A 127337-nucleotide genomic window follows, 5' to 3' on the forward strand; every position below is an offset into this window, starting at 1 on the left:
ATGCTGGCTGTAGGTATAATGACTGCATCCTATTGAAATAGTGATAAAGTTAAATGTAAATACTTGCTTTTTACTGCTGTGTGTTATTTCAATTGCTTTTGAATTGTTGAAGTATTGAAGTATGTGAAACATTTTGGCAGAATTTTATGGAAAAGCTAAAATAGTTGAAAAATAAGTTGGTAGAGAAAACGATAAAAACTAGAAAAAGCTAGGTGGTTGAAAATAAGCTGTGAAAAAAAGGCGGATAAGTACTTGAATCATATCTGATTGCAATATACATTTCTAAACAGAACTGTCAGATAAAGATCTTTATTTTATAAAATCATATACAGAATCACAAAACTTTACTTTATTCTGACTGCAATATTTTCAAGAAGATAGAAAAATTCTAAACTATTATTGTCACAGTCCCCCACAGTATCATTCTGCTCGTACTACACATTTTGTGTCCTCTGTGAAACGCGCCGTTTTACAATTACAATATTTTGATAGGAAGTTTACTCTTCCTGATGTAGAGAAATGAGTGGAGCAATTTCATAGGATGTGGAAACACAATATCATCCTTTTAGATTCTTCTGTACAATTGCATAACGTTAAACTTTTTGAATATACCAAATGGTTTTTACACCGCCCACTGAGCAGGTCTCGATAATTATTGATATGCACTTTTATAGTAAATATATTTTCTCTGGCTGAAGCCTTGACCTTTCTTACCACTGGATCCAGGGACGGTGACACAATTTTTATGATTTACAGAAAAAAGAATGGTAGATATAACAATTGACAAAGAAAACATATAGAAGTAGAAACATCAAAATAGAGAGAAACATTGGGGTGTCACAGATCAATAAACATTCAGTATACCATCAGGCATCGGAACACAAACAAGTAACAGTATTAATATTACACATATAGCATAAAGGCCAGATGACAACCAATAACATGATCATAGAAGTAAATGCACTGTGTACAGCAGAGCAGCAAGTTCTCAGGCATGCTGCAGCCAGAAAAAACCATAGAGTTTCAACCTCAGAAAAATTGCAAGAGAAAGGCACCTCAACCTGGTCTGGAATAAGGAGGAGGCCATCCTGTAATGAGCTACAGTACAGTATGTAGACCTTAGCAAGTGTACAAGTATTAAGGATATATTGTTAAGTATACTTATGTAGTACATCTTCGGCCAGAACCCCTAATGTGCAGACCACAACTGTCATGACCGCCAGAGATATCCCAGTAGATAACACTGGGCTCGATTCAGACATGTTCGCTAAGCTGTGTTCGCATGCAGCCATTACCTGCCCAAGTATGCAAATCCTGCGATTGCACGGCAAGACATTAGGATGCCCACTATGTCTTAGTGTGCGATCGCGGCCTGTATGTAAAATGCCCACCAGCCTGTTGTAAGATGCCCACTTTCCTTAGTATCACTTGTCATCTCCAGAAAGTGTATGCAACTATCAGTAACATCGTGTACCATCAGACCCATATGTAGAGCTTGTGGTTGACCATACCTTACCGCAAGCACTGCGAATGTTGCAGTGTGTAACACAGCCAGGTGTCGTGTACTATGATGCTTCATCTTAATTATGCACACCCCTGAAATGCCATAATAATGCACAGGCACGCCTGCGTTTGCACCACCACACTCCCGTTTTCATCGACATTCCCCTGTCACCATCCACAAATGGCTAGACCTGTCACTCATTCTAGCGATTAGTCTATGTCCGGCAAGAGATCGATTCCTGATTCCAGTGACTGGTTCACGCATGCGCACTGCGTCTTTTACGCATGCGCAGATCGCAAAAATTGGTCTGCTGTGTGCGAACGCAGCCTAGCGAGCTTGTCTGGCTCGGGCCCACTGCTCGAGTCACTTTAGTCCAAAAAACACTGACAACTAAACCTACACAAAATATGTGCCAGATGATACCCCCACTACAGTACACCAACACTTAGGACAGGCATCACTGGAACAACCCCCACATCTATACAGCTGCTTTGGGGTAAGATATGTTCTATTCAGAATGAATAGTTGAATTCATTGGAACCTTACAGAGGCAGTAGATAGGTGAGGGCTTTCTAACGCAGCAGACCAATCCTTATATTGACAGGAACCCATGTCCTCCTCCCACTGCAGCATAAGGTTTGGGACTGTAGCTCAGTGGAGTGATAGCTGATGAGGAAACTTGATTGTATACTAGACAGGGTACAGTTGGGGAGTCCTGTATAGGAGGTGGGGCACCCAAGAATTGAACTGACAAGTTGCAAACCTTTAAAACTGACTAGGAGAAAACTCAAAATCCAAACTGAGGTGCATAAAAGATGTAAGCACACCATCCACATATAGCTGTCTAATTGAGGTCACCCCTCTCCCACTCCATACCACCTTAGTCTGTAGAGAAGCAAACTCAGTCAAACTACTAGCATTCCATAAGGGAGTGACTGTGTTAATAACCTGAAAATATAGGAACTTAGGACCTCATTCAGAGCCGGACGCTATTTGCGGACGGTCGTTCTGAAAAAGGGGCTGGCTATTTAAATTAAGCGCTCGCTCTTTGCGGTCTGTTGACGCCTCTATGTCTGAATGAGCGAACGAAACATGCAATCGCTATTTTGAAAAAAAACGCCCTCTGGCCGGTCGCATCATACGTCATCTCCGCTATTTATTAGATTAATCGAGTACATCGAAAGGCATCTGAACTGCTCGCAGTGCTTGTGGTTGAATTTTCCTACCGCAATCATGCGAACAGTTCAGGCTAAGAAACAACCAAGTGATGTGGTCGATTACGCTGCTTTGTTAATTATGCACACCCTTAAAACGCCCGTTTTGACCGTTTGGCATGCCTGCGTTCGGATCTCCACTCCCTGTTTTCAAGCACCTTCCCCTGTTACCACCCACAAATGCCTCATCCTGTCACTCAAATTAGCAGGCATTCGCTATTTTGCGAGCACACGATTTCTGACCGCACTGACTGGTTCGCGCATGCGTATTACAACCCATACGCATGTGCAGATGTGCGAACATCGCTCGGAGCGAACGAGCGGCCGCTTACGAGCGGCTCTGAATCAGGCCCTTAGATACCAAATTCCAAATCCACACAGCTTGCATAAAAAAGGGTGATTCAGCACCAAAGCTCCTTTGCACCTAATAAAGCTTGGAGGGGAGTGTGACCCAGGGCTGTCTGAGCAATCAGCAAGAAATGCAATAAGTCCTCCAATGCATCAAACACCTAGGGGTAAATTTACTAAGCTGAGAGTTTTGGGAGAGTTTGCAAACTCTGGAGAGTTTGGGCATTTTTTCCCACTCTCAAATTTACTAATGTCAAAATCGGGAGCAGTGGCGTAAGTTCATCCCAGACGCCCGGAGGCAAGTTATAATTTGGTGCTCCCCCGTCACAGCCGATGACCCTCTAATTTAGCATTTTGCAAGTAGATACACCCGCAGTTGCACACAGATTATAGGCATGCCATGGAGGAGTGAGACAGAGTTGTAGGTGAAGGGGGCGCCGGATGTGTCACACTGACAGCAGAAGCTGCTGAGGAGCAGCAACATCAATGAGCAGGGACAGGCTATAGATAGACGGAGGCAGCAGCTGATGGTCTGACATGGAGCTCTCCACTAGTGTATGGTGGCTTCTCAGGTGGCGGGTAGAGGTGCCATATATTGGGCGTCCGTGATGGTACTCTCTGAGTACGTAGTTACAGCCCTAAGTGGAATTAATATATTGTGGACCATGGAGGAGGTGCCCCTTCAGTGCTGGAGCCCGGTGGCATGTGCCTCCATTGCCTTCCATAGTTCTGCCCCTGCTCGGGAGAGAGATCTCCTTTGCTTCGGGAAAATACTGGAGAGTTAGCAAACTCTCTTCAATTCACCATCGGCAAAACTCGAGAACCTTTTCACTGGTGAAGATAGGATTCTGGAATTTACCAAGCAGAGAGTTTCTAAACTCTCATGAGATGGGAAAACTCTCCTGAAAAAAATACACCTGCCTGTGATCTGCGAGTTTGGCAGAAACATACACAGATCGCTGTGATCCATGTATGTTTCTGCCTGTAAATATAGAAAATAAATTTAAATATCAGAAAAAAAATTACATAGGGTCCCCCCCTAAAGCTTAACCAGCCCCAGGCTTGCCAGCCTGTCCTGGTTTCTAAGATTACGGGGAACAAAATGTGTAGGGTTCCCCCATAATTTAGAAACCAACACCAGGCTGCAGGGCCAGTCCTGATTTTAAATATAGGGGGGAAAAAATTGTGGAGGGTCCCCCCTATATTTAAAACCAGCACCAGACCCAGAACGGCCGGGCTGAATGCCACAGCCCAGAGACCATTTCACCGGGGCTCCAGGTCCAAAGAATTATCAGCCCAAGCCGGTCAGGCCAAGCCGGGGATCTCAGGGGAGGTGGAGACCACCCAGAAGGGGTCCCCCCCTGAAACACCAGGCTTGGACTGAAGCCCGTGGCTATTCCCCGCACCCCTGGAGCATTGGGTACAAGGGTAATAAAGTGGGGAAATAGAAGTAAACTATTGTATTTTACAGTGGGACTACATTTGCCACATGGGAACTGCCAGTATCCGGAGCCAATCAGTGGCTGCTCTACAGTCAGCGCGGCCGCTGATTGGCTGGCAGGACATGCAAACCCCATGAAGTCCCGTCAGCTGGCATTTGGGAGGTATCAGTATGTGTGGCAACACACATACTGATACCCGGTGTGTGGATCGGTAAGATCGTTTTTTTGTTTTCCAAAGTCCATGGATTACTGCGGAAACCAGCGCCAGGGTATAGGTGAGTATGAAATCATTTTTGCAGGGCCAGTCAATACGGATTTTACTGGAGAAGGGGACAGAAACATCTGGTATAGGTAAGTATGTGTGAATGGGTAGGTGTATGTAATAAAGTTATACTTGGCATGGTGTGTGTTTTGTCTTTCTTTAACTATTTATTTTACAGTGGGGGCTCAGGTGCCGTCCGTTTGCTGGCACTTGTAATTCCACAAGTGCGAAAGGGCAGCATGCTGGCACCTGTAGTCCCACTGTAAAATACAATAGTTTACTTCTATTTCCCCACTTTATTACCCCCATACCCAACACTCCAGGGGTGCGGGGAAGAGCCCCGGGCTTCAGACCAAGCCTGGGGTTAAGGGAGAGGGGGGACGCCTTAACTGGGGGGTCCCTACCTCTCCTGAGATCCCCGGCTTGGCCTGACTGGCGTGGGCTGATAATGCTTTGGACCCAGAGCCCCGGTGAAAGGGTCTCTGGGCTGTGGCATTACAGCTCGGCCGTTTTGGGTCTGGTGCTGGTTTTAAATATAGGGGGGACCCTACGCAACTTTTTCCCCCCTATATTTAAAATCAGGACTGGCCCTGCAGCCTGGTGTTGGTTTCTAAATTACAGGGGAACCCTACACATTTTATTCCCCGTAATCTTAGAAACCAGGACAGGCTGGCTAGCCTGGGGCTGGTTAAGCTTTACGGAGGCCTATGTCTTTTTTTTTTTTTATTTACACTTTTAACCAGTTTTTTACAGGTACAACACAAGCAGCTTACACATATGTCACTGATTTGTGCAGGCTACTTGCTCGGGAGAGTTTTGCAGAGAGAAGACTCTGCAATCTCCGGTGAGTCATCTCCTGCAAAACCTGCTACTCGGGGGAGAAATCTCGTTCTGCTTCACCATCGGCCATCTCACTCTCAGCTAAACTCACTTCTTGGTAAATTTGCGAGTCTCAGGAGCTTCAAATCACCCGAGTTTAGGTGAAGCTAATCGAGTTGGAAAAAAAAAAAACTCTCCAAAGACTCGATTCTTAGTAAATTTATCCCCTAGGGCCTTATGTAAGCCAATTCTGCTGCATAATAATACAACCTAAGATGAAGCAATGCCAGGCCTACCGAGGCGCAGGACCTAGTAAGCTCACTGCAAACTGTCCTAATTTGTGAGTTGTATTCCCCACTGTCACTTCAGGAAAACCCATAGTAGCAGGAATTTTAGCTGCAATAAGTTTAATTGCTAAAACAAAAAATAAGGGAGAGAGGGGCAACCTCATCTTATACCAGTAGTGATGGGGAACACATCTGACCGCTACTAAACACCCAGAGAGAGCACTGTAAAGGGCTAATGAAAAAAAGGGTCCCTGAAAACCAAAAGCAGAGAGGACGTCACTCTCATACAGCCAATGTAACCAATGGAAAGCCATCTCAGCATCAAGGGATAGCAAAACAAGGCCTGTCCCTGATGTCGAGAGAAAATCAATGAAAACACAAAACCCTATGGGCATTATGTGAGCTGTGTCCGTGTGACATGATCCCCATCTATATCCTATTCTTTTTATCCCTTTACTGTTGCCGATATTTTTTGGTTTGTACAGTATGAACAATAACACCGTACCCTCTGAGATTTTGTATACTGGAATGTAATTACCCCACTTTGGTCCTTTATTCTTTTAATACCACACACGTTGTTACACACGGATGCCAGAAGCAGCAGGAGACAGACATTACAATTAGAAAATGGGTAAGTACAGTATGTGGGAGAACTGGTAGAACACTACATACCAGGTCACATATTTCAGCAATACAGCTATATATAAGTCTTACCCGATGTAACCTGAGAAGTTAGCACAATTTGTGCAATTTTAAAATCTGCAGATACTGTATTACTTTAGAAGAAGCAGGTGAGATCGGCACACAAGGTACCCAGGACAGACACAGCAAAATGTGAGTATATTGTGTTTACTTTATCTATATATTTCTTTAGTATTGCTGTAGTTTAGTAGCAGATAAAATGAAAATTTTGTAATGAAACAGCTATGTTATAAAAAAACAAAAACTGATTTATTGATACTGTAAAAACTTTATTACTGGTTGTTTCTGTGTTGAAACACATTTCATGTAGACAAATGTATATAGTATTAAGCACAGAAATCAGGATTGCAATGCAAATCTCTAGCTGGATATCTGTATTTTACGTTTAACAATGTAATATTTATGTCCTTGATAAAGTCCCTACGTATTTTTAATACTGGTGAATTCCTCAGGTCCACCACACAATCCGTCATATATGGTCATTTCTTAATCCTGTATCTTCCTATTTTTTTTATCCCACTTTACTGTTGTAGTTTTCTCTTTTGGTACATATAAACAACAATATGAGTGCCCTGTCATATTTTGTATACTGGAATGTAATTATCACTGCTTGGTCCTTTATTCTTGCTACTGTATGTGTGGACCAATGCACAGTACAATTTCTTATGTTCTGTGTGCCAGATATAATCTGTGTCACTGCTGCAATTGGTTGGTAGGCACAAATGGACTTTTCTTGTTGTGGACGCTAGAAACTATAGATGTGCGGTTCTGTTTCCTTGGAAACCAAACACACCCAAACCCAGAGGATCTGAGTGAGTCTGAGTCCCAGCTCGGGTCTTCCTGCCAAGTTCAGATTCCAAAACTAAGCAAAACATCATCTTCCCGGTGTCAGATCTCGCATATTTTGGATTGCATAAAAAAGTCCCACCCTTATGATCGGGTGCTATTTCACACAGGAGAGAGGAGGGAGAGGTTGTATACTACTGTATATTGCTAAACTGTCCAAAAAATGCTCTACTGTGTCTAAGGCCGCTGCACTCAAAGAAGAAAAAAAAAATAAAATCCTGTTGCTGTATACACTCAAAACAAAAAAAACCTGCAGTCTTTTCTATATTGAATATAACAAATATGGGCCAGATTCAGCACCAGGGGCGGCCGTCTGCCCCCAAGGCCAGTACAATTTTACTGATTCAGGGTCGCTGTAGTTGCCATATGCATGCACATGGCTGGCTGCAGAAGACAGCCAGAGGATGCTCCCCGACTGCTCTATGCTATAACCAGGGCCGGCATCAGAAATCATGGGGCCCGGTACACACATTTTTTTTAGGCCCCCGCCCCCATCCCCGAGTCCCTGGCTGGCACAGGCCAGTCGTTTGAGAGTCTGCTTACCTATATGTGTTTTCGCTGCAATGGGGAACCTTTGAAGAAATTGTTCCTCCCTAGGACTGAAGTCCGTAATCAGTTTTCACAAGGGAGATCGGAGGTTGCCTGTTTGCCAAGGAATATAATCAATGTGACTGTCATATAGCAGAGGTTTGACCAGAGAGAGGGTGACGGGGAGAGACAGAGGGTGAAGCATTTGATGACAGGGACAGGGTGACAGGGAGAGGCAGAGGGTGACAGGGAGAAGCAGTAGTTTACAGTGTCATTTACGCCTGTCATTTTACCTACGCCGGGAGCCCGACACCCAAAATAACGATTGAAGGTAAGCTGGGCGCCGGGAGCGGACAGCCGCGGGGGGAGGAGGGTTGGGTTAGGGGCTCCCAGGGGGGGACATAGGGTTAGGCACCCCCCTGGGAGGGTTAGGCTAGGGGAAGGGGGGTTAGGCATCCCCAGGGGGTGGCTAGGGTTAAGCACCCCCCGGGAGACTTAGGTTTAGGCTGCTGGGAAGGGAGGTTAGGGTTAGGCACTAGGGAGGGAGGTTAGGGTTAGGCACCCCTAAAGGAGGGTTAGGGGGGTAAGGTTAGTGATTTGATACCGATCCCGACTACTTTCCAGGCCTCCTGCCTCCCATGCTCCATCCTCTCTCCTCATCTCAGTGTCTCCTCATCTTTAAAGGGGTACAAAGGGTTCATCACCAATTTGAGGCCGGGTGACGGAAAGAAGTGGTCAGGGAGAGGGCATTATCTGGCAGAGGAGACCTCACCTAGAAGAGATGTAGGTACAGGTGGAGTCAGGAAGAGGGTACAGTACGTAGTTAGGAAAAGTGGAGGAAACAGGGTGAGGTCATCAGGAAGAAGGAGCAAGATGGGGCAAATGGAGAGAGAAGTCACAAGGGACTCAGAGAAGGGATAAAGAGGGTAGATGAAAAAATGTCAGGATAGGAGAGTGATGTCATCAGGGAGCAGGGACAGATAGAGGGAGAGAGTGATGTAATCATGGAGACACTGTCAGATCAATTACTGTTTGACTTTTAGGAAAGGTCTGAACTGTTTTTATATTGGTATTGGGATTTATTTTAAATGAAATTTGATGTTTAATGCAGTTTGATGTTTAATGAGAAAAAGGGGGTGGGTATTTTAACACATAAAAATATTGTTAATGATAATTTACTGTTTTACCAATATAAGATTTAAATAAATGTATGTTTTTATTTAGTAATATATATTTAATTAGATATATATTTATTATATTTAGCATGGGACATTTTTTTACTACATTTATTAATTATACCGTTTATGATTTGCCGTGGTCTGTGACAAATACCAGCACTCACATTTGTGAGTTGATTGTAGATAGCCTGACCTCCCTTTATGAGCAGCAGTCAGGGCTGGATTAACAATCGGGTAGGTGGAGCTCCAGCTCCAGGCCCCTTCTTTAAAATAGGCCCATAGCAACTGCTGTGCTGCGCTGCTACTGTGTAGACCAAAAAAATTGTTCCCGGCTGCAACAGGAGCAGCCTGCTAATAGCCATCCTATGCCCCGCCTCCCGACCATAGGCCCCGCCCCCGATCACAGCCGCTGTCCCCCCTCCCCCACAGTGATCTTCAGCACCTGTCAGATTATGAGGAAGTACAGTAGCAGCGCAGGTTCAGTTTCCCACTCAGGCTCCATAAGATTCTCTTCTTATGCACAGCCCCACCCCCAGCTCTCCACTCTTACTCCCATTGGCCACCCATAGTGTGTGCATGCAGACACTAAAAGGTACACACATCGCAATGTGAGTGAGACAGTGCTCAAACTGCTCAGTGCTGCCATGAACAGAGGTGCCCCAGGCCTTCTATACAGTCTGTCCCACTGTCATCCACTATTCCTATATATGTGCCCCTGCCCCCTTCCCATGGATGTGCCCCTGCCCCCTTCCCATGTATGTGCCTCTGTGCCCTTCCCATGTATGTGCCTCTGCCCCCTTCCCATAAATGTGCCTCTGCCTCCTTCTCATAAATGTGCCTCTGCCTCCTTCCCATAAATGTGCCTCTGCCTCCTTCCCATAAATGTGCCTCTGCCCCCTTCCCATAAATGTGCCTCTGCCTCCTTCCCATAAATGTGCCTCTGTCTCCTTCTCATAAATGTGCCTCTGCCCCCTTCCCATATATGTGCCTTTGCCACTTCCCAATAGCTATGCCACTAACCCACTCGCTTATGTGTACTCCTTCCTCATATGTGCTTCTGCCCTTTCCCATCTTTAATAACCTTTAATAATTTCCTATGCCCCATCCCCAAATCTGTGCCTCTACCCCCCATACTGTATCTGTATCCTTCCCTTCTGTGCCTCTATCCCCTCTCTATCTATGCCCCTTTTGTCCTCTGTGTGCCTCTCCCAATTTATGCTGCCGCACCTTTTTATTTTTTTCTTCTAATCTACAGAGGCTGGAGTTTGCAAATTTGACTTCCCCCAACTTTGTCTAATTATATATTCTCTCTCTCATTATATATACATATATGTATATATGTATATATATATATTAGGGGTGAGCGGGTTCGGATTTCTGAAATCCGAGCCCCCCCGATCCGAGTCAGGCTCGACTTTTCCCGCCTGACTCGGATCTGAAATCGAGGCAAAACGTCATCATCCCGCCTTCCGAGTCTCGCGGGTTTTGGAACCTATATAAGGTACCCGCGTCGGCGCCATTTTCTCACTCGGCTGTGGACAGTGAAGAGGGAGGGTGGGAGTTAGGGCTGGCTGGGCTGTGTAGTGTAGTGTAGTGCAGAGTAGTGTTGTGCTGTGCTGTGCTGCGCTGTGCTGCTGTTGTCCACTACTTCAAAGTCCATAGGGGCTGGCTGTGTTGTGCTGTGCTGCTGTTGTTAATAGGGGCTGTGTCCACTACTTCAAAGTCCATAGGGGCTGGCTGGACTGTGTTGTGCAGTCAGTTCTCCATAGGGGCTGTGTCCACTCCAAAGTCCTGTGCAGTGTCCCAGTCCTAAAGGGGTGCTGTAGTGTTGTCCAGGGGGTGCTCTGTCCATCAGGGGTGCTCCCCCCAAGTGCTAAAAAAATAATATATTTTCTGTGTTTGTGAATTGTGTGCGCAGTAGCCGCACGTGCAGCAACAAAGTAGTGCCAAGCGTGCGCCTGTGTCATAAGTAAAGGACCGGCTGGCTTGACCGTTAAAGGGTGCTGTAACCCCCAAAGTACACTCCAGTCCAAACCAAAAAAAAAAATATTTTCTGTGTTTGTGAATTGTGTGTGCAGTAGCCGCACGTGCATCAACAAAGTAGTGCCAAGCGTGCGCCTGTGTCATAAGTAAAGGGCCGGCTGGCTTGACCGTTAAAGGGTGCTGTAACCCCCAAAGTACACTCCAGTCCAAACCCCCCCAAAAAATATTTTCTGTGTTTGTGAATTGTGTGCGCAGTAGCCGCACGTGCATCAACAAAGTAGTGCCAAGCGTGCGCCTGTGTCATAAGTAAAGGGCCGGCTGGCTTGACCGTTAAAGGGTGCTGTAACCCCGAAAGTACACTCCAGTCCAAACCAAAAAAAAAAATATTTTCTGTGTTTGTGAATTGTGTGCGCAGTAGCCGCACGTGCATCAACAAAGTAGTGCCAAGCGTGCGCCTGTGTCATAAGTAAAGGACCGGCTGGCTTGACCGTTAAAGGGTGCTGTAACCCCCAAAGTACACTCCAGTCCAAACCAAAAAAAAAAATATTTTCTGTGTTTGTGAATTGTGTGCGCAGTAGCCGCACGTGCATCAACAAAGTAGTGCCAAGCGTGCGCCTGTGTCATAAGTAAAGGGCCGGCTGGCTGGACCGTTAAAGGGTGCTGTAACCCCCAAAGTACACTCCAGTCCAAACCAAAAAAAAAATAATTTTCTGTGTTTGTGAATTGTGTGCGCAGTAGCCGCACGTGCATCAACAAAGTTGTGCCAAGCGTGCGCCTGTGTCATAAGTAAAGGGCCGGCTGGCTTGACCGTTAAAGGGTGCTGTAACCCCCAAAGTACACTCCAGTCCAAACCCAAAAAATATATATTTTCTGTGTTTGTGAATTGTGTGCGCAGTAGCCGCACGTGCATCAACAAAGAAGTGCCAAGCGTGCGCCTGTGTCATAAGTAAAGGGCCGGCTGGCTTGACCATTAAAGGCTGCTGTAACCCCCAAAGTACACTCCAGTCCCAACCAAAAAAATATATATTTTCTGTGTTTGTGAATTGTGTGCACAGTAGCAGCACGTGCATCAACAAAGTAGTGCCAAGCGTGCGCCTGTGTCATAAGTAAAGGGCCGGCTGGCTTGACCGTTAAAGGGTGCTGTAACCCCCAAAGTACACTCCAGTCCAAACCAAAAAAAAAATTATTTTCTGTGTTTGTGAATTGTGTGCACTGTGGCTGCACGTGCATCAACAAAGGAGCAGCGCCAAGCGTGCGCCTGTGTCCCATAAGTAAAGAGCCGGCTGGCTCAAATCTTAAAGGGTGGTGTAACCCACAAAGTGCACTACTCTCCAGCAAAAATAAAAAATATTTTCTGTTTTTGTGTGCGCTTTAGCCGCACGTATATATCAATATAACATAAATGGAGGACCAAACTTTCTCCGATAAAAATAAAATAGGGAAAGATCAAGAACCACTTCCTCCTAGTGCTGTTGCTGCTGCTGGGAGTTGTTCATCATCCCAGAGAGGAAGTAGGAACATCACTACTTTTACTAAACAATTGACCCTCCATCAGTCCCTAGCGATGAGGATGAAGTACGACAGCAGTCATCCTGATGCAAAACATATAACTGAGGCCTTGACTGCTATGTTGGTGTTAGACGTGCATCCGGTATCCGCCATTAGTGCAGTGGGATTTAGACAATTGATGGAGGTAGTGTGTCCCCGGTTCCAAATCCCATCTAGATTCCACCTGCATCCTCAAAGCAGCAGCGACAAGCGTGCATCTGTCTGTTAAAGAGTGGTGAGACCCTCAAAGTGTGCTACACAAGCAATAAAAATATTCTTTTTTTTCTGTCTTTGTGAATTGTGTGGGCAGTAGCTGCACTTGCATCCTCAAAGCAGCAGCGACAAGCGTGCGTCTGTCTGTTAAAGGGTGGTGACACCCTCAAAGTGTGCTACACAAACAATAAAAATATTCTTCTATTTTTTTCTGTCTTTGTGAAATGTGTGGGCTATAGCCGCACCTGCATCCTTAAAGCAGCAGCGACAAGCGTGCATCTGTCTGTTAAAGGGTGGTGACACCCTCAAAGTGTGCTACACAAACAATAAAAATATTGTTCTTTTTTTTTCTGTCTTTGTGAATTGTGTGGGCTGTAGCCGCACTTGCATCCTCAAAGCAGCAGCGACAAGCGTGCGTCTGTCTGTTAAAGGGTGGTGACACCCTCAAAGTGTGCTACACAAACAATAAAAATATTGTTCTTCTTTTTTCTGTCTTTGTGAATTGTGTGGGCTGTAGCCGCACTTGCATCCTCAAAGCAGCAGCGACAAGCGTGCGTCTGTCTGTTAAAGGATTACATCGGTGACAGCATCCAAATAGGCATGTCAGACAGTCCGTACCTGTACTGGCAGGAAATAGAAGCAATTTGGAGGTCCCTGTACAAACTGGCTCTATTTTACCTGAGTTGCCCCCCCTCCAGTGTGTACTCCGAAAGAGTGTTTAGTGCAGCCGGGAACCTTGTCAGCGAAAGGCGTAGGAGGTTGCTTCCACAAAATGTGGAGAAGATGATGTTCATAAAATGAATTATCATCTCTTCCAGGGAGACCAGCCTCCAGAACGTACAGAGGGACCTGTGGTTGTGGATTCCAGCGGGGACGAATTAATACTCTGTGAGGATGAGGATGTACACAACACTGAAGAGGGTGAGGAATCGGTGGATGAGGAGGATGAGGACGACATCTTGCCTCCGTAGAGCCAGTTTGTGCAGGGACAGATTAATTGCCAGCTTGTTTTGTGGGGGCCCAAACGAACCAATCATTTCAGCCACAGTCGTGTGGCAGACCCTGGCGCTGAAATGTTTGGTTTGTTAAAGTGTGCATGTCCTGTTTATACAACATAAGGGTGGGTGGGAGGGCCCAAGGACAATTCCTTCTTGCACCTCTTTTTTTTCTTTGCATTATGTATAGTTTGGGGCCTAGTTTTTCAAACTGCCATCCTGTCTGCCACTGCAGTGCCACTCCTAGATGGACCCCGTGTTTGTGCCGCCCACGCGTATCTCTTAGCATAGTCATCCAGCTACCTCGATGCAACCTTTTGGACATAAAAACACTATTGTGAGGTGTTCAGTGTTCAGAATAAACTGGAAATGAGTGGAAATTAAGATTATTGATGTTAATAATAGCATAGGAGCAGAAAAACCCACAAATTCTGTGATTTTAGCTGTTTTTATGCTTTTTTTCAGAAAAAACCAAAACACAAAACACGAAAAGTGGCCGGTGCACACCCCTAATATATATATATATATATATATATATATATATATATATATATTTTAGGGGTGTGCACCGGCCACTTTTCGTGTTTTGGTTTTGGATCTGGATCTTTCTTCGTGTTTTGGATCTGGATTGGTTTTGCCAAAACCACCCTTCCGTGTTTTGGGGTCTGGGTTTTGTGTTTTGGATCTGTATTTTTTTGAAAAAAAGCATAAAAACAGCTAAAATCACAGAATTTGTAGGTTTTTCTGCTCCTATGCTATTATTAACCTCAATAACCTTAATTTCCACTCATTTCCAGTCTATTCTGAACACCTCACACCTCACAATAGTGTTTTTATGTCCAAAATGTTGCACCGAGGTAGCTGGATGACTATGCTAAGCGACACGAGTGGGCGGCACAAACACGTGACCCATCTAGGCGTGATACTGCAGTGGCAGACAGGATGGCAGTTTGAAAAACTAGGCCCCAAACTGTACATAATGCAAAGAAAAAAAAGAGGTGCAAGATGGAATTGTCCTTGGGCCCTCCCACCCACCCTTATGTTGTATAAACAGGACATGCACACTTTAACAAACCAATCATTTCAGCGCCAGGGTCTGCCACACTAGTGTGGCTGAAATGATTGGTTCGTTTGGGCCCCCACAAAACAAGCTGGCAATTAATGTGTCCCTGCACAAACTGGCTCTACGGAGGCAAGATGTCATCCTCATCCTCCTCATCCACCGATTCCTCACCCTCTTCAGTGTGTACATCCTCATCCTCACAAAGTATTAACTCGTACCCACTTGAATCCACCACCACAGGTCCCTCTGTACGTTCTGGAGGCTGGTCTCCCTGGAAGAGCTGATAATTAATTTTGATGAACATCACCGCCAGCGGGTTGCTTAGGATACCTAAGTTTTTTCCAGGCAGCCCCAGTTGCGGGAGAAAATGAAGAAGGAGCTGTTGACGTGTCACCTTCCGCTTCAGCTGACAGTGTGTTCACCAGCAGGTCTTTGCACCTCTGCAGGCTTGTGTCGGCCGGAAAGAGAGACACCACATAGGCTTTAAACCTAGGATCGAGCACGGTGGCCAAAATGTAGTGGTCTGATTTCAACAGATTGACCACCCTGGTATCCTGGCAAAGCGAATGAAGGGCTTCATCCACAAGTCCCACATGCCAAGCAGAATCGCTCCGTCTTTGCTCCTCCTTCACTTTCTCCAGCTGCTTCTGCAAAAGCCTGATGAGGGGAATGACCTGACTCAAGCTCGCAGTGTCTGAACTGACTTCACGTGTGGCAAGTTCGAAGGGCTGGAGAACCTTGCACAACACGGAAATCATTCTCCACTGCGCTTGAGTCAGGTGCATACCCCCTCCTTTGCCTATGTCATAGGTGGATGTATAGGCTTGAATGGCCTTTTGCTGCTCCTCCATCCTCCTAAGCATATAGAGGGTTGAGTTCCACTGCGTCACAACCTCTTGCTTCAGGTGATGGCGGGGCAGGTTCAAGAGTGTTTGCTGGCGCTCCAGTCTTTGGCACGCAGTCACTGAATGGCGAAAGTGGCCTGAAATTTTTCAGGCCACCCAAAGCATCTCCTGCACGCCCCTGTCGCTTTTCAGAAAATTCTGCACCACCAAGTTTATTGTGTGAGCAAAACATGGGACGTGCTGGAATTTGCCCAGATGTAATGCCCGCACAATATTGGTGGCATTGTCAGATATCACAAATCCCCAGGAGAGTCTAAGTGGGGTAAGCCACTGGGCGATGATTTCCCTCAGTTTCTCTAAGAGGTTGTCGGCGGTGTGCCTCTTACTGAAACCAGTGACACACAGCGTAGCCTGCCTTGGAACGAGCTGGCGTTTCTGAGATGCTGCAACTGGTGACGCTGCTGCTGTTGCTGCGTAAGGTGATACATCTACCCAGTGGGCTGTCACAGTCATATAGTCCTTAGTCTGCCCTGTTCCACTTGTCCACATGTCCGTGGTTAAGTGGACATTGGGTACAACGGCATTTTTCAGGACACTGAGGACACTTTTTCTGATGTTTCTGTACAGTCTCGGTATTGCCTGCCTAGTGAAGTGGAATCTAGACGGGATTTGGAACCGGGGACACACTTCCTCCAGCAATTGTCTAAATCCCACTGCACTAATGGCGGATACCGGACGCACGTCTAACACCAACATAGCTGTCAAGGCCTCAGTTATACGTTTTGCTTCAGGATGACTGCTGTCGTACTTCATCCTCCTCGCTAAGGACTGTTGGAGGGTCAATTGTTTAGTAAAAGTAGTGGTGTTCCTACTTCCTCTCTGGGATGATGAACGACTCCCAGCAGCAGCAACAGCAGCAGCGGCAGCAGGAGGCGTAGCAATGCAGGATCCTCCGGAGGAATCTGGGATAGGAGAGTCAGTCATGCCAGTGACATGGCCTGCAGGACTACTTCCGATCCAGACTAAGGAGGAAATTGACGAGGAGGGAGTTGACGGTGTGGTTTGCAGGCGCTTGGATACAACAGGACAACGGGATTTAGGTGTTCCTGGACTGCTTACGGTCTTAGCCAAAGTTTCTGAACTTGACAGTAACTTATTATGAACGCGCTGCAGGTGCCGTATAAGGGAGGATGTTCCTAGGTGGTTGACATCCCTACCCCTACTTATTTCACCTTTACATATGGTACATATGGCAAGACAGTTGTTGTCCAGATTTGGATAGAAATATTGCCAGACCAAAGAGGTGGAATGTTTGGTCTTCTGCCCAGGCATGACCGTGATGGGCTTTTTCATCCCACGGACAACAACTGTCTCCCCCGGAGCCTGATTTAAACAAACCACATCACCATCAGAATCCTCCTCGCCAACTTCCTCCTCAGCGCCAGCTACACCAGTATCCTCATCCTGTTGTACTTCAACAGTGACATCTTCAATTTGCATATCAGCAAGTGGACAGTGGGTGCTCCTTTCAGCACTTGCAGGGGGCGTGCAAATGTTGGAAAGAGCCACCTCTTCCCGTCCAGTGCTGGGTATGTCAGGCATCGCAACCACCACCACACTTGGACTCTCCTTGGGGATTTGTGATATCTTCTTAGAAAGCACAGTTCTTCGCTGTGCTTTTGCCAGCTTAACTCTTTTGATTTTTTTAGTGGGAGGAGGGCTTCCATCGTCATGTGAAGCTGAACCACTAGTCATGAACATACTAGGGATCGACCTTAGCCATTCCTTGCCACTCCGTGTCGTAAATGGCATATTGGCAAGTTTATGTTTCTCTTCAGCTGATTTAAATGTTTTTTTCAAGGTCATTTTCCTGAACTTTGTCATTTGGGATTGTATGTGCCCTCTATTATGACATTGGGCATCGGCCTTGGCAGACGACGTTGATGGCATGTTATCGTCTATGTCATGACTAGTGGCAGCAGCTTCAGCACTAGGAGGAAGTGGTTCTTGATCTTTCTCTATTTTATTTTTATCGGAGAAAGTTTGGTCCTCCATTTATGTTATATCGATTTGATATATACGTGCGGCTAAACACAGAAAATATTTCTTTATTTTTGCTGGAGAGTAGTGCACTTTGTGGGTTACACCAGCCTTTAAGAAATGAGCAAGCCGGCTCTTTACTTATGGGACACAGGTGCACGCTTGGCGCTGCTCCTTTGTTGATGCACGTGCGGCAACTGCGCACACAATTCACAAACACAGAAAATAATTTTTTTTTTGGTTTGGACTGGAGTGTACTTTGGGGGTTACAGCACCCTTTAACGGTCAAGCCAGCCGGCCCTTTACTTATGACACAGGCGCACGCTTGGCACTACTTTGTTGATGCACGTGCGGCTACTGCGCACACAATTCACAAACACAGAAAATATATATTTTTTTGGTTTGGACTGGAGTGTTCTTTGAGGGTTACAGCACCCTTTAACGGTCAAGCCAGCCGGCCCTTTACTTATGACACAGGCGCACGCTTGGCACTACTTTGTTGATGCACGTGCGGCTACTGCGCACACAATTCACAAACACAGAAAATATATATTTTTTTGGTTTGGACTGGAGTGTACTTTGGGGGTTACAGCACCCTTTAACGGTCAAGCCAGCCGGCCCTTTACTTATGACACAGGCGCATGCTTGGCACTACTTTGTTGATGCACGTGCGGCTACTGCGCACACAATTCACAAACACACAAAAAATATTATTTTTTAGCACTTGGGGGGAGCACCCCTGATGGACAGAGCACCCCCTGGACAACACTACAGCACCCCTTTAGGACTGGGACACTGCACAGGACTTTGGAGTGGACACAGCCCCTATGGAGAACTGACTGCACAACACAGTCCAGCCAGCCCCTATGGACTTTGAAGTAGTGGACACAGCCCCTATTAACAACAGCAGCACAGCACAACACAGCCAGCCCCTATGGACTTTGAAGTAGTGGACAACAGCAGCACAGCGCAGCACAGCACAGCACAACACTACTCTGCACTACACTACACTACACAGCCCAGCCAGCCCTAACTCCCACCCTCCTTCTTCACTGTCCACAGCCGAGTGAGAAAATGGCGCCGACGCGGGTACCTTATATAGGATCCAAAACCCGTGAGACTCGGAAGGCGGGATGATGACGTTTTGCCTCGATTTCAGATCCGAGTCAGGCGGGAAAAGTCGAGCCTGACTCGGATCTGCCTCGGATCGGGGGGGCTCGGGGGGGTTCGGATTTCAGAAATCTGAACCCGCTCACCCCTAATATATATATACGTATATCTAGATGTAGAACTATCTAATATACATACATATGGGAGGGGAGGCATCTTCAGGGGTTGATGGGGAGGATGGTTGGGTGGATGCAGATTGTGGGATGGGTGGGGAGGATGGTTGGGTGGATGCAGATTGTGGGGAGGATCGTTGGGTGGATGCAGATTGTGGGGTGGGTGGGGAGGATGGTTGGGTGAATGCAGATTGTCTGGTGGGTGGGGAGGATGGTTGGGTGGATGCAGATTGTGGGGTGGGTGGGGATTCCCCATGTCATTCCCTTTCTCTTTGTCGTCATAATCCTAAGAGATATTTTTTGAAAAGAAAAAAAAAACAACAAACATTAAAACTTGGCAGGACTCAGTATACATTTAAGAATGTTGTAGAAATATAACTGGATAACAGTATTTTTGTTTTGGGTAATCTCATCTAAATCCTGATGTTCAGAATTAATCCTGGTTTTTGAGACATGATATCCAGATCTCCCTGGTTTAGTTTAGCTAATGTTTAAGTCACAGTAACAACACTAGATGTGCTATGGAACAACAAATCCGGCCCTGGCCTGGCAAAGTATTGCTAATAAGGCAGGTATTTACTCTAGAATGGCATGCTGGGATGCGCAGTTCCAAACAAGCTTGAAAGGAGTTTTATTGTAAAAAATGTAACAATAAAAAAAACATTTAAATACACCCAAACAAAAAAAACCTTGTATTTGTGATTTTTTTTAAAAAGGGGACAATTCTTTGGGAAGTAAAAGTTTTAAGGATTTGGTATTTTTCAAAATATCAAAAAGAAACACAAAGAGTAACAAAAACCAAAAATAAAAAATATGCTAATTAACGCATCCATTTTGCAAATATACAATGCAATGAGCAACACCTGCTCCTCTATTATTTGACTGCATACATCGGCAGCTGAAGGAACCATCGCCTGCTCACGCAAGCACTGCAAGTACTTCCATCGAAATAGATTCACTCTGATGTGTACAATGATGCTGACTTTTAATTATGGACACCCATAAAACTCAATTTTGATGGTCAGACACGCCTGCGTTTGCTCCACCACTCCCCCATTCACCTTCCCCTGTTGCCACCCACAAACGGCACTATCTGTAACTCAAAGTAGTGGGAACTCTGTGTACTATGAGCGAACAATTTCCCATCGCTGGGACTGGCTTGCGCATGCGCACTGCAAATTATACGCATGCGCACTGAGCAACAATCACCCAACAGCAAGCGATCGCGCCTTAGCGACCGGCTCTGAATCATGGCCCTAGGACACTTAGTCATGACCAGTGCTGCTGGGATGACACTGGCGACGGTGTGCTGGACTGCGCACTTGAGATGCTAAAATGCGACCAGTGCCGCTGGGATGACACTGGCGACGGTGCGCTGGATTGCGCACTTGGGACGCTGAGATGCGACCTGTGCCGCCGCAATGACACTGGCGATGGTGCGCTGGATTGCACACTTGGGACGCTGAGATGCGACCAGTGCAACTGGGATGACAATGGTGATGGTGCGCTGGATTGTGCACTTGGGACGCTCAGATGCGACCTGTGCCACCGGGTTGACACAAGCCACCTGACGCTGACCTGCACCCTGGATGGAGTGCACTCCGTACCACTGAGATGACACACACGGGTACAAGAGATGCACACTGTGCTGCCTCGATGACTAAAGCAGCACGCGACAGATATGATGCAGACCGTGCCACGTGGATGAAACAAACGGCAGGGAAATAACTCAACAGACAGGAATCCGGAACTCGACTGACAAATAGGAGACTGGAATAACCAGAAGCACGAGAACCTCTATCATAGCATGGAATGAAAGGCTGGCTGGAATTTAACAGAAACAGGGCCCAACAAGAGGAAGCCTCCATTAACGATAGACCAGTGTGCACCTGGGCTGTGCACAGACAGGAGTATCAATTAGAGTGCATCTGACCACTGCACACAGACAGGCAGTAATTAATACAGTGCCTCAGGCTGAAAACTGCAACCAATATGATCTGCTTAACTGCAGATACTGTCACCAGGGGGTAAATTTACTAAGATTCAAGATGGTCCCGATTTTCAAAGTGAATTATCTCGCTGGAATTCGCCAAAATTCAGGTTATTTAATCCCTTTTCTTTTACCAAATTTACCAACAAGCGATTTGAGGCTAAACAAGTTTGCCGATGGTGAAGGAGAAAGAGATATCTCTCCCGAGTAACTCGTTTTGCCGAGCTAGCAGCCAGCACATATCAGTGAGATACGTGCTTGCTGCTTGTTTGTAAAAATTATAAAAATGTCTAAAAAAAAATGACATGAGGTACCCCCCCAAAACACTAACCAGCCTCGGGCTTGCCAGCCTGTCCAGGTTGTTAACATTACAGGGAAAAAAATGTGTAGGGATCCCCTGTAATGTAAGAACCAGCACAAGGCAGCAGGGACAGAGCTGTTTTTAAATATACGGAGAAAAAAAATTACGTGAGTTCCACCGTATATTTAAAACCAGTCCTGAACCCTTTCTAATGGGGGACTGATGCCACAGCCAGGGGTGCCCTTTCACCAGGCCCCCCAGCCACAGCATCAGCCCTGTCCGTTAGTCAGCCCAGGCCAGGGATCTCTGGGGAGTTGGTGACCCCCCAATAAAGGGGTCACCCTGTCGAGGGCACCCCTGGCCTAGGCTGATAGCCCAGTGCAATCCCTGCCACCCCTGGCGGCTAACATTAGCGGACGCTCATTGGCTGGGACCCACGTGGAGGAGCCACTCATTGGCTAAGCTCACGTGAGTCATAGCCAATAAGCGACTGCTAATCTTAGCCGCCGCTGATTGGCCGGCGGCCCGGGACTGAAGTCTGCTCTTTCTCACGAGCAGACAGTAATACAGTGTAACAGCATACAGTAACATGCTGTTACATTGTATCCGGATCCCGTCTTGGATTTCTGTGGAGAACATCATGGGACATAAAGGTGAGTATAGTATCTTTTTTCACAGGTATTTCGAAGGGATACTTTACGTTGACAAGTGGACGTGAACATCTGAAAACAGGTGAGTATGTATGTAATAAAGCCCTGCATGCTGGTACTTGTGTTTCTCCAAGTACCAGCATGTGGGGGAGGCTTGCTGGGACCTGTAGTTCCACTGTAAAGACAATGATGATAAATCTATTTTTTACACTACATCAAACACTATCAACCCGCCACCCACCACCCAGGGGTGGCGGGGATAGCCCCGGGCTATCAGCCTAGGCCAGGGGTGCCCTGGAGAGGGTGACCCCTTTATTGGGGGGGTCACCAACTCTCCAGGGATCCCTGGCCTGGGCTGACTAACAGTCAGGGCTGATGCTGTGGCTAGGGAGCCCAGTGAAAGGGCACCCCTGGCTGTGGCATCAGTTCCCCATTAGAAAGGGTCCAGGGCTGGATTTAAATATACGGTGAAACTCACATCATTTTTTTTAAAACCAGCTCTGTCCCTGCTGCCTTGTGCTGGTTCTTACATTACAGGGGGTCCCTACACATTTTTTTTCCCTGTAATGTTAAGAACCTGGACAGGCTGGCAAGCCCGAGGCTGGTTAGAGTTTTTTTTTTGGGGGGGGAACCTCACATCTTTTTTTTTTACATATTATCCCTATTTTTTCCAGTTACAGAAAGAAACATACACAAATCACAATGATTTGTGTATGTTTCTGACCTTCTCGCAGCTCAGGGGGTTGAGAGTTTGAAAAGTGATTTGGACAGAGAGTTTGCTCCTTTCTCACCCGAGCATGTCATTCCAATTTTTTGTAAATTTGAGAGATGTATGCTTTAGGTGAAAAGTACTTCCAATTTGGCCCGATGGTGATTTGATTCGAGATTGCTATCTCACCCGAGTTTTACGAGTGAGATGAGAGAAATCTCTCTCTAACTCACCCGACTTTGCCTTTAGTAAATTTGCAAGCAGGGAAAAAAAATCACTAAATCACCCGAGATGGTCATCTCGACCTATCTCGATTCTTAGTAAATTTACCCCCAGGATTCTTAAGAATAATCCTTGTGCATTAGAACTGTTGCTGATGCTGGGGATGAATCTTCATCACAGAAGGGGACCAAAAAGACTAGTAGTTTCAACTATACTTTTGCAGTAGGAAACAAATATGTAAGCAGCCATCCAGTTTTAAAATAGATTACTGAAGCCATGACAGCTGTGCTAGCATTAGATCTACATCCAATATCCACCATCAATGTATCTGGTTTAGACAGTTAATTGAGGTCCTGTATCCCTGCTACCAAATTCCATCTCAATTCCATTTTAACAAAACAGCAATTACTTATTCTACTTCCGCTTCCATATAGGAGCTCCGTTACCGCCACAGCTATTCATCTCGATATCGCCGTTTGTCTGCGTCCCTGGAGACACTGCTTGTCCCCTCCAGCACTGGGAGCATTTCGGGCAGCGGTGCATGGATAAATACTTCTCCCCTTTAATGCCAGACAGAAATAACAGGCAGCGCACTGACAAGCGCCGGGAATCTAATATGGCCACCGCAACCGACACGCAGGCAAGTGGCACACACTTCACACAGACTGTCAGTGATTTGGATGATAGCTCACAACACTCAAATGATAATGCTACTCCCCATCCATGATGGATATAGAGAATCCGATCACTTATGCCACAGTTGTATAAGCCATTAAAGATACAATGGGTCCTCTGTTAAAAGATGAGGCAGCCATTTTCTCCCATGCTATTGCTGAGGTTAAATCTTGTGTATCTAAACTTGACAGCCAAATTGATAAAGTAGAAAACAGAGTGGGTACTAATTTCCACAATCGGCAGGAATTTTAAACACGATTCACCTCTCTGGAAAAGATAAGTTCTCAATTAAGCTATAAGGTCAATGACCTTGAAAACAGGCTATGCAGAAATAATCTGAGTTTGGTTGGCTTACCTGAGACTATACAAAAAAAGAAGTACAGGTGCTCAACTCCAAATTAACTGATTGTATATAAATAAATACATTTTTGCAATGAATAGAGGTTTTTGGCATAATCTTGGCCAAGGTTATGGGCCTACCTACTGCATCCGGGTAACCCCTGTCGGGTAGTTCCCTAACATACTAGGATTCAAATCCAGAGCGCAGGACACCCCCACACTGGCCCAGCTAAGCCGCCCCAGGGCACCGCCATAGTAAGAAAAGTGCAGTGTAAAAGATAGTTAAGAGCAGCCAAGGCTGCATATAAAGAACGAAAATAAAAAGTGAAATACATATATAATAAACAAACAGTGAAGGGTTAAAATGTGTTGTAAAGAAAAAATGTGTTATAATGTGGTGCCCTGAAACAGATCAGCCAAAGCAATCCAGGGCGACCCACGCCCCAAAAACGAACCAAAGCTGCACTACACAGTCTAAATATTTGCAGGACTTACCTATATTGTGCCTCTGACTGGTGTGCATATTACAATGCCAGACTCCATGCTCTAACCAATGTAATAAGGGTGCTAGCCTGAGTGGAAAGTGTCTCAGGCTTTCCAGGTGTGCAAAGCAATGCACTGATTGAGTTTTTATGGGAAATGGGCCTCAGACTGCACACCTTTAACATATTTCATTAAAATTCCGCTCGATGCTAGAATTGACTTGGCAATCATACTCAATTGACAATGCAGAATATGTGCAAACCAATCCCGCACTCTTCTGGCAGGCCTCCAAAACAGTATTAAGAGGGGAGATTACTTCATACCTTAAACAATATAATAAAAATTATAATAAAAATTATCTGGCTGCACAACAAGAACTAACCATAGCTTACCAGCGTTATAAATTAACTCCTACTATAGCCCATAAAAACTCTTACTTAGACAAAAAGTTTTTGCTTAATACAATGATATCGCAATATCATGATGGGTCCCAATATGCACGTGACTATAGATTTCATAAACTAGGTAATAAAGCGGGACGACTTCTAACCAATTTATTAAGAGGCTCCCGAGGTCCTAACACTATTCATTAATTACAAAAAACAGATGGCTCCAGAGTATATTCCAGGGTACAGATTTCTGATATATTTAGATTCTTTTATACCAATCTTTACGCAGACAGTCCAATTGACCAAACACAAAAAGATGAATTTTGGAGAGGTTGTATACTACCTCTTATCTCCCTGATCAATCTTCTCGTTTAACTTCCCCCATAACATTGGAAGAAGTTTCCAGAGTAGTTAAGGCACTTAAACATAACAAACTCCAGGCCCTGACGGGTTGACGGGATAATATTTTAATTTTATTGCCCAGATGTGGTCCATCTCTATTAGCTGTGTATAACTCAATATTGAAAGACCACATTTTGACTCAGTACTTCAATGAGGCCATCCTGAAGGTGCTCCCGAAATCTCGTAGGGATCCAGAACAACCAGGCTCTTATAGGCCAATTTCACTACTCAGCACTGACTACAAAATTTTTCCAAAAATATTGGCAGATAGGCTTAAATTGATCCTGCCTTCTGTAGTTCATACAGATCAAATGGGATTTGTTATGGGACGACACTCGGTAGTGAATATCAGAAAAGTTTTGTCAGTTATTCATAGTCTGGAGTCTGCTGGGAACTCAGACTCTACCATACTCTTATATGGTAGTATGGGATCACTTGTTTGAAGCTTTACGAAGGTTTGGGTTCTCGGTGGACTTCATTCAGACATTATCTACTATATATTCTGGATCTACAATGCAGATTGCTTGTAATGGTTATTTATCCCAACCCTTTCCAATTTTTAGGGGCACCAGACAAGGTTGTCCCCTGTCCCCGCTTTTATTTTCATTAGCCTTAGTACCGTTAGCTGTAATTTTGCGAAGTTCTCCAGATTTTCATGTATTTAAAGTTGGTTGCATTGAAACCAAAGTGGCCCTCTTCGCCGATGATATGATGTTATTCATATCCCGTCCTAGGTTACTATTCCTACGGTAATAGATAGTATTTCCCGTTTCAGTCCCTTTACAGGATATAAAGTCAATTTCCATAAATTGGAATTGTTACCCTTAGGAAATACCTCTCGTAACTCTTCTCTACCCTCAGTATGTACACAATTTATAAAAGCTAATTCTCCTATAAAGTATTTAGGTATATCTATAACCCCTGGTTTGTCTGCATTATATTATGCCAATTATACCCCATTACTCTCTAAAATAGACAAAATGCTATCTGATTGGCTACTTCTTCCTCTCTCCCTAATGGGACGTATTGCCTTGATAAAAAGTATTGTTTTCCATAAATTATCATATTTGATACAAATGCTACCCATAGCATTGTCTTGAACTGATATATAACATTGTTCTAAAATGTTTACTACATTTTTATGGAGAGGGGGGAGACCTAGAGTGGCTTTGGCTAAATTGTAATGTCCCAGACAGGCAGAAGGCTTGGGATCTCAAATTTACTTAATTTCATCACTGCTATTCATTTTAGATATATAATTGATTGGTGGAGAGGGGGCCCTAGACTGCACATCCTGAAAATATATATAATGGGAGGTGCTACCATTGGTGTCTACTAGGGTTGAGCGGGTTCAGATTTCTGAAATCCGAATCCCCCCCCGAGCCCCCCAAATCTTCCCGCCAGACTCGGTTCCCGAAACAAGGCAAAACGTCATCCTCGCTCTGTCAGATTCTCGCGGTTTTGGATTCTATAAAAGGTCCCCGCGTTGGTGCCGTTTTTCACTCCGGCTGTGGACAGTGGACAGTCAAGAGGGAGGGTGGGGGTTTGCTGTGCTGGTGCTGCTGTTGTCCATAGGGGCTGTGGCCCTGATTCAGAGCTGGACGCTCTTTCAGAGCGCTCGCTCTGAATCAGGGTGGCATTTTTTATTTTTTTTGAGCCGGCCCTCTGGCCGCTCGCTAAGCTGTGGGTGACCACCCACAGCTTTAGCGTGTGGCCAGGTGATGGTCGCGATGGTCCCGACCATCGGGGCTTGCGACGAGACCCTTGTGGTAGGGTCTCATATGCCGCAAGCCCCAGTGAGCTTCCGGCTCTAATAGAGCTGGAAGCTCACCTCTGACATCACTTGTGATGTCAGTGGGGCCGCTACCAAATGGCAGGCGTTCCTTCGGGAACGTCTCCGTTTGGCAAGCCACCCCCCCTACAAAATGGGGAGAGCTGTCAATCAATATCGACAGCCGCCCTGTCTTGTAGTGAGCCCAGGAGCAAAGGAGATGCCGTTGCTCGCTGGGGCTCATGCATGCACAGTGGGGGACTATCGACCCGCTTGCGAGTGCAGTGCGCTCGCGAGCGGGTCTGAATCAGGCCCTGTGTCCAAAGTCCATAGGGGCTGGCTGGGCTGTCTTGTGCAGTGCTATTGTCCCATAAAGGCTGTGTTGTCCATAGAGGGTGGGTGCGGGTTGCTGTGCTGGTGCTGCTGCTATAGGGGCTGTGTCCAAAGTCCATAGGGGCTGGCTGGGCTGTGTTGTGCAGTGCTGTTGTCCCATGAAGGCTGTAGTCCTAAAGGGGTGCTGTAGTGTTGTCCAGGGGGTGCTCTGTCCATCAGGGGTGCTCCCCCCAAGTGCAAAAAAATATATATACTTTTTTCTGTTTGTGTGCGCATTAGCTGCAAAGTAGCAGCGCCAAGCGTGCGCCTGTGTCATAAGTCAAGGGCCGGCTGGTCTGTTGAAGGGTGGTGTAACCCCCAAAGTGCCCCAAAAAATAAAAAATAAATAAATATTTTTCTGTGTTTGTGACTTGTGTGCACCTTAGTCGCACGTGCATCAACAAAATAGCAGCGCCAAGCATGCACCTGTGTCATAAGTCAAGGGCGGCTGGTCTGTTGAAGGGTGGTGTAACCCCCAAAGTGCCCCAAAAAATAGGAAAAAAAAATGTTCTGTGTTTGTGTGCGCCTTAGCCACACGTATATCAATATCACATTAATGGAGGACAAAAAATTGGAGGATAAAATAGGGAAAGATCATGAACCACTTCCTCCTAGTGCTGAAGCTGCTGCCACTAATCATGACATAGACGATGACATGCCATCAACGTTGTCTGCCAGGGCCAATGCCCAATGTCATAGTAGAGGGCATGTAAAATCCAAAAAACCAAAGTTCAGTAAAATGACCTTAAAAATAAATTTTAAATCGTCTGAGGATAAACGTAAACTTGCCAATATGCCATTTACGACACGGAGTGGCAAGGAACGGCTAAGGTCCTTCCCTATGTTCATGACTAGTAGTACAGCTTCACATGATGATGGAAGCCCTCCTCCTCCCGCTAGAAAAATTAAACAAGTTAAGCTGGCAAAAGCACAGCAAAGAACTGTGCATTCTAATTCTAAGAAGATATCACAAATCCCCAAGTAGTGTCCAAGTGTGGCTGCGGTTGCGATGCCTGAGCTTCTCAACACTGGACAGGAAGAGGTGTCTCCTTCCACTATTTGCACACCCTCTGCAAGTGTGGAAGGAGCACCCACAGTCCAGTTGCTGATATTCAAATTAAAGATGTCACTGTTGAAGTACAACAGGATGAGGATATTGGTGTAACTGGTGCTGAGGAGGAAGTTGACGAGTAGGATTCTGATGGTGATGTGGTTTGTATAAATTAGGCACCAGGGGAGACAGTTGTTGTCCGTGGGATGAAAAAGCCCATCATCACCATGCCTGGGCAGAAGACCAAACACTCCACCTCTTTGGTCTGTAAATATTTCAGTCCAAATCCAGACAACTACTGTCTTGCCATATGCACCATATGTAAAGGTGGAATAAGTAGGGGTAGGGATGTTAACCACCTAGGAACATCCTCCGTTATACGTCACCTGCAGCGCGTTCATATAAAGTTACTGTCAAGTTCAGAAACTGTGGCTAAGACTGTAAGCAGTCCAGGGACACCTAAATCCCTTTGTCCTGTTGTATCCAAGCTCCTTCAAACCACACTATCAACACCCTCCTCGTCAATTTCCTCCTCAGTCAGGATCGGAAGTAGTCCTGCAGGCCATGTCACTGGCATTACTGATTCCTCTCCTATCCGGGATTCCTCCGGAGGACCCTGCATTGCTACGCCTACTGCTGCTGCTGCTGCTGTTGCTGCTGGGAGTCGTTCAACATCCCAGAGAGGAAGTTGGAACACCACTACTTCTTTTACTAAGCAATTGACCCTACAACAGTCCTTAGCGAGGAGGATGAAGTACGACAGCAGTCATCCTGTTGCAAAGCAGATAACTGAGGCCTTGACTGCTATGTTGGTGTTAGACGTGCATCCAGTATCCGTCATTAATGCAGTGGGATTTAGAGAATTGATGGAGGTAGTGTGTCCCCGGTACCAAATCCCATCTAGATTCCACTTTACTAGGCAGGCAATACCGAGACTGTACAGAGACGTCAGAAAAAGTGTCCTCAGTGTCCTAAAAAATGCGGTTGTACCCAGTGTCCACTTAACCACGGACATGTGGACAAGTGGAACAGGGCAGACTAAGGACTATATGACTGTGACAGCCCACTAGGTAGATGTATCACCCTATGCAGCAACAACAGCAGCGTCACCAGTAGCAGCATCTCAGAAACACCAGCTCATTCCAAGGCAGGCTCCACTGTGTATCACCGGTTTCAGTAAGAATCACACCACTGACAACCTCTTAGAGAAACTGAGGGAAATCATCGCCCAGTGGCTTACCCCACTTAGACTCTCCTGGGGATTTGTGATATCTGACAACGTCATCAATATTGTGCGGGCATTACATCTGGGCAAATTCCAGCATGTCCCATGTTTTGCTCACACAATAAATTTGGTGGTGCAGATTTATCTGAAAAACGATAAGGGTATGCAGGAGATGCTTTGGGTGGCCCAAAATATTTCTGCCCACTTTCGCCATTCAGCGACTGTGTACCGAAGACTGGAGTGCGAGCAAACACTCTTGAACCTGCCCTGCCATCACCTGAAGCAAGAGTTTGTGACGTGGTGGAACTTAACCCTCTATATGCTTCAGAGGTTGGAGGAGCAGCAAAATGCCATTCAAGCCTATACATCCACCTATGACATAGGCAAAGGAAGTGGTATGCACCTGACTCAAGCGCAGTGGAGAATTATTTCCATGTTGTGCAAGCAGCAACCAGCCCTTCGAACTTGCCACACGTATAGTCAGTTCAGACACTGCCAGCTTGAGTCAGGTCATTGCCCTCATCAGGCTTTTGCAGAAGCAGCTGGAGATAGTGAAGGAGGAGCTAAGACAGAGTGATTCCGCTTCATATGTGGGACTTGTGGATAAAGCCCTTCATTCACTTTGCCAGGATTTGAGGGTGGTCAATCTGTTGAAATCAGACCACTACATTTTGGCCACCATGCTCGATCCTAGGTTTAAAGCCTACGTGTTGATTTTCCCTTTCCGGCGGACACAAGCCTGCAGAGGTGCAAAGACCTGCTGGTGAAAACACTGTCAGCTGAAGTGGAACGTGACACGTCAACAGCTCCTTCTTCATTTTCTCCCGCAAGTGGCGCTGCCAGGAAACAACTTACATATCCTAAGAAACCCACTGGCAGTGATGCAGGGAGACAGGACCAAGTTTGGACATCTGGTCTGGACTGAAGGACCTGCCAACAATTTCTGACATGTCTACTGTCACTGCATATGATTCTGTCACCATTGACAGAATGGTTTAGAATTACATCAGTGACAGCATCCAAGTAGGCATGTCAGACAGTCCGTACCTGTACTGACAGGAAAAAGAGGCAATTTGGAGGACCCTGTACAAACTGGCTCTATTTTACCTTAGTTGCCCCCTCTCTAGAGTGTTAGTGCAGCCGGGAACCTTGTCAGCGAAAGGCATAGGAGATGATGTTCATCAAAATTAATTATCAATTCTTCCAGGAAGACCAGCCTCCAGAAAGTACAGAGAGACCTGTGGTGGTGCATTCCAGTGGGGACGAATTAATACTCTGTGAGGATGAGGATGTACACAACACTGAAGAGGGTGAGGAATCGGTGGATGAGGAGGATGAGGATGACATCTTGCCTCTGTAGAGCCAGTTTTTGCAGGGATAGATTAATTGCCAGCTTGTTTTGTGGGGGCCCAAACGAACCAATCATTTTAGCCACAGTTGTGTGGCAGACCCTGGCACTGAAGTGATTGGTTTGTTAAAGTGTGCATGTCCTGTTTATTCAACATAAGGGTGGGTGGGAGGGCCCAAAGACAATTCCATCTTGCACATCTTTTTTTTCTTTGCAGTATGTACTCTTTGGGGCCTAGTTTTTCAAACTGACATTTAACCTACCACTGCAGTGCCACTCCTAGATGAGCCATGTGTTGCACGCAGTGTCAACTGAGCTGTGAATTAAAAACAGTTGAAATATTTTCTTCCATTGTTTGTACTACGTCTGTGCGCTGTACCCAGTGCATGTTTTGTTCATGTACATAATAAGCACAGTGACTGCATACAGTGTGAGCTAAGCTGTGAATTTAAAAAGAGCTGAAAAAAATATTTTCTTCTACTGTTGTTTCTACTAAATTTGTGTATTCATCAATATGGATACTGATAACTTAAGAGAAGAGTAGAAGCAGCAACCAAATACTAGCTCTGCAGATGCTGCCACCAGTCATTATCATAAATCCAGTACTAGTCCTTCAACGTCACCTACTAAAGCATCAGGGCATCTGAATAAAAAAATATATATTTTACAGTGGTAAAGAAAAAACACCTCTAATAAAGAGAGACTTCATTACAGAAAAGTATAAAATTGTCAACATGCCATTCACAACATTCAGTGGCAAGAAAAGGCTCAGCCGTTGGGCTTTATTTATGAGTGATAGTTCTGCAACTGCTGTCGGTGAGGCATCTTCTTCTGTCTCTCTTGACGGCGCAAGAGGTGTATAAAAATTAAAACCAGTGATGAAAAACAACTAAGCCAGTAGAACTAATTGTGTTTAGAAATGTCACAAATCCCTGAGTAGAGTCTAAGGGGCATATTCAATTGTGTGTGAGAATAGCAAAAAACCCACACCTGCGAGGTTTTTCCTGCAGGTACAGGTTTTTTGCTATTCTATTAGGTGCATGTTTTTTTAAAATCATGCACCGGGAGGTTTTTTTTCATGCACCTCCTGAGCAAGCGTGATTTTTCCTAAAATCCATGACACGGTGGCTGGGGATGAGAGGTGTGTGACACAGGGGCTAGGGAAGAGAGGTATGTGACACAGGGGCTGTGGAAGAGGGGTGTGTGACACAGGGGCTGGGGAAGAGGGGTGTGTGACAGACATAGGGGCTGGAAAGAGGGGGGTGACATGGGCTGGGGAAGAGCGGTGTTTGACACAGGGGCTGGGGAAGAGCGGTGTGTGACAGACATAGGGGCTGGGAAGAGGGGTGTGTGTGAAGGGCTTGGATATTGACTTAGGAGAGGGTATAGGGGGCCCCAAAAACATGAGTGTACTGGTCCCCAAGACTTCTGTTGCTGGCCATGCATCTCCCGCTAAATATTTGTTTGCTTGCAAGCATAAATCTGGAATATTGGTACTCTTTACTATCCATATGTTAATGTTGTTTATGGGGAACTCTAATTCATGAAATACTTATTAACAATATACATGTCTTTTTATAATATACAGTAACAATATATAAGCCTTTTTATAATTTATTTAATGCAGGGATATGTTGGGCTGCCGCCCAACCAGTCACTTCCTGGGTTTCAGGCTTTGTGGCCACAAGTGACTGTCAGGCTCTCTCTTGAAAATAAGAAAACACCTGCTTAAACACATCTACTTTGTGTGCACATAACTAAACTTCATTAACAACCGATGTTATCGGCAAACGTTCCTCATCCTTGAAAAGGGTGCGAGCTCCTGGTAGATGCATGTGTTACCTTTACTGTTCATCCACTTGTAGCCACCCGATGTTTGTGTAAATGATTCTTCAGGAATATGGGTTTACATAAACCAGTCTGCTATAATGATGCATCATACAGTAATAACAATTTCACAAATATCACTGCTCATTACACTCTTACACAACAGAAATAAAGGCATATAACTAATATTATTTTAAAATACCTTTATTTAGTCAATGTTACATTGAAGGGTTCAGGATTTTTGAAACCCCTTATTTCACATACAGTATATGCAATAATGGAAATTTAGTTCATTTTCAGAAACTGTATTTTCAATATAATACTATTGAGGAAATGTATTTAATTGCTTATACAGACCTCAATATAACTAACTACTGTCAATTAAAAAAGATGATCACTTTCTTATGATGGTTTATTGCAATCCTCATATTCACCATTACAATCCATGCACTATGCACGCACCCGGTTTTCAATCCCAAAAGTTGTGAAGTGGCATTTGCATGAAAATTCTTCCTGCTTTTAAATGCAACAAGTAGAGGTGAAAATGGGGGAATCTGCCTGTACCACCCAAAAAAAGGCAAAGTGATATAGGATAACAATATAGAAGTATATTAGTGGCTCTAATAAAAGTATTTGGGGATTCTATATTTTTTTCGTTTTCACAGTCATTTTTATTGAAATTTAATACAAATAAATGGGGGTACCGAAAAAAAGAAAGGAAAGGAAGGGAAGCCAGGCTTTTTGCAAGTCCAAAGAGTCAAAAACTTTAAGAAATATTACACAATTACAGCAAATTTGAAAAAAATAAATAATCAGAGACAAGGTCTAACATTAGTCTAGCTAGCACATCAAGATTCTGATTGAGGGGAATAAAGAACAGTAAGATCCACAGGAGAACTGTACATAGTAGAGTGTCCCTAATTGGTTGCTATGGGCAACATCTCCACATCTAAAAACTCTCACTCTAGTAAATATACCCCAAAGACTCACACAATACATAGGGGCATATACAATTGGGCATGAGGTTTAGCGAGTTAAAATCCTCGTGCACCTCGTGCCCAATTCCGGAATACCGTGGGTATGCGTGCTCCCGCTACCCGAGCTATTCAATTAAAAAAATACTGGTCGCGGGGTTTTCAGATCTGAAAACCCCACGCTGCGTAAAATATATATATATAAAAAACATCTACCTGGCAGGGGGTCTCCGCGACTCCCAGTGGCTTCCCCTCTCTATTCTTTTTTTTTTTTAATCGTTTATTAGAATTAGCAGAGAGAAAAAACAAAACAGATCGATGTTATAATTGATACATTATCCAATAACAATGTATAAAGTCATACATAGAAAATACACCGATGACATCATAATAGAAAAAATTTCTTCCAGTAATTTGTAATTGAAAAAATGTAGTCTTTAGTATTCGTAGGAACATTGGTAAGATGTGGTAAGAAGTATAAGTTCAGTCAAAGAGTATTTGGAGTAGGGGTGAGCGGGTTCGGATTTCTGAAATCCGAACCCCCCCGAGCCCCCCCGATCCGAGTCCGATCCGAGTCAGGCTCGACTTTTCCCGCCTGACTCGGATCTGAAATCGAGGCAAAACGTCATCATCCCGCCTTCCGAGTCTCACGGGTTTTGGATCCTATATAAGGTACCCGCGTCGGCGCCATTTTCTCACTCGGCTGTGGACAGTGAAGAAGGAGGGTGGGAGTTAGGGCTGGCTGGGCTGTGTAGTGTAGTGTAGTGCAGAGTAGTGTTGTGCTGTGCTGTGCTGCTGTTGTCCACTACTTCAAAGTCCATAGGGGCTGGCTGTGTTGTGCTGTGCTGCTGTTGTTAATAGGGGCTGTGTCCACTACTTCAAAGTCCATAGGGGCTGGCTGGACTGTGTTGTGCAGTCAGTTCTCCATAGGGGCTGTGTCCACTCCAAAGTCCTGTGCAGTGTCCCAGTCCTAAAGGGGTGCTGTAGTGTTGTCCAGGGGGTGCTCTGTCCATCAGGGGTGCTCCCCCCAAGTGCTAAAAAATAATATTTTTTGTGTGTTTGTGAATTGTGTGCGCAGTAGCCGCACGTGCATCAACAAAGTAGTGCCAAGCGTGCGCCTGTGTCATAAGTAAAGGGCCGGCTGGCTTGACCGTTAAAGGGTGCTGTAACCCCCAAAGTACACTCCAGTCCAAACCAAAAAAATATATATTTTCTGTGTTTGTGAATTGTGTGCGCAGTAGCCGCACGTGCATCAACAAAGTAGTGCCAAGCGTGCGCCTGTGTCATAAGTAAAGGGCCGGCTGGCTTGACCGTTAAAGGGTGCTGTAACCCCCAAAGTACACTCCAGTCCAAACCAAAAAAAAAAAATTTTCTGTGTTTGTGAATTGTGTGCGCAGTAGCCGCACGTGCATCAACAAAGTAGTGCCAAGCGTGCGCCTGTGTCATAAGTAAAGGGCCGGCTGGCTTGACAGTTAAAGGGTGCTGTAACCCCCAAAGTACACTCCATTCCAAACCAAAAAAATATATATTTTCTGTGTTTGTGAATTGTGTGCACAGTAGCGCATGTGCATCAACAAAGTAGTGCCAAGCGTGCGCCTGTGTCATAAGTAAAGGGCCGGCTGGCTTGACCGTTAAAGGGTGCTGTAACCCCCAAAGTACACTCCAGTCCAAACCAAAAAAAAAATTATTTTCTGTGTTTGTGAATTGTGTGCGCAGTAGCCGCACGTGCTTCAACAAAGTAGTGCCAAGCGTGCGCCTGTGTCATAAGTAAAGGGCCGGCTGGCTTGACCATTAAAGGGTGCTGTAACCCCCAAAGTACACTCCAGTCCAAACCAAAAAAAAAATTATTTTCTGTGTTTGTGAATTGTGTGCGCAGTAGCCGCACGTGCATCAACAAAGTAGTGCCAAGCGTGCGCCTGTGTCATAAGTAAAGGGCCGGCTGGCTTGACCGTTAAAGGGTGCTGTAACCCTCAAAGAACACTCCAGTCCAAACCAAAAAAATATATATTTTCTGTGTTTGTGAATTGTGTGCGCAGTAGCCGCACGTGCATCAACAAAGTAGTGCCAAGCGTGCGCCTGTGTCATAAGTAAAGGGCCGGCTGGCTTGACCGTTAAAGGGTGCTGTAACCCCCAAAGTACACTCCAGTCCAAACCAAAAAAAAAATATTTTCTGTGTTTGTGAATTGTGTGCGCAGTAGCCGCACGTGCATCAACAAAGTAGTGCCAAGCGTGCGCCTGTGTCATAAGTAAAGGGCCGGCTGGCTTGACAGTTAAAGGGTGCTGTAACCCCCAAAGTACACTCCAGTCCAAACCAAAAAAATATATATTTTCTGTGTTTGTGAATTGTGTGCACAGTAGCGCATGTGCATCAACAAAGTAGTGCCAAGCGTGCGCCTGTGTCATAAGTAAAGGGCCGGCTGGCTTGACCGTTAAAGGGTGCTGTAACCCCCAAAGTACACTCCAGTCCAAACCAAAAAAAAAATTATTTTCTGTGTTTGTGAATTGTGTGCGCAGTAGCCGCACGTGCTTCAACAAAGTAGTGCCAAGCGTGCGCCTGTGTCATAAGTAAAGGGCCGGCTGGCTTGACCATTAAAGGGTGCTGTAACCCCCAAAGTACACTCCAGTCCAAACCAAAAAAAAAATTATTTTCTGTGTTTGTGAATTGTGTGCGCAGTAGCCGCACGTGCATCAACAAAGTAGTGCCAAGCGTGCGCCTGTGTCATAAGTAAAGGGCCGGCTGGCTTGACCGTTAAAGGGTGCTGTAACACCCAAAGTACACTCCAGTCCAAACCAAAAAAAAAAATATTTTCTGTGTTTGTGAATTGTGTGCGCAGTAGCCGCACGTGCATCAACAAAGTAGTGCCAAGCGTGCGCCTGTGTCATAAGTAAAGGGCCGGCTGGCTTGACCGTTAAGGGTGCTGTAACCCCCGAAAGTACACTCCAGTCCAAACCAAAAAAAAAATTATTTTCTGTGTTTGTGAATTGTGTGCGCAGTAGCCGCACGTGCATCAACAAAGTAGTGCCAAGCGTGCGCCTGTGTCATAAGTAAAGGGCCGGCTGGCTTGACCGTTAAAGGGTGCTGTAACCCCCAAAGTACACTCCAGTCCAAACCAAAAAAAAAATTATTTTCTGTGTTTGTGAATTGTGTGCGGAGTAGCAGCACGTGCATCAACAAAGTAGTGCCAAGCGTGCGCCTGTGTCATAAGTAAAGGGCCGGCTGGCTTGACCATTAAAGGGTGCTGTAACCCCCAAAGTACACTCCAGTCCAAACCAAAAAAAAAATTATTTTCTGTGTTTGTGAATTGTGTGCGCAGTAGCCGCACGTGCATCAACAAAGTAGTGCCAAGCGTGCGCCTGTGTCATAAGTAAAGGTCTGGCTGGCTTGACCGTTAAAGGGTGCTGTAACCCCCAAAGTACACTCCAGTCCAAACCAAAAAAAAAATTATTTTCTGTGTTTGTGAATTGTGTGCGCAGTAGCCGCACGTGCATCAACAAAGTAGTGCCAAGCGTGCGCCTGTGTCATAAGTAAAAGGGCCGGCTGGCTTGACCGTTAAAGGGTGCTGAAACCCCCAAAGTACACTCCAGTCCAAACCAAAAAAAAAAATATTTTCTGTGTTTGTGAATTGTGTGCGCAGTAGCCGCACGTGCATCAACAAAGTAGTGCCAAGCGTGCGCCTGTGTCATAAGTAAAGGGCCGGCTGGCTTGACCGTTAAAGGGTGCTGTAACCCCCAAAGTACACTCCAGTCCAAACCAAAAAAAAAAATATTTTCTGTGTTTGTGAATTGTGTGCGCAGTAGCCGCACGTGCATCAACAAAGTAGTGCCAAGCGTGCGCCTGTGTCATAAGTAAAGGGCCGGCTGGCTTGACAGTTAAAGGGTGCTGTAACCCCCAAAGTACACTCCAGTCCAAACCAAAAAAAAAAATATTTTCTGTGTTTGTGAATTGTGTGCGCAGTAGCCGCACGTGCATCAACAAAGTAGTGCCAAGCGTGCGCCTGTGTCATAAGTAAAGGGCCGGCTGGCTTGACCGTTAAAGGGTGCTGTAACCCCCAAAGTACACTCCAGTCCAAACCAAAAAAAAAATTATTTTCTGTGTTTGTGAATTGTGTGCGGAGTAGCCGCACGTGCATCAACAAAGTAGTGCCAAGCGTGCGCCTGTGTCATAAGTAAAGGGCCGGCTGGCTTGACCATTAAAGGGTGCTGTAACCCCCAAAGTACACTCCAGTCCAAACCAAAAAAAAAATTATTTTCTGTGTTTGTGAATTGTGTGCGCAGTAGCCGCACGTGCATCAACAAAGTAGTGCCAAGCGTGCGCCTGTGTCATAAGTAAAGGTCTGGCTGGCTTGACCGTTAAAGGGTGCTGTAACCCCCAAAGTACACTCCAGTCCAAACCAAAAAAAAAATTATTTTCTGTGTTTGTGAATTGTGTGCGGAGTAGCCGCACGTGCATCAACAAAGTAGTGCCAAGCGTGCGCCTGTGTCATAAGTAAAGGGCCGGCTGGCTTGACCATTAAAGGGTGCTGTAACCCCCAAAGTACACTCCAGTCCAAACCAAAAAAAAAATTATTTTCTGTGTTTGTGAATTGTGTGCGCAGTAGCCGCACGTGCATCAACAAAGTAGTGCCAAGCGTGCGCCTGTGTCATAAGTAAAGGTCTGGCTGGCTTGACCGTTAAAGGGTGCTGTAACCCCCAAAGTACACTCCAGTCCAAACCAAAAAAAAAATTATTTTCTGTGTTTGTGAATTGTGTGCGCAGTAGCCGCACGTGCATCAACAAAGTAGTGCCAAGCGTGCGCCTGTGTCATAAGTAAAGGGCCGGCTGGCTTGACCGTTAAAGGGTGCTGTAACCCCCAAAGTACACTCCAGTCCAAACCCCCCCAAAAAAATTATTTTCTGTGTTTGTGAATTGTGTGCGCAGTAGCCGCACGTGCATCAACAAAGTAGTGCCAAGCGTGCGCCTGTGTCATAAGTAAAGGGCCGGCTGGCTTGACCATTAAAGGGTGCTGTGACCCCCAAAGTACACTCCAGTCCAAACCAAAAAAAAAATTATTTTCTGTGTTTGTGAATTGTGTGCGCAGTAGCCGCACGTGCATCAACAAAGTAGTGCCAAGCGTGCGCCTGTGTCATAAGTAAAGGGCCGGCTGGCTTACCCGTTAAAGGGTGCTGTAACCCCCAAAGTACACTCCAGTCCAAACCAAAAAAAAAAATTATTTTCTGTGTTTGTGAATTATGTGCGCAGTAGCCGCACGTGCATCAACAAAGTAGTGCCAAGCGTGCGCCTGTGTCATAAGTAAAGGGCCGGCTGGCTTACCCGTTAAAGGGTGCTGTAACCCCCAAAGTACACTCCAGTCCAAACCAAAAAAAAAATTATTTTCTGTGTTTGTGAATTGTGTACGCAGTAGCCGCACGTGCATCAACAAAGTAGTGCCAAGCGTGCGCCTGTGTCATAAGTAAAGGGCCGGCTGGCTTGACCGTTAAAGGGTGCTGTAACCCCCAAAGTACACTCCAGTCCAAACCAAAAAAAAAATAATTTTCTGTGTTTGTGAATTGTGTGCGCAGTAGCCGCACGTGCATCAACAAAGTAGTGCCAAGCGTGCTCCTGTGTCATAAGTAAAGGGCCGGCTGGCTTGACCAATAAAGGGTGCTGTAACCCCCAAAGTACACTGCAAACCAAAAAAATATATATTTTCTGTGTTTGTGACTTGTGTGCACTGTGGCTGCACGTGCATCAACAAAGGAGCAGTGCCAAGCGTGCGCCTGTGTCCCATAAGTAAAGAGCCGGCTGGCTCATTTCTTAAAGGGTGGTGTAACCCACAAAGTGCACTACTCTCCAGCAAAAATAAAAAAATATTTTCTGTGTTTGTCTGCGCTTTAGCCGCACGTATATATCAATATAACATAAATGGAGGACCAAACTTTCTCCGATAAAAATAAAATAGGGAAAGATAAAGAACCACTTCCTCCTAGTGCTATTGCTGCTGCTGGGAGTTGTTCATCATCCCAGAGAGGAAGTAGGAACATCACTACTTTTACTAAACAATTGACCCTCCAACAGTCCCTAGCGATGAGGATGAAGTACGACAGCAGTCATCCTGAAGCAAAACGTATAACTGAGGCCTTGACTGCTATGTTGGTGTTAGACGTGCGTCCGGTATCCGCCATTAGTGCAGTGGGATTTAGACAATTGATGGAGGTAGTGTGTCCCCGGTTCCAAATCACGTCTAGACTCCACCTGCATCCTCAAAGCAGCAGCGACAAGCGAGCGTCTGTCTGTTAAAGGGTGGTGACACCCTCAAAGTGTGCTACACAAACAATAAAAATATTGTTCTTTTGTTTCTGTCTTTGTGAAATGTGTGGGCTGTAGCCACACCTGCATCCTTAAAGCAGCATCGACAAGCGTGCGTCTGTCTGTTAAAGGGTGGTGACACCCTCAAAGTGTGCTACACAAACAATTAAAATATTGTTCTTTTTTTTTCTGTCTTTGTGAAATGTGTGGGCTGTAGCCGCACCTGCATCCTTAAAGCAGCAGCGACAAGCGTGCGTCTGTCTGTTAAAGGGTGGTGACACCCTCAAAGTGTGCTACACAAACAATAAAAATATTGTTCTTTTTTTTTCTGTCTTTGTGAATTGTGTGCGCTGTAGCCGCACTTGCATCCTCAAAGCAGCAGCGACAAGCGTGCGTCTGTCTGTTAAAGGGTGGTGACACCCTCAAAGTGTGCTACACAAACAATAAAAATATTGTTCTTTTTTTTTCGGTCTTTGTGAAATGTGTGGGCTGTAGCCGCACCTGCATCAACAAAGTAGTGCCAAGCGTGCGCCTGTGTCATAAGTAAAGGGCCGGCTGGCTTACCCGTTAAAGGGTGCTGTAACCCCCAAAGTACACTCCAGTCCAAACCAAAAAAAAAATTATTTTCTGTGTTTGTGAATTATGTGCGCAGTAGCCGCACGTGCATCAACAAAGTAGTGCCAAGCGTGCGCCTGTGTCATAAGTAAAGGGCCGGCTGGCTTACCCGTTAAAGGGTGCTGTAACCCCCAAAGTACACTCCAGTCCAAACCAAAAAAAAAATTATTTTCTGTGTTTGTGAATTGTGTACGCAGTAGCCGCACGTGCATCAACAAAGTAGTGCCAAGCGTGCGCCTGTGTCATAAGTAAAGGGCCGGCTGGCTTGACCGTTAAAGGGTGCTGTAACCCCCAAAGTACACTCCAGTCCAAACCAAAAAAAAAATAATTTTCTGTGTTTGTGAATTGTGTGCGCAGTAGCCGCACGTGCATCAACAAAGTAGTGCCAAGCGTGCGCCTGTGTCATAAGTAAAGGGCCGACTGGCTTGACCAATAAAGGGTGCTGTAACCCCCAAAGTACACTGCAAACCAAAAAAATATATATTTTCTGTGTTTGTGACTTGTGTGCACTGTGGCTGCACGTGCATCAACAAAGGAGCAGTGCCAAGCGTGCGCCTGTGTCCCATAAGTAAAGAGCCGGCTGGCTCATTTCTTAAAGGGTGGTGTAACCCACAAAGTGCACTACTCTCCAGCAAAAATAAAAAAATATTTTCTGTGTTTGTCTGCGCTTTAGCCGCACGTATATATCAATATAACATAAATGGAGGACCAAACTTTCTCCGATAAAAATAAAATAGGGAAAGATAAAGAACCACTTCCTCCTAGTGCTATTGCTGCTGCTGGGAGTTGTTCATCATCCCAGAGAGGAAGTAGGAACATCACTACTTTTACTAAACAATTGACCCTCCAACAGTCCCTAGCGATGAGGATGAAGTACGACAGCAGTCATCCTGAAGCAAAACGTATAACTGAGGCCTTGACTGCTATGTTGGTGTTAGACGTGCGTCCGGTATCCGCCATTAGTGCAGTGGGATTTAGACAATTGATGGAGGTAGTGTGTCCCCGGTTCCAAATCACGTCTAGACTCCACCTGCATCCTCAAAGCAGCAGCGACAAGCGTGCGTCTGTCTGTTAAAGGGTGGTGACACCCTCAAAGTGTGCTACACAAACAATAAAAATATTGTTCTTTTTTTTTCGGTCTTTGTGAAATGTGTGGGCTGTAGCCGCACCTGCATCCTTAAAGCAGCAGCGACAAGCATGCGTCTGTCTGTTAAAGGGTGGTGACACCCTCAAAGTGTGCTACACAAACAATAAAAATATTGTTCTTTTTTTTTCTGTCTTTGTGAAATGTGGGGGCTGTAGCCGCACCTGCATCCTTAAAGCAGCAGCGACAAGCGTGCGTCTGTCTGTTAAAGGGTGGTGACACCCTCAAATGTGCTACACAAACAATAAAAATATTGTTCTTTTTTTTTCTGTCTTTGTGAATTGTGTGGGCTGTAGCCGCACTTGCATCCTCAAAGCAGCAGCGACAAGCGTGCGTCTGTCTGTTAAAGGGTGGTGTAACTCTCAAAGTGCTCCAAAAAATAAAAAACTATTTTTTTTATGTGTTTGTGACTTGTGTGCGATGTAGCAGCACTTGCATCCTCAAAGCAGCAGCGACAAGCGTGCGTCTGTCTGTTAAAGGATTACTTCGGTGACCGCATCCAAATAGGCATGTCAGACAGTCCGTACCTGTACTGGCAGGAAAAAGAAGCAATTTGGAGGTCCCTGTACAAACTGGCTCTATTTTACCTGAGTTGCCCCCCCTCCAGTGTGTACTCCGAAAGAGTGTTTAGTGCAGCCGGGAACCTTGTCAGCGAAAGGTGTAGGAAGTTGCTTCCACAAAATGTGGAGAAGATGATGCTCATAAAATGAATTATCAACTCTTCCAGGGAGACCAGCCTCCAGAACGTATAGAGGGACCTGTGGTTCCAGCGGGGACGAATTAATACTCTGTGAGGATGAGGATGTACACACTGAAGAGGGTGAGGAATCAGTGGATGAGGAGGATGAGGATGACATCTTGCCTCCGTAGAGCCAGTTTGTGCAGGGACAGATTAATTGCCAGCTTGTTTTGTGGGGGCCCAAACAAACCAATCATTTCAGCCACAGTTGTGTGGCAGACCCTGGCGCTGAAATGATTGGTTTGTTAAAGTGTGCATGTCCTGTTTATACAGCATAAGGGTGGGTGAGAGGGCCCAAGGACAATTCCATCTTGCACCTCTTTTTTTTCTTTGCATTATGTACAGTTTGGGGCCTAGTTTTTCAAACTGCCATCCTGTCTGCCACTGTAGTTTCACGCCTAGATGGGTCACGTGTTTGTGCCGCCCACTCGTGTCGCTTAGCATAGTCATCCAGCTACCTCGGTGCAACCTTTTGGACATAAAAACACTATTGTGAGGTGTGAGGTGTTCAGAATAGACTGGAAATGAGTGGAAATTAAGGTTATTGAGGTTAATAATAGCATAGGAGCAGAAAAACCTACAAATTCTGTGATTTTAGCTGTTTTTATGCTTTTTTTCAAAAAATACAGATCCAAAACACAAAACCCAGAACCCAAAACATGGAAGGGTGGTTTTGGCAAAACCAATCCAGATCCAAAACACGAAGAAAGATCCAGTTCCAAAACCAAAACACAAAACACGAAAATTGGCCGGTGCACACCCCTAATTTGGAGTGAAGGAAAAGTATAGAAATTAATAAGGAAGAAGAGGGAATTTGTAAGTGAGCCGGGACTGCACGATGTTAAATGATAAATGAAAACATTGGGAGCAGAAACTGGGGATGCGATTCATGAAAGACCTGGGAGAGGAATGGCCTGAGAAGAGTACCAGGGAGACCAAATTGAGTGAAATTTACGCACTGAGTTGTTCAATAGACTGGTAGTATATTCCATTTTAGATACAAACCCAATTCTATTTAAAAGTTCTGATTCAGTTGGAGTACTACTTTTTTTCCAGTTACGTGCCAATTGGCATTTGGCTGCACAGGAGATGTGGAGAATTAATCTGTTAGTGTCTTTGGAAATCTGATCAACTGGGACACAGAGTAGAATGTTAGCGGGGGAAAGAGAGAAAGGTAGGGTAACAGCCGATGATATGAGGGAGCGAACCATATTCCAAAATGGGATTATCTTTGGGCATGACCACCAAATATGAAAAAATGTGCCAACATGACCACACTGCCTCCAACACAGGTTAGAGGTGTTGGGATACATATGATGTAGGCATTCTGGGACCAAATACCATCTGGTGAGAACTTTATATGAGTTTTCTTTGATTGCCACACTAATGGAGCATTTAGAAATGGTGAGATGTATTGTTTCCCAGGTGTCATCGCCTAGTGGATATCCTAAATCTGCTTCCCATGCGAGTTTGTGTGTCGAGGGCAGAGGGGATTCCGGTGTCAATATAGAGTGGTAAAGGAAAGATATAGTACCCTTGTTAGTAGAACGGTGAATGCAGTATCTTTCTATAGGAGAAGGATTGCGAGGTGAGGTAGTAGAAAGTAAAGATTTGATAAAGTGGCGAATTTGCAGGTACTGGTAATATAATGAGTTGGGGATGCCGTGTTTTTCCTGAATATCATGAAACGAATGAGGGGCGAATTGACCTATAATGTGACGTAGGCGGGTGACACCCGCTCTGGACCAGGTAGATGCCATAGTAGGTGAGAGGCCTGGTGGGAAGGAAGGGTTGTTCCATATGGGGGTGAGAGGAGACGGGTAGGTGGAAAGAGAGAGTTTTTTATTGAGATTATCCCATATGAAGAGTGTCAGGGCTACCGTTGGTATGGAGAGGGCGGTATGTGGTCTGTATTTGCAAGGTATCCAAGGCAAATGTGAGAGTGAATCAAGGCCCACTAAATCATTCTCGAGGTCAACCCATCGTTTAGTAAAACTAGGAGCATGCCAGGCTACCATCTGACTCAATTGAGATGCTTTATAGTAGCGTAGTAGAAGAGGTAAACCCAGACCTCCATCTGAGGAACGTCTGGCTAAAATATCCCGGCGTATACGGGGTCTTTTATAGTTCCATATGAATTTACAATATGAAGATTGAAGTTGGTTGAGTGTTTGGGTTGGTATTGCCACAGGTAAAGTCTGAAACAAATAGAGCAATTTTGGTAGAACATTCATCTTTATTGCGTTAATACGCCCGATCCATGAAATAAAATAAGTTTTCCATTGTAGAATATCCTTTTCAATTGTTTTAAATAAGGGAGGGTAGTTCGCTTTATATAGGCGATCATATGTTTTAGTAATGTTAATCCCAAGATATTGCAAAGAGTCTGTTCTCCAATGGAAATTAAAATTCAATTGCAGTAATCGCTTCAGTTCACCCGGGAGATGAATAGGGAGAGCTTCAGATTTAGTTTGATTGATTTTGTAGCCCGACAGATCTCCATATAGGGACAGTTCACAAAATAAGTTTGGTAGAGAAGTAAGTGGTTTAGTCAAAGTAAGAAGAATATCATCAGCAAATAAAGAGAGAGTGTATTTTGAGTTTCCAATAGTTACACCTGAAATGTCAGGGTTAGCTCGTATTCTCCTAGCCAGTGGTTCTATAATTAATGCAAAAATAAGGGGCGATAACGGACAGCCTTGGCGGGTACCATTGGTTATAGAAAAAGGATCCGAAAGTATCCCCCCAGCGAGAACAGATGCAGTTGGGTTAAAGTAAAGGGATTTAATAGCTTGTAGAAATTTACCTCCGAGACCAAAAGTAGTAAGTGTATGCATCATAAATGACCAGGAAACCCTATCAAAGGCTTTCTCCGCGTCCAGAGCAAGCACAAGAGAAGGAAGTTGATGGTTATTTATATAGTGAATAATGTCCACTGTTCGTCTGGTATTATCAAGTGCCTGCCTGGACGGGACAAAGCCCACCTGGTCCGGATGGATAAGGTTGGGTAGAAAGGGATTAAGCCTGTTTGCCAGGATCTTTGCGAAAATTTTTAAATCTGCATTAAGTAATGAAATAGGTCTATAATTTGAGGTGAGAGGCGGATCCTTACCTGGTTTGGGAATTACAGTAATGGTAGCTCTGGTGGTAGAGGGGTGAAAAGTTTCACCATTTAAAATCTTGTTGAACATCTCAGTAAGATGTGGGATTAAAGAAGCTTGGAACGTTTTGTAGTAGGATATTGGAAATCCGTCCGGGCCAGGTGCTTTAGATGGCTTTTGCGTTTTCAGGGCATTACAAGTTTCCTCCTCTGTAATAGGGTGTCCAAGTGTTTCGGACATTCGTGGGTCAACACAAGGGAGATCACATGAGGATAAGTAATCTACAGTTTGACGGTCAAGATTGGGATTTGGACTGGCTGACTCTGAGAGATTATATAGGTGGCTATAATAAGTTTTAAAAATGGTGTTTATGGCAACTGGGTCATATTGAGATTCCCCGTTGACATCTCTAAGGGCTTGAATGGCAGATTTAGCTTTCCGGGTTTTTAATCTATTAGCTAATAGAACATCCGCCTTATTACTTTTCTCATAGAAACGCTGATTTAGCCAGCCGAGGGATTTCTCAGTCTTTTCCGCGAGAAGGGCGTTAAGATCATTTTTAGTTGATGTAAGTATTTTATAAAGGTGAGAAGAAGGATTGTTTTTGTGGGAAGTTTCTAACTTCTGAACTTCTTCAGTCAAATGAGCAAGTTGACGTTTTTTAGTCTTATTCCTATAGGAGGCATAGCTAATTATACGTCCGCGTATAACCGATTTGTGGGCTTACCAAACTAAAGGTGAGCAGGGGGTATTTAATTTATTAGTAGAAAAATAATCAGCCAGTGCAGATCCAATAGTTTCTTGAAATTGAGGTATCTTCAGAAGCGTTTCATTTAAGCGGCAGGGATGTTTAGACATAGGTGTTTCTAGGAGATTGAAAACGATTGTAAGAACAGAATGGTCAGACCATGTATTGGGTAGGATAGAGGAATCAATTAAGTGTTCTGAAAGTTGGGTGCAACAAAGAAACAAATCAATTCTAGAATAGGTTTGATGAGGGAGAGAAAAGAAAGTATAGTCGCGAGAGGAGGGGTTAGATGCACGCCAAGCGTCGAAAAGTCCTGATTCTCGTAGGTGTTTATTAAGAGACTTACTAAATTGATGTGCTTGGGGACGGTTTGGTGAATGCGATTTATCTAGGTCTGGATTAAGAACAGCATTAAAGTCCCCACCTACAATGAGACAACCCTTCCTTCGTTTATTTAGAGTTGAGAAAAATGAATTGAAAAAGGAGATTTGGTTTGTGTTAGGGGCGTATATATTAGCTATCGTCAACTCTAAGTGTCCCAGTTTGCCATTAATAATAATGTACCTGCCGTCTGTGTCGGTGAAAACAGAGTCTTGAACAAAAGGTAGTTTATTGTTGATTAGTATAGCTACTCCGTTATGTTTCGTCGGGCTGGAGGAGTAGAACACATTTGAGAATTGTTTAGATTGGAGGGACGGGTGAGAGGAGGCACGAAAGTGGGTTTCCTGTAGGAATACAATGCCAGCTTTAAGGCCACGGATGGAGCGAAATAGTAATGATCACTTTTGAGGCGTATTGAGACCTTGACATTCATGGAGGCGAAGGTCAAAGGCATTTTAATGGAGTTTATTTCCCCTTCTCTCCTCCTCCCCTTCCTCCCCCCCCACCCCTCCCACTAAGAAGGGAAAAAAAAAACACAAGACGAGCTATAGGGGGAGAGTGAATAGACATTGGGTCCCGACTCGCTTAAAGGGTAGGAGAAGAGAGAGAAAGAAAGAAGAGAAGAGAGGAAAAAAAAAAAGAAGAGAAAGAAAAAAAGGGGGGATAAGGGAGAAAACTGGTTATGAAATCCCCGAGTCCAGCGGAGGATGACACACTCAGAAATTAGGACGTAAGAGTCCAAAGAGGTTTAAGGAACTGAGTCTCTATAACCTCTAGGAAGGGTAGTAATGAAAATAAAGAAGAGCACGAACAAAACAAAAAACAAAACAAAAAAATACTAGTGTATAAAATGTGCAAAGGCTAAATGTAAAGGAGTCCAAACAAAATTGAATTTAGATAGCACCCTCTGGGTGTGTTCTAAAAATAATGAATATATAATAAGGCCTAATTTGTTTTAGAAAAATATATAATTAATATATAGAATCCAATAACAAGAACAACAAGAGCCAGAAGATGAGACATTGGCTATAGATGGGAGCTAGTGTAATCTTGAAAAACCTATAAAACATCCTTTAGATTACTTGATAATGACTGATGTATAACCTGTGGATAAACAGCAACATACAGATAGGAAAACAACAACATTACGGTATATACATTTTGTGATAGTAACAATTTTTATCGACAGAAAAGGATATGGATCTTCTTGGGTGTTGATATGAGTGGGAAACATAAATCCAAGATGATAATAAGTATGACTGAGTAGGATTTATGGGAAACAGCAAAACCTATTGGACGGGCGTGTTCATTTTTGATGAAGAAAAAGTTCAGGTGCTGTCGTTAGTTGAGTGAGGGGGGGGTCCAGATTCTTCAAGGTGAGTCAGCAAGTCCTTGCCCTCTCTGGGATCACGAATGATAATAGTTTTGCCATATAAATCGATAATAAGTTTGAAGGGGAACCCCCAGCGGTATCGAATTCCACGGTCACATAGAGCCCTTGTTAACTCTCTGAGTTCTCTTCGTTTAATAATTGTGGTAGGTGCAAGGTCCTGATAAAACTGAAGTCTGGTATTCTCGTATAGAATGTGGGGTTTGCCTCGAGTTGGGGCCAGGATGGATTCTTTGTCTTTGAAACTGAGAAATCGTATAATAACATCTCTCGGGGGGTCACCGTCCCGAGGTTTGGGTCTGAGTGCTCTATGCGCCCGTTCCAAAGGTATATGTTGAGAGCCGAGATCTGGGAGAATAAAAGAGAACATCTTATGTAGGTAGGGCTCCAGAGAGTCTACGGTTATTGATTCTGGCACATTACGAATATGGAGGTTATTTCTCCTTTCACGATTTTCAAGATCTTCATTTTTCGTGCGGAGATCAGAAAGTTCTTGAGCTATGTGGTCCAGGTCTTTGTGGGTCTCAGTCTGAGCTTTATGAAGAATATCCTGGCGTGTCTCCAGTTTAGACGTTCTAGAGGCCAGGGAGGAGATATCCGATTTAATAGATGAAACTGCCTTGTCAAGTTTTGTCTCTAAGGATTCTTTAAAGTCAGTAATTAGGGATCTTAGGGCTAGGATATCATCCTTGGTGGAGAGGGCAGGGGAAGAGGATCCATCTTCATCTTGAAGCAGTAGTGAGGGAGATGTAGAATGCTGCGGTTGTGACATTTTGTCGTTTTTCGTGAAATGTTGAGCAATATCGCCACTTGGTTTCTTGGATCTTGTATTGGATTTATTCATGGCGGGAAAGGTAATTCACCGTCGGAGAGATGTCAGAGAGATAGTGATGGTGGAAAGGCAAGTAAATAGACTCCCAGAGGGTGTGAAATCCAGTATTTAGGGAGCCATGAGCGAGGGTGTTAAGATATCAATTACAGCTGCTAGAGAATGACGTAGTTGTATATATAAAGAAATTTCAACGAATAGCCACAAGAGGGAGCTAGAACCTCAGTAATGAGAGCTAGTAATTTGGATATAGCAGTAAGTTGAGACACTTTTTCTCTCTCAACTCCCTTATTTCTTTACATATGTTTTAGTGAGGTCTCACTAGTTGTTCTCAGATTTTTTTTTTGTATGGTATGTCCAACAATATAGTAGAAGAACAGTGCTGTTAGTAAATTAGGAGCTAGAGCGACTCTCTGGCTTCACTCAGGGTTTTCATTCACTTTATATATGAGGTTTTGCCTCTTTCCTCTAATACTTGAAACCCAGCAGTGTATAGGTGAATGTGGCTGGTAAATATCACATACCAGCTTAGTGTATCAGCTGCAGAACTGATGGTGTGAGTTGAGCACAAGGGGAGTCAGCAATGTAGCTTGCCAGGGTAGTAAGGTAGTGGTGTGTGCCGTTTGATGCTGTTACTAAGGGGTATGATGAGGTGGGATGAGGTAATTATATCTCAAGTCCATCCAGTGTGCGCATAGGGTTTCTCACCTCATGAGCGGGTTGATCAACGGTGCAGTCCCCTCTTTTACAGAGCGCTTTGTCCAGCTGGGTCAAGGAAGCCTGAGCAGATGAAGAAAATCAGGGAGACCAGTGTGTTGCACGCCGCGGGCCTTAAGATGGTGGCCACCCGCGATTCGCAGCTCCGGCCGCGGGTGTCTCCAAGGGTCCTCCACGGGAGTGAGCTGTCACCAGGGTCCTCAGCCAGCCAGAGAACCTTCAGAGGAGGTAAGAGTGTGGGGCACTGGACGGTGGTGCGCGCGCCAGCGTGTCAGCGATGCCCCGCGAGTCACCAAAATCTAGGCCGGTGCTTCTGGATACGGTGTAGGCCTCCTCGACTCCGGGGCTAGTAATCCCTCCTGGAGTATAGTTAAGGTGTCGGGAGGTCAGCGGGAGACCCTGCAGAAGGATAAAACCCCTGAATAACGCTGGAGTCAGCAGAAACAGGCCTTTATAGGGTAAAAACTGAGGAGCTGCAGGGAAGCACATCCACTCTGTTCAGCAGCTAGGCCACGCCCCCCTCTCTATTCTAACTGGAGAGGGGGCTGCTGGGAGTCCCAAGGGCTGATGGGAATAGCAAGGGCTGCTGGGAGATGTAGTTCTCCCAGAGCCCATTCCGGGGGGCTACACACACCGCACCGGGGGTCACACACACTCATGCACACACACACACTCACTCATACACACTTACATACACCACACACACTGACATACTCACCCTGCTGCAGAAGATCCGGCTCCCTACGCTGGATGCAGAAGAACATGCAGAAGACAGCACTGAGGAAGGTGAGTAATTAAGGACTAATTAAGCTAATTGGATACTTCCAAATGCTTAATTAGTCCTCAGGGGGGGGTGCCGCGGGGGTGTCAGAGCAAGTCCCGGTGATTTTTCCTAAAATCATAGTTTATAGGAAAAATCATGCTTTCACAGGAGGTGCGTGTAAAAAACCTCCCGGCGCGTGTTTTTAAAAAAACCACGTACCTACTGGAATAGCACAAAACCCGCACCTGCAGGAAAAATCTCGCAGATGCAGGAAAAATCTCGCAGGTGCAGGTTTTTTGCTATTCTCGCACACAATTGAATATGCCCCATAGAGTTGTACATTGCAGGGATAATGACAGAAACTACTTATAATTACATTAGACAGAATATAAATAGCCTATGGTCCTGCCCAAATGAGAGTAAATAAAATATAACTGAACTAATATACGTAATTAAATCATTTAGGAATTTTAATGCAAAGTTTGTAATCTACAGTATACAGTATGCTGCTTTTTGCTGAATCGGTATGTAATGCCAGCGGCTGTTTAGCCGCCGGATTAAATACCAACAGTGGCAGCCCAACTGATCGAAATCCTGACTGCAGCAGGTAAGTACACTAACCCTCCCCTCTCCCCCAATTAACCCTAACCCTCCCTTAGTGGTGCATAACCCTAACCTCCTCCCTTAGTGGTGCCTAACTCTAACCTCCCCCCGTTAGTGCCTAAACCTATTCCCCCTCCCCGCACCCTAAACCTAACCCTCCCTGGGGTATGCTTAACCCTAACCCCCCTTAGGGGTGCCTAATTCCCCCTTTCCCTAGCCCTAACCCTCCCGGGGGGGTGCCTATCCCTAAGTCCCCCTGGGGCTCCCTAAACCTAACGCTCCCCCCCTGCAGCTTTGGGTGGCTCCTGAGACTCTTCATACCACCCGCCCACCACGACTCCTCTTTCTAATTCAGCGGCGCTGCGTGACGTCATGATCACGCCACGCCAGCTTCAGTAATCAAAGTAAAACTTTATTGAGGGCACGCGGGCTAATGCGGCATAGGTAAAGAAGGAGGCAGAGTGGGAGGGCGCCCAGTGGCTGGGTGAGCAGTGAGTCACTTTACTCGCTCTAGTGCGTGCCGGAGGGGTGGGGCTGTCACTGTCTGCCTGTCAGGGCAGTAATAGTGGGTGGGTGGTGGTAGCGAGTGCCGGGCAGGCCCCCCGAGTGTCCGGGCCTGGGACTCCAGTCCCGGCAGTCCCCCCCTGATGGCGGCCCTGTGCACAAGGGAATCATGTCATGATCTGTGCCCTTAGGATACTACAATTTGAGGGCTTGAATAAGGGTATAACATTGGGCTTTGAATCTTTTCCAATTCCTCAGTTTTTATTCTTTTGTTTATATTTTATCTTGAGTATATATTATAGTAGGTATATATTTCAATATAGAATATTAGTTTGTTTTTACTATTTGAAATCTGAGGGGCAGAAATTGTTAAAATTAAGGCATGTGAAATCATATAAACAATACCAAACAAGAGTTTTTTGTAACTGCTTTTGTAATTGATTGTTTAATAAATATTTTATTGTTTATTGTGAATAAATATTTTTTTTTTTTTTTTGAATAATTGCATAGCTGAGTATTAATTAATGCATCGAGACTCCTATCTATTATGATCAAAGCATGATAAGCTCTTCCCCAGATGAAGTAAAAAAAATTCTGAAATGCGTAAGGGCCATTGCTAAGTAACCACTTCTGATGTACATAGCTAAGGTCTGCAAAATGAGGCTTGTATCAGAGAATGGCATCTGATGTGGGTACTGTGTTTGAGTGATTAGACTGCTGGGATCCATGATACTATTAAGTTGAAAGTAATTACATATTTGTTTAATGTACTTGTTTATAATCTACAAAGATTCTTGGTAAAACATACTTCTACTGTGTGTCCCTTTGTTCTTGTTTTTATGATTTAGAGACTATTGTGCCATATGAGGAGGGACTAATTGAGGTGATCTGCAGAGGATATTATAAAGATAAACTTTAGACAAAAAGTACAAAGAAATAAAATTAACTTGCAATTATGTTTTTGGAGTGTGGGAGTAAAAAGGAGTACCAAGAGAAAACCCATGCAAACACAGTGAGCACATACAAACTACATATAGATAGTGCCTTGTTCAGGAACTCAAAAACTTACAGTACTTGCAGCCCTGGGGTGCAGAAATGCTAATCACTATGACAAATGTGGTGCTCAATTTAATTCAGACTCAGAACCTGTTTTCGTTTCCAGAATGGGACTTTTGTCAGAATGGGAAATTAGAAGGTGTAACAAAACATTTAGGGGGAGATTTAATAAAGCTTGGAGAAAGATAAAATTGGAGATAAATAGCACCAACCAATCAGCACCTAACTGTCACTTTACAGGATGTGATTGAAATATGACATTTAGGAGCTGATTGTTTGGTGCTATTTATCTCCAATTGTATCTCTCTCCAAGCTTTATTAATCTCCCCCTTAATTCCCATTGTTCATAAACACAGGTTTTGGTTTATTGGGATTGTTTGGTTATTTAATTAGCAAAATTGTATTTACTCTTTGCTTTATGTCTCAGTGTCTATCATGATTGTTGAAGGCGAAATCCCTCCAAATATCTATGAGACCATACCAGTTACCACCTCCTCTGTTGTTCCCAATATGAACACACCAGTGTCTATCATGATTGTTGAAGACGAAATCCCTCCTAATATCTATGAGACCATACCAGTTACCGCCTCCTCTGTTGTTCCCAATATGAACACACCAGTACCAACCTCTCTCCAGAACGTCATCCCAATAGCGAGTCCATACAGATTTTCTCCTGAAAACATGGTGTCGAGCATTCCGCCTGTGGCATCACAGGTGAGATTGGCTACAATCCTGCCGCAAAGTATAAACTCATCACCCCCTTCTAATAGAAGAGTTCTGAAATCCAAGCCAATAGCTCTAGGGGTAAGTGCCTGCAAAGGCAAATTAAACATTTATCTTTTTCTAACCTCTCTTTATAATCATCCAGTTATTGTGTTATTGTGAAAATGGATCACACTCTTTGTCTGAAACAGCGTAATGTGCATCATTTACAGTTGAATGCAATTGCACTCAGAATATATACAGAAAAAAAGAGACATAAAAAACGAGTGAATGTTGACCCTTATATATCCAAAGATGGGTCTATCTAAAATAAAGGTGTATTTCTGCCAAACATATGTCAAGCATACAAGACATTCAGGTTCATAATGCTTACTGTGGTAGACAGGGAGTAAGGAGCATGTAGCAGTGGGTTAAAGCTGGAAGGCTTTGATGAAGTAGTGGGTCTTGAGAGCCAGTTTGAATTGTTTTGCCAAAACCTCACCTCCATGTTTTGTTTTCGTGTTTTCGTTTTGAATTTGGATTTTTTCTTAAAAAATAAAAAAATAACAGCTGAAATCACATAAAATGGGCCTTTTTTATTCCTACAGTATTACTAACCTCAATAACATTTATTTGCACTTGTTTCCAGTCAATTTTGACCACCTCACAGCTCACAATATTGATTTTTTTAATCTAGTTAAAGGGCCAAAAGGTTACACCCAGCTTGCTGGTTCAAAACTGATTGATATAATTATTAATAGAGTTGAGGACTGTGCAAAGATGATGGTTGGGATACCCTTGAGGATTGAAGAATTGATAGTTGATACTAGTTGGTGCAGCCCCTGGCTGTAAAATTGATAAAAACATAAATTAAAAAACAATTCATTGGTGCAGCCCCGGGCTGAATAATTAATAATAAAAATAAATTCATTGGTGCAGCCCCTGGCTGTAAAATTGATAATAAATTAATTAAAAAAACAATTCATTGGTACAGCCCCAGGCTGAATAATTAATAATTTAATGAAAAAAGTAAAAAACTATTCATTGGGTGCAGCTCCTGGCTGAATAATTAATAATAAAAAGAAATTAATTGGTGCAGCCCCTCGCTGTAAAATTGATAATAAATTAATTTAAAAACAAATCATTGGTTCCTAAACCAATCATAACATTAATTTAAAATGTCAGGCAGCAATGCCCCAACCAGCATATAATGGAAAGGAAAAAGGTGCAAGGTGGAATAGTCCTTGGGTCCTCCCATCCACCCTTATGTTGTATACGAAACAGGATGTTCACAGTTTAGCAAACCAATCATTTCAGCGAAAAGGACTGCCAATTGTGGCTGAAATGATTGGTTTGTTTGGACCCCATAAAACAAGCTACCAATGTGATATGGGCATGGAAATGAAAATGATCCCATACACAAACTGGCTTTACATTACTAATTGTCGTCGTCCTCATCCTTGTCAACCCAATCAGTGTGTGCATCCTCTTCTTCACACAATATTAATTCATCCCCGCTGGAATCCACCATAGGCGCCTCTGTAATTTTTTGATGTAATTGTTGGTAGAGGTTTTCCTTGTGGAATTTCATTTATTTTAATGAACATAATCTTTTCCACATTTTGAGGAAGTAATCTCCTATGCTGATCACTGACAAGCTTGCCAGCTGCACTGAAAACTCTTTCGGAGTTCACACTGGAGGGTGTGCAACTTAATGCAGAGACAGTTTGTGTATGGGCCTCCAAATTGCCTCTTTTTCCTGCCTGTACTGAAAGGGACTGTCTCACATACCTATTAGGATGTTATCTCTGAAATAGTCCTACAACATTCTGTGAATGGAGACCATATCACACATAGTCATGGTAGAAGACATGTCACTAGTAGGCAGTTCTCTCACGCCTGATCAGATGTAATTTTTTGGTGACTGATCTGCATGACCAGCAGGCATTCTATAAGGAAAATTTAGTCTTTTCCTGGCATCTGCAGAAACTGAAGGAGGAGATGATGGCATTTCACGTGCGGCTGCAGCTGACAATTGTTTTACCAACATCTCTTTGCACAGTTTTAGATTTTGATCTGTTGGAAAAAACTCACAAGGTAGGAATTAAACCTAGGATCCAGAATGGTCACCAAAATATAGCTTGATCCACCAGTACGATTACTTTGCGCAACTGCTCTGTTTCACCTCCTCCTTCAGTTTCTCCAGCTGTTTTTGCAAAAGTCTGATGAGGGGAATGACCTGACTCAAGCTGGCAGTGTCTGAACTAACTTCACATGTGGCAAGTTCAAAGGGTTTGAGAATCTTGCACAACACGGTAATTATTCTCCACTGCGCTTGAGTAAGGTGCATTCCCCCTCCATGGCCTATGTCATAGTCCATTGTATAGCCCTGGATGGCCGTTTGCTGTTCCTCCATCCACTGAAGCATATAGAGGGTAGAATTCCACTGAGTTACTACCTCTTACTTCAGCTGATGGGAGGGCATAACATTACCTGCTGGTCATGCAATCTTCGACAAACGTTTGCCAAATGTCTAAAATGTCCGGATATTTTGTGGGCCACGGAGAGCATCTCCTGCACACCCCTGTTATTTTTTGAAAAATGTTGCTCCGACAAATTAATTGTGTGAGCAAAACATGGGACGTGTTGGAATTCGCCTAGATGTAATGCTCTCACAATATTGGTGGCATTGTCCGAAATTACAAATCCCGAGGAGAGTCCAAGTGGGGTAAGCCATTTAGCAATGATTTCTTTGAGTTTTTCTAAGAGGTTCTCAGCGGTAAACCTCTTAGTGAAACCAGTTATAAACAGAGTAGCCTGCCTCTGTATCAGCTGTCTTTTGGTAGATGTTGCTGCTGCTGTTGCTGTTGTAGGCAATACACCTACCCAGTGGGCTGTCACAGTCATGTAATCCTTAATTTGCCCTGTACCACTTGTCCACATATCGGTGGTCAAGTGGACAGTGGGTACAATGGCAATTCTGAGGACATTAATAAGGTTTTTTTTTAATGTCCTTGTACAGACTTGGAATTGCTCTTCTAGCAAGTGGAATCTAGAAGGGAACTGGTAGCAAGGACACAGGACCTCAATTAACTGTTGAAAACCCACTGTGTTAATGGCGGATACTGGATGCACATCTAATACCAGCATAGCTGTTGTGGCGTCAGTAATCTGCTGTGCAACTGAGTAATTGCTGTCATACTTGTTTGCCCTTGCAAATGATTGTTTGACAGTTGTTATTTGAAGGATACACTACAAGTAGTCTTCCACCTGGTCCCCTTCTGGGATGAAGATCCACTGACAGCAGTCATCAAGGATCCTTCTGAGGAATCACGAATAAGAGAGAAGTCAATCATGCTTCGAATACCAACATTGGATGCAGAAGGACTACACCCCATGATGAATGAGGATGTTGATAATGCAGGTGTTGGTGTTGGAGATCGAAGACGCTTGGATCCCACAGAGAGGGAGCAGGTAGGTGACACTGGACCTGTTAAGTCTTGAGTTTTGGAACTTGGCGACATACACTCTGATATTTGATGAATGCGCTCCAAGTGACGTAACAAGGAGGAGGTTACTAGGTTGTTTAGGTCCCTCCCTCTACTCACTCTTGCTTGGCAATGGTTACATATGGCTTGACAACTGTTGTCCGGATTGGGGTGGAAGTAATTCCAGATGTGAGAAGTGGATTTTTTTGTCTTTTGCCATGGCATGACAACAATGGGCTTTGGCTTTTTCAATCCATGGGCAACAGCTGTTGCCTTACTTACACAAAGGGCATCTTCGGCATCAACATCCTCATCACCAACATCATCATCATCATCAACATCCTGATCATTCTTAGCGTCTTCAACTACCAAAATATCCTCCTCCTCCATGTGCAATTCCACAGAAGCATCCTCAATGACTACGTCTGCAAGATGTTGACTGCCCTTCCCCACATTTACAGAGGCCACACAAATGTTGGAACTTGGAGGATCCTCTAGTGCACTAGTATTTAGGTCTGGTTCAAATATGGCAACCGTGGACACACTTGCACTCTCCTTGGGGATTTGTGATTTTGATTTTTCAGGGCACACAGTTGGTTTCTCCAGAGCTGGCTTACTTATTTTAACAACTTTACATTTTTTAATGGTACCACCATGACTACTACAAGCAGAATGGCTATCAGAATCAGCAGTCTTCATAAAGAAAGGCCAAGGCCTTATCCTTTCCTTTCCTTTCCACTTTGTGTAGTGAAGGGCATATTGCCAATTTTTTGTTTATCTAAAGGCAAATTTTCTTTACATTTTTTTTCTTAACTTCAGTAAAAGTAGCTGTACCATATCGATGGCGTGACTTAAGCCCTGGGGCATGGGCTGTCATAGAGGATGAGGAAGTTGATGACCTTGAACTGCTGGCAACAGCTACAACATGTGGTTCTTGGACTTGCTCTCCTCTCATGTGACAGCCCTCCATATTTTCTGCGGTCTTGAAGCAGTGTCACAAGCACCAATAGTGTAGCCAAGGTGCGGTTACAAAATTCACACACATGCAGTCATGCGCACACACAAAAATATTAGACCAAAAAAAAGACAATTTATTTTTACAGCTCCAGAACTTGGGCCTAGAGCACCGATTGATCATGACTGGAGTTGGGCAGCACTAGGTTGCCACTTACGTTGCTAGCTGTATCTTGTGAAGTTAAGCATAACACACACACACAGAACAATATTACACAAAAAAACTTTTTTTTACTACATATATATATATATATATATATATATATATGCAATATTTTTTTTTGAGTCCAGAACTTGGGCCCAGATGGATGTAGCAGAGCCCAGATGTATTCTGCACAAGCCCAGATGGACACAGCAGACAACACAGCACCAGCCCAGAATGGATCAGCAGCACCAGCCCAGGACACAGCAGACAGCACAGCACCAGCTCAAGTGATGTCAGTGGGGCCGGCCCCAGACGGTAGGCATTCCAATGGGAACGCCTCCATCTGGGCAGCCACGCCCCCAGCCTGCCCACCAAAGGGGGCGTGCTGTCACTCAACATCGACAGCACGCCCCCTTTGGTACGAGACCCGGAGCGACGGAGTTCCCGTCGCTATCCGGGTCTCGCACATGTGCACGACGGAGCCGGCTCCATCGTGCGCATGTGCACTGGGCCACCATCGACCCGCTTGCGAGCGCACAGCGCTCAAGAGCGGGTCTGAATCAGCCCCTCAGACTCAGTTAGTCTTGGAACCACTAAATTCGGTTTAGACAGTTCTCTGAAACCCGGCGTATCACATATCTAATCATTATATATAAAATAAAATCTCATAAACTACTGGATGAATTTTATGGTGTTTTTCGTAATCTATACTGCATGTGTCGAGGAAAGTTAAGGGGTATGAACCATTCATCTGTGACAAAAAGGAGCTGAGTAGTGACGACTTTATTGAAGCAAGTCACAGAAGAAATCTTGCACCAAGTTGCTGTATAGAAGCTGCCCATGGTGCTGAAACAGCAAGAGACAGTGGGCCTGATTCAGCAAGTAAAGCACAGAAGAGAATGCATGCAGTTGGATGATATTTTCGTATTGCGCATGCATATGCATCGCACTGCACATGCGTGAACTAGCCAGTGTGATTGGATAAGTCTACGCAGACTAGATGCAGCGTGTACGCAAACCCCTTCTGATATTGATTGACAGGAAGTGCCGTTTGTGGGTGGTGACTTGGGCGAACGCAGGTGTGTCTGTGCATTGGGACGCCGTTTTAAGGGCATCCATAATTAAGCCAATGCGGCGACGAACACAGTGATGAGACTCCGTGCACACAGGAAATTGCCAAGATCCTGCACAAGGTCTGGTCAACCGCTACTATGCAAATGTGGTCGATGGTTCTTGATATTACCAAAGTTTATGCTATCTTGCATACTGATTGGGCTTTGAGTAAAGGGAGATAGGCAGCTTAATATAGGGCTTGGTGTCTGCATGTTGTGCTGCGGTCTCCATACATATGCATTGATTAGCAGACGTGTGCGTGCGTTCTCTCCTGTGCATTCCTTGCTGAATCAGGCCCAGTGAGAGTCAGAGACAGCAATGTTCTTTTGAGCTTAGCAGCAGCCTAGAGAGGGGTGGGAGACAAGGAATGAGCAGGGTCACATCTGAGGCAGACAAAGAGTGAAAGACATCCTTCAATTAACCAAAAATATGCCCTGATGCAAACACAGTAACCAGATATGAGCCAGGAGAGGCATAGCTATCAGGAGTATAAAAATAACCCAAAAAACATTGGAACACCAGCAAATGATTTCCATTTGATAGTGGCAAACATCAGACCACCACTATCAAATGGAAATAACTTTACCATCGGATTAGTAACCATCTGATTCCAATGTCCATTCCTATGCTGAACCTGCTGATGGACTCCGGCCACCACTCCTCCACCATGAAGTGCTCCCTCTCCAGCATGATGTTCCGGCTTAGCCACATGCCCCGGTGAACAAGAGGCACCTACTATGGAAGTCAGTGCTTTTCTCAGACAGGGGCACCACATCAAGGAAGTACAACAGGAAGCCCAGGAAATACAGGATACATTCTGCAAAGAGGACATTGCTCATTGCCTTGTACATGCACAGGTACTACAGCAACAGGGACATACTGCTGATAGAAATCTGTCATCCATGATCCTCCTGCCCTTCCCAGCATATCCTAGTGGCCATGCCCCAGCCAGCTGCATGGCAACAGCAGTGGGGGTTGTATTGACACTGGTGAGATGTGGGTCCGCTGATGCTGTGTTGCTTCTGGGTGTGGCTGTGTCTCTGGCAGTCCAATGCACCCAGACAGTCCTACAATATGTCCAGGTACTAATTAATTACTCCCTCTCTGAACTTTTTGTTGGTTCAACATTGTACCCTGCAGTTCTGCACATTAGGGGGCTGCTTGTCTACAAAATGGCTGCTTTTGTGCTAGGTTGCGGACACCTGAAATTAGAGATGTGCTGGCTCAGTTTTAAAAAAACCAAGCCCACCCGAACTTTCCCAATCCAAGTGAATCCGAGTGGCAACTCAGGTGTTCCCACCTTGCTCGGATTTCAAATCATCCTAGAGTCAGTTTCTTGTGGGTTTTGGATTCTATATAAGTCCCTCCTGCAGTGATTTGGGCACCATTTCACATTAACTCCAGCTTGGGCTGATGTCTCCACCTCCAGTGGCTGCTGCTGTGCTATGTCCACTCCATTCCTTGTGTCCAGTGGCTGCTGCTGTGTTCATCCACTCCCTGTGTCCAATGTCTGCTGTGTTCAGCCTTCCCACCTTTAGTGGCTGCTGCTCTGCTGTGTCCATTGCCATATGGGGGTGATTCAATTGTGTGCGAGGTTTAGAAAGGTGAAAAATCTCATGCAACATTTTGTATGACTGCAGGTATGCGTGATCCCGATACCTGCAGGATCCAATTTAAAAAAAGTGGTTGCAGGCTTTTTATAATAGAAAACCCTGCGGTGTGTCAAAAAATACAATACACCTGTCCTGGAGTCTCAGGTGGTCTTTACGGCTCCCGGTGGCCTCCCGTCCATATTGTCACTGACGAGGGGGCAGCTGGGAGGCACAAGGGTTGCTGGGAGATGTAGTTTTCCCAGCGCCGACTACTGGGGGTCACACTCACACAGGGTGGGTCACACACATGTGGGGTCAAGCACACACATATACACACACTTACAAACACTCACACAAGACACTGCTTCAGAAGGTGAGTAATTGAGAACTAATTAAGCTAATTGGAAATTTCCAATTGATTTATTAGCTCTCATGGGATGCTGCCGGGGACCCAGAGCAAATTGGTTTTGGATCTGGATTTTTTCTTAAAAAAATAAAAAAAACAGCTAAAATCACATAAAATTGGCCTTTTTTTGTTCCTACAGTATTAATAACCTCAATAGCATTTATTTCTACTCGTTTCCAGTCAATTTTGACCACCTCACAGCTCACAATATTGATTTGTTCATCTAGTTTAGGCCCAAAATTTGCACCAAGATAGCTGGCTGACTAAGCTAAGCTGCAGCAGTGGGCGGCACAAACACATGGCAGTTCAACTTCAAACATGGCACATCAGGAAACACTTTATTATTCAAGAGAGGCCTGAGGGAGTTGGAGTATGTATGTAGTTGAAGGTAGGGCAGGGACAGGAAGGGTTGATTGGTAGTAATTTAATTTCGTTTTTTGATTCCAAAGAAAATTTATGAGGGAGAAGGGGAGGGGAGGAGGCATTTACAAAAAAATGTGATACAGTATATTTACATCAGTGCTTGCCACAGAAGAATCCTTGAGCATGGCTGCTGCTGGGAGTTGATTTTTTTCATCCCAGAAGGGGACCAGGAAGCGTGCTTTCCAAAAATAAATAAACTATTGACTTAAATAATGCTTTGCAAACCTTCTGTTCTGTAATTGAATTTCCCAACATGTACAGTACAGGGACATTAAAAAAAAACAGTTAGTTAGTGGCCTTCAAATTGCCATTGTTCGCACTATCCACTTCTTAGATATGTGAATGTTAGAATGTAGAAGACCAAAAATTGGGTGGACCACACATGGCTGGTTGATCAACCATGGCGACTGGTCATAAGGAAGAGGAGGCTGCAAACTGGGTGTCATGTTATGAGTTGGCCATATGGGGTATGTTGCCATTAAGGGATCAGGCTGGTTATCATCAGTGGACACATTATTATAGTTGTTGTTATTATTTTGGGTTGCCATCTCCTGAAGGGTGTTTACCAATAGACAGAGACTACCTACCTATCAGCTCAGGCATAGACACTTCCTGAGGAACAGAGCTCTGTTCTCTGGAGGGTAGCCAAATAGGTGGGAGCCCCTGTTCCAACATCTGAAGCTCTTATCTCTCCACATCATCTATGATAGAAGAAAAATAATATTATCGGGGATATCTAGCTCCTCTTTCTGTACCCTGCTCACCCTTTTTGGACAGGAAGTCCAGGATGGATGGTTTGGAAGAAGAAGGCCAACAACAGATGGGGATGGTCATTATCAAGACCTGGTCCCCCCAGTGAGTGTAGTCTGGGAGGTATTGGTTGGCATGCAGGAAGCGGAATAACAAAGGCCTCCATGTTGTCTGTGCTTACTATTTTGTATTTCAGTTTGTGATTCAGGTAGGAATAAAGTGGGCTACAGAACACAGTGACAGAATCACTGGATGTCTTAGTGCATTCAGGCCAAATATGATCCATGAATTCACAGACAGATTCTGGACAGATGAATCCTTTGCTTGTAATAATCTTTGGTAATTCCTGGCAAAGGTGGGTGTTATAGCCAGACACTTTAAAGGCTGTAACTTTGAACTGCTTTATAGAAAACATGTGAATGAAACCTTTCCACACTGCAGAACATGATGGAGAAATCCCTTGAATTTCAGCACCTAGAGCATCTTTTTTCATGTTCTCTGTGGCCTCTCCTGACTTTTGTTTATGTTTTTGAATAGAACAGTTTTAGAATTTAGGATGTCTATAGGTTTGTAAATAAATATAGGCTTTAGTTTTTTAGAGCACATAACTTTATAAGCTGTTCAATGAGAACATTTCTGCTATTTTTAAGATAAAAAAAAACTTTTTGTAACCCAATAACTTAAAAAAAAGTTTTCATTGCAATATTCATGCAGCCCCTTGACAGACAACAGCACAGCACCCCTGCGCACCTACACCGATGACAGTGACAACCAGGTGTGGCTGACACACACACAATAAAAATTGTTTATTTATTATTTTGGGAGCAGCCCCTCGACAGACAGGAGTACGGCACCCCTGCGCACCTACGCCGATGCCACTGACAACCAGGTGTGGCTGACACACACACAAATTTTTTTTGACAAAAAACATATATTTTTATTTTTGTTCAGCTACAGAACTTGGGCCCAGAGCACAGATTAATCATGACTGGAGTCGGGCAGCACTAGCTTGCATCTTGCGTTGCTGGCTGGATCTTGTGCAGTATTGTGGTTAAGCCTAACATGCACGCACACACACACACACACACACACACACACACACACACACACACACACACACACACACACAGAAAAATATAAAAGACACTTTGATTTTTTTTGACTATATATATATATATAGAACACACAAAGTGCGGCACTCGTGGAATATAACAATAAAGACAATGAGGTGGTGAGTAGAATCAACGTTTCAGTTCAATGAGAACTTTTTTCAAGATAACATGAACAATGAAAAAACATACCTTAAATACAGGTAGTTACACCTCGTGTGAAGCCGCTCCCCCAGACCTGAAGCCGGATAATCAAATTTTGATTATTGGATAGTGCTAACAATGCTTGACATTCTGAAACAGAAAGATTAGGATGACATGGCACTTTATGGATTTCAGAAGTCATTAACTCATTCTAGTATAAGTTTTAATGCTGGCGTTGTACGACAATGGTTCAAAGGTAGAGCGCGGGCCCAAAGCTTTAAGTTTGGGAGGAATATGATCTTTAGGATACATAAACTAATCTTTAAAATATTCTTTGAGCTTAAGTTACCTCTGTAGAGTATTTTTCTCTATGCGAACATTGTGATGTTTGAAGTTGAGAGTGACTTGTTTTACGGTAATAGGCAGGTAGCTAACAACATTCTTTTATATTCTCGTTTTATTGACGATTTATTGTTGTTTTGTTGTGGAGAAGCACATGAGTTTCAACTCTTGATTGAGAATCATAGTAAGGGTGATTCACACATTAAATTTACATTTGAAATGAGTAGACAGGTTATTAATTTTCTAGACGTTAAGATTATTGTTGATAATCAATAATTACGACACTCTACTCCAAACCCACTGATAGGAATTTGTTGCTTCAGGCACACAGCTGTCATCCAAAGAATTTGATACGGGGGCTTCCCTACTCCCAAATGATCAGGGTGAGACATATTAACAGCGACCCTGTGAGAGCTATTTCTCAACTCAATGAGCTTATGGAAAAATTTGTAGCCAGAGGTTATTCATGTAAGTCTTTAGAGCAAACTAAAGATAAAGTTATGATGCTTGACAGATGTCAATTATTACCCAGGAAGGAAAAGAAAAATATATCTACAGTAAAATTTCCCTGGGTTAACAGATTTAATATGGCATCGTCAGTAATTAATAAAATTTCCAAGAAACATTGGCCTATTATTGAGTTAGATAGTAATCTTTATCTTAAGGGAAATCAGCTAATGCCTTGTTATTCACGTGGACGTAACCTACGGGACCTCTTGGTTTATACCAACATCTCTAAGTTGAATAAAAAGCCCTCTTCTGGGTTTCTAGCACAATCTAAAGTGGGTTGCATTAAGTGCTCTTGTACAATATGCCAATTTCTTATTGCAGGAGACTCTTTTGCGCATCCGCATAGTGGTAAAAAGATCGCCATTAAATTTCTTTTAAGCTGCAACACCAGTTTTGTGGTATATCAAATTATCTGCCCGTGCGGTCTTACCTATATAGGTAGGACTGAAAGGAAATTTAAGGAGGGCATGGTGGCGCATCGCTCTACCATACGCCAGGCACTTGAGGTAGGAACCAGTGAACAGCCGGTGGCCCGGCACTTTGCTATATGTAAGCATCCACTAACTAGTATTCGTTACCGTATGATAGACCATATTCCTCCCCTTCTGCGGGGCAGTGACCGAGCCTCCAAATTATTACAGTGTGAAGCACGCTGGATTGCTCGTTAAGATGTAGTTTACCCAAAGGGCTTAAATGAAAGTATCTCTTATACCTGTTTTTTGTGATTAAGGCACTGGTTCCTCTTAGTTAGGTGCGTTTAGGCTGAGTTTAGTACCCAAGTGTTGCACAGATGTGCATAATATCCTGTATGAAGAGTGAGTGGGGAATCTTTCAAGGTTTTGCACATTGCCCCGTATAGGGACGAATCAAGTCTATTCTGTTGTCTTAGGTCGTGCATTCAGTGTTGTCTCGTGGCACCTATAGTTCCCTATGGTGTCCATGTCTCAGTACATAAATGAAAAATGTATTATCAGTATGTGAGGCAGTGATTTTTGTAGTTGCTTCTCTGATGTATATGTATTATTTTTATAGCCGTTACTCCGGTAACCATGGTGATGGTATCACAGATATGGATGTCGCTTACTCACGCTGATAGCGTGATGACATCATCTATTGGTGCTGCCAGACAGGCGCGCAGTCCCAGGTCTGGGGGAGCGGCTTCACACGAGGTGTAACTACCTGTATTTAAGGTATGTTTTTTCATTGTTCATGTTATCTTGAAAAAAGTTCTCATTGAACTGAAACGTTGATTCTACTCACCGCCTCATTGTCTTTATTGTTATATGCCACGAGTGCCGCACTTTGTGTATTCTACTATCCAATTTCCGTGAGAGCACCGGCAGCAGTCTCCTAAGTTGTTCGGAGTGCCAGTCCATACCAATATATATATCTATATATATATCTATCTATATATATATATATATATATATATATATATATTAGTGGTGAGCGGGTTCGGATTTCTGAAATCCGAACCTCCCCGATCCGAGTCAGATCAGAGTCAGGCTCGACTTTTCCTGCCTGACTCGGATCTGAAATCGAGGCAAAACGTCATCATCCCGCCTTCCGGGTCTCGCGGGTTTTGGATCCTATATAAGGTACCCGCGCTGGAGCCATTTTCTCACTCGGCTGTGGACAGTGAAGAGGGAGGGTGGGAGTTAGGGCTGGCTGGGCTGTGTAGTGTAGTGTAGTGTAGTGCAGAGTAGTGTTGTGCTGTGCTGTGCTGCCCTGTGCTGCTGTTGTCCACTACTTCAAGGTCCATTGGGGCTGGCTGTGTTGTGCTGTGCTGCTGTTGTTAATAGGGGCTGTGTCCACTACTTCAAAGTCCATAGGGGATGGCTGGACTGTGTTGTGCAGTCAGTTCTCCATAGGGGCTGTGTCCACTCCAAAGTCCTGTGCAGTGTCCCAGTCCTAAAGGGGTGCTGTAGTGTTGTCCAGGGGGTGCTCTGTCCATCAGTGGTGCTCCCCCCAAGTGCTAAAAAAATAATATTTTTTGTGTGTTTGTGAATTGTGTGCGCAGTAGCCGCACGTGCATCAACAAAGTAGTGCCAAGCGTGTGCCTGTGTCATAAGTAAAGGGCCGGCTGGCTTGACCGTTAAAGGGTGCTGTAACCCCCAAAGTACACTCCAGTCCAAACCAAAAAAATATATATTTTCTGTGTTTGTGAATTGTGTGCGCAGTAGCCGCACGTGCATCAACAAAGTAGTGCCAAGCGTGCGCCTGTGTCATAAGTAAAGGGCCGGCTGGCTTGACCGTTAAAGGGTGCTGTAACCCCCAAAGTACACTCCAGTCCAAACCAAAAAAAAAAATATTTTCTGTGTTTGTGAATTGTGTGCGCAGTAGCCGCACGTGCATCAACAAAGTAGTGCCAAGCGTGCGCCTGTGTCATAAGTAAAGGGCCGGCTGGCTTGACCGTTAAAGGGTGCTGTAACCCCCAAAGTACACTCCAAACCAAATAACAAAATATTTTTTCTGTGTTTGTGAATTGTGTGCACAGTAGCCGCACATGCATCAACAAAGTAGTGCCAAGCGTGCGCCTGTGTCATAAGTAAAGGGCCAGCTGGCTTGACCGTTAAAGTGTGCTGTAACCCCCAAAGTACACTCCAGTCCAAAAAATATATATTTTCTATGTTTGTGAATTGTGTGTGCAGTAGCCGCACGTGCATCAACAAAGTAGAGAAACGTAAACTTGCCAATATGCCATTTACGACACGGAGTGGCAAGGAACGGCTAAGGTCGATCCCTAGTATGTTCATGACTAGTGGTTCAGCTTCACATGACGATGGAAGCCCTCCTCCCACTAAAAAAATCAAAAGAGTTAAGCTGGCAAAAGCACAGCGAAGAACTGTGCTTTCTAAGAAGATATCACAAATCCCCAAGGAGAGTCCAAGTGTGGTGGTGGTTGCGATGCCTGACCTTCCCAGCACTGGACGGGAAGAGGTGGCTCTTTCCACCATTTGCACGCCCCCTGCAAGTGCTGAAAGGAGCACCCACAGTCCACTTGCTGATATGCAAATTGAAGATGTCACTGTTGAAGTACAACAGGATGAGGATACTGGTGTAGCTGGCGCTGAGGAGGAAGTTGGCGAGGAGGATTCTGATGGTGATGTGGTTTGTTTAAATCAGGCTCTGGGGGAGACAGTTGTTGTCCGTGGGATGAAAAAGCCCATCACGTTCATGCCTGGGCAGAAGACCAAACATTCCACCTCTTTGGTCTGGCAATATTTCTATCCAAATCCGGACAACAACTGTCTTGCCATATGTACCATATGTAAAGGTGAAATAAGTAGGGGTAGGGATGTCAACCACCTAGGAACATCCTCCCTTATACGGCACCTGCAGCGCGTTCATAAAAAGTTACTGTCAAGTTCAGAAACTTTGGCTAAGACCGTAAGCAGTCCAGGGACACCTAAATCCCGTTGTCCTGTTGTATCCAAGCGCCTGCAAACCACACCGTCAACACCCTCCTCGTCAATTTCCTCCTTAGTCAGGATCGGAAGTAGTCCTGCAGGCCATGTCACTGGCATGACTGACTCTCCTATACGGGATTCCTCCGGAGGATCCTGCATTGCTACGCCTACTGCTGCCGCTGCTGCTGGGAGTCGTTCATCATCCCAGAGAGGAAGTAGGAACACCACTACTTTTACTAAACAATTGACCCTCCAACAGTCCTTAGCGAGGAGGATGAAGTACGACAGCAGTCATCCTGAAGCAAAATGTATAACTGAGGCCTTGACTGCTATGTTGGTGTTAGACGTGCGTCTGGTATCCGCCATTAGTGCAGTGGGATTTAGACAATTGATGGAGGTAGTGTGTCCCCGGTTCCAAATCCCGTCTAGATTCCACTTCACTAGGCAGGCGATACCGAGACTGTACAGAAACGTCAAAAAAAGTGTCCTCAGTGTCCTGAAAAATGCCGTTGTACACAATGTCCACTTAACCACGGACATGTGGACAAGTGGAACAGGGCAGACTAAGAACTATATGACTGTGACAGCTCACTGGGTAGATGTATCACCTTACGCAGCAACAGCAGCAGAGTCACCAGTAGCAGCATCTCAGAAACGCCAGTTCGTTCCATGGCAGGCTACGCTGTGTATCACCGGTTTCAGTAAGAGGCTCACCGCCGACAACCTCTTAGAGAAACTGAGGGAAATCATCGCCCAGTGGCTTACCCCACTTAGACTCTCCTGGGGATTTGTGATATCTGACAACGCCACCAATATTGTGCGGGCATTACATCTGGGCAAATTCCAGCACGTCCCATGTTTTGCTCACACAATAAACTTGGTGGTGCAGAATTTTCTGAAAAGCGACAGGGGCGTGCAGGAGATGCTTTGGGTGGCCCGAAAAATTTCTGGCCACTTTCGCCATTCAACAAATGCGTGCCGAAGACTGGAGCACCAGCAAACACTCTTGAACCTGCCCCACCATCACCTGAAGCAAGAGGTTGTGACACGGTGGAACTCAACCCTCTATATGCTTCAGAGGATGGAGGAGCAGCAACAGGCCATACAAGCTTATACATCCACCTATGACATAGGCAAAGGAGGGGGTATGCACCTGACTCAAGCGCAGTGGAGAATGATTTCCGTGTTGTGCAAGGTTCTCCAGCCCTTTGAACTTGCCACACGAGAAGCCAGTTCAGACACTGCCAGCTTGAGTCAGGTCATTCCCCTCATCAGGCTTTTGCAGAAGCAGCTGGAGAAAGTGAAGGAGGAGCTAAGATGGAGCGATTCCGCTCAGCATGTGGGACTTGTGGATGAAGCCCTTCTTTCGCTTTGCCAGGATCCCAGGGTGGTCAATCTGTTGAAATCAGACCACTACATTTTGGCCACCATGCTCGATCCTAGGTTTAAAGCCTATGTGGTGTCTCTCTTTCCGGCTGACACAAGCCTGCAGAGGTGCAAAGACCTGCTGGTGAACACACTGTCAGCTGAAGCGGAACGTGACACGTCAACAGCTCCTTCTTCATTTTCTCCCTCAACTGGGGGCTGCCAGGAAAAAACTTAGGTATCCTAAGCAACCCACTGGCGGTGATGCAGGGCAGGCAGGACCAAGTTTGGACATCTGGTCCGCACTGAAGGACCTGGCTACAATTTCTGACATGTCTACTGTCACTGCATATGATACTGTCACCATTGACAGAATGGTGGAGGATTACATCGGTGACAGCATCCAAGTAGGCATGTCAGACAGTCCATACCTGTACTGGCAGGAAAAAGAGGCAATTTGGAGGCCCCTGTACAAACTGGCTCTATTTTACCTGAGTTGCCCCCCCTCCAGTGTGTACTCCGAAAGAGTGTTTAGTGCAGCCGGGAACCTTGTCAGCGAAAGGAGTAGGAGGTTGCTTCCACAGAATATGGAGAAGATGATGTTCATCAAAATGAATTATCAGCTCTTCCAGGGAGACCAGCCTCCAGAACGTACAGAGGGACCTGTGGTGGTGGATTCAAGTGGGGACGAGTTAATACTTTGTGAGGATGAGGATGTACACATTGAAGAGGGTGAGGAATCGGTGGATGAGGAGGATGAGGATGACATCTTGCCTCCGTAGAGAAAGTTTGTGCAGGGACACATTAATTGCCAGCTTGTTTTGTGGGGGCCCAAACGAACCAATCATTTCAGCCACACTTGTGTGGCAGACCCTGGCGCTGAAATGATTGGTTTGTTAAAGTGTGCATGTCCTGTTTATACAACATAAGGGTGGGTGGGAGGGCCCAAGGACAATTCCATCTTGCACCTCTTTTTTTTCTTTGCATTATGTACAGTTTGGGGCCTAGTTTTTCAAACTGCCATCCTGTCTGCCACTGCAGTATCACGCCTAGATGGGTCATTTGTTTGTGCCGCCCACTCGTGTCGCTTAGCATAGCCATCCAGCTACCTCGGTGCAACCTTTTGGACATAAAAACACTATTGTGAGGTGTGAGGTGTTCAGAATAGACTGGAAATGAGTGGAAAATAAGGTTATTGAGGTTAATAATAGCATAGGAGCAGAAAAACCTACAAATTCTGTGATTTTAGCTGTTTTTATGCTTTTTTCAAAAAAATACAGATCCAAAACACAAAACCCAGAACCCAAAACACGGAAGGGTGGTTTTGGCAAAACCAATCCAGATCCAAAACACGAAGAAAGATCCAGATCAAAAACCAAAACACAAAACACGAAAAGTGGCCGGTGCACACCCCTAATATATCCCGGATTTTGACTAGATCCCAATCAGCATTTGCAAACAGAAATTCGGGCCACCCACTGTTTTTTACACCAAACACCACAAGTATCATCAGTATCTGCACATGCACCAGCCCATGCTAAGTGCAAGAAATCCATCTAAAACCGGCTTCCGGTCTCTGAACTCATGACACTCCTCTTAAATTCCCATGACACTCCCACAAATCAGAATAGTTTATTGCGATCGGATTGTTGCCACCCAGTTCCCACCCTGATATACCTATTTCATTCCAAGACAGATCTGGCCAAGTTCCATCTGATTTAGAAGAGGATGGATATACGCACAAATGTGTAAATTGACTTGAGATGAGCAGAGACAGGGGCGTATCTGTAATGGGTGCAGGGTGTGCGCGGAACAATGGCCCCTGGGTCCAGGGGAGCCCCGCACCGCACACCCTGCACCCATAATATTACTTACATCTCCGGAGTCCCACATCGGCGCAGGGGTCTGGCGCTGTAAAAATGACTGGAAAATGGCCGCCGCGGCCAATTTCCCATCGTTTGCGCATGCGCAGTACAGGGAAAATGCCTGCTTTTTGTAAAGGGAAACGAAAAAGAGTGGTATTTTTTTAAAAGTGCAAATATCTTATACTCCAGTATAACAGCCACCAGCACCAGTTCTAGGTGACACTTAGCAGGGATTACTAAAAACTAGTTATAGCAATGATACATGTATTAGGACCTGAAGAAGTCTGGGCTAAGACAACTAATTTTTAAATTCTGATATTTTCTTTTTCCCCTTAGATTGTGGTGATTATTGCAGCTGTGTTGCAGATTGGTCTAGGTATTGGTCTGGTTTTTACCGTATTCACCATTTCACTTCCAAGTGGTATCCCTTTCTGGGGCCCAGTGATTGTAAGTAACTTAAATACTGATATGTTGGAATGTGTATCTATTTCCTTTGTATTCTGTTTGCAGCACACGTAAGCATACTTGCCAACATTTTTTTCTCTTTGAGGGTGGCGATGGGGGGTGGGGCCTGACAATTCAGGACATTAAGCCCCACCCCTCTTAGTAAACTTCTGTGATTGGCTCAAAATTGAATAGCGGTTATGACCAAATGACGCGATTCATGAGGAATTGCATCATTAAGCCCCGCCCCCTACACAGAGATCCGCAATTGCATCGTAAATTCTCCCCATTCTTATATAGCGCACAGATATTCTGCAGCAATTTACAGAGCATATCTGGAAATTCACATCAGTCCCTGCCCCAGTGGAGCTTACAATCTATATTTCCTACGACATGTACATTTACAAACAAAGGGGTAAATATACTAATGTGAAAGTTTTTAGAATTGGAGATGTTGCCCATAGCAATCAATCAGATTCTACTTAACATTTAACTAGCACCTTCTGGAAGATAATAGCTAGAATCTGATTGGTTCCTATGGGCAACATCTCCAATTCTAAATACTGTCACTTTAGTAAATTTACCCATAGGTTAATTTGCACCCAACAAAAATTAACCCTACCAGTATATATTTGGAGTGTGGGAGGAAACTGGAGCACCCGGAGGAAACCCATGCAAGCACAGGAGAATATATAAACTCCACACAGTTATGGCTATTGTGGGAATTGAAGTCACGACCTCAGTGCTGTGCGGCAGTAATGCTAACCATTACATCAGGGTTTCCCAACCATGGTCCTCAAGGCACACTAACAGTCCAAGTTTTAAGGCTAGCCATAGATGGGCACAAATGACTTAAGTAAGCCCGAAGGATGATATGTAAACATGAGGGACATTAAACCACAAGTGTTTTGAGTTTAATAACGTGTTGGATATTGCTCCTTTAAGTTTAACTGGTCTTATGCAGCCAATGAATGTTTCATGGGGAGTGGTCTAAGAGTATATAATAGAGTGATGTATGTAAATCTTCCTCTTTGTTCCAGCTTTTTTCCAGGATAGGGAAGTGCATTTTGTCAGTTGTCATTTTTCCTTAATAAAACTACTGTATCTTAGTGCTTTCCTTCTCCTTCTCTTTCTCTCCTTCTGTTCTTTATTGTTTTTAGTCATTCTTTTCATTTACTTCTTTCTAGGGGTGAGGGGGTTCGGATTTCTGAAATCCGAACCCCCCCGAGCCCCCCTGATCCGATGTCGATTCGAGTCAGGCTCGACTTTTCCCGCCTGACTCGGATCTGAAATCGAGGCAAAACTTCATCATCCCGCCTTCCGGGTCTCCCGGGTTTTGGACTCTATAAGCGTCAGCACCATTTTCTCACTCAGCTGTGGACAGTGAAGAGGGAGGGTTGGGAGTTAGGGCTGGCTGGGCTGTGTAGTGTAGTGTAGTGTAGTGTAGTGTTGTGCTGCGCTGTGCTGCTGTTGTCCATAGGGGCTGTGTCCACTCCTTCAAAGTCCATAGGGGCTGGCTGTGTTGTGCTATGCTGCTGTTGTCCATCGGGGCTGTGTCCACTCCTCCAAAGTCCATAGGGGCTGGCTGTGTTGTGCTGTGCTGCTGTTGTCCATAGGGGCTGTGTCCACTCCTTCAAAGTCCATAGGGGCTGGCTGTGTTGTGCTGTGCTGCTGTTGTCCATAGGGGCTGTGTCCACTCCTCCAAAGTCCATAGGGGCTGGCTGGACTGTGTTGTGCAGTCAGTTGTCCATAGGGGCTGTGTCCACTCCAAAGTCCTGTGCAGTGTTCCAGTCCTAAAGGGGTGCTGTAGTGTTGTCCAGGGGGTGCTCTGTCCATCAGGGGTGCTCCCCCCAAGTGCAAAAAAAGGAAATGTTTTTTCTGTTTGTGAATTGTGTGCGCAGTAGCCGCACATGCATCAACAAAGTAGTGCCAAGCGTGTGCCTGTGTCATAAGTAAAGGGCCGGCTGGTTTGACCGTTAAAGGGTGCTGTAACCCCCAAAGTGCACTCCAAACCAAATAAAAAAATATTTTCTGTGTTTGTGAATTGTGTGCACTGTGGCTGCACGTGCATCAACAAAGGAGCAGCGCCAAGCGTGCGCCTGTGTCATAAGTAAAGGGCTGGCTGGCTTGACCGTTAAAGGGTGCTGTAACCCCCAAAGTGCACTCCAAAAAAATAAAAATATATATTTTTTTGTGTTTGTGAATTGTGTATGCTGTAGCCGCACGTGCATCAACAAAGTAACGCCAAGCGTGCGCCTGTGTCATAGATAAAGGGCCGGCTGGCTTGACCATTAAAGGGTGCTGTAACCCCCAAAGTGCACTCCAAACCAAATAAAAAAATATTCTCTGTGTTTGTGAATTGTGTGCACTGTGGCTGCACGTGCATCAACAAAGGAGCAGAGCCAAGTGTGCGCCTGTGTCCCATAAGAAAATGGCCGGCTGGCTTGACCGTTAAAGGGTGGTGTAACCCCCAAAGTGCACTCCAACAAAAATAAAACATTTTCTTCTGTGTTTGTGAATTGTCTGCACTGTACGTGCATCCTCAAAGCAGCAGCGACAAGCGTGTGTCTGTCTGTTAAAGGGTGGTGTAACCCTCAAAGTGCGCTCCACAAAGAATATTTTTTTTTTTTTCTGTCTTTGTGAATTGTGTGGGCTGTAGCTGCACATGCATCAACAAAGGAGCAGTGCCAAGCGTGCGCCTGTGTCCCATAAGTAAAGAGCCGGCTGGCTCATTTCTTAAAGGATGGCATAACCCACAAAGTGCGCTAGTCTCCAACAAAAATAAAAAAATATTTTCTGTGTTTGTGTGCGCCTTAGCCGCACGTATATATCAATATAACATAAATGTAGGACCAAACTTTCTCCGATAAAAATAAAATAGGGAAAGATCAAGAACCACTTCCTCCTAGTGCTGTTGCTGCTGCTGGCAGTTGTTCATCATCCCAGAGAGGAAGTAGGAACACCACTACTTTTACTAAACAATTGATCCTCCAACAGTCCTTGATGAAGTACGACAGCAGTCATCCTGAAGCAAAACGTATAACTGAGGCCTTGACTGCTATGTTGGTGTTAGACGTGCATCCAGTATCCGCCATTAGTGCAGTGGGATTTAGACAATTGATGGAGCTAGTGTGTCCCCAGTTCCAAATCCCGTCTAGATTCCACTTCACTAGGCAGGCGATACCGAGACTGTACAGAAACGTCAGAAAAAGTGTCCTCAGTGTCCTGAAAAATGCCGTTGTACCCAAAGTCCACTTAACCACGGACATGTGGACAAGTGGAACAGGGCAGACTAAGGACAATATGACTGTGACAGCCGACTGGGTAAATGTATCACCTTACGTAGCAAAAACAGCAGCGTCAACAGTAGCAGCATCTCAGAAACTCCAGCTCGTTCCAAGGCAGGCTACGCTGTGTATCACCGGTTTCAGTAAGAGGCACACCGCCGACAACCTCTTAGAGAAACTGAGGGAAATCATCACCCAGTGGCTTACCCCACTTAGACTCTCCTGGGGATTTGTGATATCTGACAACGCCACCAATATTATGCAGGCATTACATCTTGGCAAATTCCAGCACGTCCCATGTTTTGCTCACACAATAAACTTGGTGGTGCAGAATTTTCTGAAAAGCGACAGGGGCGTGCAGGAGACGCTTTGGGTGGCCCGAAAAATTTCTGGCCACTTTCACCATTCAGCGACTGTGTGCGCCTGTGTCAAAAGTAAGGGCCGGCTGGCTTGTCCGTTAAAGGGTGCTGTAACCCCCAAAGTGCACTCCAAACAAAATGAAAAAAATCTTCTTTTTTTTCTGTCTTTGTGAAATGTGTGGGCTTTAGCCACACCTGCATCCTCAAAGCAGCAGCGACAAGCGTGTGTCTGTCTGTTAAAGGGTGGTGTAACCCTCAAAGTGCGCTCCACAAACAATAAAAAAATTCTTCTTTTTTTTTCTGTCTTTGTGAATTGTGTGGGCTGTAGCTGCATCTGCATCCTCAAAGCAGCAGCGACAAGCGTATGTCTGTCTGTTAAAGGGTGGTGTAACCCTCAAAGTGCGCTCCACAAACAATAAAAAAATTCTTCTTTTTTTTTCTCTTTGTGAATTGTGTGGGCTGTAGCCGCACCTGGATCCTCAAAGCAGCAGCGACAAGCGTGCGTCTATCTGTTAAAGGGTGGTGTAACCCTCAAAGTGAACTCCACAAACAATAAAAAAGTTCTTCTTTTTTTTCCTGTCTTTGTGAATTGTGTAGGCTGTAGCCACACCTGGATCCTCAAAGCAGCAGCGACGAGCGTGCGCCTGTCTGTTTAAGGGTTGTGTAACCCCCAAAGTGCACTCCACAAAAAATAAACAATTTTTTTTTTCTGTGTTTGTGTGTGAAATGTATGCGCAGTAGCCGCACGTGCATCAACACAGCAGCAGCCCCAAGTGTGCACCTGTGTCATAAGTCAAGGGCCGGTTTGGACATCTGGTCTGGACTGAAGGACGTGCCAACAATTCCTGACATGTCTACTGTCACTGAATATGATACTGTCACCACTGACAGAATGGTGGAGGAATTATTTTCTGTGTTTGTGAATTGTGTGCACTGTGGCTGCACGTGTATCAACAAAGGAGCTGCGCCAAGCGTGCGCCTGTGTCATAAGTAAAGGGCTGGCTGGCTTGTCCGTTAAAGGGTGGTGTAACCCTCAAAGTGCGCTCCACAAACAATAAAAAAATTCTTCTTTTTTTTTTTCTGTCTTTGTGAAATGTGTGGGCTGTAGCTGCACCTGCATCCTCAAAGCAGCAGTGACAAGCGTGCATCTGTCTGTTAAAGGGTGGTGTAACCCTCAAAGTGCGCTCCACAAAAAATAAAAAATTCTTCTTTTTTTTCTGTCTTTGTGAAGTGTGTGGGCTGTAGCCGCACCTGCATCCTTAAAGCAGCAGCGACAAGTGTGTGTCTGTCTGTTAAAGGGTGGTGTAACCCTCAAAGGGCGCTCCACAAGCAATAAAAAATTCTTCTTTTTTTTTCTGTCTTTGTGAAATGTGTGGGCTGTAGCCGCACCTGCATCCTCAAAGCAGCAGCGACAAGCGTGCGTCTGTCTGTTAAAGGATTACATCAGTGACAGCATACAAGTAGGCATGTCAGACAGCCCGTACCTGTACTGGCAGGAAAAAGAGGCAATTTGGAGGCCCCTGTACAAACTGGCTCTATTTTACCTGAGTTGCCCACCCTCCAGTGTGTACTCTGAAAGAGTGTTTAGTGCAGCCGGGAACCTTGTCAGCAAAAGGCGTAGGAGGTTGCTTTCACAAAATGTGGAGAAGATGATGTTCATAAAATGAATTATCAACTCTTCCAGGGTGACCAGCCTCCAGAACGTACAGAGGGACCTGTGGTGGTGGATTCCAGTGGGGACGAATTAATACTCTGTGAGGATGAGGATGTACACAACACTGAAGAGGGTGAGGAATCGGTGAATGAGGAGGATGAGGAAGACATCTTGCCTCCGTAGAGCCAGTTTGTGCAGGGACAGATTAATTGCCAGCTTGTTTTGTGGGGGCCCAAATGAACCAATCATTTCAGCCACAGTCATGTGGCAGACCCTGGCGCTGAAATGATTGGTTTGTTAAAGTGTGCATGTCCTGTTTATGCAACATAAGGGTGGGTGGGAGGGCCCATGGACAATTCCATCTTGCACCTCTTTTTTTTCTTTGCATTATGTACTGTTTGCAGCCTAGTTTTTCAAACTGCCATCCTGTCTGCCACTGCAGTGTCACTCCTAGATGGGCCACGTGTTTGTGCCGCCCACTCGTATCTCTTAGCATAGTCATCCAGCTACCTCGGTGCAACCTTTTGGACATAAAAACACTATTGTGAGGTGTGAGGTGTTCAGAATAGACTGGAAATGAGTGGAAATTAAGGTTATTGATGTTAATAATAGCATAGGAGCAGAAAAACCCACAAATTCTGTGATTTTAGCTGTTTTTATGCTTTTTTTCAAAAAAATACTGATCCAAAACACAAAACCCATAACCCAAAACACGGAAGGGTGGTTTTGGCAAAACCAGTCCAGATCCAAAACACGAAGAAAGATCCAGATCCAAAACCAAAATACGAAAAGTGGCGGTGCACACCCCTACTTCCTTCCTATCATTGCTTTTACCTTTCCTTTCTGTCCTCAATCACTGTCCTATCACTGGTTTCTTGTTCTGCTGGGGGTGGGGTGGCTATATCCTGCCTAGTAATCAGCCTCCCCAGACCCTGGTCCCTGACTCCACAGTGTCCCCATGTTATTAGGGGCTGCAGGAGTGTTTCCCCTATTGATAGTTCTATCCCCCTTAAGGCTGCTGCTGCAGCAGCTTTGTGGAAGGTGTGCTAATGTGGGGGAGGGGTGCTCCCCCTCAGTCCTTAATGCCCTTGGTCAATGTCATCGTTGTGGCTGCTGTGGCTAGCACCATAGGCAAACTCAGGAGAGACTTATGGTCTTGTCTTAAACCCCCTCCCCCACCCCCACCTTGATGACCACAATAGATATAGCATATAATACTGAAGCTGCATTTTTCATAGGATCCCCTAAGTGTCACAAATTAAATAACTAGCACTACAGTCCCTGTTGATCTTTTCAAATGTGTCAGCCAGTAGTAAACAATTGAAAAGCCAGTAATGAATATAGTTGTACACCAACTAGGAGATCTGGAAAACATGCACTGTTCGGGGTGCACTGATATAGACCATCTATAGGATCAATTATTAATACTGAGTAATATACCATACAATACATAAGGGGACCAATCTGTACTTCTATGTCCAGAGCAGTGCACGGTTTCTTTTTCTGCTCTCCCCCAGATTCCCCAACTTGCTCAAATGATCTGCAATGGAGCCCACATATGAAATAAAAAGATTCATCTCAGACAGGATGGCCCTACTTCTACATATAATGGCTTACTGTGTTTGCGGTCTTGTATAGGATGGAATTACTTCATTCAGTACATTCGTATGATGTATATTATAGCTGGTTTTTAGTACTGATTATGCCCTCTTAATGGTAATATGTTGAAATTAAGAATTTGGGAACCCCTCTGTAGAAATTCCGCATTTGCCACTTAGCACTGTCCCCTTTACAAACAAGGGCAGTTAGGATTGCCCAAGCGAGAGGCACAGGCAGGCCCCTCCTATATATCGCAGAGTCCAGTAGTGGTGGGCTCTCCACTACTGCAGTACACAGTTACGCCAGCAGTTATTTAGTCTCCCATGCATGTAGCTAGGCAGTCCTGGCTCTGCCAATCCAGGGTGCTGCCTGGTTGGCTGAACAACACTGCATCAGTTATTACCAGAAGTGGGACCATGGTGCCAGGAAACAGTGTATATCTTAGTGCAGCCCCACACACACACTCCCAGTACTGAACTGAGCTAGTGGGGTATGGCAAGCCTGCGGGGGAATACTGGAGTGAAGAGTAAAAACAGCAAACAGTGGCAGGTTTTCTGCTGGGCACTGACGTCCCATTGGTGGAATAGAATGCTTTAGTGATGCAATATCTGACATTAAGGGATAGCTGCTTTGACACTGCCTTATTTAAGTATAGCACCTAGGATCTAACTGTGATCCCTTTGAATCATTGATATCAGTTGATAGAGGAGGTTGTATTATTTATTCTGGACATTTAACTTACATTGACAGAATACATGAGCTGCAGTGAAATTCCACAGGGTGCACAGCATATAACTGCAATTACTGCCCCGGGCAGCTATCACTGGAGTGGGGACACCTATGGGGAGCTCCATTCTCAGCTATGCTCCTACTTCACAAATATACATTGCACCTACATTAATGTGAGTACTACTATGCATGTTCTGTCTACCACCATTATTATTAATCCAGGTCCCCTAATAAATAAATAATAAATGACAATAAATAAATATCCGTAACTTCCTTAGGTTATAGTGCAAAATTACAACAACAGGCAGGCGGCCGTTATACTATGTAGTGCCGCTAGAATTCCGGAACTTCCGCTATGTCCGTTTTTGTTACACTGTCTTCCGTGGCTGTGGCACCCCCCTCCCCCCTCTTACCCAGCTGCTGATATTGCCTCCCTCCATACGCGGTCATCTCGGGCCTGCGTTTTTGACCCATTTGATAGCATCCCAGTCTCCCATGCCTGGGCCATCAATTGATCAGTCAGACTGGCCAGCCCTTGCTGCGCTGGGGGCATGGGTGAGGAGGCCTATTGCTCCTACCTTAATTGGCAGGCGGGTTTTTCTATATATTTGCAGTGTGCTACCCTGAAACCCGCCCTCAGGACCTTTTGGGCGTCACCCTAAAAAGGCTTGCTTCCGTGCTGAATCTGGTACCGTCCCCAGCCATCCAGCTGTCGTCAGCGGATCTCCTTAAGACGGCATCCCCTATACGCCTCGGTCATATGTAGCGCTGGCTACAGCTATATTCCCATAGGGAGGTGGTGGAGTACTCCTGCAGTAGCACTAAGCTCCAATTTTACTGATGCTGCTGTCGTGACTGGCTTTTTGAGCCTACCTCAACGGTTCATGGTGCACTTTACCTTGGCCGTTGACGTGGGTTACGTAGGGGTTCACTGAGAAAATGCTGTTGCTTGAGCTGTTCCACATTGTGGTTGCTCTAGAACTCTTGGGGGACCGCTTGAGTAACGTATGATTTTGTTGCGACACCCTGGGCGCGTTGCATGCGCTTGACCTCAAAGTTTATCCTCTCTTCAGGTTGTTCATTTGCTAGGATGAATAGTTCTGTGTTGCCTGCTGCTTAAAGTCCATTTGTTGCCAGACATGTGCCTGATACACAGATTGGGATTGCGGATGCACTGTCCCCAAGACTTTGCGCTGTTAGCAGGTGGGTTGGCTGGAATGGGAGCATTATATCTGGTTTCGGTGGCTCGGGTACTTGAGAGCTTGCAGAGAGTGATGCTGACATTTATTTGGGATCTGTATTGGCCATGGCTCTCGCTCGCTGTGTTACAGCATATTTTAGCAGTCGTATCTATTTTTCTTTGCATTATATGATGGGCTCGGCCCCTGCAGGTCTTTCATAATTTCGAAGGCCTGCGGGGGTTGGTCCAGGTCGACCCCTAAAGCAATTAACTGCAGGTGTCCCATTGATATATCAATGTTGCTTTACTTGCTGGCTGCAGTCCCTTCAGTTTGTTTTTATTTTCAGCTTTGAATACTTGCTGTTTCAATTAGGTATTTGCCATGACGCTTCACGTGGCATTTTTTAGGTCTGCGAATTAATTGCCCCCCATTTAAAAGGGCTGACCCACCACTCACTATTGGGGATGTAATTTGTATGCTTGGAAGCAATGCTAGGCCTTATACAGCGCTCCAGTGCGGACCAGGCTGGTAGAAGGCACTGGCTTCACTGCAACCATATCCCATTCCTGCAGTATGTCCGGTGGCGCTGGCGGGCTCCTTTGAGCAGATGCATGGCGATGGAATGGGGCATGGTTGATGCATGAGGATTTCTCCCGGTTACGAAATACCAGTTTTGTCATGTTTTTGCAGCGCTGTTTGTTTTTTTCAGAGCTTGAGCCGGGGAAGTTCGGTACTCACTCATTTAGAATAGGAGCGGCTTCATCTGCAGCTTCTGCTGGCTTATCAGACGGGGATATCCAATCCCTTGGTCGGTGGCGTTCTGCTGCGTTCCGACATTATATTCATCCGGGTTTAGCTATTTTTACTCCAATGTAGCTCACCGGAGGCCTAACCACTCGCCGACCTACAGCAGGAGTCTATGAGGAATTTTTTATTTTCCCCCGGGGGCCCAATTGGCTTCTGAATTATATGATATGGTATGGCGTGATGGTTAGTTTACTCCGGGTTTTTCTTTTTTAATGTTTTTTGCCTCGTCTGGTTACCTACGTTGTTCCTCTTCCCCCCTTTGTTACATTTTCCATGTCTTGTCGGTATGGTGTGTCTGTGGTTCAACTGCTTGGTTTGTATTTTTTCTTTCCGTATTATAGGTGCTGCATCTGTGTGTGAATGAACATATCTACTTATGTTGTGGTATGTGGGCATATATGTACTCCATTTAACGCAGTGCTATAATTAATGTTTGAAATAATACTGACAGAGTGGCATTTGGTTTACATAATTGTTATTGCAATAGGTTAAATAAATAATATATAGATATCCAGGATACTACCATATAGGTCAGAAAATATTAAAAACAGACCTGTATTGGTAGCGAGAATCTATTTTAATTACAATTTTTCTTGCCTATATAACACTTTAATTTCTTTCTTTTAATATTTCACAGACTATATCATGATATACTATACTTATTTTAAAGAATAATAACAGTTATATTTTAATTCTGTGCATCCATTGCAGACAACTCTTTCCCTCTACCCATACTGGGAATGATTTAGGTCAGAGAAATACATTGGATTGGCACTCTATTGTCATTAGATCCATTTGATAGCAGAAGCTCTGCCTTCCTGCCAGTGTTGTGGTCTTTCATTGCCCACAGGAGTGTTTGGTGGTGTGCTGGTTCTGGTGCCCGGTTGGATGTTGCTAGGAGGAAGGTAAATACTGCAGTGGTGAGGTACATGTTGGAGAATGGTTGTGGTGTAGTGTAGAATGGTGGTAGTGTGGTGCAGCAGGTGTTTATTCAATTCTGCGATGCACATTCATTTTCGTGGAGATGGCGAGCATTTTAGTCCTGCATGATTGGCCAATTTTCTGCTGGTGTAGGTGTTTCTTGTTACAGGGTTGAGTTATGGTGGCGGCGCATCGGTTTAGGCCTCGCTTGGTGGAAAAGAACGACACTTGGAGTTACTTTATGTTAATAGTTAGGCTTAGTAGGTGCGCTCTCATTAAAGTGGAGTAAGGCGACAGCCAATTGTCCTGGACAGGAAATGGCTATACGACATCGAGCGGTGGTTGAAGGTAAAGGAGAGTTGATCACCAATGCTTGGCTTGTGTGTGTGTTTGTATTGAGACGTTTGGTTGTTATTGCCCTGTGCGTTCTTTTGTGCCGTCACCATTATTAGTATTAACTTATAGTCTAAAATTTAATGACTTGCAAAAATAAATTTGAGAAAATATTTAAACGCCAACACTGTTGTCTGTGTCTTTATTCTTAGAAGTTGTTACATTGTATTTAAGATGGTTGTTATATGGTAACACGATAATACATGTTAGTGAGTTTAGGGACATTAATCCACAAGTGTTTTGAGTGTTGCCAGTTTAATAACGTTTTGGATATTGCCCCTTTAAGTTTAGCTGGTCTAATGCAGCCAATTACTGTTTCATGGAGAGTGGTCTAAGAGTATATAATGGAGTGATGTATGTAAATCTGCCTCTTTGTTCCAGCTTTTTCCCTCCCTCCCTCCCTCCCTTCCTCTTTTTGCTTTTTGTTTGTTGAATGTATGATGTTTGGTTTGGTGGTTGCGGAAAAGAACGACACAGAGTTACTTTATGTTAATAATTAGGCTTAGTGGGTGCGCTCTCATTAAAGTGGAGTAAGGCGATAGCCAATTGTCATGGACGGGAAATGACTCTACCACCTGGACCGGTGGTTGAAAGTAAAAGAGAGTTGATCACCAATGCTTGGCTTGTGTTTGTATTTTGTTTGAGCTGTTTTGGTTGGGTGGAAAAGAACGACACTTGGAGTTACTTTATGTTAATAATTAGGCTTAGTGGGTGCGCTCTCATTAAAATGGAGTAAGGCGACAGCCAATTGTCCTGGACGGGAAATGACTCTACCACCTGGACCGGTGGTTGAAGGTAAAGGAGAGTTGATCACCAATGCTTGGCTTGTGTGTGTGTTTGTTTGAGCTGTTTGGTCATTATTGTCCTGTGCGTTCTTTTGTGACGTCACCATTATTAGTATTAACTTATAGTCTAAAATTTAATGTCTTGTCAAAAATAAATTTGACAAAATATTTAAACGCCAACACTGTTGTCTGTGTCTTTATTCTTAGAAGTTAAGTTACATTGTTTTTAAGATGGTTGTTATATGGTAACACGATAATACACGTTAGTGAGTTTATTAGTACCTCAGTTATTTTGATTTAACCATCTGTGCTTAAGCATGGATATCACTAAAACTAGGACTGTTAGTGTGCCTTGAGGACTGTGGTTGGGAATCACTGCATTACACCATCTGTGCTGCCTACATTTTTATCTACACTACATTACATACTGTAACACCTTAATAATACAGACAAATGAAGCAAAACATTTTTTTATGAGTGTGCGATATTTGTTTTCTCAGTATAGTGTATATAGCACATATCCACCAACATTGTGATGTCTATAATTATGGAACTATAGCCAAGTGCCCTAAACACAGGTTGTTCTATGTTACTGTACTGTATGTCCTAAAGTATTCTGAGTACATCCTGATAATGCTATAGTTGCCTATGCATCCAAAATCATTTCCATTGCACAGTTAAAAATTATGAATAGGGTAGTATTAGTACAGCACCCTAAAAGGGCGGCAGTGCGGGACCACGGCTCTGGAAAGTACTGTAGAGCTTTGTACAGAGTGCCCTAGGGATGCAGCGGACAGCTCTACAGAGTGCCTGCCTGGAGCATCCATGGGATGCCCTGGGTGACAAATTAATAGCACTACTTGCTGCAGGATGCCCAGGGTGGCTTTGCAATAGCGGTACTGGCTGCAAGCTGCCTTGATGGAGTGTCCATAGGATGCCTGGGGTGGCTCTGCAATAGCGTTACTGGCTGCAGGCTGCCTTCCTGGAGCGTCTATGGGATGCCCGGGGCGGCTCTGCAATAGCATTACTGGCTGCAGGCTGCCTTCCTGGAGTGTCCATAGGATGCCTGGGGTGGCTCTGCAATAGTGTTACTGGCTGCAGGGTGCCCTTCCAGGCATTCTGCAAGCCACACACAGGTGCTGTGGGGCAGCAATGCTGCCACCCCCAGGGACCTGCACTCTTTGAGACGGCACAGGTCACACACCCCTCGTTACGGCCCTGTATTACTACCCTTAATCACTGGTGATCCTCATATTAAAATATACTTTTAATCAATGTTGACCACCAAATATTCATTCTCTAGTTCACAAAGAAAAATATTCTGGCCCTGATTCTAAATCGGACACTGCGGCAGCCATATATGCAGTGTCGAAGACTAATTTATATAATTATTCCATATTTACATATGCTTTATGCTGTATAATGAAGCAGTACATGAGATTTAATAGGGCATTGGTACTTCCATTTTGTCTCTGTCCAAACTCAGATTTAAATGGAAACTAGTGTGATGTCTTTAAGGCCGCACCCTAGGGAAACTGTTTATCTAACAAAGTGGACGAGATCATGCCCGTATATGTGTCCTTGTGCTGAGGAAAATATTTTGACTAAATAGGGATACAACAAGTAATGAGTATCACTCAAAAGGAATTCAGTCTCGTTTCTGATTGCTAAGGAGGAGTTAGCAAGGGCAAGCTTTGTCTATCTGATAATGTTAGTGGGTGTATAAGGGGCGTATAATCTGAATATTGTAATAATGTATAAGTACTGTGTGACAATGTCAATCATTGTTATTCCTGCATTATAACCCTGGGAGAATATGTCCCAGTTAAAAGGGCTTGATCTATTTATTTCATTATTTAATAAAATGACAAATTCTTAAGTATACTGGATTGCAGAATATTACTTATTATGGAACAACACCTGTTTAAAGGTAACATAAAGAGCAGCTTTTGATGGTATTGCTTTTGAGACTTCAAACAGATACTGGTTTAAGCCCTGGTGTACAAGCATGTGTCTGGATGTGCTAGGACTAAGACATCTTCAGAATATATACACAGTAGGGGTGTGCATCGGACGCTTTTTGTGTTTTGGTTTTGGATCTGGATCTTTCTTTGTGTTTTGGATCTGGATTGGTTTTGCCAAAACCAACCTTCCGTGTTTTGGGTAGAGATGTGCGCCGACCCCCGTGTTTTGGTTTTGGATCTCCCCTGGTTTTGGATTTTTTTCTCCGTGTTTTGTTTTCGTGTTTTGTTTTTGGATCCTTAATTTTTTGTAAAAAACTCATAAAAACTGCTAAAACCACATAATTTGGGCCTGTTTTTGTTCCTACAGTATTATTAACCTTAATAACAATCATTTTCAGGCATTTCTAGGCATGTTTAACCACTTTACAGCTCACAATATTGATTTCACTATTTTTCACCAATATAGGTCAAAGGCTGCAGCAAGCTGGCTGGCTAAAGTAAGCAACAGAGCAGTGGCACAAATGCACGGCAGTTTAAAAAAATATCAGACATCTATGAAACATTGCCTCACAGCAGTGGCATACAGGATGGCAGTTTAATAAACTATAATAATGTCAGTCGGCAATGCCCCAAATTGTGCCAAATGTAAAGGAAAGAGGTGCAAGATGGAATTGTCCCTCCCACCCACTGTTATGTGGGATATTAAAAAGGACATGCACAGTTTAACAAACCAAGCACTTTAGCCACTAGGACTGACACTTTCGTGGCAGAACTCTTTGGTTTGTTTGGGCCCCACAAAACATTTTTTGGAAGGACTACCTTCAATTATTAAGGAGAAGATTGATGATGAGGGTGTTGGTGGTGGAGATTGCATGTTATGGTCCAAACTGCTGGTAGCTGATACTGGACTGCTTGTTATTAATTTACAAATTATAATTTTGTTAAACAAATTGCATGAATTCGCTTCAAATGACGTAACAGGGAGGAGGTGCCTAGATGGTTAACGTCCCTTCCTCTGCTAACTTTGGCTTTACAAATGGAACAGATGCCTTCACAACTGTTGTCAGAATTTAGATTAAAATAATTCCACACCCAAGACATTGCTTTTCTGGCTTTCTTTTTATCATTAGCAAGAACTGCTGCCACTGGTGGCTGATTTACGCAAACCACATCCTTATCATCAACATCCACATTAGCGTCAGATAGGACTCAAATTTCCCCCTCATCCTCCTTTTGCATTTCCTCCACACTATCAGCCTCATTTTTCTATTATTTCACCATCGAATACTAGCACAGCCGTCATGGTGTCAGTGATCCGCTGTGAAACTGGGTGACAGCTGTTATACTTACTTCCTCTATCAAAGGACTGTTTAAAAGTCAATTGTTTTTTTAAATTACTTCCGATCACGAATGAGGATGTAGATGATGATGCAGGTGTTGGTGTTGGAGATCGAAGGCGCTTGGATCTCACAGAGAGGGAGGTGACACTGGACTTGTTACGTTTTGAGTTTTGGAACTTGGTGACGTACACTTTGATATTTGATGAATGCACTCCAAGTGACGTAACAAGGAGGAGGTTCCTAGGTGGTTTAGGTCCCTCCCTCTACTCACTCTTGCATGGCAATGGGCACATATGGCTTGACAACTGTTGTCCGGTTCGGGATGGAAATAATTCCACACGTGAGAAGTAGATTATTTTGTCTTTTGTCCCGGCATGACAACAATGGGCTTTGGCTTTTTCAAACCATGTGCAACAGCTGTTGCCTTACTTACACAAAGGATATCCTCGGCACCAACATCTTCATCATCAACATCCTCATAATCTTTAGTGCCTTCATCCACCAGAATATCCTCCTTCTCCATGTGCAATTCCACAGAAGCATCCTCAATGACTACATGTGCAAGATGTTGACTGCCCTTCCCCACATTTACAGAGGGCACACAAATGTTGGAACTTGGAGGATCCTCCAGTACACTAGTATTTAAGTCGGGCTCACACTTGCATTCTCCTCGGGGATTTGTGATTTCGATTTCTCAGGGCACATAGTTGGTTTTTCCAGAGCTGTCTTAACAACTTTCACATTTTTAATTGGACCACCACCACTACTACTACAAGCAGAAGGGCTATCAGAAGAATCAGCAGTCTTCTTCATAAAGTAAGAAAGCCAAGGCCTTATCCTTTCCTTGCCACTTCGTGTAGTGAATGGCATATTGCCAGTTTTTTGTTTATTTAAAGTCAAATATCCTTTCAATTTTTTTTTCTTAATTTCAGTAAAACCTGCTTTACCATTCAATGGCGTGACTTAAGCCCTGGGGCATGGGCCTTCCTAGAGGTCGAGGAAGTTGATGGCCTTGCACTGCTGGCGGCAGCTACAACATGTGGTTCTTGGCCTTGCTCTCCTGTCATGTGACAGTCCTCCATATTTATTTTTCTGCAGTCTACAAGCAGTGTCACAATCACCAATAGTGTACCCAAGGTGCGGTTACAAAATTCACACATGTGCAGTCGTGCGCACACACAAAAATATTAGAAAAAACGACAAATTATGATTTATATTTTTTGTCAGCTCCAGAAGAACTTGGCCCCCGAGTAACAATTGATCACGACTGGAGTCGGGCAGCACAAGGTTGCAACTTGCGTGGCTGGATCTTGCGCACTACTGCGGTTAAGCCAAAAACCCACCCACACAAACAAGAAATAAATCTGACACTTTAATTGTTCTTTTTTTTAAGAACGACTGGAGTCAGGCAGCAACTTGCGTTACTGGTTGGCTCTTGTGCACTATTGTGGTTAAGCCGAAAAGCCACCCACACAAACAAGAAAAAAATGGCACTTTCATTGTTTTTTTTTTTTTTATTGAACACGACTGGAGTCGCTTGATCTTGTGCGCTAATGTGGTTAAGCCTAACACCCATGTATGCACACACAGAAGAAAAAAATATATAAGACAGTGACACTTGCATTGTTTTTTTTTTTTGATTGAACATGACTGTGCTTTAGTCGCTGGATCTTGTACGCTAATGTGGTTAAGCCTAACACCCACGCACACACACAAGAAAAAAATATATAAGACAATGATACTTGTATTGTTTTTTTTTTGATTGAACACGACTATTAGTCGCTTGATCTTGTGTACAAATGTGGTAAAGCCTAACAGCCACGCACACACAGAAGAAAAAAATATTAAGACAGTGACACTTGTTTTTTTTTTTTTAAGAACAAGTCAGGTTGCACAAGGTTGCAAGTGCAACCTGCGTTGCTGGCTGGCTCTTGTGCGCTACTGTGGTTAACCCTAACATGCATGCACACACATAGAAATATATAAAAAGACACTTTTTTTTTTTGGAGTCCAGAACTTGGGCCCAGAGATGGACACAGCACAAGCCCAGGACACAGTAGACAGCCCAGATGGATCACCAGACAGCACAGTGACAGCACCATGACCAGAGACCAGAATGGATCAGCACAGACAGCACAGTGATAGTGACAGCACCGTGACCAGAATGGATCAGCAGACAGCATAGTGACAGTGACAGCACCGTGACCAGAATGGATCAGCAGACAGCATAGTGACAGTGACAGCACCGTGGCCAGAGACCAGAATGGATCAGCAGTCACCAGCCCAGGACACAGCAGATAGCACCAGTACCTCTCCCAGCCCTACACTACCCACCCTCCCTGTTCACTTTACACAGCCGGAGTGAAATGGCGTCCATCGCGTGGTCCCTTATACACTACATTGATCATAGAGACGAAAGCTCGCAAACCGCGAGATCTCTGTCTCTATGGTTTTGCCTCGGTTTTGAGAACCGAGTAACGCGGGAACCTCCAATCCAGCTTGGATTCGACTCGGATATACTAAATTTGGGTGGCCTCGGTTCTCTGAGAACCGAACCCGCTCATCTCTAGTTTTGGGTTCTATGTTTTGGATCTGTATTTTTTTTTTAAAAAGCATAAAAACAGCTAAAATCATCTAGGAGTGACACTGCAGTGGCAGACTAGGCCCCAAATAGTTACATAATGCAAAGAAAAACAAAGAGGTGCAAGATGGAATTGTCCATGGGCCCTCCGACCCACCCTTATGTTGTATAAATAGGACATGCATACTTTAACAAATCAATCATTTCAGCGCCAGGGTCTGCCACATGACTGTGGCTGAAATGATTGGTTCGTTTGGGACCCTACAAAACAAGCTGGCAATTAATCTGTCCCTGCACAAACTGGCTCTACGGAGGCAAGATGTCATCCTCCTCATCCACCGATTCCTCACCTCTTCAGTGTTGTGTACATCATCATCCTCACAGAGTATTAATTCATCCCCGCTTTAAATCCACCACCACAGGTCCCTCTGTACGTTCTGGAGGCTGGTCTCCCTGGAAGCATTGATAATTCATTTAGATGAACATCATCTTCTTCACATTTTGTGGAAGCCACCTTCTATGCCTTTCACTGACAAGGTTCCCGGCTGCACTAAACACTCTTTCGAAGTATACACTGGAGGGGGTCAACTTAGGTAAAGTAGAGCCAGTTTGTACAGGGGCCTCCAAATTGCCTCTTTTTCCTGCCAGTACTGGTACGGACAGTCTGACATGCCTACTTGGAGCTGTCACCGATGTAATCCTCCACCATTCTGTCAAGGGTGACAGTATCATATGTAGTGACAGTAGACATGTCACAAATTGTTGCCAGGTCCTTCAGTCCAGACCAGATGTCCAAACTTGGTCCTGCTTGCCCTGCATCACCGCCAGTGGGTTGCTTAGGATACCTAAGTTGTTTCCTTGCAGCCCCAGTTGCAGGAGAAAATGAAGAAGGAGTTGTTGACGTGTCAAGTTCCGCTTCAGCTGACAGTGTTTTCACCAGCAGGTCTTTGCACTTCTGCAGGTTTGTGTCGGCCAGAAAGAGAGACACCACATAGGCTTTAAACCTAGGATCGAGGATGGTGGCCAAAATGTAGTGGTCTGATTTCAACAGATTGACCACCCTGGAATCCTGGCAAAGCGAATGAAGGGCTTCAACCACAAGTCCCACATGCCGAGCAGAATCGCTCCATCTTAGCTCCTCCTTCACTTTCTCCAGCTGCTTCTGCAAAAGCCTGATGAGGGGAATGACCTGACTCAAGCTGGCAGTGTCTGAACTGACTTCACGTGTGGCAAGTTCGAAGCCCTGGAGAACCTTGCACAACACGGAAATCATTCTCCACTGCGCTTGAGTCAGGTGCATACCCCCTCCTTTGCCTATGTCATAGGTGGATGTATAGGCTTGAATGGCCTTTTGCTGCTCCTCCATCCTCTGAAGCATATAGAGGTTTAAGTTCCACTGTGTCACATCCTCTTGCTTCAGGTGATGACAGGGAAGGTTCAGGTTTGCTGGAGCTCTAGTCTTCGGCATGCAGTCACTGAATGGCGAAAGTGGCCCGAAATTTTTTGGGCCACCCAAAGCGTCTCCTGCACGTCCTTGTTGTGTTTCAGAAAATTCTGCACCAGTAAAATTTATTGTGTGAGCAAAACATGGGACATGCTGGAATTTGCCCAGATGTAATGCCCGCACAATATTGGTTGCATTGTCTGATATCACAAATCCCCAGGAGAGTCTAAGTGGGGTAAGCCATTGGGCGATGATTTCCCTCAGTTTCTCTAAGAGGTTGTCAGCGGTGTGCCTCTTACTGAAACAGGTGATACACAGCGTAGCCTGCCTTGGAACGAGCTGGCATTTCTGAGATGCTGCTACTGGTGACGCTGCTGCTGTTGCTGCGTAAGGTGATATATCTACCTAGTCGGCTGTCACAGTCATATAGTCCTTAGTCTGCCCTGTTCCACTTGTCCACATGTCCGTGGCTAAGTGGACATTGGGTACAACCATATTTTTTAGGACACTGAGGACACTTTTTCTGACGTCTATGTACATTCTCGGTATCGCCTGCCTAGTGAAGTGGAATCTAGATGGGATTTGGTACTGGGGACACACTACCTCTATCAATTGTCTAAATCCCACTGCACTAATGGCGGATACCGGACGCACGTCTCTCACCAACATAGCAGTCAAGGCCTCAGTTATCCGCTTTGCTTCAGGATGACTGCTGTCATACTACATCCTCCTCGGTAAGGACTGTTGCAGGGTCAATTGCTTAGTAAAAGTGTTCCTACTTCCTCTCTGGGATGATGAACGACTCCCAGCAGCAAAAGCAGCAGCAGTAGGCGTAGCAATGCAGGTGCCTCTGGAGGAATCCCGGATAGGAATCAGTCATGCCAGTGACATGACCTGCAGGACTACTTCCGATCCTGACTAAGGTGGAAATTGACGAGGAGGGAGTTGCAGGCGCTTGGATACAATAGGACAAAGGGATTTAGGTGTCCCTGGACTGCTTACGGTCTTAGCCACAGTTTCTGAACTTGACAGTAACTTTTTAGCAATGTGCTGCAGGTGACGTATAAGGGAGGATGTTCCTAGGTGGTTAACATCCCTACCCTTACTTATTTCACCTTTACATATGGTACATATGGCAAGACAGTTGTTGTATGGATTTGGACTAAAATATATCCAGACCAAAGAGGAAGAATATTTGGTCTTCTGCCCAAGCATGATGATGATGGGCTTTTTCATCCCACAGATCACTCCCTGGACAACACTACAGCACCCCTTTAGGACTACAGCCTTTATGGGACACTGCACAAGACAGCCCAGCCAGCCCCTAAAGACTTTGGAGTGGACACAGCCCCTTGGACAACAGCAGCACAGCACAACACACAGCCCAGCCAGCCCTAACTCCCACCCTCCCTCTTCATTGTCCACAGCCAGAGTGAAAAATGGCACCGACTTGGGGACCTTTTATAGAATCCAAAACCTGCGAGATCCGACAGCAGAATGATGATGTTTTGCCTCGATTTCAGATCCGAGTCAGGCAGGAAAACTCGAGCCAAGGGCGGGTAGAACTGTGGCTCAGTGCTGCAAGCGAAATTTCCGGGCAAAAATATAAAAATTTGGGAGTAATCTAAAGTTCCAACTGTCATTTTTTTTTACACTTAGGACCACTTTTCTCTATGGGGGATTTTTTAGAAGGCACAACTCAGGGTAGGGGGCGAATTTAGACTTGGGGTTTGTTTTATTAGGTAGCTATTGTTCCAGGGCCTGTTGGGGTTCAGGTAAATTAGAAAGTTACAGTTTTTAAACTATTACCTCAAGAATGCGCCATTGAATAGACAGGAAATTTCAACTCAGTAGGAGCCTCCAGCAGGTGTACTCACTGTGGCTTCACTTGGGCACACAAAGATGGCTGTAATTTGCTGTAATTTGCTGGCTTTAGTGGCGGTGGGCTCGGTTGAAGGAGGCGGGCGTAAGCTGCAGCAGGACCCAGGGGAAATGTGTGGGAGTGTCAGGTGTTAGCTGTGTCTAGGACCCAGAAACGGTAGCAATCCTTAGTGGTGGCGGTGTGGGCAGCAGCGGTGCAAGCGGCGGTGGTGCAGGCATTAGGACCTGGGGGAGGTAGCAGCACACAGAAGCAGGCTCGGATCTGGAAGATCCGTAATACCTGCTTCTGTGTTTAAAAAAAACCCTGTTTAAAAAAAAAATGAAGTTGCGGAAAAATAAAATATTAAAACAAACTGTCTCTTTGTTTTATTTTAATATTTATTTTGCAGGGGTTCTATAGGTACCAGCGGGCCCTTAATGCCCTGCCTGTTGGTTCCTGTGGTACTAGTTTGCAGGGATGCCTGCTGGGACCTGTAGTACTACTGAAAAAGACAATATTTATATTTTCATATGCACCACACTTTACATAATCAACATGGCATCCACTGCCCAGAGGTGCTGGAGATAGCCCTAGCCTATCAGCCTGGGCCTGGGGTGCCCTGGAGAGGGGGGACCCCTTTTATTGGGTGTGTCCCCAACTTCCAAGGTATCCCAAGCCTGGGCTGACTAGCAGTCAGGGGTGATGCTACGGCTGGGGGGCCCGGTGAAAGGGCTCCCCTGGCTGTGGCACTACTCCACTGCTAGAAAGGGTCTGGTATGTTTCTGGTAATTACATGGGGACCCTACACATTTTATCCCATTTTTTCCAGAACCAGGACCGGTGCAGAGCCCAGTGCTGGTTGCGTTGCATACAGGTGACCCCTACGTCATTTGTCCCCCATATTTTGGCAACCAGGACTGCTCTGAAAAGCATGGTGCTGGTTGTGCTTAATACGGGGGTTGCCTATGTCGTTTGTCCCCTGTATTTAGCATAACCAGTACTGGGTCTCCAAAGCCCGCTGCTGGTTGTTCTTTGGGGGGGGGGCACGCCATTTTTTTGTTACACAGGGTTTGTTTTTAATCACAAGCATAGACGGGTCTAACTGATCCCATCCGTGCTTCTGTGTTTATTTATACACAGATGCAGGTATCACAGATCATTCAGATATGATCCTGCATCTGTCCGCTGCTACCTCCCCCAGGTCCTTCCACCAGCACCACTGCCACCACTAACACCCCCGGGTCTTGGCCACAGCTAACGCCTGCTGCCCCCTGGGTTCCGGACATAACTTAAAGCTGCTTCCTTCCCCCGAGCCCACCGCCGCTACTGCCCGCACTGACCTGCCATCTTGGTGCACCCAAGTGAAGACATAGTAAGTACAACTGATGGGCACTCCTACTGAGGCTACGCATCAAGTTGAAACTTCCTATCTCTATAATGGTGGATTCGTGAATTATAGTTTCAAAACTGTAACTTTCTCAATTACCTAAACCCCAAAAGCACCTACCGTTGAACAATAGCTACTTAATAAAACAAACCCCAAGGCTAAATTTACCCCCTACCCTGTGTTATGCCTTCCCAAATATCCCTATAGATTACAGCAGAAAAGTGATCCTAATTGAGTGTAAAAAAAAAATGACAGCTGGAAATTTAGATCACTCCAAATTTTTTAAGTTTTTGAAATTTAGCATGTAGCACCGAGCGACAATTCTACCAGCTCGCCCCCACAGCCATCTCTCCCTCTGCACCCTTAAACACCTGCTGTATGCTGTCTGCTCCTCCACCCATGTTAGTGTACCTATTTGTTGTCCTGCCCTGCAGGTGGCCCGCTTTGCTCGTCAGACTTAAAACTTACGGTTTCACATGTCCCATTAAGGCTTCTTAGACATGATCTGAAATTTCACAAAACCTACTGAATTTGTGCAACTCAAACTAAAAAAAGCAATGAAATTACAATCATTAAGGCTGATTTCTTAATGGACGTGTTCCTTCCTACAGATATGGTATGCCATCAAACCCTGTGGTTAACTGCAGATTCAGCCCTCTCACTAAATAAGATTGCTGTAACTCACAAAATGGTCTGTGCTCATTGGAATACACACATGCAGTCTATGCAACTGAGGTCTGAGCAGAAGTTAGAGCTGCACAGATGGGATAAGAGTGGAGTGGATGGGTGTAGAGACAGAGTGGTGTGGATGGGGATATATAGTCATGGAGAGGGGGTGAAGATTAAGCAGCACTGATGGGAAAAGCCAAAGTGATGCAGATGGGTGAAAAACAGTGGTACGGATGGGGGTACAAAGTGATGCAGATGCATGGAAAACAGTGTGTGGATGCAGGGGACACAGAGTGGCATGGTTTGGGAAAACACAGCAACGTGGATGGGGGTACAGAGTGGCATCAGCCCAAGTATCTGCTAGCCAATTTAAATGCTTTGGTCCATCTGAAGTGGACATTTTCTTTAGATGCCCAACACCTGTTGTGCCCAATGACTAGTTCAGCAGCTGCAACATTTGTTCCTCTGTGTTTTGGTGAGAGGCCAACAAAGTTGCTATACTGCAAAAAACTTCCTCCATTTTTACAGTGGGAGATGTATATATACAAGCCTAGGTTATTTTATATAAGAGCAATGACAAGCCAGTTTACACAAATAAATATATCTCTTTCTTTCAACAAAGCAACTGTCATTCAAGTTTAACACAGAAAAAGAAAACAATGCTTTTTTTCTTCAGCAATGCAGGGGTTAATTACACCTCAGTATCAGTGCTCTGCTCAAACAGGTGAACTTAATTAGACAGCATGAACATTAACTGGTGAACATAATAATCAGCATTTTGAAATGTCTCAAGCACCTTAGTAAAAAAACAAACAAAAGTAAAGTAACTTTTTTTTCTCAGTATACACACAAACAGCTTTTCTTACAGTGCATAGCAAGTTACAGAGAATCCTTGTTTTCTGGTTCCCCAACTGTACTCACGTATATTGAACATTTTGCCTTGTGATTACGCTGCAACACAGCAGTGCAGATTTCCTGTACAGGCCACTAAATGTAACACAGGGTGTTGAAATATGGATTTCAGACAGGCAGGTATTCAGTAAAACAGTGGGCCTGATTCAGACCTGCTCGCGAGCGCTATGCACTCGCAAGTGGGTCGATGGTGGCCCAGTGTGCATGACGGAGCCAGCTCTGTGGTGCGCATGCGAGAGACCCGGATAGCGATGGCCAAGGGGGCATGCTGTCGATGTTGAGTGACAGCACGCCCCCTTTGGTGGGTGGGCTGGGGGCATGGCTGCCCAGACAGAGGCGTTCCCATGAGAACGCCTACCATCTGGGGCCGGCCCCACTGACATCACATGTGATGTCAGAGGGAGTGCTTTTGGCTCTTTTAGAGCCAAAAGCACTCTTGGGCTTGTGGCAACGAGACCCTGCCACAAGGGTCTCGTCACAAGCCCGATGGTCGCGATGGTCTTGACCATCGCGACCATCATCATGGCTGCTCACAAAAGCTGTGGGTGGTAATCCACAGCTATGTGAGCGGCCAAGAGGCCGCAACAATAAAAAAAAAAACACCCTGATTCAGAGCGGGTCCGGCTCTGAATCAGGCCGTGTCTTATAATGGCAGCAGACACTGCATACATGAGCTTAGGCCTGGACACACACAGGCACCTAACACAAATTAACAACTAAACATAAAAGTCTCAGCACTCCTCATACTCAGTAGTTAGCAGTGGCAGTGGCTTGCAGCCACAATCGGCCATGCTCTCCCAGCATAGCCATTGGTCCCTGGCACTACAGACACTTATTTTTACTAACTGGCCACTATACAGCATCAGGTCAAAAAGTATCAGGTATGTGAGAGTTTTAAACTCTCCATCTGCCGCTCAGTGAGGAGTTGTAGCTGGACCTGTGCAACTGTGAAAACGAGTTCTACACCTCCCTTGCTGCAAACTGGACAGGGTTTATGCTAGACTCAGGAATGTGGGCAATTCAGGTGAGACAACTCCTCTCACCCCAATATATATATATATATATATATATATATATATATTATAGACACCTACGGCGTATCAAAGTAACTGACAAGGCAAAACGTTCGGTATATGCGAGTACAGTTGGTGAACCAGAAAAAAAATGCAGTTACATTAAGGACATTGTGTAACTTGCTGTGCACTGAAAGAAAAGTTGTTTGTGTGTGTACTGAAAAAAAACTTTACTTTTTTTTTTTACTAAGATTAGTATGTTCACCAGCTAGTGTTCATGCTGTCTTATTAAGTTCACCTATTGTTTGAGCAGAGCTCACATACTTAATTATTGAAGTGCTGAAAGAGAATAAAATGTTTTCCTGTGGTCTGTTTAAACCCTGCATCGCTGACAGAAAAAAACAGTGTTTTCTTATTCTGTGTTAAACTTGAACAATTGTGTAAACTGGCTTGTGATCTAAAAGCACCTACACTTGTACATACACCTCCCACTATAAGCTGGAGGAAATTTTACGAACTATAGTAAATTTGTTGGCCTCTCACCAAATGACAAGGAAAAAATGTTGCAGATAGTGACCCAATCAATGGGCAGCACAGGTGCAGGGGATCTGAAAAAAATGTCTACTTCAGATTACCCGGAGGCGTATTTGTTAAAATTTTAGAGGGTCACACAGCGCTTAAAGTGGCCAGCAGATACTTGGGCTGATAGACTTGCACCCTACCACACTGGTGAGGCTTAGAAAGCCTATGCTGATTTTTCCTCTGCTAATGCAGAGAAATATGAATTAGTCAAAATTGCCATTCTAACTAGGTCAGGTCTCACTCCATCTGGGAAAGCCCAGTGCTTCCATGAATGGGCCCTATTACCAGGGGTAATAGGGCCCATTCATGCAGGTTGCAGAACTCGCCAGATAGGGGCGGAGTTGGATCCAGCCAGAAGACTGCACTGCCGATTAGATTGTAGAGATGGTGGTTGTTGATCACTGTATAAGAACCCTAGGGCCGAATATGCAGAGCCGGTTCGTACACGCTGATCCTAAGAATTAATTACAGTATTGGAGTGGTTTGAGACCACAGGCAATATGACATAAGTGCCAGAAAAGAAACCAGGGAATGAGTGACCCATTAAGATGGCACCCAATTGGCTGGTGACCCCGACTATCACCCCTCCTCAAGGAAACAATGCTGGAGATGCCAGGATCATTTGTGATGAGTGCGGATAGCCAGGTCATGTAAGGCAGGACTGTCCCAGAAAAATGAGCCTATGGAGTGTGGGGTTGCTAGTATGGGTGCTATGTACCCCGCTTTTGCATGATGGTACCCCTGGATTCCAGACCCCCATTAATGTGGGAAACTTGCTGAATGGCCAAGAACTCCTAGCTATTATAGACTCAGCAAGTGAGCTAACCCTGATCTCAGAGGCTATCCTGCCCAGTGCAGTGGAAAAGGATTGGTTGAAGTATTCTGCGTTCATAGATCCACAGAAAACTTTTCTCCAGTGTGAGTGAGCCTCACCACAGAGGGGTGCACTTATGAGGTGGTCGCTGTGGTTGGTCCTAAGCTCACCTATCCTATTATGTTGGGATGCAATTACCCAGGATTTGTTGAGCTCTTAAACGAACCACAGAGATAATGCCAATGTAAAGTCTCCAAGACCCTATCTCCGAAAAGGGTGGAAAAGCACGGCCAGTCCTCTTTGGAGTTGGAACCTCTGCACAATTTCAGAGGATATCCGTAACACTTTGCCTGGTTTCGGCCAGACAAAAATATTTGCAGAGGTGTTATACACAATACAGATGTTGCCATGGATGTGCTGAAAACTGCCACCCCTTAGGTTCCTAGGGGTCACTCTACTGGTGGAAACCTCATCAGAAATATAGCGAAAAGAAGTAGATGCCTTATTTCGCAATAATCAGGATGTGTTTTCTTCCCTGCCAGGGCGCACTACCTTAGTAGAGCATAAGATAAATACACCTGAAGGAGTGGTTGTATCAACCGTATAGCATCCCTAAGGTGTCAAGGCAAGCAGTCCAGAAAGAAGTGAAAGAGATGCTCCAACTTGGGGTCTTTGATGAGTCAATCAGTAACTGGTCAAGTCCTATTGTATTGGTCCCAAAGCCATCAGGAGCCATGCGATTTTGCAAATACTCTTGGCGGCTGAATCAGGTTTCCAAGTTTTAAGCATACCCGCTACTATGGGTGGATAAATTAGTAGACAATTTGGAAAGTAGTTGGTATCTTATGACACTGAACCTCACAACGGGCTATTGGCAAATTCCCCTTAAATGAGAAAGGCACCAGTAGCATTTCAGCATGCCATGGATCACCAATGTGATTGGCAATGGGCAAGTGAAGCCCCAACTACAGAAAGTGGCGGCAATTAAGTCCTGGCCAAGACCCTCCACCAAGAAACAAATGAGAACTTTCCTTGGGCTGCTAAGCTACTACCGCTGTTTCATTCCAAATTTTGTGTCCAGAGCTTTACCCCTGACTGAGACACTTAAAAAGGCTCAACTGGAAAAAATTATATGAACCAAAACAGTTGAAACAGCCTGGGAAGATATGAGGATGGCTCTGTGTTCCAAACCAGTTCTGCAGGCATCGGATGTCAGAAAACTCTTTGTCTTGCAAACTGATGCCTCCACGACAGGCTTAGGATCTGTTTTGTCACAGTCCATTGTGGGTGAAGAAAAGCCTATACTTAAGTAAAAAGCTGTTACCATGAGAGACAAGATAAGCCATACTTGAGCTACAATGCTTAGCAATAAAGTGGGCAGTAGAAGCCCTGAAGTATTATCTTCTGGGAAGAGAAATTGCCTTGATCATAGATCACATAGAAGTTAACCCCAGAGTGACACGTTGGTTGTTGAACATCAAGCAGTACAAGTTGGTCATACAGCATCAGCCGGGAGCTCAACATAGAAACGTGGATGCATTTTCCCGGAAGTTTGAGAAAGCTGAGTGGAGTCGGTCATCACGAAAGAAGATGTGTGCTTCCCCAAGCTTGGAAAAGTGAAAGCGGGGGATGTGTGGTGAGAGGGATTGTCTCTCACCTGAATTCCCCACATTCTGGTGGGATTAGCTCACTCTAGGGGATGCTGGCATGAAATCTGTGCATTATGCATTAGCAGTGGAGGTGTGGGATTCCAGGTTTTCACATTTACACAGACCCAGCAGAATAATCACTGGAACACAGGAAGGGTTTAAAACTCCCACACATCTGATACTTCTTGGTCCTGATGCCGGATAAGCTGGCCAGGCGATAGGCCATGGGTGGTGGTTAGCATTAGGATGCCAGGACCTGGAAGGTCCACAGATATTGATACTGCTGACTGTTAAGCACAAGGAGTGCTGGGACATTTACTTTTATGTTTATTTGTTTCTTTTCTGTTATGTGCCTGAGCGTATACAGGTCTAAGCTTACATATGCTAAGGTGCTAAGGTGCAGTGTTAAAAGACACTGCTTTACCAAGTATTTGCCTTTCTGGAGTCTTCAATTCTATACCCTGTGTTACAACTAGGGGTGTGCACCGGCCACTTTTCGTGTTTTGTGTTTTGGTTTTGGATCTGGATCTTTCTTCGTGTTTTGGATCTGGATTGGTTTTGCCAAAACCACCCTTCCGTGTTTTGGGTTCTGGGTTTTGTGTTTTGGATCTGTATTTTTTTGAAAAAAAGCATAAAAACAGCTAAAATCACAGAATTTGTAGGTTTTTCTGCTCCTATGCTATTATTAACCTCAATAACCTTAATTTCCACTCATTTCCAGTCTATTCTGAACACCTCACACCTCACAATAGTGTTTTTATGTCCAAAAGGTTGCACCGAGGTAGCTGGATGACTATGCTAAGCGACACGAGTGGGCGGCACAAACACGTGACCCATCTAGGAGTGACACTGCAGTGGCAGGCAGGATGGCAGTTAGAAAAACTAGGCCCCAAACTGTACATAATGCAAAGAAAAAAAGAGGTGCAAGATGGAATTGTCCTTGGGCCCTCCCACCCACCCTTATGTTGTATAAACAGGACATGCACACTTTAACAAATCAATCATTTCAGCGCCAGGGTCTGCCACACAACTGTGGCTGAAATGATTGGTTCGTTTGGGCCCCCACAAAACAAGCTGGCAATTAATGTGTCCCTGCACAAACTGGCTCTACGGAGGCAAGATGTCATCCTCATCCTCCTCATCCACCGATTCCTCACCCTCTTCAGTGTGTACATCCTCATCCTCACAAAGTATTAACTCGTCCCCACTTGAATCCACCACCACAGGTCCCTCTGTACCTTCTGGAGGCTGGTCTCCCTGGAAGAGCTGATAATTCATTTTGATGAACATCATCTTCTCCACATTCTGTGGAAGCAACCTCCTACGCCTTTCGCTGACAAGGTTCCCGGCTGCACTAAACACTCTTTCGGAGTACACACTGGAGGGGGGGCAACTCAGGTAAAATAGAGCCAGTTTGTACAGGGGCCTCCAAATTGCCTCTTTTTCCTGCCAGTACAGGTATGGACTGTCTGACATGCCTACTTGGATGCTGTCACCGATGTAATCCTCCACCATTCTGTCAATGGTGACAGTATCATATGCAGTGACAGTAGACATGTCAGAAATTGTTGCCAGGTCCTTCAGTCCGGACCAGATGTCCAAACTTGGTCCTGCCTGCCCTGCATCACCGCCAGCGGGTTGCTTAGGATACCTAAGTTTTTTCCTGGCAGCCCCAGTTGCGGGAGAAAATGAAGAAGGAGCCGTTGACGTGTCACGTTCCGCTTCAGCTGACAGTGTGTTCACCAGCAGGTCTTTGCACCTCTGCAGGCTTGTGTCGGCCGGAAAGAGAGACACCACATAGGCTTTAAACCTAGGATCGAGCACGGTGGCCAAAATGTAGTGGTCTGATTTCAACAGATTGACCACCCTGGAATCCTGGCAAAGCGAATGAAGGGCTTCATCCACAAGTCCCACATGCCGAGCGGAATCGCTCCGTCTTAGCTCCTCCTTCACTTTCTCCAGCTGCTTCTGCAAAAGCCTGATGAGGGGAATGACCTGACTCAAGCTGGCAGTGTCTGAACTGACTTCACGTGTGGCAAGTTCGAAGGGCTGAGAACCTTGCACAACACGGAAATCATTCTCCACTGCGCTTGAGTCAGGTGCATACCCCCTCCTTTGCCTATGTCATAGGTGGATGTATAGGCTTGTATGGCCTTTTGCTGCTCCTCCATCCTCTGAAGCATATAGAGGGTTGAGTTCCACCGCGTCACAACCTCTTGCTTCAGGTGATGGCGGGGCAGGTTCAAGAGTGTTTGCTGGCGCTCCAGTCTTCGGCACGCAGTCGCTGAATGGCGAAAGTGGCCAGAAATTTTTCGGGCCACCCAAAGCGTCTCCTGCACGCCCCTGTCACTTTTCAGAAAATTCTGCACCACCAAGTTTATTGTGTGAGCAAAACATGGGACGTGCTGGAATTTGCCCAGATGTAATGCCCGCACAATATTGGTGGCGTTGTCAGATATCACAAATCCCCAGGAGAGTCTAAGTGGGGTAAGCCACTGGGCGATGATTTCCCTCAGTTTCTCTAAGAGGTTGTCGGCGGTGTGCCTCTTACTGAAACCGGTGATACACAGCGTAGCCTGCCTTGTAACGAGCTGGCGTTTCTGAGATGCTGCTACTGGTGACGCTGCTGCTGTTGCTGCGTAAGGTGATACATCTACCCAGTGGGCTGTCACAGTCATATAGTCCTTAGTCTGCCCTGTTCCACTTGTCCACATGTCCGTGGTTAAGTGGACATTGTGTACAACGGCATTTTTCAGGACACTGAGGACACTTTTTCTGACGTTTCTGTACAGTCTCGGTATCGCCTGCCTAGTGAAGTGGAATCTAGATGGGATTTGGAACCGGGGACACACTACCTCCATCAATTGTCTAAATCCCACTGCACTAATGGCGGATACCGGACGCACGTCTAACACCAACATAGCAGTCAAGGCCTCAGTTATACGTTTTGCTTCAGGATGACTGCTGTCGTACTTCATCCTCCTCGCTAAGGACTGTTGGAGGGTCAATTGTTTAGTAAAAGTAGTGGTGTTCCTACTTCCTCTCTGGGATGATGAACGACTCCCAGCAGCAGCAGCAACAGCAGCAGCGGCAACAGTAGGCGTAGCAATGCAGGATCCTCCGGAGGAATCCCGGATAGGAGAGTCAGTCATGCCAGTGATATGGCCTGCAGGACTACTTCCGATCCTGACTAAGGAGGAAATTGACGAGGAGGGAGTTGACGGTGTGGTTTGCAGGCGCTTGGATACAACAGGACAACGGGATTTAGGTGTCCCTGGACTGCTTACGGTCTGAGCCAAAGTTTCTGAACTTGACAGTAACTTTTTATGAACGCGCTGCAGGTGCCGTATAAGGGAGGATGTTCCTAGGTGGTTGACGTCCCTACCCCTACTTATTTCACCTTTACATATGGTACATATGGCAAGACAGTTGTTGTCCGGATTTGGATAGAAATATTGCCAGACCAAAGAGGTGGAATGTTTGGTCTTCTGCCCAGGCATGACCGTGATGGGCTTTTTCATCCCACGGACAACAACTGTCTCCCCCGGAGCCTGATTTAAACAAACCACATCACCATCAGAATCCTCCTCGCCAACTTCCTCCTCAGCGCCAGCTACACCAGTATCCTCATCCTGTTGTACTTCAACAGTGACATCTTCAATTTGCATATCAGCAAGTGGACTGTGGGTGCTCCTTTCAGCACTTGCAGGGGGCGTGCAAATGGTGGAAAGAGCCACCTCTTCCCGTCCAGTGCTGGGAAGGTCAGGCATCGCAACCACCACCACACTTGGACTCTCTTTGGGGATTTGTGATATCTTCTTAGAAAGCACAGTTCTTCGCTGTGCTTTTGCCAGCTTAACTCTTTTGATTTTTTTAGTGGGAGGAGTGCTTCCATCGTCATGTGAAGCTGAACCACTAGTCATGAACATACTAGGGATCGACCTTAGCCGTTCCTTGCCACTCCGTGTCGTAAATGGCATATTGGCAAGTTTACGTTTCTCTTCAGCTGATTTAAATGTCTTTTTCAAGGTCATTTTCCTGAACTTTGCCATTTGGGATTGTATGTGCCCTCTACTATGACATTGGGCATCGGCCTTGGCAGACGACGTTGATGGCATGTTATCGTCTATGTCATGACTAGTGGCAGCAGCTTCAGCACTAGGAGGAAGTGGTTCTTGATCTTTCTCTATTTTATTTTTATCGGAGAAAGTTTGGTCCTCCATTTATGTTATATCGATTTGATATATACGTGCGGCTAAACACAGAAAATAAATTTTTTTTTGGTTCGGACTGGAGTGTACTTTGTGGGTTACAGCACCCTTTAACGGTCAAGCCAGCCGGCCCTTTACTTATGACACAGGCGCACTCTTGGCACTACTTTGTTGATGCACGTGCGGCTACTGCGCACACAATTCACAAACACAGAAAATAATTTTTTTTTAGGTTTGGACTGGAGTGTACTTTCGGGGGTTACAGCACCCTTAACGGTCAAGCCAGCCGGCCCTTTACTTATGACACAGGCGCACGCTTGGCACTACTTTGTTGATGCACGTGCGGCTACTGCGCACACAATTCACAAACACAGAAAATAATTTTTTTTTTGGTTTGGACTGGAGTGTACTTTCGGGGGTTACAGCACCCTTAACGGTCAAGCCAGCCGGCCCTTTACTTATGACACAGGCGCACGCTTGGCACTACTTTGTTGATGCACGTGCGGCTACTGCGCACACAATTCACAAACACAGAAAATAATTTTTTTTTTGGTTTGGACTGGAGTGTACTTTCGGGGGTTACAGCACCCTTAACGGTCAAGCCAGCCGGCCCTTTACTTATGACACAGGCGAACGCTTGACACTACTTTGTTGATGCACGTGCGGCTACTGCGCACACAATTCACAAACACAGAAAATAATTTTTTTTTGGTTTGGACTGGAGTGTACTTTCAGGGGTTACAGCACCCTTTAACGGTCAAGCCAGCCGGCCCTTTACTTATGACACAGGCGCACGCTTGGCACTACTTTGTTGATGCACGTGCGGCTACTGCGCACACAATTCACAAACACAGAAAATAATTTTTTTTTGGTTTGGACTGGAGTGTACTTTCGGGGGTTACAGCACCCTTTAACGGTCAAGCCAGCCGGCCCTTTACTTATGACACAGGGGCACTCTTGGCACTACTTTGTTGATGCACGTGCGGCTACTGCGCACACAATTCACAAACACAGAAAATAATTTTTTTTTAGGTTTGGACTGGAGTGTACTTTCGGGGGTTACAGCACCCTTAACGGTCAAGCCAGCCGGCCCTTTACTTATGACACAGGCGCACGCTTGGCACTACTTTGTTGATGCACGTGCGGCTACTGCGCACACAATTCACAAACACAGAAAATAATTTTTTTTTGGTTTGGACTGGAGTGTACTTTCGGGGGTTACAGCACCCTTTAACGGTCAAGCCAGCCGGCCCTTTACTTATGACACAGGCGCACGCTTGGCACTACTTTGTTGATGCACGTGCGGCTACTGCGCACACAATTCACAAACACAGAAAATAATTTTTTTTTAGGTTTGGACTGGAGTGTACTTTCGGGGGTTACAGCACCCTTAACGGTCAAGCCAGCCGGCCCTTTACTTATGACACAGGCGCACGCTTGGCACTACTTTGTTGATGCACGTGCGGCTACTGCGCACACAATTCACAAACACAGAAAATAATTTTTTTTTTGGTTTGGACTGGAGTGTACTTTCGGGGGTTACAGCACCCTTAACGGTCAAGCCAGCCGGCCCTTTACTTATGACACAGGCGCACGCTTGGCACTACTTTGTTGATGCACGTGCGGCTACTGCGCACACAATTCACAAACACAGAAAATATATTATTTTTTTAGCACTTGGGGGGAGCACCCCTGATGGACAGAGCACCCCCTGGACAACACTACAGCACCCCTTTAGGACTGGGACACTGCACAGGACTTTGGAACTGACTGCACAACACAGTCCAGCCAGCCCCTATGGACTTTGAAGTAGTGGACACAGCCCCTATTAACAACAGCAGCACAGCACAACACAGCCAGCCCCTATGGACTTTGAAGTAGTGGACAACAGCAGCACTACACTACACTACACAGAACTAACTCCCACCCTCCCTCTTCACTGTCCACAGCCGAGTGAGAAAATGGCGCCGACGCGGGTACCTTATATAGGATCCAAAACCCGCGAGACTCGGAAGGCGGGATGATGACGTTTTGCCTCGATGTCAGATCCGAGTCAGGCGGGAAAAGTCGAGCCTGACTCGGATCGGACTCGGATCGGGGGGGCTCGGGGGGGTTCGGATTTCAGAAATCCGAACCCGCTCACCCCTAGTTACAACATATATATTAGAGATGAGCGGTTCTGGTTCTCTGAGAACCAGACCCAAACCGACTTTATGATCCAAGCCTAGATCCGAGTCCACTCGGGGGTTTTCCCACCTGACTCGGATCTCAAAATGAGGCAACACATATTCATCCTGATGTCGGATTCTCACGGGTTTCGGATATAGATGAGCGGTCCGGACATGTGTAATCTGGACCGCTCCGAACATGGGCAATTAGAGTCCACCCGAAAGGAAGTTCGGGTGTTTCCGCCGACTCGTATCCCCCAGCGAGTCTGAACGTCATGTGAATGACGTCGGATTCTCGCTAGACTTTTTTTCTATACAAGGCGCCTTGTATAGAAAAACACAGAAAGAAGCACATTAATGCTGCACACCGCACTGCTGATAGGCTAAGGGGGCACGCTGCGCTATAATCTGCAGGTGGTGGTTATGTATAGGGGCACTGACAGCACGCTGCAATATACTCTGCTGATGGTGGCTATATATAGGGAGTGGACACTGACAGCACGCTGCGCTATACTATGCTGATGGTGGCTATATATAGGGGCAGTGACAGCACGCTGCATTATACTATGCTGATGGTGGCTATATATAGGGACACTGACAGCACGCTGCGCTATACTCTGCTGATTGTGGTTATGTGGTTATGTATAGGGGCACTGACAGCACGCTGCATTATACTCTGCTGATGGTGGCTATATATAGGGACACTGACAGCATGCTGTGCTATACTATGCTGATGGTGGCTATATATATGGGCACTGACAGCATGCTGCACTATACTGTGATGGTGGCTATATATAAGGACACTGATGGCACGCTGCGCTATACTCTGCTGATGGTGGCTATGTATAGATGCACTGTGACAGCACGCTGCATTATACTCTGCTGATGGTGGCTATATATAGGGACACTGACAGCATGCTGCATTATACTCTGCTGATGGTGGCTATATATAGGGACACTGACAGCATGCTGCATTATACTCTGCTGATGGTGGCTATATATAGGGACACTGACAGCACGCTGCATTATACTCTGCTGATGGTGGCTATATATAGGGACACTGACAGCACGCTGCATTATACTCTGCTGATGGTGGCTATATATAGGGACACTGACAGCACGCTGCGCTATACTCTGCTGATTGTGGTTATGTATAGGGGCACTGACAGCACGATGCATTATACTCTGCTGATGGTGGCTATATATAGGGACACTGACAGCATGCTGTGCTATACTATGCTGATGGTGGCTATATATAGGGACACTGACAGCATGCTGCACTATACTCTGATGGTGGCTATATATAAGGACACTGACGGCAGGCTGCGCTATACTCTGCTGATGGTGGCTATGTATAGATGCACTGTGACAGCACGCTGCATTATACTCTGCTGATGGTGGCTATATATAGGGACACTGACAGCATGCTGCATTATACTCTGCTGATGGTGGCTATATATAGGGACACTGACAGCATGCTGCATTATACTCTGCTGATGGTGGCTATATATAGGGACACTGACAGCATGCTGCATTATACTCTGCTGATGGTGGCTATGTATAGGGGCACTGAACACGTTGATGTATGCTACACTATACTCTGTAAAGGGACACTGACTGCACACTAATGTATGCTCTGCTGATTAAAGTGGTTGTGTCCAAAGACTCCAGACTTACAAGTGGCTGTGTGTACAAAAAAAAATGTTTAAATAAAAAGTAAAAAAATGTAAAAATAAAAACCTTCAAGAAAGTAAAGTTTAAAAAGTAAAAAAAAAAAGGAAAATTTTTTTTTGGTGCTGTACCCCACATGTATACATTACAAGCACCATTACTCCTTGGGTCATACCCCACTGTGTATACAAGCGCTGTGACTGCTTGGGCATAAGACCACTGTGTATACAAGCACTGTTACTGCTTGGGCATAAGCCCACTGTGTATACAAGCACTGTGACTGCTTGGGCATAAGCCCACTCTGTTTACAAGCACTGTGACTGCTTGGGCATAAGCCCACTGTGTATACAAGCACCGTAACTATCTTGCGTTACCTTTCATTTCTGGCACTGCTGTGTGGCAATGTTCATACAGTAGATGTGCTTTAAAAAACTGCGGTGTCTGTGCCGCTGCTCTGTCACTTAGTATCCAGCCAGCTCACTGCAGCCTTTGGCCAATAATGATGAAAACAATATTCTGAGTTGTGAGGTGGTCTAAAATGACTGTAAATGACTGGAAATTAATGTTTTTAAGGTTAATAATACTCTACGAACAAAAAAAAGACCAATTTATGTGATTTTAGCTTTTTTAGTACATTATTGTAAAAAATCCAAAGCCAGTCACCGCAGTTTGGCAAATCCAAATCCAAATCTGGACTACGAATTATGACCAAATCCAAATCCGGCAAAAATGGTCCGGCACACATCCCAAGTTTTGGATTGTAAATTTGGATTGCTGGGTCCCTGGCTGTCAGGCTGTGTTTCATCCAAGGGGGGTTGTGTTTTCCAATACAGGGGTGTGCTGTGCTGGGCTGTGATGTCCAATACAGGGCTATGCAGGAGTGTGCTGTGCTGGGCTATGTTGTCCAATACAGGGGTGTGCTCTGCTGGGCTGTGTTGTCCAATATAGGGGTGAGCTGGGCTGGGCTGTGTTGTCCAATACAGGGGTGTTCAGGGGTGTGCTGTGCTGGGCTGTGTTGTCTAATCCCGGAAGGGTGTGCTGTGCTTTGTCTAGTGGTCTGTGTTGCCCATAAAGGGGTTTGCTGTGTTTGGCTGTGTTGTCCAATCCAGGCAGGGTGTGCTGTTTTCTGTCCAGGGGGCTGTGTTATTTATCATTTCTTTGCTAATCCAGGGGTGTGTTGTTCTGTCCATCAAGGGGTGTGCTGATCCAGGGTTGTGCTGTCCATATACTGTGCTGTTCATCCAGTGTGCTGTTCATACATGGGCTATAAAAAATAAAAAGTAACTAAAAGTTTAAAAACATTTTTAAAATAAGTTAAAAAAAGTTAAATATATTTTTTGTGCTGTACCCCACACTTTGAAGCTATATGCCGTACCCCCCTCCAGTGTATCCAAAACACTGTGACGCTGCTGCCCATATTGTAAGGGCAGTGTGTAATTCGTAAAGTATTGTGAGTGATGCTGTTGGTCAGTAATACCGCAGTGTAATATTAATCATATAAGTATTGTCACACTGTTGGTTAGAAATACCGCAGTGTAATATATTCATAAAAAATATTATGACACTTTAAGTGGTAGCACAGTGCATTCACAAAAAAATTGAGACACTATAAGTGGAGACTCAGTGTAATATTGAACAACTATTTTGACACTGTAAGTGGCTGCATAGTGTATTCGTAAAAAATATTATGACACTAAGTGGTAGTGCAGTGTATTCATAAAAAATATTGTGACACTGTAAGTGGTAGAGCAAGCAGTATATTCATAAAAAATGTGTGACACTGTAAGTGGAAGTGTAGTGTAATATTCAACATGTATTGTGACACTGAAAGTGGTAGCGCAGTGTATTCATTAAAAAAATATTATGACACTGTAAGTGTAAAAAAAATATTATGACACTGTAAGTGGTAGAGCAGTATATTCATAAAAAAAATTGTGATACTGTAAGTGGTAGCGCAGCATTTTATTCCTAAAAATATTTTGACACTGTAAGTGGAAACAAAGTACTATTCAACATGTATTGTGACACTAAGTGGTAGCGCAGTGTATTCATAAAAAATATTGTGAAACTGTAAATGGTTGCGCAGTGTATTTATTTTTTGATACTGTAAGTAGTAGCTATGCAGTGTAATATTCAACACTCATTGTGACACTAAGTGGTAGCGCAGTGTATTCATAAAAAATATTGTGACACTTAGTGGAAATGCAGTATAATAATCAACACATATTGTGACACCAAGTGGTAGTGCAGTGCATTCATAAAATATATTGTAACACTAAGTGGTAGCGCAATAAATTATTCATAAAATATATAGTGATACTGTAAGTGGAAACAAAGTGTATTATTCATGAAAAGTATTGTGACACTATAGCTCATTGATACTGCAGTGTAATATTTAAAATTGGTATAAACTGACATGTGTGCTGTACCCCACTTTGTTCGTGTTTGTTGATATGGAGAACAATCAGTTGAGAGGAGAGCAAGAACCACATACTAGTGCTTGAGCTGCTGCCAGTGCCACCAGTTATGGTGATACTAGTCAGTCTACATCATCTACTAAAGCCAATGTCCAAGGGCATACAGGGCTTAAGTCAGGGCATCTAAAATCAAAGAAACAATATTTTACAGTGCTAAAGAAAAAAACAGCAAAGGGAAAGATAGTTGCTGAAAGACATAAAATTGGCAACATACCTTTCACCATATGAAGTGGCAAGGAAAGGCTAAGGCCTTGGCCCTTATTTATGACTGGTGATTCTGCCTCTTATGATGATGTAAGCACAAGTGACCATGCTGATATAGAAATCAAGGATGCTTCTGTGGAAGTGCACCAGGATGAGGAGGATATTTGTGTAGCTGATGCTAAAAAGGATGTTGATGATGAGGATGTTGTTGATGAGGATGTTGTTTGTGTATATCAGGCACTGGTGGAAAAAGTTGTTGCCCATGATAATAAAAAGCCCATTGTCATGCCTTGTCTTATGATAAAAAAAATCCACCTCTTATGTGTGGAAATATTTCTACCCATATCCGGGCAACAATTGTCAAGCCATCTGTTGCATTTGTAAAGTATGAGGTATGTCTATTAAATAAGGAGACTGATTAAATAACTCATCTTTATTTATTGGTATTACAAATGTAATGTTTGTCCCCTTCAATATACTCCCCATTTGCACTTAAACATCACTGTAGTCTTGTTTTCCACTGGTCGAAAGCATGGAGCAAATCCATTTCTGTTAGTTGTTTCAACATAGCTGCCATTTTCTTCTTTACAGCATCAACTGATTCAAAATGTGTCCCTTTAAGCACTGATTTAACTCTTGGGAAAAGATAAAAGTCGCAAGGTGCTAAATCGGGCAAATATGGAGGATGTTTAAGTTTAGTAATGTGACTGTTGGTCAAAAACTACTTCACAGAAAGTGCTATGTGAGCAGGCGCATTGTCCTGGTGAAGAATGAAACCGTTTTTCCACAGTTTTGGCCATTTCTTTCTGACTCTCAGCTTTTTCAAAACTTTCTTATAATTATGCTGGTTAACTATTGTGCCTTCTGGAACCCATTCTTGCAAAATTACACCCTTGATATATTAAAAAACAATGAGCATTGCTTTGAATTTTGACTTGCTTCGACAAGCTTTTTTCATTCTTGGTGATGACAGTGTTTTCCAGTGCATTGACTGTCTTTTGGTTTCAGGATAGTACTGGAAGATCCAGGTCTCATCACAAGTGATTACTTTATGAAATAGGTTTGGATCTGTGTCAAGTTGCTGCAGAATGTCAACACAACATTCCTTGCAATGTTCTTTTTGCTCTGGTGTGAGAACCCTTGGGACCATCTTAGCATTTTTTTGGCACTCTACAGAAAATGCAACCAAATTAAATGGTGACTCACAATCAACTGAATGTCATAGAGTGTTGCTGCTTGTCATGCAGGTTCAGACAAGTTCAAGGTTACTATGTATGCAGTTAGGACCGGTTCTGACTGCTTTGTTAACTAGGTAGAATCACAGTCTTATTATATTATAGATATACCACATAGAGGTAGGAACCTTAACTATCTCGGAACCTCCTCCCAATTACATATTCAACATTACATGAATGTCACAGCCCACTGGGTGGGTGTATTGCCTTCAGAGGCACCAACAGCAGATGCAGCATCATCTAAGAAACAGCAGCTCATTCAGAGGCAAGCTACTCTGTGTATCACCTGTTTCACTAAGAGGCATACCTCTGACAACCTCTTAGAAAAACTCAGGAAAGTCATTGCAAAATGGATTACCCCGCATGGACTCTCCTCTGGAGTTTGTAATTTCTGACAATGCCACCAATATTGTAAGAGCATTACAGCTGGGTGAATTTCAACATTTCTTATGTTTTGCTCACACAATCAACTTGGTGGTGCAATTTTTTTTAACAAATGACAGGGCCATGCAGGAGATGCTCTCTCTTGCCTTCAACATTTCTGGACATTCTTCACCATTTAGCAGGTGTATGTAGAAGATTGCAGTTGACTCTGCCCTGCCACCAGCTGAAGCAAAAGGTAGCAACAAGGTGGATCTCCACCCTTTATATGCTTCAGCAGATGGAGGAACAGCAAAAATACATCCAAAGCTACACAATGACCTATGACATAGTAATAAGTGGGGGAATGTACCTTACTCAAGCTCAGTGGAGAATACTCTGTTTTGTACAAGGTGCTGAAATCCTTCAAAGAAGTCACCTGTGAAGTGAGTTCAGACACTGCCAGCTTAAGTTAGGCCATTCCCCTAATTAGACTGTTGGAAAAGCAGCTTGAGAAACTGAAGGAGGAGCTGAAATGAAGTGATTCCGCTAAGTATGTTGGACTTGTAGATCAAGTCATTTATTTGCTTTACCAGCATCCAAGGATTGTCAGGATCTTCCAATCGGATCAATACATTTTGTCGACTGTGATTGATCCTACACATCGGAGATTTTCTGGGGATAAAGTATTGGGGACGTGCCCGCTTTATCCCAGTATTCAATTTAAAATGAGCAAAAATAGGACCCGGTGAATTAGGATCGGCGAAAAAAAGTGGGAATTTTTGGGAAATAATTGTAGGACCCCCCTAAAGATGTCCAGACCTGGAGGATCACAATGAGTACCCCCGTTTTTGCCTGCAGAAGAAAGTCAGGTTTTTAAATAGACGCCGCAGGAGTTTTTTTCCCGACATTGAAGAAGTGATGCAGAAGAGCACTTAGGTTTTTTGTTTTTGTTTTTTTAAGTGGTCCTATCAAATTTGGGGTACATGAAAATGGGTACTAGCATATTTTTAAGTCCCTAAACTAATTTTTTTTAAATTCTGCAAAAATGCACCTGCTGCTACTCTGCGCAATGAAGAAAACACCTGCCACATACAAGGTAACCCCTGTGGATTTAATTTGTCTATTTTAGAAGTGTTTTTTCATTTTTTGTTCACCCCCAAAAAAAGTTAATTTTTTTTTTGGGGGGGGCCCAATTTTGTTTATTATTTTTCTTGACACAGTTTATTTTTAAATTACATTCCCAGGGGTGCAGGCTAGTTTTTTTAAGCCTGCAACCCTAAACCCCAATTCTGCACTTTTTTTCGCCATGTAAAACATGGTGAAAACTTATCCCCATTTTTTTTCAAAGACTTTTCGCCGGGGATATTTGAAACATGCGAAAATTATTTCGACTTTTCGCAGCCTAATTGAATACCCCCTTGGTGTTTTTCAAATTTAAATATTGTCATTGGGGTAACAAAACTGGTCAATTGTTGGCGACTATGGCCAAATCAATTAATCCTAGTAGATTTATTACAGCAATTAGACACCGACCTTTAGGATCCACATTTACTAGTTCCCCAGATATTTCAAAACTATTTGGGGTAAATTTACTAAAGTGAATTTTTAGAAGTGAGTTTTAGAAGAGATGTTGCCCATAGCTACCAATCAGATTCTAGCTATTATTTTCTCGAAGCTGCTAGTTAAATGTTAAGTAGAATCTGATTGGTTGCTATGGGCAACATCTCTTTTAAAACTCACTTCTAAAAACTCTCACTTTAGTAAATTTACCCCTTTGAGTCTTATTTTACTAATCTATACTCTGCTCCCTTATTTGATGCAGCCACACATGATATGCTTATGCAAGAGGCAAATGTACCTCCTCTTTCTTCATCTCAATTGGAGGGGTGGAGTGAGGACATCACATTAAAAGAAATTACTGCAGCTATTTCTCAGCTTCAACTACACAAAACTCCAGGCCCTGATGGCCTGTCCAACGAATATTACAAAATTCTAAAAATTCATGTTGCACCTGCTTTGGTGGAATTATGGAATGATATTCTCCATAACCATACATCTTTCCCACATTTCAACTCGGCCCACACTATTTTACTTCCTAAACCTAATCAAGACCTTCAACTCCTTGATTCCTGCTCAACATGGGCATTAAATTGTTAGCCAAGATTATGTCGGACAGACTCCAACTCATTCTTCCTCAGTTTCTTCTTACTACCCACCATCTAGGTTTTGTGTGTGACCATCGCTCTGTCAGGGGAGTGAGAGCTGCTATAGCCGCAGTGGTTGCTTCTTTTCAATATGTACATACTGACAACACTCTAATTAGTTTAGACACAACCAAAGCATTTGACACTGTCCTATGGCCACATCTGTTTTCTATTCTTTCTCATCTAAACTTCCATGCTGCTTTTATAGATCTTATTCGATATCTTTATATGTCCCCGTCCACCTCCTTACTCCTTAATGGTTATTGTATTGAACCTTTACCTAGGTCTCATGGTAGTCAACAGAGATGGCCACTCTCCCCACTCCTTTTTAATATCGCTATTGATCCTCTTCTATGTATATTAGAAAATTACACTATCGTTAAAGACATCCCCATTGGTTCTAAAATTATAAAACTAACTGTGTTTGCAGATGACTTTCAATTATATATATCCAACTCTTCAGACTCCCTCACCTATTTAATTGAAAAGCTGCATTTGTTTGGAGAGGTGTCTGGCTTTGCAGTTAGCTGGTCTAAATCATTGGCACTTCGCTTCGGTCGCAATATATCTAATTCTGTGGGAACTGATAATGTCTCACTTTCCTGGTGCTCTGATTACTTTACCCATTTGGGGGTGAAAATTCAGAGGAAACCAAGCCTTCTTTATAACCTTAATGTTACCCATCAATTGCGTGGGATGGCCACTGAATTGGAAAGATGAATATCCCTTCCTGTTTCATACAGTGGCAGGACAAACCTCATGAAAATGATAACTTTTCCCTGTCTTATGTATTTGATACAAGTTTTACCATGGTCCCTCACTTCCAAAGATATTACGCATATTCACTTTCTTTTCCGACATTCTATTTGGCAAGGGAAAAAAATGCACATTGGCTTATTAAAACTTCAGCAACCAGAATCGAATGGTGGTATTAATTTCCCCGATGTACAGTGGTACTTTAAAGCTGCTCTTTTACATTACCTTAAAGATTGGTTGTATGAAAAGGAAGTTTACACAAATAATTCTTTTGAGAGAGAATTTTTGGAAGGGAGAGATCTGTTGTCATTTCTACATCTTCATGATCAAAAGCAGGGGTGTATCTTAGAAACCAAGCGCCCCTGGCAATGCAATGGACTGGCGCCCTCCCACTATGCAGTGCCCCTAGTAGTAATCCCCCCTTCAGCTGCATTGCCCCCAGTAGTAGTCCCCCTATACAGTGCAGCCAGTAGTAGTCCCCCCTATGCTGCATTGCTCCCAGTACTAGTCCTCCTATACAGTGCAGCCAGTAGTAGTCCCCCCTATTGCTGCATTACCCCCAGTAGTAGTCCCCCCTATACAGTGCCCCCAGTAGTAGTCCCCCCTATACAGTGCCCCCAGTAGTAGTCCCCCCTATGCTGCATTGCCCAGTACTGGTCCCCATATACAGTGCCACAGTAGTAGTCCCCCCTATACAGTTCCCCCAGTAGTGGGCACCCCCCATAAAGTGCCTCCAGTAGCAGCCACCCCCTATACAGTTCCCCCTCCCTGCTGTGCCAGGCTTACATACACACACAGAAGAAAATAAATCAGCTTACCTGATCCCCACTCCTGACGCAACTGCCACTGTCTGCTCCGAGTCCTGGCTCATCTCTTACACTATGGGAGAGACTTCATGACATCTCTCCCATCACACGCTGCAGGGCAAGCCGGAAGATGGAGCTCATGAGTGAGCTCCAGCCTGCTCCCTCCATGGACAACGCAGCAGCCAATGAGAGTCTGTCTGACTCTCATTGGCTGGCTGCTATAACAAACTAGAGGCTGTGTGTTTGTAAACTGTGTAGGGCAGCCTGGTCTAACTGCGGTCTGCCCTACACTTGTGGGGCAGGGGTCTAGCGGGGGTAGTCTACCCGTTGGCTGCTGGTGACACTGTTGGACAGTGCCCCCCTCTTGTCAGTGCCCCTGGCGAGTGCCATCCTGGAATAATGGAGAGAGTCCGCACAAGTAATACCAAAATTCGTTGAAAGAATGACATATGAGATTTAGAATGAAGTAATATATACCAACATGATGGTCTATCACATGCAATGAATTCTGGATGACACTAGGTTGGTAGTGCACCCACAAAAATGTGTGCACTACACATGTGAGAAAGTTTTAGTGAAGAACAAAAACTAAAGAAAAGACAAATATGTCTATGTGGGCGCACTTTTATAACAAATTATAAAGATGATAGATAGAAAATTATTAAAACTTAACTTTTAATGAATAAGTTTACTAAAAGAAATTCTCTTCAATATGAAATATCACATTATATATCAGCATGTTGATACAATGATCAAAAATTCAGAGAAAGAAATATTAAATCCGAGGTGATACAGAATAATTGTATTTCCTGCATAGAAAGCCTGAGGTGTAGTGTAAAAGACCAATTCTAGGTCTAACCCACGTTAATCGGTATGGAGAACAAAAATGGTATGCAATATATAGAAAATACCTATTATAATTAACCAATGCTTATATGCAAAATGCAGGAAAATTGGTGAACATAAATACTTAAATTAGAAGGATCTCTAAGGTCCTGTTTCTATTATTATAGTCCACAATGGACACAGAGACACCACACACAGCAAACACAAACTCTGACTGACATGAAATAAATCAATTTGGCAAGAGTAATGTATTGAGTATCAGTCAGTCTGATAGATACTAATTCCAATCGCAGTTTAACTCTCCCAGTATTAATGAATAATTATCATAATTGAGACACAGATCAATGTAACAAGTTCATGTCATAACAAAGTACCGTCTAAGGGCAGACCAGTACGGAATTGACCTCAAAGAAAATGTCTGAGAAATAAATATATGAGTGTTATGCCGGGAGTCGCGTAGTTAAAGGAAACAGTAAGGTCTGAGGTGAGAGAAACGCACTAAGGCCCTCATTCAGAGCCGTACGCTCTGAGCAGAGCGCACGCTCTGAATGAGGGCCGGCCTCCATGAAAATGGAGCGTCCTCCTGAACGCTCGTATAGCTGTGGGTCACCACCCACAGGCTATACGAGCGTGCAGTTTGATGGCCGCGATGGTCTTGACCATCGCGACCATCGAAACTGCGAGCCGGAGCCTGCGGTTGAGGTTTTTCAACCGCAAGCTCCGGAGTGATTTTGGCTCTATCAGAGCCAAAATCACTCCCACTGACATCACTAGTGATGTCAGTGGGCCGGCTTCTGACGGGAGGCGTTCCCGTGGGAACGCCACCATCAGGGAGGCACGCCCCCGGCACGCCTACCAAAGGGGGCGTGCTGTCAATCAACATTGACAGCACGCCCCCTTTGATCAGACACAACGAGCGAAGGACTTTCCTTCACTCGTCGCGTCTGGCGCATGCGCACGACGGAGCTCCCTCCGTCGTGCGCATGCTCAGTCCAGAACATCGACCCACTTGCGAGCGGACAGCCGCTCGCGAGTGGGTCTGAATCAGGCCCTAAGTCACTTCTACTGTTCCCAGTCAATCAAACTGGGAATGAGAGAGTGACAGTGGCGTTGCCTCAGATGAAACAACAGAAAGGCACTTCTGCTTTCTGAGATGTAGCTGCGTCTGAGCCCTGATACCAGCTAGGCATTGCAGGGGGAGTCACATGCTAAGGACTCAAATGAGAGAGCGCATCTGAGCGATAGTGAAAGTACCTGTGTCAGAATCGGTTGTGCTGGGTTGCAGTGTGTGTGAGATCCCGGAGCTGAATGCTGTCGCAGGACGCGCGTTTTGCCGGGAAGGCTTGGTCATCTGATCATTAGACTGCACTGCTGCTTCTCATAGTTAAGGAACAAGCGTCCAATCATAAGGTTGTTTACCCGAGTGACTGATGTGACAGCCAATCATAGCAGGATAATGTTAATTGATGCTTGCACAGACGGAGTTTTGAGGATGTTTATCTGAACATAAAATGAACATATGTAAATATTATAGTACATAAAACGAGTGTTGAAGAAGGAAAACTTAATCTCAGTTGAAAAGCACGTATTTATGAGTTAAAGTAACGGAGAATACGTCCAATCATAGGGCTATATTTACAAGTGATGGACAAGCCAGCCAATCAAAAGAAGAGAGTATTAACCAATGCGTGCATCCACACAGTTCTGAGGGTGTTCTAACAGCGCAAAGAATTAGCATATGTAAACAAAGTAGGTTGGAAAAGGATAACACGCACAAAAGAACCTGAAATCTCAGATATAAGGCATGTATTTATAACCTGCAAAGAGAAGTGCTGATAAAATAAATAAACATATAAATGAGAGGGTATAACAAGATACCAATGAGTATTTTTTGGTATTAAATGAAACTAGGAGTGTAGAGAAAAATGAATAAAGAGGTGTACAAAGATTGATAGTATTAAGACTGTGTTCCCGAGTGACTAATGTGATAGTCAATCATAACGAGATAACGTTTGTCAGTGTACGCACAAACAGTATTTAAGGAGTGTTAGACCAAACATAGAATTAACATATGTAAATATCTGTTATCTGAGTTCCCTCAGTTCCTGAGCCAAGCACAGTATTTATTTTGAATTCTTTTTACATGTTTTTCTTTATCTTGTACCTAATTACATTCTCTTCACTGTTTAAACCACTCACTACTGCTCTCCGTGTCTGCTAGTTATATTATAATTGAGCCCGAATCTTTTTGTGATAAACTTGCTTGAAATATCAAGCATGACTAGTTTTAATCTCAAGACAGAACTTAACAATAGACGCTGACTGGAGAAGTTAGAGGGCATTTTTTCATCAGAAACGAGTAATATTGAGTTTAACTCAGATTGGGAAGAAGGACTAATCTCACTTAAGCAGACTTTACAAAAACAAACACGAATCAACTGGGACATTATCAGTCTAGACAACTATTGCAAACAAAAAATAACTCCAAGAGGGCTACGTCCCAAACTTTTTCCTACATTCGAATTGTGTACTGAGAACCTGTGCAAAGAATGGGAAAATAGCCTACTCAAGTGTTCCCATGAGTTAATGGGAATTTTGATCAAACATGTTCATCTGATCCTTGACAAGTGTACAAGGGAGGTAGAATAACTTGGTCAAACCTCAGAACAATGGGAACAAAACCCAACATTTCAAGACTCCTTCAATACAATCAAGAAAGAACTGGAAGAGTACGATAAGACTATAATTGAATGGAAACGCAATAAGTTCTCTAGGGATAAGCGTGACTTTATCACGGGTAACATCTTCCGCTGGAATATATCTCAAAGGAAAAGGAACTTTGGTCCCCCAGATCATACACCCTCTTCATCTGAAACAGATATTTCAGATACTGAGGACCTCAGTGACCTTAACCTACATACTACAAACTCATTGGCTCACAGAAGTGACAATACCTCTCGCTTCCCCAATTTTTAGAAGAAACCAGGGGTACCCATGGGCACCCTGTAAATCTAAAACAAGGCAGGGGGCCAAGAGGAAAAGCAAGATGGGAGCCTCATTCACCAAGCCGATACTCAACAAGGACCAGCAAGAGATAGAAATTCCATCTTCTTCATTTAAGATTATTAATTTATCTGATCACATTCTCAGTGCAAACTCAGGTCCTAAGCAAAGGTTTGTCTTTCTCACCCACTAACCAGTTTAACCGATTTCAATGGGAAACTAACCTCAGACTATTTGGTAGGAAACTCCTCCTAACCAAATTTTATAATTCAAAATGCATCGATTCAGAAGAGACCAACATGAGTTCCACAAATGACAATATTTTCCAATTGGAACAAGAGGCCCTTGCAGCCTTGGAGGAACTAACTTACGAGACAGCTGCATTACCCACCTGTTCTAGACCTGCATGTAAAAAACGTTCTACCTTTTTTCCACCAGAGAACATATGCCCTGCAGTGGGTGTCTTTAGACAAAGTGCAGACAAAGACAGCGCAAACCACACAATAATCTCAGTTGGCCACATCGTATAGCCCTGGAACAGACTAAAAACTGGGATGATGTGGTAATTAAACCATCAGATAAAGGTGGAAATATTGTCATCTGGCCATTGAAATTTTACCTTTGTGGAGCAAATAAACAACTACGAGACACCTCATGCTATACGACCACCTTATTTGATCCGACTGAAAACTTCAAGACTCTCTATTCTAGGATGATAGATAGGGCTTTTTATAATGGGATCATCACTAAAATGGAATACGATTATTTGTGGGTATCTCACCCCAGAACACCAACATTCTATCTCCAACCCAAAATCCATAAGAACCTGGACGATCCACCTGGTAGGCCCATTATGTCAGGTAATGGGGGACAATTAGAAAAAGCCAGTTGCTTCCTCGATATTCATCTGAGGCAACATGTCCTCAGTTTACCATCCTATATAAAGGACACAACTGATGTTCTGAGAAAAATTCATGATACCACCCTTGAAGATACTCACCTCCTTGTTTGCCTAGATGTTGAATCCCTTTATACATCTATTATTCACAATCTTGGGATTCATGCAGTGAAATACTTTCTAACTATGGAAGGCCTAGGGGACTTCCAGGGTTTTCTTTTAGAACTCCTGGATTTTGTCCTGCATCACAATTACTTTACCTCTTCAATAACCGCTTCCATGTACATATCAGAGGCACTGCTATGGGCGCAGCTTGCGCACCTACATATGCCAACCTCTTCTTAGGATGGTGGGAGAGGGAGTATGTCTTTCAGGATGGAAATTATATTTACACTCAGCATGTCATCACCTGGATGCGGTATATAGATGACATCTTGATGATCTGGGATGGCACACAGAATCAACTGGATCAGTTTGTCCAATATCTTAATAACAACAACATCAATCTGAAACTTACCTGTAATAGCAGCAGTACGAGTGTCACGTTTTTAGATCTTAGGATCTTCAAGGGCTCTAATAACAAAATCTGTACTGAGCTTTACAGAAAAGAGACCTCCACAAATAATTTACAGCATAATAGCAGTTCTCATTTTCCTCCCACCATAAACAGTATCCCGAAAGGGGGGTTCTTGAGACTACGACGAAACTGCTCAGACGAAAATTCATTTGAGACTCTGAGCAAAGGGTTAACATCTAGACTCCATGAAAGAGGATACAGCAAGCGATCCACCAAAAAGGCTGTAAATGAAGTCTCAGGAACCAAAAGGGAGATGCTGATTTTTGGGGAGAAACCGCAAAAACAGGATTCTAATGAGATCAGATTTATAGGGGATTTTTGTGACAGCTGGAAAGAGGCTAGGGACACATTACAGAAATATTGGCACATTTTACTCTCAGATTCTGACCTGGCTGGCAACCTAGGTAGTAGAGTAAATATGAGCTGGCGTAGAGCCCCAAACCTCAGAGACAGATTAGTTACAAGCCACTTCAATATGCATCCAAAATTGACTTCTACCACTGTCGGGAGTTACCCCTGTGGTGCTTGTAAAGTATGTGCGCATATACAAAATGTGGACAGGGTTACAGACAAATTTGGTCAGGTCACTAAAATGAAAGAGCTCTACAATTGTAGAACAACAAACGTGATTTACTGTATCACATGTCCATGTGCCAAAAAATATGTGGGCATGACATCCAGGATGTTGAAAGTCAGGATCCTTGAACATCTGGGGAACATTCGAAATGCTGAAATAGATATAAAAAAGATGAAACAACTGACTACAGTGGCCAGACATTTTCACTCTAAACATTCTGGAGGAACGCAAGATCTAAAGGCTTTTTGCCTTGAAAGATTTAAACTCGGCCTAAGAGGGGGAGATCTGAATAGAGCCCTCCAACAAAAAGAGAGTGAGTGGATATTCAGACTGGGCACAGTGATACCCGGTGGTCTAAATGAGAACATTAATTTTAGTGTTTTTCTTACAGAATAACTCGTGTTTGTATTCCTTCTTACTGATGACCTTTTTAAATGTTTAGAGATTTTGCTGATTTTTATACCTTTTTCCAATTGTATATACAATTGTTTCAGTCCTTTTCTCACTTTTCCTTTTCTATTCTATTTTACTTTATACTTGTTGGCTTTTTTCACTCAGATTTATTTCCTTTATTTCTCATCTAGTGTTTGATTATTATTTCTACTATCATTACCCTATTGCCTTCACATTTATTTATTTTCCTATACTCATGTATATTTCTCATCACAGTCAGTATCTTTACTTTCCTATTCCACTTCCTCATGTCCCACACCCATACAGTCACTGTTTCTACAGTACCAATTTGTTTCTTTGATTCACACACAAGAACATCACTCTTTGCACACTAACTTATTCACATTTTAATGTTTGGTTTCTCAATACATTCTTCTCATCCATTATATAATTATCCCTCTCTGTAGGTTTTAACACATCTCTTATCTTTGAGATTACAGGTCTCCCCTTTATTTGTATATTTAATACACTCTGTTTATATAGGGTAATTCTATGTTATGTCTAACACCTCCTTAACTCTGTTAATGTACACATTATCTAACACCATTCGGTTAGGATTGACGGGTGTATCTGTCACTTGTAAACATAGCCCTATGAATAGGCGTATTCTTTGTAATCATAGCCCATAAACACGTGTTTTCTTACGGTGAAAAATAGTTTCACCTTTTCAACATTTTTTTGAAGTCACCTAATGTTTACATATGTTAATTCTATGTTTGGTCTAACACTTCTTAAATACTGTTTGTGCGTACACTGACAAACGTTATCTCGTTATGATTGGCTATCACATTAGTCACTCGGGAACACAGTCTTAATACTATCAATCTTTGTACACCTCTTTATTCATTTTTCTCTACACTCCTAGTTTCATTTAATCCCAAAAAATACTCATTGGTATCTTGTTATACCCTCTCATTTATATGTTTATTTATTTTATCAGCACTTCTCGTCGCAGGTTATAAATACATGCCTTATATCTGAGATTTCAGGTTCTTTTGTGCGTGTAATCCTTTTTCAACCTACTTTGTTTACATATGCTAATTCTATGCGCTGTTAGAACACCCTCAGAACTGTGTGGATGCACGCATTGGTTAATACTCTCTTCTTTTGATTGGCTGGCTTGTCCATCACTTGTAAATATAGCCCTATGATTGGACGTATTCTCCGTTACTTTAACTCATAAATACGTGCTTTTCAACTGAGATTAATAGTTTTCCTTCTTCAACACTCGTTTTATGTTCTATAATATTTACATATGTTCATTTTATGTACAGATAAACGCTTGTTCCTTAACTACGAGAAGCAGCAGTGCAGTCTAATGATCAGGTGACCAAGCTTTCCCGGCGAAACGCGCGTCCTGTGACAGCATTCAGCTCCAGGATCTCACACACACTGCAACCCAGCACAACCGATTCTGACACAGGTACTTTCAATATTGCTCAGATGTGCTCTCTCATCTGAGTCCTTAGCATGTGACTCCCCCTGCAATGCCTAGCTGGTATCAGGGCTCAGACGCAGCTACATCTCAGAAAGCAGAAGTGCCTTTCTGTTGTTTCATCTGAGGCAACGCCACTGTCACTCTCTCATTCCCAGTTTGATTGACTGGGAACAGTAGAAGTGACTTAGTACGTTTCTCTCACCTCAGACCTTACTGTTTTCCTTTAACTACGCGACTCCCGGCATAACACTCATATTTATTTCTCAGACATTTTCTTTGAGGTCAATTCCGTACTGGTCTGCCCTTAGACGGTACTTTGTTATGACATGAACTTGTTACATTGATCTGTGTAACAATTATGATAATTATTCATTAATACTGGGAAAGTTAAACTGCGATTGGAATTAGTATCTATCAGACTGACTGATACTCAATACATTACTCTTGCCAAATTGATTTATTTCATGTCAGTCAGAGTTTGTGTTTACTGTGTGTGGTGTCTCTGTGTCCATTGTGGACTTTAATAATAGAAACAGGACCTTAGAGATCCTTCTAATTTAAGTATTTATGTTCACCAATTTTCCTGCATTATGCATATAATTATAATAGGTATTTTCTATATATTGCATACCATTTTTGTTCTCCATACCGATTAATGTGGGTTAGACCTAGAATTGGCCTTTTACACTATACTTCAGGCTTTCTATGCAGGAAATACAATTATTCTGTATCACCTTGAATTAATATTTCTTTCTCTGAATTTTTGATCATTGTATCAACATGCTGATATATAATCAAGTGTGATATTTCATATTGAAGAGAATTTCTTTTAGTAAACAAATTCATTAAAAGTTAAGTTTTAATAATTTTCTATCTATCATCTTTATAATTTGTTATAAGAGTGCGCCCACATAGACATATTTGTATTTTCTTTAGTTTTTGTTCTTCACTAAAACTTTCTCACAAGTGCCATCATGGCCAATGGGTAGATATGCCCCTGATCAAGAGATCCCAGCCCATATGAGAGAGAACCGGTTTCTCTGCCGCCCCAGGAGACTATGTCACATTCTGCGACATAAGCATAATTTAAATGCACATAAATCTCTTTATCTTCCTTTTATGTCTAATCCTGATTTCCAAGATGGCATGGCTAGACACCCTTTCAATATTTGGAGGGTGTGGGGAGTGGTTAACATTGGGTGCATGGTAGATGTATCGGCTAGGCGACCCGTCACATTCCGGGAGGCAACCGAGAAATCCCCTGTATTGGCTGCATATCCTGTGGCCTTCCTCCTAGCTCAACACTAATGTTAGCCAAACCACTGCCAATTTTTCCTGAGCTGACTGGTCAAACCCTTTAGATGCCTTTCTTCAACAGGCACCGTCAAGAAGAAAAGCGATCTCTATAGCCTATGGACACTTCCAACATATTCTAGACTATTCTACTTCTCAGGGAGGACCCCAGACATGGATCTCACAACGTCCCGGTGTGCAATTGGCAGATGTATTAAAAACTCATCATAGGTCATGTTACATGCTCTCCTCCACCATGTATACAGAGATGTCTCTCAATATGTTACCCAGGTCCTATTTGTCCCCTCATAGACAGTTTATCATTGGGCTCTAAACTTCTCACTATTGTTTTAAGTGTGGTCCGTCTCAGGCTGATCTACAGTATTCCATGTTTGTGGTCATGCCTACTAATTCGCAGATTTTGGTTGCAAGTGTTAAATTACTCCAAAGACCATTTATTTTATTACATGTCTCTGACCCCCCAATGGGCCTTGTTTGGCATCCTTCCTAGAGATATTCAAATGACAAAAGGTGGGAGACAACTACTATTAGCGGTCAGTGCTGCTGCTTGTAGATCTATTTTGCAGGTGTGGATACATCCAGAGCCTCCCACCTTATCTCTCTTCAAAACAAAGTTTCTTTATCTGTTTCGTATGGCCTGGGTGGAGGTGGTGCAGGAGAAGGAAGCTAAAACTGAATTTTTTTGGAGATGTGGGAGAGCTTTATTGCAAGTCTTTCTACGAGTATTCAAAACCAAAATCGAGATTCCTTATGCAATACTTCCTGGTACTGTATCTTCTGCAAATTGAGGGTATTCCAACTATTCCTAAACCGGTGTGATTGTGTGTGGTGGGGGGGGAATTTAACTAATTTTGTGTCTTACCATTTCAATAGACCTGCTTGCTGTAAGATTAAGGGCCTGATTCAGACCCATTCGGTAGATGTGATCGCTCGCTCCGAGCGTATGGAAATTCAGCTAAGTGATGTCAGGGCAGCCGCTCGCAGGGAAAGTCATAAGTACTTCCACTTTGTTTTGGCGAGCGATCACTTCTTGTTTGTAGATGCCCACCAGCCTGTCTTAAGACGCCCACTTGCGCTTGGTCATCTCCAGGAAGTGCATGAAACCATTGGTACAACGAGCACCATCGGATGCGATCGCAGCGCTTGAGATTGACTATATTCTTCCGCAAGCATTGCGAGCACTTCAGTGTATATTTCTAGCAAGTGACGTGTCCTATGACACTGCCTGGTAATTATGCACGCCTCTGAAACGGCGTTAAAAATCTCAGGCACACCTGCGTTCGCACCTCCACTCCCCCGTTTTCAGTAGCCTGCCCCTGTTGCCACCCACAAATGGCTTGACCTGTCACTCATTCAGCTGGGCTGTCTATGCTTGGCGAGTTCGCGCACACACCATACAAAGCGTATGCATGCGCACTTTGAAAAACATTGCTCGCTACGAGCGAGCGCTTACTAGTGAACAGGTTTGAATCAGGCCCTATGCTTCTAATTGATGGCATAATGTATATTTGTTAACGTTAATTATAGAAGCATTTGGCGTTATATAATGTTTTATGCTGGGTCTGTCTGTAATTGAACCCATACATGTAACTTTGCGTTATATTCTGTATTTACAATCTCTGTGTGCTGCTTCACTAATAAAAATATATTTAAAGAGAAAAAATTACAAATGAATCAATCCTTCTGTCTTTTTCCCTTTCTTCAGTCCATAAACATACTTCAACTTCCTCGGGCCTATGACTTAGTTCTTGATTAATGAAAACATTCCTGGTTTTTAAACTTCCTATGGGGTCGTATAGTTTATTAAACTTCCATCCTGTCTGCCACTGCAGTGCCACTCTGTGCCATGTTGGAAGCTGATCTGCCACCCACTGCTGTTGCTTAGCCTAGTCAGCCAGGTAGCTCTATGCAACCTTTTGGCCTAAACTGGATGAAATCAATATTGTGAGCTGTGAGGCGGTCAAAATTGACTGTAAATAAATGTTAATGAGGTTAATAATACTGTAGGAAGAAAAACAGGCCCAAATTATGTGATTTTAGATGTTTTTATGATTTTTTAGAAAAAATACAAATCCAAAACCAAAACATGCAAGGGTGGCTTTGGCAAAACCAAATCCAGATCCAAAACACAAAGGAGATACAGATCCAAAACCAAAACATAGGGGTCAGTGCAAATCTCTAACAAAAACAGGTCCAAGTTACATGATATTAGCTGTTTTTTTAATCAATTTTTAAAGAAATTCAAAATTATAACTGAAAAATCCCAAAACACTTGAGGGTGGTTTTGCCAAAAACAAAACCTTTGAGGATGGTTTTGTCAAAACTAAAATACGGGGTTCCACACACATCTCTATTCTGTACAGACACCTACAGTAAGTGTGTTTGAAATTTACCAGTGGTTCCCAAACACAGTTTTCAAGGCTCCCCAACAGTTCTGCTATTACAGATATCCATGGTTGAGCACAGGTGACTTAATTAGTACCCCAGTCAATTTGATTTAACACCTATGCACAACCATGGATATCTCTAAAACAAAAACTGTTTGGCAGCATTGAGGACTGCATTTGGGAAACTTTGAAATAGACAATGGGGCAGATGTATGAAGCTGTGGAAAGTGATAAAGTGCAGAGTAATAAATGACCAACCAATCTGCTGCCACCTTTCATTTTTCAAACACAGC

General features: G+C 44.3%; 1 protein-coding gene across 1 annotated transcript; it reads left to right on the plus strand.

The window, feature by feature from the left end:
• The first annotated feature begins 6626 nt into the window (after nt 1-6626).
• LOC148522930 (uncharacterized) lies at nt 6627-86255 on the plus strand. Its single transcript, XM_088473570.1, has 4 exons — nt 6627-6710; nt 53131-53507; nt 71418-71528; nt 85671-86255. Exons 2-4 carry the CDS (start codon nt 53139-53141, stop codon nt 85698-85700), a joined length of 510 nt encoding a protein of 169 aa, XP_088329696.1. The 5' UTR covers nt 6627-6710; nt 53131-53138; the 3' UTR covers nt 85701-86255.
• The last annotated feature ends 41082 nt before the right edge of the window (nt 86256-127337 follow it).

This window comes from Taudactylus pleione, unplaced genomic scaffold (assembly GCF_031769625.1).
Source record: "Taudactylus pleione unplaced genomic scaffold, aTauple2 ptg000136l, whole genome shotgun sequence".
Classification (NCBI taxonomy): domain Eukaryota; kingdom Metazoa; phylum Chordata; class Amphibia; order Anura; family Myobatrachidae; genus Taudactylus; species Taudactylus pleione.

Bases quoted from the DNA above. Each gene is read 5' to 3' on its own strand.
- LOC148522930 (XM_088473570.1), top strand. From the start codon at position 53,139: ATGATTGTTGAAGGCGAAATCCCTCCAAATATCTATGAGACCATACCA. The intron at 53,508-71,417 runs GTAAGTGCCTGC...TTTTCCCCTTAG, and splicing joins CCAAGCCAATAGCTCTAGGG to ATTGTGGTGATTATTGCAGC. The intron at 71,529-85,670 runs GTAAGTAACTTA...TCACCAATATAG, and splicing joins CTTTCTGGGGCCCAGTGATT to GTCAAAGGCTGCAGCAAGCT.